The sequence below is a fragment of the Orcinus orca genome, chromosome 10 (genome assembly GCF_937001465.1).
Source record: "Orcinus orca chromosome 10, mOrcOrc1.1, whole genome shotgun sequence".
Lineage (NCBI taxonomy): Eukaryota > Metazoa > Chordata > Mammalia > Artiodactyla > Delphinidae > Orcinus > Orcinus orca.
In genome coordinates this window covers 69,200,858-69,345,036 of record NC_064568.1, presented here as the reverse complement: position 1 = coordinate 69,345,036, position 144,179 = coordinate 69,200,858, and the positions used below count along the sequence as shown (strand labels likewise).

General features: G+C 46.2%; 2 protein-coding genes across 7 annotated transcripts; one reads left to right on the top strand and one right to left on the bottom strand.

Annotated features, from left to right (window-relative positions):
* The first annotated feature begins 50,975 nt into the window (after positions 1–50,975).
* Positions 50,976–66,135, top strand: CCDC167 (coiled-coil domain containing 167). The gene is made up of 4 exons (XM_004267653.4): positions 50,976–51,073; positions 63,980–64,074; positions 64,274–64,326; positions 65,784–66,135. Exons 1-4 carry the CDS (start codon positions 51,032–51,034, stop codon positions 65,885–65,887), a joined length of 294 nt encoding a protein of 97 aa, XP_004267701.1. The 5' UTR covers positions 50,976–51,031; the 3' UTR covers positions 65,888–66,135.
* A 1,228-nt stretch (positions 66,136–67,363) lies between these two features.
* CMTR1 (cap methyltransferase 1) lies at positions 67,364–127,088 on the bottom strand. Of its 6 annotated transcripts, none has more exons than XM_033424097.2 (24): positions 126,921–127,084; positions 124,804–124,985; positions 115,534–115,685; positions 113,866–114,024; positions 108,907–108,999; positions 107,430–107,501; positions 106,197–106,291; positions 106,006–106,078; positions 100,788–100,986; positions 99,907–100,025; positions 97,783–97,879; positions 97,328–97,460; positions 96,464–96,643; positions 77,865–77,921; positions 77,043–77,100; positions 76,461–76,529; positions 75,344–75,475; positions 74,316–74,438; positions 73,545–73,636; positions 72,619–72,687; positions 71,194–71,241; positions 70,107–70,219; positions 69,381–69,489; positions 67,364–68,731 (listed from the first exon to the last, which is right to left on the bottom strand). In XM_033424097.2, the coding sequence occupies exons 2-24, from the start codon at positions 124,934–124,936 to the stop codon at positions 68,599–68,601; spliced, it is 2,508 nt and encodes an 835-aa protein (XP_033279988.1). In that variant the 5' UTR covers positions 124,937–124,985; positions 126,921–127,084; the 3' UTR covers positions 67,364–68,598. The 6 variants fall into 6 exon arrangements, 5 of the variants coding, with proteins under 5 accessions (XP_033279988.1, XP_004267702.1, XP_033279990.1 ...); XM_004267654.3 differs by having other exon boundaries at positions 124,804–124,941; XM_033424099.2 differs by lacking the exon at positions 74,316–74,438 and having other exon boundaries at positions 124,804–124,941.
* Positions 127,089–144,179: the final 17,091 nt, after the last annotated feature.

Below are 144,179 nucleotides of genomic sequence, written 5' to 3'. Positions count from 1 at the left end.
AATTACTTCTTGGAGGGGAACCCTGTTTGGCAGGTAGTGAAGGCAATGCTAATAATAGCACTTTGCACGGAGGGCCTCAAACACAGAGGAAGAGCCATGAAAGGGTCCCGTTTCTGTTCCAGACAACTTGAAAGCTCCACAAACACTCATGCCTCCTCAAGGGCAGAGGAATTGTGAAGAAAATGCTGTGGGTTTTTGCTTTTAACTCACTGTTTTTTTGATCCTTTCCAGCCATCAGAACATAGGAGCCCTGGAGAGACCGGGGTGGGGGTCGTCGTCTGGTGGAAAGAGAGTGTGGAGGTGGGAGCACACTCCCTCTTCTCCGTCCTTCCACCCCATCTCAAAGGGCAGGGCCAGAGGGAGCCCCCCAAGATCATGCTTACCCTGGCTGGGGCACAATTTTGTGCGAAGAGCATAGAATAGTGAATCAGGAGAATCTGTTTTGCCAGTTTGGGCAAATTGCGCTCCGTGTCCAGGCTTCGGTCCTGCTGTGGGGTGTTGGGCTTCATGTTCCTCACCTGTTAAATGGGGCCTTATGATGCCTACAGTACAGGGATGTTGTGAAGGTTGAGTCTAGGGTCCCATCTACCATTAAAAATCTCTGTGATTTAGGAGGCAGAATGCTCCCCTGAGCACCTGGGGCGCCACCACCCACAGACCATGGTCCTGGTGTGCCCAGCTTCTCAGCTGCTCAGGGCTATTCCCCGGGCAGGCTGCAGTCAGTCCCGGCCTGTCTGGGGGGTGCTGGGCCGCCATGCCTGCAGGCCTCACTGCAGCCAACAGGCCCAAGTGGGGTTCCCTCCCTCCCTGGCAAGGGGGTCAGCTGGAGCTTGAGGAGATGCTGGTCCCCAGGAGGATGTCCATCAGCATCCTGGAGGGCTGGCTGACGGCCCGCTACTTCCTGCCCAGACTGAATACTGGGGGCCCAGGGACTGTGTTTCCAGCCCAATTCTATGAGTATTTGCCTAGCCAGTGGGGGAAGGGGCCGAGCAGAGGGTCAAGGGCGTCCCAGATTCTGTGCAAAAACTTACTAAATATCCACTAGCAGAATAATCACACACACACACGCGCACACACACACACACACGCGCACACACACACACACGCGCACGCACACACACGCGCACGCACACACACGCGCACGCACACGCACACACACACACACGCACGCACACACACACGCACACGCACGCACACACACGCACACACACACAGACACGCACACACACGCACACACACAGACACACACACACGCACACACACACGCATACACACACACGCATACACACACGCACACACACACGCACGCGCACGCACACACACACACGCACGCACACGCACGCACACGCACACACGCACACGCGCACACACACACGCATACACACACGCACGCACGCACACACACACGCGCACACACGCACACACGCACGCACACACACACGCACACACGCACACGCACACACACGCACACACGCACACACGCACACACGCACACACACGCATACACACACGCGCGCACACGCACGCGCACACGCACGCGCACACACACGCACACACACACAGACACGCACACACACGCGCACACACGCACACAGACACACACACACGCACACACACGCGCATACACACACACGCATACACACGCACACACACACACACAGACACGCATACACACGCACACACACACACGCACAGACACACACAGACACGCATACACACACACACACGCGCGCGCGCGCACACACACACGCACAGACACACACACACAGACACGCATACACACACACACGCACACACACACACACACACACACACACACACACAAAATCTCTATGGTTTAGATCTAGCTTCTACCACTCAAACATAGAACTAGAAGTTGCCTTAGAGCCCATCAGGTTTGACTAACTCCCTAACCCATTTTACAGATGAGGAAACTGAGGCCCAGAGAAGGGGAGTGCCTTGTGAGTTGTATCAGTGCTGGGACCCAAACTGGGCTGTCTGTCACCCATGCAGGGCACTTTCTCACATGTCTCCTGGCTTGCTGCTGTGTGCTCTTGGGGAAGTCGCTACACCTCTCCAGGTTCCGTTTTTGCCTTCACTGTAGAATGAAGGCCTGGGATTAGATGCCAAAACACTGTAGGAGAATGAGCCAGAGAGGCCTGGACATAAATCCTGGCTGTGTGACCTGGGAGAGTAATGTCAGCCCCCGAACCTCAAACACTGTCACCCTCACTAGCACTGTCACCCCAGCTAGGCTTGCTCTGTGGAGACCCTATTTATTCTAAGTTGCTTTTCTTGGACAAACTCATTTATTTATTTCTGACAACAACCCAGGGAAGTGAGTCCTATTATTAACACCAATTTATAGATGAGGCAACCGAGGCCCACAGGGGTTAAGTAAGTTGCCCAAGGTCATGCATCTCTTAGGGGTGTCACTGGGAAGGATTTGATGTCCATTGTGTACACCAGTGGCTGGCACATAGTGGGCCAGGCACATGGTAAGCATCAGTGCTCCAACCCTACCTCCAATCTAGTCAGTACCTTCTAGGCGTCTGTCATTACAGCCAAGACTCACAAGTGTCAGGAGACCTTTTACACACCATATGGCTATAGAATTAATAAAGTGTTGTAACCATAGATTGGAAAAGAGATTAGGGTACTCAGCTCCTGGAGTGGAACTATTAAAAAAGAAAGAAGCCCCTCAGCTCCGCATTGGAAGAGTGGGAATGGGGCCCAGGCTTCCTCTTAGATGCTGGGCAAACACCAGGCAAGGGAGCATCCCTAACCAGCTCAGCGTGTCTGCTGTCGGCCATAAAGACGCAGATTATTGGCGCTGTGGTGACGGGAGAACCGAGGAGTAACAAAAGGACCTCTTTAGAGGGGGATAAGGAGGCAGGTTTATTACCCTCAGCAAAGAGGGATACTTGGAGCCGGAATACCCACCCTGATGACAGGTGACAGAGCCCACCTCACCAGGCCTCGGGGCTGCGACCCTCCACCAACCTTTGGTCACAGGTGGGGGGATGAATCAGACTCAGCAGGGCCTTTGTTCCTCATCCTTGTCCCCCTGGGGACACGTCTACCACCCCCATCACAACAGCAGAGGTCAGAATGGACTTCCTGACCTGCATCTTCACCTATCCAGGCAGAACTGTTCCCACCTTCCTCTGTCTTTCCTGATGCAAGAGTTGACTGCCTGGGTTCAAATCCCACTTCTGCCTCTTGCTGGCTGTGTGATCTTGGGCAAGTTACTTCACCTCTCTGTGCTTCAATGTCATCATCTGTGAAATGGGTATAATGACAGAAGCCACCTCATGGGATTGGTGTGGGGATTATATGAGGCTTGCAAAGTGCTTAGTCCAGTGTGTGACACTGATGTGTGACACTCAATAAATGTTGCTTTTTATTATTATTAAGACCAGTTTGGCTCTTACCATATTATAATTTGATCATGAGTCTGTCTCCCCAACTAGACCTTGGGCTCTGGACCTCTCATGTCCTCCTAACAACCTCATAACATCGTTATTATTGTCACCATTTCAAAGATGATGACACAAGCTCAGAGATATTAACCGATCACACAACTGGTACCAGCCAGCGGGCAGATCTCAAAGTGGACTTTATGGCCCTTACACTTTGCTCCCAGGGCCTCAGCCTGGTGGCCTCCAGGGGCTCCCATTTCTGCTGTCTTAGCCTGTGGCTTTGTGCTGGCCTGCTAGGCAATAAATAATTAAAGATGTCACCCCGGACTTTAGGCAGGAAATAGTTAAAGTAACCTCAGCTCCGGAGGGCACAGAGGCCAGAAGCTGGGTTTGCTGGGCTCTGGGATGTGGGGTGCCAGGAAGCTGAGATGATCCGAGTTGTGGAGGGCAGCTGCCGCCACTCAGACAGAGACACCAGCCCAAGGCCCTTCATCACCAGAAACATGCTGCTGCTGAGAGAGCTTGTGCACACACGGATCCAGAGACACACAGGCACACACACACAGACACATGGGCACACACACACACTCTCATACGTGCCCACTGACTCCCGTAAAGCTGTGTCAGAGGGAATCACTGTGTCTACTTTCTAAGGAGAGAGACTCAGTATTTAATGGAGCTGCCTGGGGGCTCCTTGTCATATAGGAGGGATTTAGGTGATCATGGAAAATACAACTCGAAGACTGGCACTACAGCGAGGGGAGGTGGGGTCCCTAGAGTTTTCCTCAGCAGGAGTACAATGTGCAAGGGTGAGGGGTCAGAGAATCTTAGGGTTAGCAGATCTGATCTCCCCTGACCAACGTCCATCCAAACAAGTCTATGTCCCCACACTTCCCCTCCACCTGCAGGGGCTTCAGGTTTTAGTGGACATCAGATCCACCTGGAGGATTAACTTAAAAATTCAGATTCCTGGGCCACCCCACCAGAGATTATCATCCCCACTTAGCAGGGGTGGCAACTGAGACCCAGAGAAGCTAGATAACTTGCCCAGGACCATGCAGCAGAGCCAGAACTGGTCCAGGAGCCAAGCTCTGAACCACCATGCTAGGCTCTGTCTCAGGTACCTGTAGACTCAGGTGTAGGCATCATATAATCTCTGCAATGAATCCCTTGGGGGAGCAAGATGGTGGAGCAAGGGGCCAAGCTGGGCAAAAAGGGTCAGGACCCCAGGCTCAGAGGCAGGAGTTCCAGGCAGGGCTCTGTTTCCACTGGGGGCTGCAGACTCAGAGAAGAAACTGAGGCGCAGGTGCAGCTGTGTGGGCTGACTCCACCAGGCTGCAAGACAAGTACCTGGTAGTCGAGGACACTGGCTCTGCACTTCGCAGGGACTGTGTGATATTGGGCAAGCGACTTGGCCTCTCTGCACCTATAGAAAAACTGGGATAACAACGATCCCCACTACACAGGGCTGATATGAGGATTAAGTGAGCTAATGCACATATCCTAGCACCAGGGAGGGCTTGTTTCAATGGCTGTTTAGCCTCCTACAGACTCAGCCATGGGTGACCCCTCTGGCAGGGGCTGGGCGCACAGCCTAGAAGCTGCCTCCTGGCCCACCCTGGGTCACCTTGAAGCCAGCGTGACTTACCTTCCTCTCCAGGAGGAGAGAAGAAAGGAGGCCAACGCTGGCTCCAGATGTAGCCAATCCAATAGAGCTTCTTGCCCCCGCCCTGGGCTGCCATCTGTGCAGGGCTGGATGCACCTGCCAGTCTCAGAGGGTGGTTAATTTATGACCCTCCCTGCTCCTCCTCTACACCAAGCCAGAGGGGCCTCAAGCCCCAGACCTCAGCCTCTCAACAGGAGAACCAGGGGAAACAGAATCTACACAAGTTCCAGCTTGAATTCCCTCCTTCCCAGGGACAGTTAGCCAAAGGGACACGGAGGTGAGGCCTGCTTCCTTTGACTCCATCTACCAAAGCCTTGGCCTCGCATCTACACCTCATCAATCCACACACTTTACCAGGAGACAGAAGGGCAAGCCAGCAAGGGCAGGGGCAGCCTGGGTCCAACCTCTGGTGCTTACAAGCTATGCAACCTTGCACAAATTGCTTACCCTCTCTGTGCCTCTGTTTCCTCACCTACAAACTGGAGATAATAATAGAAACCACCTCCCCATGCTGTTGTAAGCATTAAATAATAAAAGATTTCAAACAATCCCAGGCACATGGTAAATGTCAATTGTCATTATCAGCTGCTGGTCCTTCTGGTGTCCTTGTGGGCCCTGGAGGGTCTAGATATAAATAGTGAGGCAGAAGGACCACACAGTGGTGAAGGGGAGGAGCAGAGTGTGTCTGAAAGGAGCAGCGGCAGAAGTGGTGGGAGGTGGGGGGTCTTTCTAAGGGAGAGAAGTCTGGGCTGAGGTTGCCCAGCCTGGCTCCCTCTTCCCCTCCTTCATTCTGCACTTTGCACTCTGCTCCGCTCCTGAGGGAGAAACAGACACAGAGAACTCATCTGCTGTCAGGTGTCCCCCCCTCACAAGGCCGCCCTCAGGCTACCACCATTCCTTTAAGGTCTCTGCCTCAAGAATGGGTTGGCCTAGGACTTCATTGGGACGGGGTGGTCGCCGCTGTTGGGGAAGGTGGAGTGTGGAGTGGGAACCAGAAGGCTCTGTTGGCTTCAGGAGTAGCCGGCAGGAGCCCCGATCAGAAGGCGTCTCGTCCTAACTCTACATGGGAGTGAGGCTCCCTCACATGTGGTGTCTCCCCACTCAAACTTCCAGCTCTCTTCTCTCCTCTCATTCTGGGGCTCCCTGAGGCCGGGGCTGTGTCTCCCCTCAGTCTCCTTCCCGGGTGTCACCTCACTTATCTCCTAGAACAAGACTTTGGCCTCATGGCTGCTCTAGGGAGGGCATGATGGTGCTCCATTTACTCAAAAATTGCTTTCATCCTGTCTGGGTCGGTGGGAAGCAAGATAGAGAATTAAAGTCCTGGCAGGAAGTGGAGAGACCCAGTGAGAGCCACAGGGTCCATGTTTCCGTGGTGAGAGCTGATGGAGGTCGTGTCCAGGCCATACCCTCTTTTCTGGTCCTGCCCCAGGCTCAGCCAGCAGCTTTCACAGGCCTGTCCCTGGCTTCAGGAGCAGGGAGGAGTGTGGATGGCTCCCCTACGCCCAGCCCAATCCCAAGTCCCAGAGGGAAGCTCCTGTGCCCTGGGGGTCAGAAGGTCCACCTCTGCACATGAACTACACTGCTTGCTTGAGTTTGAGTTTCTGCCCAACTAGTGTTTGTTGAATGAATAATCGCAAACATGCCGGCCAGTTATTCCCCAGCCTAGATGGCTCACCTCTACTGGCCTCCATCTTTCCATATCCTCCAAAGTCAGCCCACATTCCCAACCTGCTCAGCCGCAAATTCTCTCTACCTTCTCTGACCCCCTGTGGCACACAGGCGTGGCCCTTGAGCCCAGTCCCCAACCTTGGCACTTATTAGACTCACTAGAGGAGTTTTCTAAAACACTAATGGCTGGGCTCCACCACCAGGGATTCTGATTTAGTTGGCTGGGGGTGGGGCGGCAGGACATTGATTCTGTTTAATTCCCCAGGTGGTTCTGACGTGCCACCGTTGTTGAGAACCAAAGGATCAGGCTGTGTTCGCCATGGGTGAGAACAAAGGGACCAGGCTGTGGTCTCCTCCATAGAAAGGAGGAGCTGATTTTAACACTAAATCTCAGTGCCTAGCACTGTGCCTGGCTCATAGTAGGTGCTCTATAAATGTTTGTTAATAAACGATTTCATGACAGATGAGCCAGTTCCCTTTCTGGAGGTGTCTGAAGGTAAACAGGACTGGAGTCGGTCTTCCTCTCCAGCAGGTGAGGCAGTGATTAAGAGTTTATCTCTGTTGATTGATAGACTGAAAATTCTATCAAGCAACACAGGTGGCCAAATTCTGCCACCTCTTTGGCCTTGGGCAAGTTGAACCTCAGTTTCCTCATCTGTAACTGGGGCTAATAACACCCTCTACCTCACAGAGATCTTTTGAGGAGGATGGAGAGCGTATCCGTAAAGGCTAAGCTCAGGCTGTTTGTGCTCATCTGGGTCCTGGCAGGAAACAGATGGTTTATTCAACCACTGAGGAGAGTTTACCAAAACAGGTGTTTGCAGAGATATGCACAGGGTTGAGGAAGGCAGCAGGGGGTGGTGCAGAACCCCAGGGCTGGCACCACTAGGGCACTGTTAGCACCCCTAGGCCTAGAGGGGTACAGAGAGGAAGCAGGAACCCAGAGACAGAGCTACACTAAAGGAGAGGGGCCAAGACAGGTGCCATGAGCACTGAAGGTGTGGCCCCTGCATCCTGAAATACCTACCTCAACCCCACTCTCTCCCCGCTTCATCTCCCAGTGGTGCCTCCTGCTGGGCAATGCCAACAAGAGGAGTTCACTTCACAGGAAGCCTGGGGGATGCAATCCACAGAGGTAGCCTCCCAGGGCACAGGGCAGGGTGGCAGAGGGCAGAGGGTGGATTTGGAGGAGCAGACAAGATATCCAGCACCCTGACATATGGTAAACGCTGATGAAATTTTATTACTAGTATTACTGTTCACGTGGCTCACGTGGACTATGGCGTCCAACCTTGCTATTTAACAGTATTGTAGGTACGCCTCGGGTTTCCTGAGCATAGCAGATGGTCCAGGGGCCGGGCCCAGCCCCATCTGCACACAGCAGGTGCCCTGTACACACCGAAGGAAGGAGTGACAGCACATCTCCATGTTCAGCCATGGGCTTCAGCTTGTTTGACAAGCCATAAAAATGGTTTTGCGATAGCAAGCTTCATTAAAATGGAAGCACGGCGCTCTAGTATGCAAATGGGGCCACTTTATTACTCTTTAATCTGTTTACAGAAAGCCCATATTTGGTGTACACCATTTTGTAAATAGTTACAAATGGGCATGTTTGCTGCCTCCAAAGCTGTGGAGTCCTTGGGTAAACAGGCTGAAACGGTGTCTGAACACCACACTTGGTTACTCTTAATAGAATCTGACATGCTCCTCAAAATGTGTGGGAGGCTTGGAGGGAGGACCCAAAGTGTGGTGTGTGTGTGTGTGTGTGTGTGTCTTAGGGTGACTCATACCCTCTCTGGACTCAGTTTCTTGATCTATACAATAAGTGACCTGGGCCGGATGGTCTCCACAGCATTGGCAGCTTTCCTATGCCACGACTTTGCGCTTTCTCTACCACCCTAGAAACTACAAACCTCTCTGAACCACCAGCTTTCCAATCAATTCCCAAGGGAAGCCCTCTTCACTAAATGAAATAAAACCTACAAATTACCAAATGCATTTTGAAAATGGGTCAAATCGAATGAAGAATACTTAATGGAGTGTAACTATTCCAGAGACAGTTCAAATAGCTACACTGTAGCCCCCCAAAGCAACAATATTCATAAATCCATCAGCACTCTCAAATCCCAGTTTCACTCGTTATTAGCTGTGAGATATCGGGAAAGTTACTTAACCTCTGTGCCTCAATGTCCTCATCTGTAAAGAGGGGATAACAATACCCTCCTCGTGGGGCTGTTGAAGGGATTAGATGAGTCTTGCAAACCATTCAGGACGGGATGTGGCACCAGCAACCAGGGAATTGAACCCAGCCCACAGCAGTGAAAGCACCAAGTCCTAACCATTAGGCCTCCAGGGAATTCCTGCCAGCTCACCCATTGTTAACTACTGTCATTCTTATTATGCACGGTAGTGTATTTCTATTAAAGAGAAAGAATTTAAGACAATCTCTGTTACAAAAAGCTGCCCATGCAGCAGAATCTGTCCTGTCCTGAGGAAGTGACCTAGGCCCCAAGTCACTCTCCGTCATGTCCACCTGGCTTACTTACCTCGCAGCACTCATCACAACCTAAACGTCCCTTCTCTCTCTTTTTTTTTTTTTGGCCACACCACGCGGCATGTGGGATCTTAGTTCCCCCACCAGGGATGGAACCTGTGCCCCCTCAGTGGAAGCACAGAGTCTTAACCACCAGATGGCTGGATGGCCAGGGAAGTCCCAAAACTGCCTTTCTTATTTATCTCTCTTTTTATTATCTATCTCTCCCCAACTAGGTGTGGGGTCCATGAGGGCACAGTCCTATTCATGGCTGTCTCTCCAGCGCCTAGAACAGCATCTGACTGATTCTCCACAAATTCTTCTTCAATGAATGAACAACTACATCGGCAAAGCATGTGGTGTTGGCCAGATGTGAGGGTGAACTCAGGAAACCTTGGTCAAGGTCGGGTCCTAAGGGAATGCCACATACATGCATCACATGTTTTAACACACATATCCAACCTCTAAAGTCTCAGTTCATGGAACTGTCCATTAACTGGATTTTTATTTTGACTTTAGGATAAAGCAAGATCAGAAAAGAACACAGAAAAGTAACAAAACAACATCCTGTTCCTTGGGGTAAAGTCCCAGGCCCAGCACCCTTTAGGCCATCTCCTGGGCCTCCCTGGGAAGGCCTGGGGAGGGGTGACTTCCTGCCTTGGAAATGGGCTCCCACGGAGCAGAATCTCTCTGGTGAAGATGAGGCACCCTTTTGGGGGCCCAGGGCTTTAGAGTTTACAAAGTTCTCTTGGAGCACTCATCCCACCTGATCTCTCCTTGTGCGAAGGGAAAGCCCCAGCTCCCGCCAGGTCTCCTCCTTCCCCCCGCCGCACCCCATTTTACAGATGCAGAAGCCAGGGGTAGAGGCAGGACAGACTTGTCAGCCTCCCCACAGCCTAGTCGGGGCTCTTTCCAATAATACCTCAAGGTCTCCACAGAAAGGAATATTAATCACCTTGCTGACTAAAGCAAGGAAACGGGTTTGTGCATTTCAAATAAATTTTCAACTACAAAGGGAATGAGACTAAAAGGAATGGGCTACTCTCTGTTAACCAGAATATTCTATTAACCAGGAACATACACCCCACCCCCAACACTCTAGCTGGAAGCATAGATGGATGACCTTAAAGATCATCCTGTTCAGGGCTTCTCAGGATTTTAGAAGTTATGTTTCTAACTGATCATCTAGCAAAGATTCAGGACCCAGCATGATAAAAACAAAGAGCCCACATTTCCTAAGAAGTGTTTAAAGGCATTCTGTTATTACATTAATAATACCCAACACCTATCAGGTATGCCTTTATTGTGCTCCAGACACTGTTCTAAGCCCTTCAGATCACAAACTTATGATATATCGTGTTCTCCACTTTATAGATGAGGAAACTGAGACACAGAGAGGTTAAGGAACACATTGAAGATCACACAGCTGCTGGGTTTCCCTGGTGGCGCAGTGGTTGAGAGTCCGCCTGCCGATGCAGGGGACACGGGTTCGTGCCCCGGTCCGGGAAGATCCCACATGCCGCGGAGCGGCTGGGCCCGTGAGCCATGGCCGCTGAGCCTGCGCGTCCGGAGCCTGTTGCTCCGCAACGGGAGAGGCCACAACAGTAAGAGGCCCGTGTACCGCAAAAAAAAAAAAAAAAATCACACAGCTGGTAAGTGGCAGAGCCAAGATTCACAGCCAAGTAGTCGGGCTCCTGAGCTCACACTCTTTACCATTACATTTTACTGTCTCTCCAAGGGGAAAAACATCTTAGTAAATGTTAAAGTAAAAAGATACAACGATATTGGTAGGAATCAAATTTATTGACAAAGTTTTGACAAAGGAATCAAATTTATTGACAAAGTTTTGACAAAGTTTTATTTCACAAAGATAATAGTTAGTAGTGGAAAATCATGATTATCCCATTGGGTGTAAAACTTTCCTTTTACGTGATCTGTGTGAGACTGCAGCAGACAGCATATCACTTTGGCTGGTGGACATGCCAGAAAGTGTGTTTGAGTCACATCTTGCCAATGTTTTCCTTTTATATATTAAAAAAAAAAAAAGAGAGAAGTCCAGAAAGGTTAGGTGACTTGCCAGAGGTCACACAGCAAACTAGCAGGAGAACCTAAACTATTCATTTCAATAAACATTTGTATAACATCTGCCACATGATTGAGTTACGATCTTTGCACCAGAAGCCAGAGAGGAAGCCAGAGGCCAGATCACGGTGGGCCAACTTGTTAGCCAGTCGAGGGCTAGAACCAGCTCCTTCCATCGCTCCAGCCACTGCCGGAGTCTATTTTCTGCCTAAGTGCAGCTGCCACTGTGGGGTAGTCCTTGGTTCCTTGCCACTGTGTTTTAGCCCTTGGTTCTCCTCAGGAGAGGAAAAAGGAAAGGGCAGATGCCTACTGATCCTTTTATTTGGGGGCCAATGAATCCCTTTCACTTCTCAGAAACTTCCAAATAGCCCTCTCCCTTCCAGTAGTTCCAGGAGAATGAAAATTGACTTCCACCTGCTTCTCCTACCACCATTCAAGCAAATCACTCAGGGAGAGGCCAGGGGTAGCTTCTTTGTGTGCCTGTGGCCTCCTCCTCCCCCGCCTCCTCCTCACAGGCCCCGGGGATTTTGATAATCCCCATCGGTGACTTCAATGTCCCAGGACTGGGTGGGGAGGAGGCCAACTGTCCTGCAGGGGATCTTGAAGACGAGGTCTCCAGGTAGGTGGCCAGGAAGTGAAGAGAACAGAGGAAGGGGGCCAGGAGCCCCTCTGAGGGTCTGTGGTGGAGTCTTTCGAGTGAGGCGGTAGCAGTTATTACAGCTAATTTCCTTCCCCTTGCTAGAACTGCAAATCCACAGGGTTTTCACAGCATATTTGTGTATCTGGAGCTCTCCGCTCGCCTCCCCTCGGGGACCGTAAGAGACGCCAAGGAAAGAAACAGCACGGTCCTCCATAATCTCAAAGCCAGTTCCAGAGTTAATAATAAATTAAGAGCTGCAGGCGGGTGGAGGAGGAGTCGATGGGGAGGACCCACTCAGCACTGGGGCAGATCGGCCCCTCCAGGAACATCTAGGAATCAAGAGAAATAATGGAACACTGGGGTCTCAGATGCGGAGGAGGCTTCTCCAAGGCCACAGGCCCACTGGCCCTAGATCTTTGTGGCACCAAAGCCAGTGGGTCCCCATCCCCCGACGATGGCTGTGTCGGGGAGGAGAGGATTGAAGAGCATTCTCTCCCACGGCTCCTTTCTCCCTCTCCGTGGAGGATGGGGGCACTGAAACAGACCCTCTTGGAGAAAGGCAGGCAGCTGTTTTATTTTTTTTTTTATTAATTAATTAATTTATTTTTGGCTGCATCGGGTTTTTGTCGCTGCACTCAGGCTTCTCATTGTGGTGGCCTCTCCCACCGCGGGGCACAGGCTCCAGGCACACGGGCCTCAGTAAGCCGCGGCATGTTGGCTCAGTAGTTGTGGCGCACGGGCTTAGCTGCTCCGCGGCATGTGGGATCCTCCCGGACCAGGGCTCGAACCCGTGTCCCCTGCATTGGCAGGTGGACTCTCAACCACTGCGCCACCAGGGAAGCCCCGAGGCAGCTGTTTTAGAATTGGAAAATTCCTCTCTCTGGCCGACTTGACATACGCACCTCTGAGAAATTTTCTAGAGCAGCAGCCATGCCAGTTGGAAATCCAACCATCCCAAATACCTGTGCCATTTTATTATTCATTGTTTTGGTCCTAGGAAGACTATCTCCCAGATTGGAAGCTCCCTGAAGACCAGGGGCTCTGCCATCAGACTGGAAGCGTAATCAATTCTTGTCAGAGCTAAGATCGTGAGGGGACTTGGAAGCAGCAGTGTGAAGAGGCCAGGAGGGTTTAGCCCCAAGAATATAGGGTGGGGTAAGGACAAGATGACTGCCCTGAAGTATCAGAAGGGCTGTCCTGTGAATCCTGTAGAATCCACTCCTTGTATGTGCTGTTCCCAAAAAGAAGAGCTAGAATTAAGGGGAGATGATTAGGGGACTGGACTTTGGTTCCAGAAGAGGACAAACTTTCTAAGAGAGTGGATCGGTGAGAGATAGTGAGCCTCCTACTATGAGAAGTGAAGCTTCTGAGGAGGGGCCCGGAGCACCAGGTGGCCGCTGGACCAGGCAGCCGTTAAGATCCTTTCCAAACCCAAGAGGCAGTCAGTGATGGTGGCTGTTTAGTCTCCCCGACCTCCACAGTAGGGCTGCTCCTCCTGGTGACCCCAGGGAAGGGCCAGAGGCAAATGAGCAGAGGACACAGGGACCCAGCTCCAGCCAGCGAGGCCACCAAATCAATCCGTCAGGCAAACAGCTGCAACAGAGAGGGGTGAGCCCCGATGCCTGCAGCTGAACAGACAAATAAGTAGAGAAGTAAGTCTTCCTTGCGGACCAGGGTAGTGTTCTGTCCTCACTGCAGCAGGGGCTCGAGGCCTCAGCTCATCCAGCGCACTGCAGGGGGCCCACCCACTCTTCACAAGGGACCCTGAGTCGGGGCAGGGAGTGTGACTCACTCACAGTCACACGGCTAGTGAGGGGCAGGGCCCAGCAAAGCCCTAGGGCTCCTCGCTCGCAAGCCAGCGCTCTTCCTCCCACCCCTGGCGGCCCTCACAGCACCATTTGCTCCTGCAGCAGCTAGGATTCCTTTTAAAAATATGTTCATCTGGGCTTCCCTGGTGGCGCAGCGGTTGAGAGTCCTCCTGTCGATGCAGGGGACACGGGTTCGTGCCCCGGTCCCGGAAGATCCCACATGTCGCGGACCGGCTAGGCCCATGAGCCATGGCCGCTGAGCCTGCGCGTCTGGAGCCTGTGCTCCGCAACGGGAGAGGCCACAACAGTGAGAGGCCCGCGTACCGCAAAAACAAACAAACAAAAAAATATGTTCGTCTTAAGCAGGTCCCAAAGTGGACAGAGGTGATATGTATGTTCTCTGCTGGCCCAGGAAGAGCAGGCAGAATGAGTGCCTGACATTTTTGGGATCTATCCCAGTCTTCATGTTTCCTCTCACAGCCACATCCTCTCCCAAGCAATTTGGGAAGTATGGGCATCTGTCATCCTTCTCCTCCCCGTGCCCCTGTGCTTCCTTCCAGGAGCCCCTCCACACCCAGTTCCTCTAGCTGCTCGCGAAGGACTGATAAGCTCCTCCGCTAGAAGACAGTGGGTATTCAAACTATTGCCCCTCCCAGGAGAATCTGCATTTCAAGTCAGGCTCTGCAAGAGTGGAGAGGTGGAGCTTAATCTGGAATCTAGACATGGACATTAAGGACTTTCAGGATGCTGGGGAGAGATGTGGGGCTTGGAGATGCCTTCCCAGGGCTCCTCAGCTACTCCTTGATGGGAAAGGAAGGTGGAAGTGGGGGGTTATGATCCAGGAGGGGAAGCAGATAACAAGGACCCTAGGCACACTTCACAGGGTTGGGGGCAGCCCCCTCCAACAGGTATGTCCTGAACCAGGCATGTCCTGCAGGGAACGATTACCTGTCCCTGTTTGTTAGTAAATCCTAGAGAACAGGAACTAGGATGTTGACACTGATCCACATCTGGACAGATCAACACCATGACCCACTGCAGACTATCCTCCACCCCACAAAACAGACACCCCCCAGCTCACCAGTTGTGGTCTCCTCCTCTGGCTCATTAACCACACACTGTCTGGATTCCAGAGACTGGATGCACTGACCTCTGGGGGTCCTTACAGAAGGTTTCTGGCTCCATCAATCCCAAAGGAGCTGGAAAGGCAGAGCAGATTCTCTGTAGGGGACTCCTACAGATACCAACAAACCGGAGCTCATTCACAGGCTCCTGAGCAGGACGGTGAGCGGGGCCCCCAGCTCCTGTCCCCTCCCCGCCAACACACACACACCCGGCCCAGGGCAATTTCCCCAGAAGTGCACTCACGCTGCGCCCTGCCAGCCTCGGCGCCAATTGACTGGATTTCAATCAGAAATCCATCTCCCTTAAGGACCGCTTTGGATAAAAGCAGAAGTAACCTGCAATCTAGATGCTGATGCCAAGCCATAACAGGGGAGCCGGAAGGAGGCCAGCTGCCCGAGCCCGCCCCCGGCCCCCAGCGAGGATGAAAGTGGGCCTCCGGCTGCAGCAGACTCCGTTTCCAGGGACCTAGGGAAGGGGCGTAACCTGATCTCCCTCCCTCCCCACCACTGGCCGAGGGTTAACGGACTGCTGCAGTTAGCCAGCCTCCGAGAGCCAGCTGTGCGCTCTGGACGCGCCCGCCGCGCGGTTCCCAGGACGCACCCGACAAGAGCTCCTAGGACGGCTAAGAGGGACCAGGGGTGTCCTTCGGAGCAGGAGGCGCCGCGGGCTCAGCACTTCTCCCCACCCACCCCCAACCTCACGCCAGCTGCCATTTCTGTCACTCGTGCCTCTCCCGGCCTATACTGCGGTCAGAAAATCGTCACTCGGAGAGAGGGTGGCTGCTCCATTCCTCTCCCCACCCAAGACCCTGCACCGTGCGAGCGGGGGCGGGGCTGCAGGGACAGGAAAGACCCCGTGGAGCGCTGGCGGCTCTGGTGCGCAGCGCTGGCAGCCTCCCTGGTAAATAATGCACGCCTCCCAGTGCCGGCTGCAGCAGGTAGTGTATCGAAGTAATATCGCGCCGCGAGTTGCAGTGTAATCGCCGTAATTTAGAGCCCCGTGGGTGAGCCCGTTTCGGAAAGGCTGCGCGCCCGGACGGGCAAGGTGACTGGAGCGTCTGCGCCGGCTTTGACCTCTGGATTTCCTCCAAGCTAAGTGAGGCCATAAAAAATTCAGAAGCCCAGGCTGTCTCCTAGCAAATGGGGTGCGGGCAGAGAGATTGTATTATCTATCTAGACCCAGCGAGATGGATGCACCAGCCGGGAATAAAGCGATGTCGCTGTTCGCGCCTAGGTAGGCTGGCTGGGTGTCCGCGCGCAGCGCCCATCCTCTCCCAGGTGGCCGAGCGAGGCCCGGGCAGTGTGTTGGGGGCGCCCGGCCCAGAGCGAGGAGACGTTTTCATTAGGACTTGGGCGGCCCCTGCCGCGAGCCCGTGCATCCGTCCCTGCCCTGGCTGCTCAGCAACCAGATCCTCCCAGGACCAGCTGAGCCGCCGTCGCTCCCCCCCGCTGCGCTAAGAAGTTGTTCGGGCATTAATATTCCTGCCCAGGTTCTGCTGAGGGGCCTGCTGCCTGCCTCCCCTCCCCCAGCCCCGCCAGGGAAAGTCGTTCTGGGGAGGAGAGATGATAACAGGAAATGCATTTGCAGGCTCCCTTCTAACTTCGTGGTTTTTTTTTTTTGTTTTTTTTTTTTTTTTTTTTTTTTTTTGCGGTACGCGGGCCTCTCACTGTTGTGGCCTCTCCCGTTGCGGAGCACAGGCTCCGGACGCGCAGGCCCAGCGGCCATGGCTCACGGGCCCAGCCGCTCCGCGGCATGTGGGATCTTCCGGGACCGGGGCACGAGCCCGTGTGCCCTGCATCGGCAGGCGGACTCTCAACCACTGCCCACCAGGGAAGCCCCTCCCTTCTAACTTCTTGATGGGAGCCAGCTGGAAGCGCGAGAGCTGTGCTGTCTCTCTGTGCTCCGCTCCTGGTGACCTGGAAGGTGATAATCATGAGCGTCTCTCAGGAAAGCCAAAGAAATGGAAAAACCTATCGGGTCCTGCAGCCCTGTCACATTGCATTAGCAGAGAGCCTTGTGTCTGTGGCCCCAACTCGGTGCCAGAGGGGCTGTTTTCTGTATCTTCAGAAGCTCTCCATCCCACGCCTTATTCTCGGGACCCAAGAATTCTGTTTCCTCCTCACCCTTCTCCAAATCATTTTCATCTCTTAGTGAAGAGATGTGACTCTTGCCGGGGCAGTGAACTTGGGAGCCAGTAGGGCCCTAGAGACCAGCAGTTCTGGTTAAACAAGCCATGGTGCATCCTGACAGCAGAACATTCTACAGCTGGCAAGAAGGAGATTTGTGTGTGTGGAGAGATGTCTAGGATATATTGTTAAACAGAAAAACCAAGTTGCAGAATAACATGTAGAGAAAGATCTCATTAGTGTTACATTTTAAATAAAGGCTATATATATTCACATGCTTGCATATGCAGAGAAAATGTCTGAGAAGATAAAAAAGAGACTGTTAATGGTTGTCCCACAGGATAAGGACGAGAAAGGGACTTTAACCTCTCACTCTTAAATTTTGTTCTGTTAAATTTTTTTTCAAAAACAATTGCATTGGGCTTCCCTGGTGGTGCAGTGGTTGAGAGTCCGCCTACAGATGCAGGGGACACGGGTTCGTGCCCCGGTCCGGGAGGATCCCACATGCCGCGGAGTGGCTAGGCCCGTGAGCCATGGCCGCTGAGCCTGCGCGTCAGGAGCCTGTGCTCCGCAACGGGAGAGGCCACAACAGCGAGAGGCCCTTGTACCGCAAAAAACAAACAAACAAAAATTGCATTACTTTCATAATTTCAACATAAATCTTTTCCCCAAAAAAAAGAAGAAAAGAGAGAAAAGAAAGAGACCTCCAGTCCAATCACTTCATTTGAAACAGGGCCCAGTGAGGGAAAGGGACTGTCCCAGGTTGCACTATGCTCACAGTCTGGCCTCAGGCCCTGTCCTACATGTTCCTATACCAGGGTCCTTCCCAGGCACACAGCCCTGCCAGCCAGGCTCAACAGGCCCACAAGGGAATCATGGACCCCCTTCTCAGAGCAAGAAGGACCTCTGACAGGAGTGTGACCCTATCTGAGGGAGCAGTCTTTGATTCCAAAGACAGGAGTTGGAGGCAGATTTGGACACCTGGCTGGGTAGCACTTGTCCATGACCCTGCCCTCCTCCATGCCCCACAGGCCCAGTCTTCTGACACAGGTAGCTTCTCTTGGTCAGGCCTTAGGAGGGGTGGGGATTGAAGGGCCGTGCCTGGGGGTGACCCACCATTGTGATTTGTCCAGAACTGAGAAGGGTTCCCAGGATATGGTACTTTCAGTGCTAAAATTAGGACAGCCCCAGGCGAACTGGGACACGGTCACCCTTGCTGGGCCAGCCACGTCTGCAGCAACCAACAGACAGTTTGGCAAGGACACTCCTTGGCAACTCAAGGGTGAAGATTCTAGAAGGTTGTCTCAGGCAAGGACAGCTAGTCCCTGCTCTGACTTCTCTGAAAAGTATGAAGCTGCAAGGGTTAATTTACATCTTGTCAGTTATGATTTCCCCTCAGTCCAAGCACGCACACATGCACACACACCACACACCTCCTTACCTCTCTTAGTCTGTCTAAAGGCACGTCAGCCAGGGCCCAGCAATACCCCACTGTGTCTCTTTGAGCAACATAATCTTCAAGAAATTCTAGAGCCTTTAATTACACACAGGGCTCATCGCAATTTCTCATCTCTCCCTCCCCACCTCAGGAGACAAAAAGGAAATTTCACACCCTAGTGAGCCCAGCTCGTCTTTTCTTCTTTGATGCCAGCCTGGGGTTAAAAGTCAGGGACAAGCGACACATGCCTCCTCTGAGTTCTGATTCCTTCGCTGATTTTGAGATTCCAAGCATGCATCTTAAAGATCTAATCTGATTCTGCCATGCCCGCCTTACCAGCCGATTAATGGCCCCGTGGCTTCCGCACTGCAGCACCCAGTATTCTGCAGAATGCCACCTTCCACACCCCTCCCACCTGCCTCTGCCCCCCCGCCACCCCGAGACTGGTAGCCCAGAGGAGAAAGGGCTATGGTTAAGAAGATGGGGGTTGGGGGGAGTGTCAGAGAAGGAACAAGAGATCCGAGTTCAAGTTTTTGTTCTGTCATTAGCTAGCACCTGAAGGTGCTGTGTGACTTTGGACAGATTGCTTCTCCTCTCTGGTTTCCTTATCCATAAAATGAAGGCATTGACCTAAGCAGTCTCTAAGGTCCCTTTAGACCTAATAAACCAGACTTCCTCAGCTTAAATCCTGGCCCCCCCTTCTAGCTGGGTGAACCTAGACAAGTTACTTAACGTTTCCATGCCCTGGTATCTTCACCTACCTCGTTGAGTTGTAGTAAAGGATTAAATGAGTTAATATTTGTAAAGTGCTTAAAACAGTGCCAAGCGTGTGCTAAACCACTTGTGACAGAGACATTGGTGCCCCTGCCACATGCCCTCAGCACTCACTAGTCCCATGCGAAGCACCTGGACTTGCTCCAGCTCCAAACACCGGTGTTTCTCTGCCTGACAGCTTTCTCCACCCACACACCCACTCCCAGCCTGCTTGCCCTGAGCTCCAGGCAGGCTGGAAGTGCAAATGGTTTAAGTGCCCAGAGCAGCCTTCAACCGGTGATGGTAGGGAGTTGGCATATAAATAATCCAGCAAGCTTGTCCCTGCTGGACCTCTGGGAGACTGCGTAGAATAACTGAGGCTTATTCTACACAGTCTCCCAGAGGTCCAGCAGGACTGGGCCTGGGACCCAGGGTGGTAACTGCTCTTCAACACACCCTTTATTGGATTTCCTCCTTCCCTGTCTCCCTTGCCCAGTGCTTTCCAAGATCACCCTCCAAATAAACTACTTGCACTCAAATCCTGGCCTTAGTTATGACTCTGTGCTAGTGCACCTCAAAGACATTACCTTCACTCCTAGCAGCAACCTTGTGGAGTGAGTGTGATCATTCCACGTCACAGATATGGAAACGGAGGCCAAGTGCCCTGCTCATGATCGCACAGTCGGTAAATGGCCCAGCTGGGATTTGAACCCAAGTGTTCAACTCAAGTTGACTCCATGGGCTCTAGATCTCCATCCGCCTCCCAGTTCTCCCTCTGAGAGGCTGAATCTTGCTTCAGGATGGACACCTCATTCCTTCAGAGCTACAGCTGTAACTCTTTTGCTGCAGGCAGGGAAAAGGGGTGCAGAACCAGGCCGTCTGTGAAATTGCCTCCCTGGCAGACCTGAGAGGTCACCCAAGGACTCCTCTTCCAATCACATGGGCGCCCACTGAGCCCTTGGGTGGCGTGGTCCTGGGCAGAGCAATCAGGCTCTTGGTACCACAGCCTCAGTTTAAGTGCAAACATATGGGGACCCTTGGGGGAAAGTGGTCTCCCCAAGGTGCTGGGGATGTACCCAGACGTTGCCTGCCCTGAGGGGGCATCATCCTTCTGGGCCCCCAGCTGAGGCCCACCTCTAGGCCTCCAGAAGTGTGTGGTACCAGCAACAGCAAGGGGCCATATGCCTGAGACAGGGGGAGCTAAGCCTCACAGTCACCCCCAGAGGAGGACCTCACTTCAGACTTGGGCTCATTACGGTTCCTGATGTTTTAAGTCAGGTTTTATACTTATCAATAGCTTTTATAGGCACATGGTTCCACATTCACAAAAGCCTTCCTCTCTTCTCTGCACCATTCATCCCCTCCCTGGAGAGAACAGCCACTGTCACTGTGGATCCTTCCAGAGATATTCTGCGGATAGACACGCACACAAATACAGCCATTACAGCACACTGTTCTTTTTTTTCTCCAGAGCAATGTATCTTGGAGATCCTTCTATAGGAGTATGTAAAAAACTTCCTCGTTCCTTTTTACAGCTGTCTCATATTCCAGTGCATTTATGTCCCATAATTGATTTAACCAATCCCCACTGGATGGCTATTTTGAGTTATCCACAATCTTTTGCTAATACGAACCTTGTACCTGTGTTATTTTGCACACTTGGAAGTATATCTATAGGAAAAAATAGCTAGATATGGAATTGCTGGGACAAGGCGTATGTGCACTTATAATTTTGAAAATGCTGCCCAACTGACCTCCAAAGATGGTGAATCACTTAAACTTCCACCAGCTGTGTGCCCTGCAGAGAGCTAACTGTGCCAGGCATGTACATGCATTGCTGACTTTGACCTCCTGACAGCCTGGGGAGAGTCTTGTTTGATGAGAAAATTGAGAGAGATTCAATTTTGCCCAAGATGACCCAATAGACCTTTTACTGAACGTTAATTACTTGCCAGGCTCTGTGCTAAGTGCTTTACATTTGTTATCTTATTTAACCCTCCCAATAACACTATGGGGTAGTTACTCTTACCACCATCATTCATTTTACAGATAAACCAAGTGTTGGGGCTCAGAGAGGCTGAGAGTCTTTCCCAGCATCACACAGCCGGTAAATGGCAGAGCCAGATTCGAAGTTTCTCAGTGTGGCTCCAGAGCCTGGGCTGTGGCTGCTCCCGGGAGGCTCTCACGGACTCCCTGTTTACTGCCTTATCATGTGCCCCCCAACTCCTCTAGGCACTGTGGGGACAGGGCACAAGCAGAGTCCCCTTGAGGCATTAGACCCATCCTTGAGGAGCCAGAGACTGACAGAAGGTCAGAGCTCGAAAGGACTACAAAAATGCTTTTCAAAAGGGGGCCTCTGCCCTGGGGCAGGAAGGGAGAGGTTGGAAATGTGAGGGGTGGTCTGGTGGCTTCGATGCCCGGGGGTGGGGGGGCACTACTGGGATGCTAAACTGTCCCTCCCGGCATGGGAGGGTCTCACAAAGAATAGACCCCCTGAAAATGCCTACAGCGCCCTCATTGAAAAACTCTGGGACCTTTCATTCTTCAGATGAGGAAATTAAGGGAAGATCCGCTTGGGGCAGAAAAAGGAGTAAGGCCAGTCTGCTGGGAGGCAAATTCAGGACTAGAAACTGCTCTGCTGACCCCCAGGCCAGGGCTCGGCAGTCTGAATGCTGCATGGCGCTGCCCCCTGCACACTCTTGAACAAAGAGAAGCTGACCAAGCAATTTAGTGTGGGGGTGGGAGGGAGGGGTGGCCTCATTTATTAAGCTCCTGCTGCATACACATAAACATTAAGTTCTATGATAACCCTGTCATCTTGCACTCCCCAGCTGAAGGGGAGTGCTGGGAATTGGAGAGCATGAGGGTAAGTGGAGGCAGATTTGGGAGAAGCATGGACCGCAGTGAGCTAACGGGGCTGACTATCGGTTTTGAACCAGGACATAACTTGACCAAATTTGTGTTTTAGGATACTAACTCTGGTGGCAGTGCTTTGCACATGCTGTTCCCCTTGCTGGAATGTCTTTCCCAGGCTTGCAAGCTCTCTGTGAAGCATTCCCTGACCCCTGGGAGTTTGACCAGGTGCATCCACACTCCTTTGTTGGATGGGAAATGCCCAAAGGCAGTGGCTGGATCTTTTTTTTTTTTAAATTAATTTACGTATTTATTTATTTTTGGCTGCGTTGGGTCTTCGTTGCTGTGCGTGGGCTTTTCTCTAGTTACGGTGCGCGAACTTCTCACTGAGGTGGCTTCTCTTGTTGTGGAGCACAGGCTCTAGGTGCACGGGCTTCAGTAGTTGTGGCACACAGGCTCAGTGGTTGTGGCTCGTGGGCTCTAGAGCGCAGGCTCACTAGTTGTGGCACACGGGCTTAGTTGCTCCGCGGCATGTGGGATCTTCCCGGACCAGGGATCAAACCCATGTCCCCTGAACTGGCAGGAAGATTCTTAACCACTGTGTCACCAAGGAAGTCCCCAGTGGCTGGGTCTTATCTTTGCATCCCCAGGCTCTGGTCCAGTGTCAGGTACATAGTGGGAGCTCCATAAATGCTTATGGAATGAATGAATGAATGAATGGAGTGATGAAGGCCTGACTGAGACAGTGACAGCAGGCAGAAAAAGGAAATATGAAGGCAAATTGAAGGAAGATGGACAGGGCCTCTTGACTGGTTAGATATCAAAACAGCTTACATTTATATAGCACTTACTGTACAATAGGCACCATAAGGGAGGCACTATCTTTTATCCCCATTTGACAGATGAGGAAACTAAGGCTCAGTGAGATTATGCAGCCAGTAAGTGCTTGAGGTCACAGCTAGTTAGTGGAAGAGCCAAGCTTTAAACTCAGACAGTCTGGCTGAGGGTGCATACTCTTAACTTCTCGTCTGTTGATATTTTATACGACTTACAAGGGCTGAAACAAGTGAGTAAAGTCGAAACCATCCTTCCTGGTAAACTAGGATAATGATGCTCAGAGACCCCAGGTCTTCTGAACTGTAATCAGTGGCATTATCCCCGCCTGTTCACCTCCCTCCCATGCATCACCTCAAACATTCCAACAGGACCCAAGCTTCAGTCCCTACAAAAGGTACAGCCTGCATGCACCTGAAACTATCACAACATTGTTAATTGGCTATACTCCAATATAAAATAAAAAGTTTTAAAAAAATGTCTGGACAAAAGGGACAGAGTCCTCACCTTTTCAAGACCCAGTTTGCAGAAATGGGGGCTGGGGAGCCTGCTGGAGTGCCAGCAGGAGTCAGAGTCCCCGACCCAGTGGCTTTTTGCTGCCCCAGCAGGCTCTGGGCGGACAGCCAGTCCAGCCCATGGTGCCATCTCTCTGCGACTCCTCCTTCTTCACCCAAGACACACTCCACACGCTCAGGTTCCTTTGTGATGGGGGTTTTGATTAATTTTATTCTAATTAATTCAGTAATCTCAAGCTGTTTGCGAAATCTGCACCGAGCGCTGCTCTGTGATGGATCTGCAGAAGGGGCTGCAGACAAACACATGATTCTTTGCTCCATTGGTGCTATATATATCTTGTGTCTGGGAGAGGGTGGGCTGGGGAAAGGAGCAGGAACGCTGCCTGCTTGCCGGCTCTCAATGTCACTTCCCAAATGCCCTCTCTTTCCCGGGCTGGGCTTGCTGACTATGGTCCCACTTCTGCCTCTTCTTTTTTTGTGGGGCCTCAGGTGGTTTGCTTAACCTCACCAACTTCACCTCAAAAATGGAGATGAAACGCCTGCCCTGACTACCTCATAGGTGCTCAGAACCAGCTAGAGTGTGGGGACAGGCTTGAGAAACTGTACAGAAAACTGAAGGACTGCTGACGTCATTACTGGAGAGGAGAGGGTGACGGTTAAGGCTCAAACTAGATTTCCTGCCTCGACCTCTTTCTAGCTGCATACCTTGGAGAGGTTACATCACCTCTCTGTACCTCAGTTTCCCAATCTGTAAAATGGGGGTGAAAATAGCACCCACCTCATAAGGTTCTTGTAAGGAGTAAATGAATATGGGTTTTTAGAACAGTGCTTGGCATGGAGTCAAGCACTAAACAGAATATTATTACGGTTATCTTTGTCATCTTCATCCCTTTAAAATCTCCCCCATGCAACACAAGTGCTCAGTTATGCAAGAAGTCTTTTCTGATTAACTTGTACCCCAGTCCCAAAGAATGCATCCTTCCGTCATTTCTCTGAATGTGTTGAAGTCTTCACCCATAATCTCTGTGTCTTCTTTAGGTGGCCCATTTTCCTTCTTGCTCAATGGAACGCCCCAGGTTACAGGGCCCATCTTACCCTAAGTCTATAGCTCTTACCATGGTGGGATTGAAGGGGCTTGGTCATTGGCTGTTTCAGAAGCCCCATCCAAAGGGACTTAGATGCAGCAAGAAGATTAGAAGGGAACTCACCCTAAAGCTGGGTTTGCTAAGTATACACAATGATTTTACTTTAAATCTAAATAAATACAGAAAGTTTTTTTAATTGAGGCAATGTCAATTTTCTATGTGAACGATGATTTTCTTTTATACAGAGGGACATATGGAAATGCTGGAGGAGGATCCCTCCCCACGCACCCTTGGAATCTGTACTAGTGCTGTGAAGAAGAAAACCAACCAACAAACCAACCAACCAACAAGGTGACGGAATGAGAAGGGAGGTGATGCTTTAGATGGGTGGTCAGAGAAGGCATCTCTGAGAGGGTGTCATCTGAGCCAAGCCCTGAGAAATGAGAGAAAGCCCATTGTGTGACCATCTGGGCAACCAGCACTCCAGATAGAGGGCACAGCTGTGTAAAGTCCTTGAGGCGGGAATGAGCTTGGGGTGTTTGGAAGAATGGGATAGTGGCTGAGGGAGACAGCAGGATAAATTAGAGAGGTGAGGCCACAGGTCCAGATCAAAAGGCCTCACAGGCCAGGGTAAGGAGCTAGATTTCATTCTAAATGCGTTGGCAGCCCCGGGAAGGTTTTAAGCAAGAAAGTGACACAACCGGATTTATATTTTTAAAGGTCACAAGAACTGCCTTTCTAGAATTCATCTATCCATCCTTCCATCCATTCATTAACAAGATTTACTGCACATCTACTGTGTGCCAGTCTGTGCCAGGCACTGGTGGCTCAGAGTTAAGCAGGACATTACCCTCCCCTCATGGAACTCAGCTGATGAGACATGTTTTAAAGGCAGGGTGGCAAGTGCCACGGTAGAGCTGTGTACAGGGCTTGTCCCTGGAGGAATGGACTGGGGGTCTGGGATTGGGAACGGAAAAAGCTATTGGTTAGAGAAGTAGTTCTCCAAGTTGAGGGGCATCCGAATCCCCTCCAGGACTTGTTGAAAACGGATTGCTACTGCAGGTACCCTCCCGCCACGGATTCTGATGCATTAAGTCTGGGGTTGAGCCTGGGAATGTGCATTGCTAGCTGGTTTCCAGGTGCTGCTGGTCCAGGGACTGCACTTTGAGAACCACTGGGTAGGAGCCTTTTAGCTCCTGTGACTAAAACACGCTATTTCCAGGAATCCGTTTCAGCACTTGGGACCTGGACAGCTCCCAGCATCTCCCTTCAATGTTCATCTTCCACTCATGCCTGAGACAGGGGAGCCCACTGAGAACAGCCATTTCCCCACCATCTCCCTCCACCCGCTGTCCCTAGGATTCCACTCTCAACCCCTCTTTTCCCCTCTACCTCGTTGGGAGGCACGTCTTCAAAGTTTGTCCTGAAACTGAAGGAGGAATTTCACTCTCAGCTGCCTTCATTGATTCCTTTCAGGATACAGAAGACCTGTTACCACTGAGCCCAGCTCCCAGCCAGCCAGCCAACAGCCCTCATCTCCCTCCTTCTCCCATCAGTGCCCTGGGCTGGGGAATTCCAAGTCCCCCAGCCTTCATCTGCTTGTCACAGTTATTTACCTCACACCCTGGTGGTCAGAGTCTCCCCACCCCCTTCCTCTCTTCCTGCCCCCTGCCTTTCTCTGTGCCCTGAATGTCCCCTTCTCTCCCTCACCAGCCTCCACCTGTCCTCACCCCTTCGCCCATTCCCTCTGTGCTAAATTTGGCAAGCTCTCCCATGAAAACCTGAATAACCAGATTCCTGTTAACCTTAGCCTTTAGTCAGTCAAATTGACAGGACTGAGGCTTCTAATATCAATCAGAGCCCCTAATTTCAAAATTTACAAAAATTCCCAAATTGGAGGTTTTCCCAACTATCCTTCAAGACCAGGATTCTCCTTGGATTTTCAGCAGTCAGCTGATCCCACTCCCTTCTCCTGCACCAGATTGTAAACTCCCCAAGAGTGAGGAGCTTGGCTTGGCTACTCAACTCTGAGATAATGTGCTCAGCACAGTGCCCAGCACCTACTAAAGCCTCAGTAAATGGCCCCGTTATTATTACTGTTATCATGATTGCATTGTTGTTGTTATTGTCACCTACTCTCCTTGTGCCTTATTCAATGCCTGGCACACAGGGTCTCAAAGTCTTCCAGGTAAACACATAACAGAATGCACAGTTGTCATTCTCACCTCGCCGGTCTCACCTCCTAGTGCCTCATTCGCCTGTAATAGCTCCTCCCTCATTTGCCTTTTTTTTTTTTTCTTACTACCTCTGTGTTCCGTGCCAGAATATTTGAATGATTTCTGTGCCATAACTCACCACCCCTAATGCCCAGATCTTGGAAGCCTGGGAGATTGGTGTCAGGACATTTGGTGGGTAATGGGTTCTGGGCAGTAGAAAATGGCCCCCTTTACAGAGATACAATTATACAGGTTACACTTCCTTGGCTTCAGACACAGCCACAGACCTCGGGAAACCTGGCAGCAGCACGGATGGTGCATAGGGCCACATTATATAGAATATTCTCCACTTTCTGTAAACAAGCTGTTGACAAATATATAAGAAACGAGATGGTTTTCTTTTCCTTCTTTTTTTTTTCCCACTCTAGCCAAACACTGCAGGCCCTCGTGAGTCACAAAAGTTTTGAGATATTACTCAAGAATGTAGGAGGAAAACTCCATATTTTCCCGTCAAAGGTTTGGTTTTCTTTTTTATTTACTAGCATGCCACTGGGTAAATTGAACCCTGAAAAACATTAAAAGGAAATAAACATATCTCTCAACTGCTCATGGACCTAGCGCTCTGCCAGGGAGCTGGGTTATCAACAGGCCTCCCCAGCCAAGGATAAACTTGTAGACTGGAGGTGGGGTGGGGTTCTGGGGGCCTGCAAAGCAGGGAACCTTCAGGCCCTCCCTCCAGGCATGTTGGAGCTCCCTTCCCATCCACCAGCCTGCAAGACCCATGAAAAACACCTGCATTCAGTGTCCACAGTAGCTCTGGGCAGACAGAATGATTCCCTTTTATCCCCACCTTTCTAGTCCCTGTGCTTCTCACCAACCCACTATACACACACACACACACACACACACACACACACACACACACACACATCCCAGCAATGACAAACAAACCAGAACCACAGGAGGAATGTCATCTCAGAGTCATATGTGTATGGTTGAAATCAGAGTGTGGGTTGCCTGAGAGCATTCTTATGGCCTGTTTACAGTCACTGAGAATCAATACTTACTTTGGGGAAAGAAAATATATATATATATATATATATATATATATATATATATATATATATATATATATATATATATATATATATATATATATACACATACACACATATATATCTGTGGTAGATGGACGGATCTCTCTCACTCTGAAAACCATGACAGATGAGTTTTGTTCGGCCCTTTATGCATTTTAAAGGTGCATTTAAACTCACTAAATTAGAATCTGGGTCAGTGGTGGCACCCATCCAGCCCTGGCCTGGACGCCTTTCTTTCTCACCAGGGGGGCAGCCAACCAGGGCCTTGTTCAGAATTCAATCTCTCCTGAGTGGTGTGACTGCTTCTTTCTCTCTCTGCTCAGTTTCCATGATGAGAAAAACTGGGTCCTCTCCCCAGGCGAGCAACCCCAGGCGAGGGGTGAAGGCAGAGGCTCCACTGCCCTGTGGTCTTCCGAGGCCACAGCCCTACCACAGTTGTGACTCAAGGCTGATTGGGATCATGGCAAGCAGCCCACGCAAGCTCCAGGAATACAAAATATATACTGACACTCATTCTCCGGCTCAAGAACATGCAGTGGCTCCCAGTTACCCACAACAACTAAGTAGGCAGGGACTGCCTGGAGTTTTGGGTTGAAAAGGACTCTAAGGCCCCTGTGTGGCTCAGCAGGGAGGGTGTAGTGATTGACTAGTGATGTCTGCCATGAATGAAGGAAGGAGGTAGCAGGCACCCATGCTGAAGAGCTATCTTCCCTGGCTTACAGAATTAAGTTCAAATACCTCTGCTGCTCTTCCAGACCTCTTCACTGTCAGGCTTCTCAGTTCCTCTGCGGGGTCATTGCCTACTCCTCTCCAACAAGGCCACTCTAGTCAAGCCAGGTCTCACATCGTACTTGGCATGTGCCACCTCCGTCCAGCTTCTGTGCCTCAAGCTGGTCCCCCTACCCTCCTGCCATCTCTCCATCCTTTGTGTATGAGTTTAATTCCTACCACTTCTTAAGGTCCAGCTCAAATCCTCTTCTCCCATTAAGCTTTCTTAACTGCTTTGGTCCATACTGGCTCTCAAGGGCATTACCGTATATTGAAATGTTTGAGTGTTAGATATGTTTCCTGTTTTCAAGAGCTCATCTCCCCAACCCGATTGGAACCACCCTTACCCCAACCACCATTGCCTCCAAAGAGGAATCACATCTTAATTTCTTTTGCATTCCTCACAGCACTTCATGCGATGCTTGCCAGGACTCAGCCTGGCCACAAGCACTTGCTGATTATGAGGACTTCCACAATTTTAACTAGGTGCTTTGAGATCTCTGGGGTCCTAGAAACCAAACCTATGGGGCCAATGATGGAGTCAAATGGGCCTGCCCTGGACCGGTTATCCCCAAGATCCAAGTTCCATCCCTGACTCACTGTGTAATCTTTGGCTTGGGCATAGTTTAACTAAATTTCTGGGCCTTGATGTGCCCATCTGCAAAATGGGCAGCCACTTTCTGCCCACCAGGCAAGGGGCAGAGTTTCACCCTCCATCCTGCCACCAACTAGCCGGTGACACAGGGTCAGGGACCAGGTCTCCTTGAGCCCCAGTGTCCTCCCCTGTAAAATAATATTCTCAATGGGGAATAGGTGTCCAGGAAGGGTTTGTTCCTTTCTATTTGGTCCCTGAAGCACAGTAGAAGAAAGAGGTGAAGAAGGGGGAGATGGGGGAGATGCAAGCCCCAGCATCTTATCTTTGGTACCACTCCCCTTCCTCCAGAGCTCTCTTACTTTCTCCCCTCTCTCCCCAGACTAGGAAAGGGTTTGGGAGACAGACATGCTTTACAGAGCCCACAGGATGGGGGTTAGGGGGACCCCTTAGGCCCCCACTGGCTGATGGGGGCAGATGACTCTGAGGCCTGAAAGTCAGTCATAGAACAAGCCAAGGGAGATGAGGGAAGGCTCAAGGCCCAGCAGACTCCCTGAGGAGTAGAAAGGGGCTGAGAAGACAGCCCCTGTCCGGACCATCAGAGAGGGATACAGAGTAAAGGTCACCCAAGCCAGCGGGGCCCTAGGCCTGTTAGTCACAGGCCCCTCCCAGTCAGATGCACACAGAGCCTCCTGACTCCTCCCAGGGACCACAACCCCCTTCCCTCCCTCCATGCACACACACCACAGCTGCTCTACCCCGTCCTCCCCCATGTGACCACCACAAATGGTGATTACAAAAATTATGGGAAGATATCTGTGGCACAACTCAGGGCAGAAAGCAGGACACAGCACAACATGTGCAGTAAGAGCACCATAGTGTAAGAAAAGTTGAGAGGCTATAGCCAGTAGAGGCTGAGGGGACAGGCTCTGAAGCCAGACCCCCTGGGTTTAAATCCCAGCTCTCTCTCTTCTAACCTGTATGACCTAGACAAGTCACTGTGACCTTTCCATGCCTCAGTTCCCTCGTCTATAAAATAGAGATGAGTAATATGGGTACCCCTTCGAGTGAGTTCATCTTCAGAAAGCATTTAGCACAGTGCTTCATATCACTACAGAAGGATGTAAGCTCAAAAGGGTGCGGACTTTTGCATCTTTTATTCACTGCTTTAGCCTGGCGCCTAGAATAACACCCAGCACATAGGAGGCATCAACAAACATGTGTGAATGAATGAATGGGGGTGGGGGAACAACACAGGTCAATCAGAGGCTGCCACGCACCCACTCTGCTGGGGGAGGCAAACACACACTGTGACCATCTACATGAGTCTGTCTTTCCATAAACACTGAGCGCTCGCGGAGCACACAGGGATGAAGGAGGCCCTATGACAGAGACTGCTAGTTATCTTCCTTCCGTTCTCCCCCTCCTTCCTAGTCCTGGAACTTTTGGCCGGTCACCCAGCCAAACAGAATAAAGGCTACATTTCCTAGCCTCTGTTGCAGCTAGACAGTCATGTGATTAAATTCTGACCAATAGTGTAAAGGGAGGTGTCAAATGATAGCTTCCTCCTTGAGAGCTGACACACACTCTTCCCCCAGTTGACTGGAAAGTGGACGTAATGGCTGGAATTGGAGCAGCCATGTTAGACTGCAAGGGGACCTTGGTCATGAAAGTCGCCCATCATAGAGCAACAAGATAGTAGAAGCCCGGGTCCCAGAGGACCACACGGAGCAGAGCCACCTTATCAGCCCTGGACTCCAGACTTTCAAGAGAGAAAGAAAGAAAACTTCTAAATTGCATAAACCAATATTTGGGGGTTTACTATCACCTGCAGACCATCTCAGTCCTAACTGTTACCGACCCCCTCCCTGGAAGCTCAGTCAGCTGGGGGAGGCACAGAAGGAAATAGACCAACTCTGCCGAGTGTGGCGGTAATGGATATGCACAGGGTACTGTAGGAAGAAGTTCAGAAGAGGGAGGACCAGGCCCCAACTGGGAGGGAGATGTGGGGATCCAAGAAGGCTTCCTGGAGGGAGTGACGCCTACATCGAGTTCCAAAGAATGAGTAGGGGGCTTCCCTGGTGGCGCAGTGGTTGAGAGTCCGCCTGCCGATGCAGGGGACGCGGGTTCGTGCCCCGGTCTGAGAAGATCCCACATGTCGCGGAGCGGCTGGGCCCATGAGCCATGGCCACTGAGCCTGCGCGTCCGGAGCCTGTGCTCTGCAATGGGAGAGACCACAACAATGAGAGGCCCGTGTACTGCAAAAAAAAAGAATAAAAAACAAAGAATGAGTAGGAATTTTCAAGATGGTGAGATGTAGGGGGAGAGGGGTGAATGTGCTATAACTGAGACATAGCACATTCTCAGCATATACGAGAGCTTGGGGAACTCTGGAGAGAGAGATAAATTTTGTCCTGAGAGACCAAGACAGGTTTTCCAGAGTGAGCGGAGCCAGACTCTGGTGAGAAGGACTTGGACAGGCCAAGGCTGGGAGGAAGGGCATTTCTGGCTGAGGGACAGGGCAAAGAGGCCATGACTGAAGGACAGGGATGGTCTGGTGTAGGTTGAGCACAGTGTGCACGGGAATGGGGTAGGAATAGTGGCAGATGAGTTGTGAGTGTTTTAAACCCTGTATGGGGTAAGACTTGGAAACTCTGTACAGATGCCTAGTGTGTAACATGTATAAACTTGCTTAACCTCACAACAGCCCTATGAGACAAATACTCTTATAATCTCCTTTTGCAAATGCAGAAACCAGGCAAAGGTAGATTAAACTTCTTGCTCCAGGCTCACAGCAGGGAATGGTGGGGCTGGGATTGGAGTCTGGGCAGTGCACTTCTCAGCCTGGTGCTCCCCTGAGACCCTATGCACTCTCACAGGGCCGTGGCTTCACAGAAGCTACTCTCAGCCCTTTCCCTCTACCCACCCTGACCCCCGCTTCCCTCCCCATCTGGTATCGCCTGCGGGCAATATTAGTGCCTGGCTGGCTTATAGCAGTACCAGGAGATTTTGATCTTGGTCCTGAGGGAAAGCGAAGAGAAGGGGCTCCAGGGAAGACCAGGTAAGTCCAGAGCAGCCAAAGAGAAAGGCACATCTGAAAGGCAGACCCCAGATTCGTTCAGACAGGGTCCTCCTTTCATCTTAGGGGTAAGATTTCCATCAGGAAACATCACGTGTCTAATCCTGTGTATATGATAGGAAGATAAAAACATCCATGTATTAGTGTGTTTCTTATGTTGTCTTATTTATACCTCCCATCAATTCCATGAGGTTGACACGCTCACCCTCATTTTACAGATGAGACAAAGCGCAGAGACGGTAAGTAACTTGCCTGGGTTTGCCCAGCTCATAAATGACAGAGCCGAGAATTGCGCCAGGTCTGTGTGACCCCCAAGCCCACACTCAGAGTCGCCTGGCTCTTACAAGTTCTCTGTCAGAGATCTTTATATCCATGACAGAATTCTGTTCAGACACTGCTGCCTCTTCCCTCACCACCCTCCCCTCCCCCTCCCATCCTGCTACCACAATCTGTAGTCAACATAGGTCTTGAAAAGGTGATAAAGCCACAGACCTCTTCAGAGTTTTTTTAAAATGTAGTATTATTATGCAAGAGCTGAAAGAATTGTTTCTAGAAACACCACTTGCTTTACTCAGTCCTGGCACGTTCAGAAAGCCCGTCCTAAGGCATGAATCTGAGTGACTTCGGGCACCAAAGACCTTGGACTGGTTCTCCTCCATCCCCTGCCTCTGGGAAGGACGCCTCTTAAATACTGCTGAGCAGGAGAAGGGCCACTCCCCGAGATGGAGATGTGTGCTTCCCTCCCTTTGGCCACGAGTCTATAATAACCTCTCCACAGGCAGAGGCCCAAAGCCGGAGTGCCATGCTGCACAACTCCAGGAGGCGCCATTCCCACAGAGTGCAGCGTGCCTTGGTCCCTGGGGCTGCTGCATCAGCCCACCTCCTCACGGACTGGCCTCGGCCTTCCAGTGCCCCACTGTCCATCCCCTCAATCCTTCCGGGACTTTGTGCTGGTCCGAGGCCCGCCCACTCCAAGCTGTGCAGCATCTTTTTTTTTCTTTTTAACACCTTTTTTGGCATATAATTGTTTTACAATGGTGTGTTAGTTTCTGCTTTATAACAAAGTGAATCATCTATACATATACATATATCCCCATATCTCCTCCCTCTTGCATCTCCCTCCCTCCCACCCTCCCTATCCCACCCCCGTGTGGCATCTTAAGCCCAAACTTGATTCTGACTGATGGCTGGATGCTGGGCAGCCCACATGTCTGGAGTTCTTCCCGGGAGAAGCCCCAAGTACAGCCCAGTAAATCAATAAACAAATTAATAAGCAAATACTGCTGTCTACAGAGCAGGACTGGGACTCCGGGCGAAAAGATTTCAAATCAACGACAGACGGCCACAGGGCATGCCGGGAACCAGGGCACCATTTTTCGGTGGAATTTTCAAAGCCCCCGTTGCTCCCAGGACTAGAAACAAGGTTGGGGGCAGAGGCCAACAGGGAGCAGCAGGGGGACAGAGCCTGTTGTCAACAAAAATGACTTTCCATCCTCAGCTTCATCTTTCATCCTCACTTGCTCCAGTTCACTGTTTCCTGCCGAGAGCAGGGCTCAGTGCACAGCTGGCAGGAGCTTTGATCTGGGTACCAGGAATGATGTTGTGGGTGAAAAAGGAGCCACGAATCACACGAAGCACCAATTAAGGGCGTTGGCCCTTTATCGCTGACTCGCAAGTACAGGGCAGCGGCGGCGCCAGCACAGCTGCTTCTGCTCTCTTCTCTGCTGGTCTGGCAAGTGGAGGGAGGCCAGGTGGATGCAGGTGCCTGTGGTAGGGAACTGACCCCTGTGGATGCCACCCCCATCACCCCATTCGTGAGAGAGTGGGCAAGTAGAGTGCCCAGGGCCTCAGATCGGGGCAGCCAGCACTGGGTTCTCTAGGCAGGGAGGTCCTAGAAGAAATCTCCATGCCAACCCCCACCCCCGGGTATGCAGAGGCCCAGGGGCCAGGGTCAGATGTGAACAGAAATGCCTGGACAGCTGAAAATAGACTCAACCGGACCCCAGGAGAACCTCCAGCCAGGAGGCCTGTGGCGCCCTTTTCTGAGAGTCTCCTGAATGACCTCGTCATCTCTTTTGTGCTCACAAATGCCACCCAATCGCAGACCGCTACAGCTGAATAATAAGGCAGAGAGAGTGTCTGCTTGGGGCCCTGGCCTCTGGGCTGCCTGCCAGGGCTGTCAGGCTGCCCAGACTTCAATACCAACAGAGTTAAGGGACAAGAAAACAGCTCCGGTAAAGACGTGGAAGCTGGGGAGGGAAGTGACCTGTCTTGTGAGGCGACAGAGTTCAGGTGCCCAGGGCTTTCTGACACGAGGCTGTCGTGAGGCCCATGCAGGCGGGCTCCCCCGCCGGCTGGGCACGAATGGCGCCTGTAGTCAGCAGAGCCAGCCTCGTGGCGCTGCCCTGTCTGGCTGCCCACGGCTCGTGCTGCTAAGGAGACTGGGCCCACCATTTCCTTTGCGGTCATCGGGGAGGGGTCTTCCCAAGCCGCCGCAGCTCTTGGCAAACACTCTCCAGAAAGGGGGGAAGATGCCCCCCTAAATGCTCCGGGACCCTTGGAGAATTCTGATCATGAAATGCACGTGCCGAAAACCCTCTGATGACCCATTGATGGCCCAAAACAACGTCAGCAGTCACGAACAGCCCTACGTTCCTTTGCTGATTCCAGCAATCCCTGGGTGCCTGCTCTGTCTGTCCCAAGCACCTTTGGGGAAGGTGTCCAGGTGGTGACAGTAAGCAAGACAGATGTGGTTCCTACCCTCTCTGAGCTGGCAGTGAGGAGGGGGGCCTGGCTCTGAGATTCAAAAAGTGGGTTAGGGTGTGGGGGAGGGGGAGATACTCCCTAGAGGGATGGTGGGACCTCAACTGAGCCTGGAAGGCCAGCTGGGCTGGGAGCAGGAGTGCATTGCAGAGAGTGGGGAGGGGGCTGGCTGAAGGCAGAGGTCAGGAGGAGCCAGTCAGCCAGGGAGGGAGAAAAGGAGGCCAGCCTGCTGGAGGGAGAGGGTGTAGGGCAGACATGCACCTCTCCCTCTTCCAGGTTGGGTGAAAGCATGGAGGCCCAGCCCCAGGCCCTGACCTGGCCACTTGCCCTCAGGTGCTGCTCGTTTGTCACCCCCTCCCTCCCATACCAATCACCACGTGAGAGGAAATTGGAGAAAGTGAGAGAGAAAAGGAGATCAGCTTTGATGGGACAGGCTGAGTCTGCTTGCTTCTTGGCCCCAGGGAAGCCAAGAGAAGCCACACAGCTTTGGGTCAGAGCACAGACCCTGGGGCCGAATCCTGGCTCTGCCCTTCACTAGCCGTGTGGCCTTGGGTGAGTCACTTCCCCTCTTTGTGCCTCTTGTATTTCTCCATTTGCAAAAAAGAGGTAAAAATAGTACCAGTGTTCAGAGGGTTGTTGTGGGGATTAAATGAGTTAGTGCATATTAAGTGCCTGGAGCAGCTCCCAGCTCCGGGCAAGAGCCCTGTAAGTGTGACTCACTTATTACCCTGAGAGAACAAGGTGTCAGCCTCCCCCAGAGGGAGGTGCCCTGGGCTGGGCCACTTCAGCTGGTGCAGGGACCGGGAGACACCAGTGAGAGGAGGAGAAAGGGAGAGAAGTAGCCCAGGAACAACAGGCCTGCTCCAACCTCCTGAGCGAACAATGGAGAAAAGTGGGAACCCACGGGGTGCAGACCTGCATGTGCATGTGTGTGTGTGTGAGAGAGACCTACACACAGGCAAATGCACTCATCTCAAGTGTCCAGCCTGATCGGTTTTTACACACTTCTATCACATCAGAATGTTCCTTCAGGGACATTGGTCCTCAACACAAGTGTTCGTCAAAGCAGGGAGCCCACACCTCCAAGGGGACAGGAAATAATCGATTGGGGCACAACTTCTATCTCTTCTATCTTGTCCTTTTCAATTTCCCTCCTTGTATGTACTTTATAATGTACATAATATATCAGCACAGTTGTGCATGTTTAGAATTTATTAATAGATAAACATACATTTGCGGGGGATATGAGCTTACTCTTTCCTGCTTGTCCCTTCAGCCCTCCTCAGCCCAGCCCTTAGGCTCCCTGCCCTGCGGAGTCAGGTGGGATTTGGGTAATGGGAGGGCTAATGGGAAGAGGAAAGTGCAGTTGGGGAATTTATTCCGATGGCTCCTTCCCTGCAGGGCCACTTCAGGTGGCTGTGTCCCTTATTGGGAAACTCCTCACAGGTTGGCTGTCTCCCTCCAAATCTGGGTGTACCACTCTCTCCCCTCCCCTATGGACCAAGGGGTGGTCACAGCTCTGCTTACGGCACTACCCCTTATGGTGCCTCTACACCCACACCTTTATAAAGAATCTTTTGTAAATAAACTTGCTTGAATTACCCTAACATAAACAGGACATCTGTTTCTTCTTCTTTTTTTTTTAATTTATTTATTTACTTTTGGCTGCATTGGGTCTTCATTGCTGCACGCGGGCTCTCTCTAGTTGCGGTGAGCGGAGGCTACTCTTCATTGCAGTGTGCGGGCTTCTCATTGCGGTGGCTTCTCTTGTTGAGGGGCGTGGGCTGTAGGCGTGTGGGCTTCAGTAGTTGTGGCGTGAGGGCCCAGTAGTTGTGTCTTGCGGGCTCTAGAGCGCAGGCTCAGTAGTTGTGGCGCACGGGCTTCATTGCTCCGCGGCATGTGGGATCCCCCTGGACCAGGGCTTGAACCCGTGTCCCCTGCATTGGCAGGCGGATTCTTAACCACTGCGCCACCAGGGAAGCCCAGGACATCTGTTTCTTGCTGAGACCCTGACTAATATACGGGCACATCTTCAAATATGTTTTACCCACAGGGATGTGTGATCAAAATATTTGGAGATTACCGTTTACTGCACAGTATGGTGCCCATTTGTGGATCAGGACCCATCAGGGCAGTCTTCCTCTTCCTGGGGGAGAAGCAAAGGCAGCAGTTTTCAGAGTTTGGAAGCAGCAGGCATTTAGATAGTCTGCTTTACAGGGTGGAGTTGACTGGACTCCCACTTGTGGCTTACCAGGGGTTCTTCCCTCTGGGAGACTGATGGCCAGGGGGGTGGTGACAGCGCCCTCCGGCTCAGTGAGGCTGTCTCTCTGGGTCCTGTTTCCTGTTGCGGATTCAGCTGACTCTCAACTGGCCGGTACTTGATTAGTTCGGGATCTTGGGGGCAATGAGATGACAGCCTCACCCTGGATGACATGAGGAGAGTTTAATAAAGAGCTTGTTTGCGAAGGTGCAGGCAGGGTTTAGGGAAACTGGCAAGGGTGCTGCAGCACCCAGGGCTGGCAAGAGTGGGGAGCCCCTGAGAGAGCAGCAGTGTGGGGAGGGCTGCCTGATGGTGGGTAATCACGGGTAGAGGGATGTGGCCAACCAGCGGTGACCTTGCAGGGAGGAAGCTGGGGTAATAAATTCCCTGTCCTCACTCCCCTCCCTTCCTTAAGCCCAACTGGAAGCCAGAGGGCAAGGGAGCCCTTGGATGCGTCCAGAGAGACAGTCGTCCAGGCCTGGGAGCAAGGCACTGAAAACTCACATCCCAGGGAGCACGAGGAATGTCAGAGGAAGACGTCTGCGCTTCTCCCCAGGCAGAGCAGGGTAGGCAGCTAAGCAGTGATCCGTGATCTAACTTCAGGCAGGAGCCACCAAAGGGAATCCAGGCAGGAGGCAGGAGGAGGGGTGCTCGCTCTCTCTGATTCCACACAACCTCAAAGAGAGGAGGCGAGGGAGACGGGAAGCCATGTATAAAAACACCGGTACCTCCAGCAAGCCGTTTAGGAAGAGCTCCAAGCCTTGTTCACTGCAAAACAACACCGATCAGGTTTTCGCTTCCTCCGGAGAAGGGGAGACCTGAATGAGAGGTGGAGCGAGGGGGGAAGGGGCGGGGGAAAGGGGGGGAAGGGGTTCTCTCTCCCTTCTCCCTGGGAAAACTCAGACCCGGCTCTGCATCTGTCTAACTGAGTAGCTCTGAGCAGGATCCTGCGTTTCTCTGGGCCGCAGTGTCCTCCTCTGGAAAGTGGCAATAATAACATCCACTTCCTGGGGTTCTTGGAGAAGTGAATGTGACACACGTGTGAAAGCACATGTTCCTCCCCAGAAGAAACGGAGGATGGTGGGCAAGGGCCATTTGATGGAATACCGAAAAGGAAGAACTCATCTCTAAATGTGTCTTGTTGAAATAACAGGACCTTTCCCTCGCCCCCTAAGGGTTTTCTGAATGTCTTCATGGGCACCCCGTCTTGTGGGCTCCTGGAGCACAGAGGGGGATGGAGGCTGGATGTTGGGTTGGAGATCAAACAAACATAGACATGAAACAACGTGAGAACACTGGGAGGGACAGGCAGGGTTTTGGGGTAGTATATGTATATAGGAATTCCAAGAAGGGGGAAATAGGGCCGGGGGAGCCAGCACGGAAAATGTCAGAATTCCAGGTGGGAGGAGTCACCAAGTAAAAGCAGGAGTCTGGAACAGGCAGGGCAGGGAACTCTCTGTGTGCTGGGCAAGCTGGTGGGAAGGGCCAGATACGGGTCCTGGAGTCCCTGCTCTCAAACACCATACCACGTGACTTGATAACCACAGATGTGGAGACCCTATCCCAGAGAATCCCCTCCAAACCTTTGCCCCTCCTGTTCCCTTTCTCTGCCCCCTCTGAGCAAAAACCTCATCCCTGAATCCATCTAGTCATCTGCTTTCACCCTCCAGGCTGCTGACGTCAGCAAGAGAAAATGATATCTTCTTGTCAGTCTTGGAGTCCCTACAAATAAATTTATTCATTCACTCATTCAACAAATATTTATTGGGCTTCCCTGGTGGCGCAGTGGTTAAGAATCTGCCTGCCAATGCAGGGGACACGGGTTCGAGCCCTGATCCGGGAAGATCCCACACGCCATAGAGCAACTAAGCCCGTGCGCCACAACTACTGAGCCTGCGCTCTAGAGCCTGCGAGCCACAACTACTGAGACCACGAGCCACAACTACTGAAGCCCACGTGCCTAGAGCCCGTGATCCGCAACAAGAGAGGCCACCGCAATGAGAAGCCCGCACACCGCAACGAAGAGTAGCCCCCGCTCGCCGCAACTAGAGAAAGCCCGCGCACAGCAACGAAGACCCAACACAGCCAAAAATAAATAAATTAACAAATTTATTTTAAATATATATATATTTATTGAACATCTCCTATTTATATCCACTATTCTAGGCCCTGGGGGATACATCAGTGAATTCTGACCTTTCCAGCACTGCCTCCCCCCACCTAATTTCCCAGTTTTACGTTCTAGTGTAGAGAGACAATAAACAAAACAAATAAGCAAAATACATAGTAAGTACTATGGAGGAAAAGGAAAGAGACTTGGGAGGGGGTTCAATTTAAAGAGAACAGCCAGAGATGATCTCACAGAGAAGGTGACTTCTGAGTAAAGACCTAGAGGAGGTGAGAGGGAGCCATGTAGTCACCTGGAGGGAGAGCATTCCAGGCAGTGGGAACAGCAGGTACAAAGACTGTGAGGTGGGAGCATGCCTGGCATGTTTGAGCAATAGCAAAAGGCCAGTGTGGCTGGGTCGATTGAGCAAGTGAGAGTAATAAGAGGTGGGGGGACCCAGTTGTGGAGGTCCTTGTAGGCTATCCTAAGATTCTCTTTCTCAGCTGAACCCTCAACACTTTATTTGGTTTCCCTCTTTCAAGCCACACTGCAATTATTTCAGAATTTCAAATCCCCTATACTGATTAGGGTGTAATTGGCCACAAGTAATAGAAAAACCAACTGGCAGTGGCTCAAAACATAAGGACATATATTATGTACTGGACAAGTATCTGAAGGTAGCAGGTCCCAAAACTAGTTTAGCAGTTCACAGATGTCATCAAGGACCCAGAGGCTCTTCCTATTTTTTCATTCTGCCATCCTCAATGTGTCTCCTCAATGTGACAAGATGGCTGCTGCAGTTCCAAGCCTCACACCCCTCCCCAACAGCTTCCCAAGTAGAAATGAAGGAGTCAGGGAGGGAAAAATGTATGTGTAGAATGAGAAGACAGGAAGACTTTCTTCACACATATGTCTCTTATCATGGAAGAAAACAATTTCCTAGAAGTCCCAGCATATTATTCCTTATGTCTCATTTTCAGAATGAGGTCACATGTCTATTCCTAAGCCAATTACTAGAAGAGAGAAATAGATGGTCATCATTGATTTGTACCAATCATGATTAATCTGGGGGCTGGACACATTGACTCCTGGAGAAAACTGGGCTCTCCTAGCAAAGGAGGAGGAATGCTGGGGGGTAGGTGATGGACAGTATCTGCCATGCCCATCCCAACTCCCACAGCTCCCCTCCTGGAGCACAAAGAAAACAAAGAACTTCAGGGTCCTTCAACCACTTGCCTGCCCTCCCACTCCATCTATCATCCCTCCAGCTACATCCTGGATCCCCACTCCATTGAACTCACCACTGTTCTCCCAAAATCTGCCACTCTGCCTGGATTTCCTGTCCCAGCAAATGGCAACACCATCCATTTGTCTGAGGCAGAAAGGGGGGTGGCTTCCTAGACTCTCTCCCTCACTTACTCTACACATTCCCTCTTTAATCACCTCCTTCATAGCTCTCCAAGCTCCTTCCCATCCCTACTGTGACTGCTCTGGCTCAGACCCTGGACCACTGCCACAGCCTCTTAACCTTGTCCCTGCCTCCAGTTTCACCCACTTCCAGACCAGGGCTGGGAGTAAACTGAGGCAAGCGAGACACCTGGGGGCAAGATGTGTGGCAGCCCAGCTCCCCACCATCCTCCACACTGCAACCAGCTGACACTTCTAAAACACGAATCTCATTACAATGCCACTGATGCTCAGAACTGCCCAGGAGCTCCTCTCTGCCTCAGTAAGGAATCAAACTCCTTAGAATGGTCCGAAGACCAGCCCCCCACCCCATCTTCCCAGCCTCCTCTCCCCATGCACTTCATGCTTCAGTCATTCTAGTCTTCCTCATGCCTCCATCACTGCATCCTGGGTCCTGGGCCTAGAACACCCTTCACCCATCTTCTGTGCTCCCCTAACTCTTTTTTTTTTCTTTTATGAAATATGCAAGACTTACATAAAAAGTATGAGTAATAATAAAATTATTACCCTTATATGACCAACATCACTCAGCTTAAGAGGTAAAACATTACCAAAACAGTAGAAATCCCCTGAGCACCTGTCCCCAGTCACATCCATCTCCCCAGTTACTGAGATAATCTCTAGCCTTCTAGCAGCATGAGGGATCTTAGTTTCCAGACCAGGGATCAAACCCTTGCCCACTGCAGTGGAAGCGCAGAGTCTTAACCACTGGACTGCCAGGGAAGTGCCTAGCCTGCTTTGGACATTTACTATTTATACAGCATATGTTTGAGTAGTTAAAGCAATATATAGTATTGTTTTGAATATTTTGCATGTTTTGAAACTTTAGGGAAATGGTATCATATGGTTTATGTTCCTCTGCAAATTGTTTTTTCAAACAGCACTATGTTTGTGAGATTCATCCGTGTTGATGTGCGTAACTCTAGATCAGAGGTCGGCAAACTTTTCTGGAAGAGACAGGTAATAAGTATTTTAAACTTTGCAGGCTCAACAATCTGTTGCAACTACTCAACTCTGCCACTATAATGTGAAAACAGCCATAGACAACATGTAAATGAGTGAGTGTGACTGTGTTCCAGTACAAGTGTAATTGCAAAAACTGTAATTACAAAAAAAAATCCAACAGCAAGCTGGATTGGGTGTAGTTTGCTTATCCCTGCTTTAGACCATCATTGCTGTATACTTTTTCATTGTATGTCTACACTACAATTTATTGGCCCATTTTTCTATTGATGGATATAGTTGATTGAATTATTGTTCCCAACTCTTTACTCCACGACTATATAGAACTATACATTTACATCCTTTGCCATGTAGAGTGGATGGAGAACATACCCCTGCTCCACTAACTTTGAGTTTGACCCAACGGAATTTAACCAACAGAATGCTAGAGAATGTGATGCATATAGAGGTTATAAATGGTTTAGTTTGGCCTCCTGCCATTTGCCATGAGAAGAGCATGGTCCCAGCAAACTGTTATCCCTTCAGCCTGGGTCTCCAAATGAGAGATACATGGAGCAGATGCAAACCTAAGCAGAATCACCCCAGCTGAAATCCTGTGAGCAAGAAGTAAATGTTCGTTGTTGTAAATCACTGAGATATTTTTAGGATTATTTGTTACACAGTATTATTGCAACAGTAGCTGACTAATATGATGGACATTTAAGTTGTTTCCAATTCTTTGCTATTGCAACAATGTACATGATTGTAGTATGTCAACTGGTGCACCAGTGCATCTTTAACTTTTCTAGTTAATGCTGATTTGTTTTCCAAAGTTTTGTACGAATTTACACTTCACCAGCAATGTATCAGAGTTTCCATGGCTCCACATCCTTGTCAACACTTGGTTTTGTCAGATGTCTGCAGACCTGATGGGTGTGAAATTGCATTGCCTAACTCTTAGTCATCTTTCCTTTTCTCTGAGCCTCCTTCCTTAACTCCCCAGTCTGAACTAGGCCCACATTCTCAACGCATTCATAGATCCTTATGCTTGCCTCTCTCACAGTGCTGGGAACATGGTATTGTATTTATCTTTTAGTCTGTCACCACATAGAGAGCCCCTGTCCCCCAGCCCCAGTATAGAGCTCAGAACATAGTAGGCACTTAATAAATAACTGTTGAATGAAGTTTGATGAGAAACTTTAATCAGGCTGGTCAGCTCTTGCCCTAGGGGAGTGTACTAGCTGAGACAACTACCTCATCACAGGTACAACACACACATCAATGTGTGTAAAAGGTCAGAGACTGATTGCTTTTCATGTGTGTATCTGACCTGGGCTTTGAATGCTACTTGTTTTTATGCTAAAAATGTGATCAGACCAAGGTGGATTTCAGGGGACTAGCAGTAGCTAGAGAAGTGAGTGAAAGCTAAACCCTAAGGGTCTGGGAATGTTTTGTAAGCAAATGCAATCTTAAAAAGCAGGCTGCTTGCATAGTAAATAGCTAGCATTTGTTGTACACTATTCTAAGCACTTCATACATATATGGAGCCTTACCACAACCCCATGGGGGTAAATATCAGAGGAGGAAACTGAGAAAATCGACTTGCCCAAGGTACACAGCTAATGAGTGGAGGACCTGGATTGATTTGAACTCAGGCAGTCTGGCTTCAAGGCCTGAACTTTTAATCACCATCCTCTCCTGCTGTTCTGGAAACCATCACACACACACCGAAAGGAATTGCTCTAGAGATCAAGGGACCTGGCCTCTCCCAGAGACCCCTTCTCTGAACGCTGAGAACCCCTTTGGATGGCATGGTTTTGTTTGGCAAATCCAAAGGCCAGAGTTCTGAGAGATCCTAGGGAAGGCATCTCTGCTGCCAGTTGGCGTGATGGAAAGAACACAGGTCTGGGAGCCAGGAGGCTTAGGTTTTAATCAAAGTTTGAACACAGTCTTAGTTTAGTTTATTTATTTTTTTGTTGCAAGAAGAAAAAAAAACATTCAAAACTCCAAAAATGAAGAGGAAAGATATAAGGGATGGGTGGTACTGGTAGAACACCCAAGGGGAGATAGATAGACTATTGATAGGACCATGGATTCATTCTGTTCCTTTCTCTCTGGGCTGAAATCAGCATCTCATACCAGGGTCAAATTCCTGGGAGATGAAATCTGGCTGGCTTAGCTTCAGTCAGGTGTCTTTTTTCCCCCTGGTCCAATCAGCTATGACAAGGAAGGCGAGATCACGTAAACCTCAGAAAAGGGGGTGCTGCTGTGAGCTAGGCAGATACATCTAGGTGTCTAACAAAGTTACTCACTGTAGACCTTAGGGAAACCATCTTCCTTCCTAGGACTTGGTCTTTCTCAGTTGTAAAATGAGAGATTTGATCTGTGTCTTGTTCACCATAACATCTACTATGCATGACACATAGTAGAAGCTTAACAAATGTTTGCTGAATGAATGGATGGACTCGAGCAATCTCTATATTACTTTCTGATTCTGGTAGTCTGTCTTCTAGAATTCTTATATGTGAGATGTGTGGGTGCTGGGAGCTGACAGGGAGGAAGAAGAGGAAGAGGAATATAGATAGACACTTGCTGGAGGTGACCAGGGAAGCCAACTTAAGCAGTCTTTTCTGTGGGCATCTTTCCAGTGCCAATCCTCTGTCCTCAGCAAGCAGCCTCCTGGACAGAATATGGCTTTGCTAATGGACTCTGTGCCTGGAGGGATAGTGCCCTTTATAAGCTGTTAAACTGGCTTCCTGACAATAGCCAGCACAGCGCCACTTGGTAACGTGGTCCAAAGGAGAGAACCCTGGATTTGACTCCAATATCAAGAATCCAGACTTTTCCACTTATTATGTGGCCTGCATGGGTCAGTTAACCCCTCTGAACATCAGAGTCTTCATCGGCCAAACGAATATGAGAATATTTGTTCTGCTTCATTCATAGAAGTTCTCAAGGGATAGTACGTGTAAAATTATCCAAAATACTTGAGTTACATTTATGGTGTGCTAATGAGGTATGAGGCACAGCATTATGTGCTGAAATGGATTATTTGAATATAATCTTCACAAGAATTTTATGAGGTGCCTACTATTTTATCCCCATTTTACAGATGAGGAATCTGAGACTCAGAGGTTAAGTAACTTGCCTAGGGTCACACGGTTGATGAGCAGCAGAGCCAGGTACCACATTCTGAACCACTAAGCTCTACTGCCTTTGTTTATGTTCCAGTGACAGATGCATGACAATGGGCTGGTAATTATTATTATTACTTCCCAGGGCCTAAGCTCCCCTGCATAAGCTAAACACTGAGATTTAAACATTGAGTGTCCAGTTGTGTGGACAAAGGAGACCAAAATTTGGATTCCAGAAAAGCAGAACTTCAGGGTTCCCTCAGACACAAAAACAAACTCAGTCTACAAACTATATGAATTCAGAAATCTCTAGGCTGTAAGTGAGAGAAACCCAGCTCAAACTAGCTTACTCAAAAAAGGGGATGTATTGGCCTCCATCCTGGGAGGGGCAAGGGTAAGGAGTCTGGAACCTCAGCTCCAAACATCCACAAGTCACTCTCTCCCACCACCTCTCACAGCTGCTGCTTTATTCATGCTGCCGGCCTCCCCTTATACCTCTCAGGAGCCTCTTTTCATGGAAGGGAGCACAGCCATCAGCAGTTCCAGGATCACATCTCAACAGCTCTGCAACCAGAGCTGAGATGAGGTTTCATTTCCGAGTTAGAGATTAAAAATCTCGGTGAAGAACTCCTATTGGCCCAGCTTGGGTCATGTGTTCCCCTGTCTGAACGAATCACTATGGCCAGGAGCATGTGGTTCTATGACTGGCTACCCTGCTTGAGTTATATGCCACCCATGTGACAGGTGGGAGTGGGTTTGTTATCAAAAGGCAGGAGGCGGTAGAAATGGCAACACAGATACGGACTCTGGAGGAATCTCTGAAGCCAATGGTCACCCCAGTTTGTGTCCTCTCCAGTGGTGACCTCCAACCTTTCCTCCTTCTCAATCCGCTTCTCTAGAAAAAGGGAAGTGGGCTGTTTCATATTCCTGTCTCCTTCTTCAGAGGGGTTCTGGTGATCTTGTATACAGGTGGAAGAGTGGGTTTGTCCTCTTCTGCAAACCATTTTATTCATGGATGTACCTCAGCTTCCTTGTCTGCAAAATGAGGGTGACTGAGCCTGCCTAACTTTCCTTACAGTGCTATGTGAGGACCCACAGAGCTAATGGATGTGAAAATTTGCCTTAGAAAGATCAAAGTGCCATATTTACAAACACAGGATGTATTTATTGATTTATTTATGCTCTTTTGTGTTCTAAAAAAGGATTTGAGGTAGTTTATCAAAATGCACACAATACAGTGGGTTAAAAATAGATAAAGTGATAGAGCAAAGTGAAAACAAGGGTAGAAAAAGAAAATAAAGCCAGGGAGAATGCTAGTACGTGGAAACCTCTGCTCAAAATCCTTGAACGGGTTCAGGTCTGAGGTTCATCATGAGCAAAAAAAGTGTGAAGCATGATCAGTTACAAAAGGTAGAGTAGCCATGAGGTAAAAACCTGTTAGCATGCCAGGAAGAGCCACATAGCTTTTCTTGGTGCTAATATCTGATAGAAATTTCTTCTGGGGCTTCCCTGGTGGCGCAGTGGTTGAGAGTCCGCCTGCCGATGCAGGGGACACGGGTTCGTGCCCCGGTCCGGGAGGATCCCACATGCCGCGGAGCGGCTGGGCCCGTGAGCCATGGCCGCTGAGCCTGCGCGTCCGGAGCCTGTGCTCTGCAACGGGAGAGGCCACAGCAGTGAGAGGCCCGCGTACCGCAAAAAAAAAAAAAAAAAAGAAAGAAATTTCTTCTTATCAAGAAAATATTATGGGATGGAGTGATCTACATATTCAACAATATTTAGATTTCTATCCTTTTATTTTCACGATGTTCCCTGACATCTACTTCAGGGTGTCATGTGGATTCATCATCTATTTATGATTTGATTTAATTTAGCTTAAATTACTGGATACCAACTAAGTAGGAAGCAAAAACATTATTTTCATCTATTTTGTTTTTTTTCTATTTATGGGAAAATGAGGTTGGGTGCAGGAGTGGTACATGAGTTCCCCAGTGAAGTATGAGACAAAAAGTTCGAGCATCTTGGCTTAGCTAAAATATATAAAAACCACTAAGACATAAAACTGATCCAAGCAGGCCATAAAGACATGGCTGCCTTTGCCTCAGAACCTGGGCTATAATCTGCTGTCCTGGAACAAAATTCAAACATAAATCAGCCTCCACTGTAATTTTAACCACCTACGAAATTCTTCATTTCCTGCCTGAAATGCTTCTGACAGTGAATGATTCCATTCTCCCCCACTCCCGCTCTGAGAAGGTGCCCTCGGGGCAGTGGTAGGAGTCCAGGTCTGGGACCCATGGGTCAGGCAAGCCCAAGATGGGACAAGGGATGGAAAAATTGACCTAAGTGTCTCCATGACAAATAAGCCAGGGCTGTGGCTAGCCTATACGGTGTTTTCGTGCAGAGTTGAAAAGGGCGCCTCCTGTAGGCACAAGAAGCCCTTGGGCTCCCCTCTGGAGTGTCCTCTCCCCATCTTCACCTGACCCAGTCTCGTCTATCCTCCAGGACTCATAGCCTCCAAAGCCACCCCCAATACTCACAGCATTCTTTTTTCCCCCTGAGCTCCTAATGCATCAACAGTAAGTACCAGACAGCTGGCTTTTAATTATATGTCGTCTGGCATTCACTATTTCATGTTGTCAGTCTGTCTCTCTAACTAGACTGAAGATATCTTGAGGGTAATGATTGGCTCTTATTTTATATGTCTACCTTACAGCCAGTGAGGGTGCCTTACATCTGGGCACTTTACAAATAACAAGGCCATTAAAAATAGAATCCTAGGGTATCTAAGCTGTCTAGTTTTTCCACTGTGCCTTTCACAGACAAGGAAATTGAGAGCCAAAGAGGAGGGTTGACCTGACCAAGGTCATGCAGTGAGAACCTGGCCTAGCCAGGAATTAACCCATTTCTCCTGTCTTCCAGTGCAGTGCTCGATTTTCCTTAAAAACCTAGCTCTAAAACTCCCAGACAGTTCAGGACCACAGCTCACTGGAACAAAGACAGACAGACAGACAGCTGGCTCACAGTAACCCATCTGCGCGTGGGCAGAATTTACAGCATGAAGCCAGGCTAAGCTGCGTTAGGCTCGGCAAACAGCCCCCATGGGAATCAAAGCTGGTCTTTTTTTTTTCGGTACGCGGGCCTCTCACTGTTGTGGCCTCTCCCGTTGCGGAGCACAGGTTCCGGACGCGCAGGCTCAGTGGCCATGGCTCACGGACCCAGCCACTCCGCAGCATGCGGGATCTTCCAGGACCGGGGCACGAACCCACGTCCCCTGCATCGGCAGACGGACTCTCAACCACTGCGCCACCAGGGAAGCCCCAAAGCTGGTCTTTCATGTATCCGGGGATGAAAGGAATGCGGTGGGTTACCTGGGGCTCTTTCAGCCTCCCCGACACCATGGGGATCACCACCATCTGCAGTGTCTGGGCACATGAAACCCAAAATCGATGGTCTCAGTAGGAAGGATGAGTAGAGAGGTGAAGAGGGCATCTCCTCTCTGTGGAGAGACACTTGTGTATGTTAGTGGCTGCCTTTTGCAGTAAACTATGCATCCTTGATAGCAGGAAACAACCCAAGTATTTGCCCCAAACTCCTAACGACAGATCATTTACAATAATGTCAAAGCTGATAAAAACTGATATCAAAACAATAACAAAATATATGAATGGCAACAACTGCTAAGCGAAACCCTGTAATGAAAAGCTGGCAGCAGGTGTACCAGTTCTGCTGAGTCTCTCCTGGTCACTCACAAGCCACAGTACCAACCACTTAGTAATTCTCACAATGACCCTATAAGTCTGACACAATGAGCTTGTTTTAGTCATGGAAACTAAGGCTCAGCAAGTTTAAGTATCTTGCCCCAAATCACACCACTGCTAAGTGGCAGAGCTGGGACTGTAATCCCAGTCGGCCTCACTCCAACCCACATAGGCTCTCATTCCAGACCCACTTCAAGTATTTTGTCCCATTAGCAGAACCGTGGGACAAGGTTTGGCTTGGAGAATCCAAGGCTCTTTGGGGAGAAGGATGACAGCTCACGCATCATTTCACAGGGAATGGGGAAGAGAGACAAGGAACTAACATGAGACGTACCCAGATCTACGTGGCTTTTTCTTGGTGCCAAACAAATGCAGAAGGAACCACTTTTAAAAGAACATAGTGTTTTTCCTCCTCCTCTCACCTTCCCTAGGCCTGTGCCTGTGACAGTTGGGAAGCACAGTCTCTGGTTTTTCTGGATCAGAATCAATGATATGAAGAGTGTTCTAACAATAAATGCTGTTGATTGACAGCTGATGGACAATGTTCTTGAGTAAGTTTTTTCTTGGGCTGGGTGTTAAGCTAAGAACTGCACTAAACAACTTCTGAGCAGCCTGCTTCCTGTTCAGACAGAATTTACTACTTTCCCTCTGTGGCCTCAGTCAGGCGGCCAGGCGAGATGGTATCTCAGGTCCCCTCCTGCTCCATCATTCAATGACTCTATCAAGAAGACAAAACAGATCTGAAAACATTTTTTTTTCACCCAAACACTGCATCAGGGTTATTATTCACACACAGAAACAGAGACTCCAACAGAGAGATAACTGGTCAGAAAATAAGGAGCTTCGATTCCCATCTCATAGTCTTTGACCCCATAATTCCACTTGTGCGAATTTATCTTAAAGAAATAATTCAGATGGTTATCTGGCTGAAATAGGGGTAGGGAGCTGATGTGTAGTATTGCGTGAATGCGTGAGGATGGAAGAATGTAAGGGGTTAACCAAAAGGTAAAAAATAAAGATAGAAACTACTGAAAAAAATCTCAAAATGAAGAATATATTATTTGTATGCTAATATTTATGTGTGTGATATATAATAGGCAAAGAGATTACATCTGTGGACTAACAGTGTATCCATAATAAATTACAGTATAAAAGGCAAAAAAAAATAATAGTTCAGAAGGACAGAGCTATGTACACAAAGATGTTTGCTTTAGTATTAGTATTATTTGGAGGTAACGTCCAATAAAATAATGTCCAATACAAGAATGGGATGTATTCACTTGGGGGCATATACGGCCTTCACAAATGATGATTTCAAAACATGGGGAAATGTTTATTCCAAATTGCAGTTCAATATCCATTAATGAGTCATGAAATAAAATTAATAGGTCTCCTGCCACCAAGTTTTTTTTTAATGAAATAGACTAGATTAGAAAATATTTGAGTGCATCAAAGGTGGTAAAGGTGTTTATCAGGAAAATTTGGTTTCAATTATATGGGTAACTGGGTCATGATACAAAATTGTAGTTTTTAATCATTGGATCACAGTCAAACCATTTCAAAGGACATAGGTCTACAGCATACTGTACAGTAGGATTACAACAGTATAAAATACAATGTCAGAATATACAGACATTGGGTCGGAATATACAGAAACAAATATAGGAACTCTATTAAGAACAGTAGGATAAAGGATGCTGCTTTTCACTTAAAAGTTTTCTGTGACGTTTGTAGTCTGTTTCTGTTACAATAAAACAAGAAAAATAAGTAAGAACAGACAAAAAGGAGGAATGACAACAGAAGGTCATGATCAGCTCCCAAAGGGCCAAGAGACTCAAGATGGGGCTTCATGGAGGATCAGTGCTTCAGGATGGGCCTTGAAGGTCAGAAAGAACTTGACAGAATTGAAGGGATGGGAGCTGGCCTCAAACTGGGCAGGGTGGTCACAAAAAGGAAGAAGGGTACAGAAGACGACGGGGTGAAGAAACAGCCTCTCTGGGCTGTAAAGTGCCTTTGATTCGTAAGGAAAGGGCCAGCTCCACCCCTGGGTGGGCCATCGTTCCTCCCGGGCCAATCTAGTTATCCTCTTCCCACCACCCGCTACGCTGAAGCCTCAGAGCGGTTGCCCCTCATAAACATGGCCGCGCCAAGCTGGCCACGCCCCCAATTAGATGGACACCGCCAGTAGTCCCACCTCCCGCCTTCTCGGCGGCCAATGAGGGAGAATCACAGGGGTTTGCGCATGCGTGGCGCCGCCGGTGGGCGAGTCCAATAACGACTCCGGGAACCCGGCAAGTAACATGACTAAAAAGAAGCGGGAGAATCTGGGCGTCGCGCAAGAGGTGAGGGGGAGAAATGGGGTTTGGGCCACGTCGTGAACTGCCTTCTCCCCGTGGCGGGGTAGTGGGTCGGCCCGGCTGCAGGTTGGAGGAGGGAGTGAGGGGAGGAAGTGAGGGCGACGTGGGTTTGGGACACGGCCCGCTGGGGGAACCGAAGGTTGGAGAGCCCGAGGGGCCACGAGAGCTGGGAACAGAAGGCCAGGGGACCTCCAGAGAGGAAGAGACAGGCAGGTAAGGGGAGCACCAAAGAGGGCGTGACACCGAAATCTTGAGGCCCTGAGGGGAGACGTTTAAGTGAAGGGGACCCAAAAGGGTTGGGTATTCGCAGGTGAGGGGATCCCAAAGGGTTAGAGACCTGTAGATGAGGGCACCCTCAGAAGTGAGGGACCCCCATACTGTTTAATGTATTACTGGTGGCTTAACTGTCCCTTGAGATGGGGAATTTTTCCTCCGGGGTACTAAAGCATGAAGCTTGAAAATTACTTTGGGAACCTGTGGGAATTTGTAGAGAATTCTGGAATGGTGATGTTCGCAAAGAGCTTACAAATAATTGACTGCATACGGACGGAAAGAAAATTGGTGCAGCTGCTATTTGTTACTTTATTTGCGCTCACTACAAGCCTGTGAGATTTTTACAGATGGGGAACCTGAGGTTTCAAGTAGAGCCCAACCGTTGAAACGGTTGAGGCACCGAGAATCAAGCACAGGTGATTTGCCTTCTGGTGCATCTTGTTTCTCCTGTGTTACTGTTCCCTTAGATCACCCTCCCTGGGGTTGCAAGAAAGATACTGGGTAATTGTCTTATTGAGCTTACTACCAGTTGAGTGGTTCTCAATCTTAAGAACGCATTAAGAATCATCTGTCTTAAAAATGGAGAGTTGAATCTCCCCCACCCCGAGTAATTCAGTAGGACTTGGTGTGTATTTTTAACAAAGAATCTGTATTTTTAACAAGCTACACCAGTGTTTATGCAGGAGGTTTTAGTACCACCCCTTGAGAAATATTGGCCAACTTGGTAGGGAAAAAAACGATGGAAATGTGAATCTCCTTGTAAGAGAGACTATAGATGCTAAAATGAGATGGCACTCTGACATGGGACTAGCCTAGACTTTATAGCCTGTATTAGAACATGATAAGCTGCTATAACAGAGAAACCCCCAAATTCAGTGGCTTCAAGAACAAGAAAGTTTTTTTTTTTCTGACAGGCTAGAGCAGGGATCGGCAGATGTTGTCTATAAAGGACCAGATAGTAAATATTTTAGGCTTTGTGGGCCACATGGTCTCTGTTGCAACTACAGTTGATCCGCATTGTTCACAGATTCCTTATTTGTGCATTTGTCTACTTGCTAAAATGTACTTGTAACCCCCAAATCAGTCCTTGAAATGCTTTTGTAGTAATTAACAGGCTGACTCAGGCTGACTCAAAGCATCAATATTTGATTCACCTGAGGCCCATGTGTCTCGTTAAGGTGGAACAAGGCAATGCTGTGTCTTATTTTTCAGCTCTTCTGTGTGCTGTAAACAAGTGTCCTTTTTCTGGTCTATTTACTGCCAAGTTTCTTGCATTTTTGTGCTTTTCTTGGTGATTTTGCTGTTTAAAATGGCCCTTGAGTGTAGTGCTGAAGTGCTTGTTTAGTCTTCCAAAGTGCAAGAAGGCTGTGACATGCCTTATGGAGAAAATATGTGTGTTAGATAAGCTTTCTCAGGCATGAGTTATAGTCCTGTGGGATGTGATTCAGTGTTAATTAATCAACAATATGTATTAAATAAGGTCTCTTTAAACAGAAACACACACAAAACAAGGTTTTGTATTGATCAGCTGATAAAAATGTGACCAGAGGCTCACCAGAACCTAACCTGGTTCAGTATTTGCTAATTCATTGTTGGCAACCTTATAGAACATAACTACCACAAATAATGAGAGTCAGCTGTACTCAGATAGGATGTCTTAGCACAAAAGCAGCCATAGGCAGTACATAAATTAATGAGAGTGTTCCAATAAAACTTTATTTACAAAAACAAGTCATGGAATGTATTTGGCCCCCAGACCATTGTTTGTCAACCCCTAGTCTAGAGTACCAGGACAGTGTTGGTTCTGCCATATTCCTTCCATCCTGTGGCTCTGCTGGGGGCCAGGGTCTGTTGTCACCTCATGAATGAAACTAGGTTGCACTCCATTGAGGTATCCACTGGTGGGAAAGAGAGAGTGGAGAAAGCACACCCACTGTCTTAAGAATTCTGGGCCCAGAATGCCCACTTTCCATTGGCAAAGATGCAGCTAAGATGCAAAACCTGCAAGGGGTAGCAGGGAAACGCATTCATCAGCTAGGAGGCCACGTGCCCAACTACAGCTCCATTGCTGTGGAAGAAGAGTGTATTTTAGTGGACAGCCCAATTCTCCTCAGCAGACTCCATCTTACCTCACAGTGTAGTTTTGAGGATTAAATAAGACAGTATTTGTAAAGTGCCTAGCATGTGCGGCACAGAGTGGATAATCAACAAACAGTGCTTTCTTATCAGTAGCCTTCGTAGTTCTTTCATGTCCTTCCATCATGGCTGTGTCAGCCCCCTTGTTTGGACTTTAGTTTCCTCATCTGTAACATGAAGGACTTGAATTTCACCAGGGGTTACAGACACAGACTCGCTGACTGTGGTCCACATATAGATCATAGATGATCATAGATGTCTTTTGTTTGGCTGACACGGGTTTTAAAAGTGTTTTGAATTTGGTGGGGTACATGCTCTCCTAGGGCCGTATACCAGTCACCTTCACCCCTTTATTTTTTTAACCTATCAATACCAATATAGATATTTACATTGGCCATCTTGATGTCTAGGTTACCTTTTGCTTGGATATTCTAAGATTTGAGCTCTGCCACTGTGCACCTGAGAAAAAACTTGGCATCTAGCCATCTCCTCACATTGTTCCTCCTTTGCCCCCTGCGGATCTGAGTACTGAATGTGTTCTGGTGCTCAGTAGCAGTAGATATTGTCCTGTTATTAAAAGTCGTGTGCTCAAAGCCAATGAAGTGGTGATTTAATCAAAAATGTTAATCTGACGAGTGCAGTAAAACTCCCACAAGTGAGTGATCTCAGCACCTGCAAACAGCCTCCACTTGTAATGAAGCAATTACAGAGCACTCCCCCTGAGGGTTGGCTGGGGCCAGCTGTACTGGGTAGTCACCTCCCAGGACACCAAGGCACCTCCCAGCCTTCCCAACTTGTGGCTCCTTTCAAGGCCTTTTTATCCAGCTCATTTGCCACCTTGTGAGATCTCAGATTTGGGAAAAACTGGCTATGAGTTTTATTCTGAATAACAAGAGAGAATTATAGCTCAGGTGAGAAATCACCAGCTCTGGTACTGATTTTCAAGTTGTGTGAGAGGAGGGAAAGGTTGTATTTCAGTCTAAACTGATAGGAGGATTCTGGCTGAGAGAAAGGATGCATTTCAGTCTAAACTGATAGGATTTTGGCTGATGTAAAACCTGTTTTTTAATTTCTGATAGTAATGAGCTGTTATTTGGTCATTGTACTTTTTTTCCTCCACAGCTGGACCATTCTTAGTGTCTTAAATGTTTCAACAGCCAGTTGGTCTTTAGTTAACAGATGTGCAGTGCCTTAGTTGACATCTTTAAGGGGATAACTTGGTTGGATCTGGTCCCTGGTACAAAAATCTGTCAGTTTGGAAAGGTTTTAGCTACAGGTTACAGAAAACTGACCTCAGTGACCTAATCAAACAAGAATATACTTTTTTTTCCATCACAAGAAATTTGGAGGGAGGTGGCTACTGGCATTGGTTCAAAGGTTCAGCTATGTCAGGGCTGGTGTTTCTGCATTCTCTCAGCTGTTTCCTCTTAGTCACAAGATAGCTGCCACAGCTCCAGTCATCATATTCAACTTTAAGTCAGGGAAAAAAGAAAAAGGAACTATAACAATCTTTGTCCCTTTTATCAGCAAAGCATAAGCTCTCTCAGTCGTCTCCCAGCCGACTTCTGGAACATCTCATTGGCCAGAACTGGTCATGACCACCTCTGGCTGCAGTGAGGCTGGGAAAGCATCTGTTGAGCTTTTCTTACTTCTATGGTGGAGGCAGGCAAAGGGGGAGGGGTAGGGAATCAATGTTGTGTTGGGCAACTAATAGTATCTGCTAGAGGGAATAAAAGTTAATGGGAGTCATTTTGTTGTTGTTGTTGTTGTTGTTGTTGTTGTTGTACGCGGGCCTCTCACTGCTGTGGCCTCTCCCGTTGCGGAGCACAGGCCCCGGACGCGCAGGCTCAGCGGCCATGGCTCACAGGCCCAGCCGCTCCGTGGCATGTGGGATCCTCCCGGACCGGGGCACAAACCCACATCCCCTGCATCGGCAGGCGGACCCTCAACCACTGCGGCACCAGGGAAGCCCTAATGGGAGTTACTTAAAATTCACTGGAATTCTTATCAGAAAAAGGGGCCAGGATCAGTGACGATGAAGGGTAGGTGGTAGGTTGAGTGGAGAAAATGGCCAAAGCAGGATGAGCACCAGGAAGAGAGGAGTGTGGACACTTGTGATTGTGTAATGTCAGCCACCACTGTGAGCTCCCTGGGGGCAGGGAGGAGCACTAAGTGGGGATGAAGACAGTCTCAGTCCTGGAACAGGCTGTTACAAGGCTGACAGGAACCTACTGATGTTCTGAGACAAGGGATAGAAGCAGCCTAGTGGACTCTCCATAAATATTTACTGAATTGGTTTTGAGAGGCTAGCAGAGGCACTTGAACCCTCACCCCTGACTTCTGGGCCCAGTTGAGTGGTTCATTGGTGAGAGATCAGGAGGCCACAGTGGAGCAGGCGGCTGGACACTGTCTTGCTGGCGGCTGCCCAGTCAGGGCTGGGAGAAAGGCTTGAGGCCTGCAGACACAGTTCAAGGGCGGCTGACCATTAAATGAGCCTCACCTGCTGCCAGGCACAAGCCACAGGTCGCCATTGGGCAGGTGATTTCTCTCAGCAGCCTGCGTCTGGCTCAACTCCATCTGATGGGGGTCAGGAGACTAAAACCTCATTACCTAACACGGCTGGATGTCAGCATGTGTGGAGTGGCTGTTTGCCAGCATCTTAATTAATGAATTCATAAGGCACGGGGTGGATGCCAATTCTTGAAAAGTGCTTTGAGCCTTTCAGCGATGAAGAAGCTTTTGCTACTTTATCAAAAAATATATATTGGGGGAAAGAAGAGAAAAGAAACCCCAGACAACGTTCTGGCCCAGGGACAGCTGAAGGCTTCAGGTGAGGACTGACGTGCCTCTGCTTGCAGAGCCTCTCAGAGACCAGAAGCCCTCGGAGCTTGCGCGGGCTTCAAGAGGACCTCCATGTTCCTGACCTGGGGCGGGAGGTGACTCTCCAGAGAAATGACAAGTCCCTTGGCTCTCTGCTTTTCCTGGAAGTTGTTCATTGATTAAAAACTGGGAAGGTTTATTGTCTTCATCTGCCCAGCCTGGGAGAGAAACTTCTGATGATTTGGGAGCCATGGCGGAGGTTTTTGTTTTCTGCCCTCACAGAGCCTCCTCCACAGAAGCACATCCCTTAAGCCGTATCAGGGTAATCGGTCCTTTGGGGTTTGAGGATAGTCACCTGGAAAATCAAGGCCCGTGACCCCCATGTCACTTGGCTGTGTGGCCTCAAGGCCCCAGATGGGAAGCTCCTGCTCTCCTGCCAGAGACCATCTGGGCAGGCGGTCCGGCTTCTCTACCCATTATAATAAACATTCTGGGGCTTCCCTGACATGTGAAAATGAGTGGATTTCCAGAAATCCGGTTCCCAGACTGCTGGGGCTGGAGCTGAAACAGCTGACACCACTCTCTGGGCTGTGAGTTATTAGCAAGTGAGAAGAAAGACTTTGGGGAAAGGAGGGTTTATCAGGCCCAACTAACCCACCTTTTTCCTTCTCAAACCTGGGTCTGTTTTGTGTGTGTTTTGGAGGGTGCTTTGGCAGCGTAGGCGGTTTGGGGGAGGGTGCCTGGGATGTCCGTGAAGCCCAGAGTTAGAGCGTAATTGCCTGCAATGTGAGGACAGACGCTGGGCTTGGAGACGCTCACTGTCTCCAAGCAAACAGATTTCAATCAGGTTCTCCCCTCACAGTGAGTATCTGTTATGTGGACAGAAAGCAAGCAAAGCCCTTATACAAGATTATTCAGAGTAGAGAATCTGTTAAAGCCAGATCAACAAGCTTAAATGGGTTTTGACTGGGATGTGGAATGATTTTGTTCCACAGAACCCTTCTTTGTCATGAATGTTTTCATGAGGGATTTTGGAGAAAGAGCTTGAAGAGGTGGAAGGAGCATAAGCTCTGAAGCAGAAAAACCCAGATTCAGACCCCAATTCTGCCACTTCCCAGTGACATGACTTAGGGCAGGTTGCTTAAATTCTCCATGTGCGAGTTTGCTCCTCTGTAAAAGGGAGACTGTAAAAAGTCCCTTCCTTGCAGAGTTGTTGCAGACATTGGGGAGCATATGGGAAGCTGCCCACAAACTGCATGGCCCAGGGTGTAAGGAGCGGAGTTTATGCCCAGGAGCTAAGAGTGGCTCTGGGCTGGTGCCTCTGAGCTTCCCCCATGTGTGCTGGTAGCTCACAGCACCGACTCCCACCGCCCGCTCCCCCGGGTACTGGCTGCGTGACCCTGGACGAGTTACTTCATCCCCGCAGCCCAAGTTTTATCCACAAGGTGTGGATACTGATGCTACTCCTCTCCCGCCAGGGTTATTGTGAGTGTCCTGTGAGGGAGTCATGTGAGGTGCTTAGAGCAGTGCCTGGCACATATGCCTGCTACCGTAGTGTTGGCTGCTACTGGTATTATTGTGGACTTTGGGCTTCCGGAGACTGTTCTGACTTGTGCTGTGCCATCCAGACATGTGAAAGTCCATGATTTGAGTTGGGCTCAGGTACCTTGACACCGTGCTCTTTATTAGGTCTTGGTGCCCAGCAAGGACCCGGCCAGGCAGGTGCAGGATATGCCCCATGACCGCTGCTTGACTCCTGAGGTTAACTCATTGCCAGCCCCTTTTTGTCACTCACAGCCCAAAATCTCCCAAGAGCCAGGCCAGCAAGACCGGAAACAACTTCCTAAACCAGAAAGCACAGTGGCTTGCCTGGCAGTGCCAAGCCCCAAGGGTGCCTCTGCCCTTTCCCAGAAGAAAGTTGGGCCCTAGACAGTGGCTCCTTAGGGAGTGGGCAGGGAGCCACCTCCCAGGCTGTCAAGATGCTTGTGGGAGCACCATTCAGCCACCTTCAATAGTGCTTGTTGGCAGAATAAAAGCTGCTTGGAGGCCCTGGCAGCAGCCAGACCTGGAGCTGGCCCCCCGCGGGCCTGGCCTGACCTGGGTACTGGGCACTTATCTGTGTGCGAGATGGCACTCGCCTTCCCTGCCCCCAGAGAGGCCTCATTTTGGGCTTCCGTACTGGGAGGCTCCACATTCCTGAAAAGACGCCACCCAGGGATTCCGGGAGAATTTTACAGTTTCTCTTAACACAGTGATTTTATGGCATATAGGACTCCAGGGAGACTTCCCTAAAGCTCTGAGAATAGGGTGTTGTTCCCCAAGTCAGGTAGCAGAGGTGATTTTGCTTAGCTGGCTCAGGGCTACTGAACTGCCAGCCGAGTGCTCAGAGCTGCTTCTGAGGGAGGGGTCCTGGAGGAAGGCTGCAGGAAGAGACCCTGGCAATGATGACTGCCAGCAGGAGCAGTGGCCCCACTTGGCTGGGGTTGGGGCCTCTGCTGACCTTGACTGTCAGTCTAACTTCAGAACTTCAAGTTCTTCTGCAGGAAACATCCCCACCTCTGTGGAGAATTCTTGGTCTTATACTTCTCACTGAGCCTGCTCCTTTGCCCACTCTTGAAGCCACCCACCAGGCTCCGATCCCCCAGTCCATGCCTGGTTAAGAAAGGCAGCGGTTCCCATCCTGACTGTGGAGGAATCCCTCGTGGGCCTTTCCTGTTAAAGTACAAACTTCTGGATCCTGTCTCCAGGGCCTCCCCTGGGGCCCTCAACTCCCTCCTACTTGAGGGTAGCTCCTTTCCACTCCCTGCCCCATATATCTTTTCTGCCTCCCTTTCTTCTCCTCCCTTCTTCCCTGCCGAGGCTCAGACCAGCAGTCTCCATGGGCAGGTTTTAGCTACTTCTGGTCTTGGGGTCAAGAGTAGACTTTCCCACCAGGACACCCTGCATATTCACCACCTATTTCCCAGTCCCCTGAACTGCTTGCACACAGGTTTACACAACACCTACCAGGTCCTCAGCTCTATGTGACATGCCAGAAGGCACAGCTGGCTAACTGGTATGGAGCTCACACCACTGCCTTGCTGATTCCTCGGGTCCCTTTGCAGCCGTTTCACCTACTGACTGTCATCTCAGTGACTTAGACACACTGTTCTTTTTTCCTGTATAAAAACGGACACTTGGTCTTCTGAGTATAAACGTAATGCATGGACACTCCTTGTGTCCATGTTATTGTACATCAAGGGCATCCACTCTCTGCCCCGACTCTGTGCCTGAATGGGTGCCAGTCTCAGTCCCTACCTTGGCTATTACTTTACCTGTGACAGTCACAGCCAGCAGTGCTGCTCCCTGCAGCTCCAGGGAAGTCCCAGAACTGAACCAGTTGGGTCAGCCGTGCCCTTCCTGCCAACTGACCCACTATCCAGCCTGTTGGGCAGGAGTCCTGGGGGCCTCCCTGGCCTCCAGAGTGTAACCTCCTCTTCCCATTGGAGTTGGTCGGATCTCTTTGATGGGGCCTCTTTCTGCTTTAGTCCTGGGGCTTTGCATTCCTGCTCCCAGCTTAGCTGGGCACCAGGCGCTGTAGAGCCATGGCGTCAGTGAACCTGCACTCCAGCTGCTAGGCTCCACCTGCTTTTCCGCGTCTCCTCAGATGCCCACCAGGGCCCAGACCACACCTGAGTCTGTTCTGCCCTTAGACACTGCCCTAGACCTCTCATCCTCAGCTTCCAGCAGGCCGAGCCTCTACAACTTGGCACCAGCTCCAGACACCACCCCAGCGCTTCAACCCCCGGCAGGATCATGAGGTTCCCAGCATGCTGTGTCCCGAGCCAGCTGGAGAGGCTGGCCTGTAGAGGCATTGCTATTGTGATGGTCTACCCTGCAGGCCCCACTCCTGCTGAACCCCTCCATAGAATCAGGATGGCCATATCTGAGCCAGAGGGGCTCCCCTCCCTGCTGCTGCCAGCCAGTGACCAATGGAGAGTACTCTCCATCACGCACCCCTGCTTCTATCTCCTCTTACTCTTGCCACATATTAACTCAATTTTCTTTTTATTCCCTACAGATCTAATGAAAACCATTCTCTGATAATAATGCTAGCAAACACTTGTTATACCATCACCGTGTGTTAGGTACTAAGTATCTTACACGTATTGCCTATCATCTTCACAATTCTTTGAAATAGGAAACATTATTATCTTTGTTTTACACATGAGTAAACTGAGGCACCGAATTAAGGAAGTCACCTAGACACACGGCAAGTGAACAGCCAGCTGAGGCATCTGATTACAGCCCACACTCCTTATTACCACACTTTTCAGGAACTACAATTTCAGGCTTCTGAGCACTTGGGCTCCCAACTGCTTGCCCAGTTCTGACCCTTATGCTTCCAGAATCTTCTTGACATTTGTCTCCTTATTCTGGTCCTAACCTGTGTTTCTCTCCTGGTCCTGGCTATCTTGTCCTCTGTTGCCTTCAGCCTGGTGGCAGAGAGGAAGCTAATCAAGGACTATAGATTTGTTTTGGGGAGTCTGTGAAGTGCATTATTTGTGTGCATGTCATTGAGAGTTGACTGAAAAGCCAACTAGGGGCTTCTTTTAAGGCCCACTTCCTAGGTCTTCTCCCCTATTTCTGGGTCCATCTTGCTGGGCTAGCTTTGCTCTGTAGCCACCACTCCCGACCCCAGCCACAACTAAAAGATGCATCCTGACCCTCCCTCCCTGCCTTATCTGCGGCCAGTAGGTCACTAGAATGTTGGCACCCGTTATTATAGCTGCTTGAGAACTGGCTTCTGCATCAACAAATGCTGCAGGGTGTTTAACTGTCAGTGGGGTCACCTTCTGAGGATGGGTCTGTGGCCTACTGAAGAGCCTCCTGACAGTCCCAGACTCCCCTCACTCAGCCCATATCAAGCAGCTGGGTTATAAAGGAGGAGAACTTGATATTTAGAAGGGAATCAGAGAGAGCTGCAGCAGGACATAAATATTCATAGAGGGAGGTTAGAACTTGAGTCCCTAAAACCTTGATTTGTGTTAGTCTGTTTAAGCTCATTAAAAAGTGGTAAGTGAAAGTGGGGGTATTCATGGAACTGCAGATAGATTGGGCTCGTTCAGATAAAGGCCTCTAGCTGCCAGCTCCACAGGCCCTGCCCAGAGCATGACAGCCGACCAGCTTGGCCACTTGTGGTTTGCCAACCTCAATTTAAAGGTTTTGCTGAGCATGAGTTCTTGGCCTCGCTCTGGCCCAGTTATCCCGTTTGGGCCCTTGGTAGCCTTGTAGAGGTGTTTAGGGATGGAAGTCCCCCAACTTCCTCCCCAGAATGACATGCAAACCAGGGGCTGGCCAAAGGTGGGGCAGGGAGAAATCTAACCTAGGACTAATACTTGCACTGGGTAATCCACAAAGTACATAATCTATGTGCACATACAGCTGCTTCTCCTAGCTTCTTCCAGCTTCTGTGGGCATGAGGGGAGGATTTTAGACTCCCGGTGCCACATGAAGCCCAGCCCCTGGGCCCCACCCACATCCAACCCTACTCATCCCTCCATGGCTACAAACACAAGGACTGCAGTGGGCCAGGCCTTCTAGGACAGGAGCTACAAAGTCAGGCATCCTTAGAGGCCAGGCAGTCACATACACAAGTGGCATGGGCCGATCTCGGCTAGACTTGACCACTGGGCTGCAGGTTTACATCATCTGCCCTAGCGGCTCCCAGAGTTTGGCAAGATGAGGTTTGGACACATGTAGCTGGATGACACAGTATGCGCTCAGCTTCATGAGAGAAGGCTTGGTTAATCAGCCAGGGGAAGGAGGCAGTACCTCTCCAGCCAAGGGCCATAGAGAAGGCTTCACGGAGGAGATAGAGCATCAAGAATCAAGCTTTGTGTGGGACCCAGCGTGGAATTTGGTGCTCTGTGGTTTCTACACCAGGAGGTAGAAACAGCAAGTCTTAGGGTACTGAGGGGCTGGCTGTGTGTGTTGGGGGTACTGCTATGAAGGGCAGGCTTCATGGTGGCCTGAAGCACCTGCTCCTCCCGGCTCCGTCTCCACTAACCTTCACATCAGGCTGTTGCTGTTCCCTGAGCCTGGCTTGCCAGTGCTCATTTCCCTACAGTGCAGGTTTCAGCATGGCGTTTGGCCTCCCAGGCACAGGCCCCATCTCCTGGCTGGGGCTGTTTCCCAGGACAGCCCTCCCTTTGGTGCCCGTTAGCAGAGAAGTGACACAGTTAACCAAGCAGTTAAACTCAAGGCTCTGCAGTTGCTCCCTCCCACCAGGCCCTAATTCCAGAGCTGGAGTTGGCAGCAGGCTGGGGCTGCAGGGAAGGGGGTAGATGGTGTGTCCTTTGGGCTGGGCGTTGGGATGAGGGAAAGTAGCTGACCCAGAATGGCTGGGATGGGTACTGGCCAGGGGGAGGGGCAGAAGGCCCAGAGTCTTCAAGTGCGACTCTGACACTGGCCAGGGATGGGATTCGTAGTTGCAGTCATTGATTACCGTCTGTCCAGGGGCCACTCCAGAAAGGATTGGAGCAGAGAACTGGCTGAGACCGATAAGGAAAGGAGTGTTCCACTCTGACTCCTCAGAAAAGTCATTCCATTTGGAGGACCCATTCTCCCATTTGTGAAATAGAGCTTGTATCAGTATTTGCTATCCCTCCCAGGGATGTGGTGAGAATGAGTGAAGTCATATGGAAAATCAAGCATTAGCTGGACCCAAAGCACTATTCATTCAGCTGCTATGAGGGACACAGGGCCCTCTGAACTCCCACCCACTGAAATCTAGGCTCCCACCAGCAGGGCAGAGGTTCAAGAAGAACAGGCCCAGGCCGAGAGAGGTGGCCGATTAGACAGACACCTGGAGACAGATGGACACAGATGAACTTTCAAAGCCAAATGCATGATACCAGGACCTTGGATGATCCAGTCCAGTATTTCATAAAACATTTCCCCATAACTCAAATTATTTCCCCAAGAACACATCTCTGAAACTATAATCAAAACAAATGGGAGAACTGGTACCTTTGGCACGCAGCCTTTCAGGAGCTTAGCTATTCTGCACCCCCCCCGCCCAAGTTACAGCTGTCTTGATGATGGTCAATGCTTTTGCGCAAGAACCGAGTCGGAAACTAACAAGTGTTTCTGAGCTGTACTGTCAGTAACTTTTATTGAATCTCATGGAAAAATGTATATTATTACAGCTTGGGTTACTTTAAGATGAAGTGTACCAACGAGAAAACATGCCTCTGCTTTTTGGCCCCTAGATGTCTAATCACACGTGGAATGCTTTGGAAAGGCAGAGGCTTCCTGCATCGTCTCGTTTCATTCTAGGAGCCGCCTGTGCCTGCCACATTCAGGGCTCTGGTTGCTCCTGCCGTGGGGCCCAGCTGGGGCCTGTGCTGAGGAGACAGCTGACTGGGGGTGCTGCTCCCATCTGCCCCAACCCATGCTTGGCCCAGTGGGTCAGGGCAGCTTGGAGACCCTGAGCAACACTCAAAGCTGTTTCTAGGCGGGCTCAGCCTGCACCACGTGGAGGTAGAGGACAGCAAAACATAGCTGCTAGTTCAAAGACGCCTAGAGGCTCCCTCCTCCTGCTCCCAGGATCCCAGCTGTCTTGAAAATTGAAAGGCTCTGCCACCCATCTCTACCTGCTGGGTGTGCTGTGTCTTTCAGATGGATGGGCTGGAGAAGAAGCTGTCACGATGCTGGAGAGACCTGGAGGCTGTGAACTCCAGGCTCTGTGGGGCAGAGCTGAGCTCAGAGGCCAGGTAATGCTCCTCCCGACATCCCCCAGTCCTTCCTATCTGTCCCGGGACCCCAGCCCTCAACTGCCACCCCTCCCATCCCCCTGCCACCAGAGACCTGAGCCCATGTTCCTCTTGTCTCCCTTGCTCTGGTGTGCCAGCTATCCCTCAGGTGGGAAAAAGAAAAAGGGCCTGAGCCATTTTGACCCCTTCCCCCTCACAGGAGTTCTCTGGAGAAGGAGAAAAGCAGCCTGATGAACAAAGCCTCCAACTATGGTAAGAAAGCTCCCTGCCATTACCAGCCCCACCCTCGCGTCCTAGGATCAGGAAGGGTCAGACAGCCCAGGGAGCCCACAAAGTGATGTGGGTCAAGGGCATTCTTTGGGAGAGAGCCAGCCCCCAGGGGGTTGCAGGCACCAACTGAAGGCCCAGCATCCTGGAAGAGCAAGTTTGTTCCTTTGTTCCCAGGGAGATGGAGAGTCCTGTGGGTCTGTTCTCCTGTGGGATGAAGGGGTATGGCTGTGGCCAGGTGAAGAGATCCTCACATCCACCCTGACTTGGGAGGTCTGTCCTCCCTGCCCCCTCCTCCCAGACCTCCACTCTCTCCCAGGAAAACCCTGCAATGGAGTGATGGGAATAGGGTCTTTGGGGTCCAGGGTGGAGGATGAACCTCCCACTTGGGTGCTGTGAAGGGCTACTGTGAGTGGAGCAATGCTGCCACCTTCTGGGTGCTGGGTGCAAAGCCAGGTAGAGCCCAGACAGGGCACGGAGCTAGAGCGTGGCTGCTGGGCGCTGCCCCCAGCAGCCCAGGAGGAAATGGGTCTGCAGAGGCTCCTCAGGCTTGTCTGTTCTATTCACCCTGAGGGGCCAGGCCTGGCCAAGAATCAGCCCTAGAATAGTCCATATGGCAGGGAGCCTCCTGTAGGAACCAGGCTGAATCAACACTGTTAGCACGGTGCCTGTCACACACCCCTACCCGGGTCCCGTCTGGCCTGCCCAGAGCTGGTTTGCAGGTATCTCCCTGCTTCCTCACACAGGGAGGGATGGGACATCAGTTCCCTCTCGAACCTAGCAATTTTCACACAAAATTGTAGCATTTAGCACTCACGTCAGCCCTCACAGAATACCTGTGTATCATATGAATGGATACAGCGTGGCTGTAGAATAGCAGGGCTGGCTTCCTCTAGAGGCGGCCTGCCTGCCTTGTGGGCACAAACTACCTCGTCTTAGCATACCTCGTTCCTGCTGAGCTGGGCATCCAGCAGGGAAGGACTAGGAGCACTGGTGGTGTGGGCCCACCCTGTCCCTACTCCAGTGTCAGGCCCAAGGAGGTCCCAGCTGCCCTCAGTCTCTGACCAGGTGAGACACCCTGGAAGGAGGAGCACCATGGGGGCACCCAGTGACGGGCCAGAGGGCTCACCTGGTGAGGCCATGCCACCACCTAGCTTGGCTTTTAGGTGTGGCCTTTTTGTGACTCCCTCACATAGTCCATCTTCAACTACATTTGCAAAGAAATGGTTGAGCAGCATTGGGGGTTGGGGCTTTTTTGGGCCAGGATCTGTAGCCAAATCTGGGCAGATCGAGGAGGACGGTCATTTTTATGGATAAGGAGGCAGCTGGGAGGGAACACCTCTGCACTCAGCAGTGTGTGTACCCATTGGTGGGATAGGCGGAGGCAGATGAGAGTGGCAGATGGGCCCAGACCACCTGTCCATCACCCTTTTTCCTCCCAGAGAAGGAACTGGAGTTGCTTCGGCAGGAAAACCGGAAGAACATGCTGCTGTCTGTGGCCATCTTCCTCCTTCTGACGCTTATCTACGCCTACTGGACCCTGTGAGCCTGAGATTTCTCCAGTCAGCACAGGCTTCCCCTCAGCTCCGTGGTCACGGCCAAGCAGGCCCTTCAAACCCCAAGAGGACCAAGGTACAAGGGCCAGTTCTCCCTGACCCAGACATCAGAGCAGGGCTTCCTGTTGGCCCAGCCCCTCTTGCCTCCCATTCCTGCTGTGGGGCTTGAGTCTCCAGAAGGACTTTATGTTGGCTTAGCCCAAGGGAAAGGCAATAAAAACCACCCTGGCTGCTTCTGTGTGCTGAGTAAATGTCATGATCTGGTGGCAGCTGGGGGCAGTGGGGTGGCATTCAGGATGCAAGGGAGGAGAGGGGCCTGAAGGTAAGCCCCCAGCTTAGGTGGGGAGTAAGGCGTTAGCAAAGTGCTTCCTAAGGCAAACCATGGTGGGCGCCATCTCGAGGACTTGGGCACTGCTGGGGCTGAGAGGCAGACCTTGCACCACTTGTCCGCCACCCCCCACCAAACCCTGTCTTGCCCTCCAGTCGATGCCACTGCCTGTGATTATGGCAGAAAACATGCAGCCTGTGCAGCAAAGGGCAACTTGGGGACTTGAGGTGGTCGTGTGGTGGTCCCACGGGAGTGCGGAGTTAATCCATCTTCAAGAGGCTGCAAGTCTGGCGAGGTGTGGCAGAGCCAGTGGGCAGCCGGAGCCACGGTAATGACCACACAGACTTAACGGTGAGTGGCCAGTAAATCAGGCGGCGTTTGCAGGAGCAGCAAACACAGACATTCCCCTCCCTCCACCGCCCCCGAGCACAGCCCTCTACTCCCAGCACAGGGGCCAGGAGGGCTGGGAGTGGGAGGCTGGAGTAAGGCAACCAAAAGGATGAAGGGGCTTGGGAGCCAAGATCACACCAAGTAAGTAAACGCAAGGAAAGGAGTTGCCCTGCGAGCTAAACTAAGGCTGTGAAACATTAAGGAAGGAATCTGGGGGCCCAGGTGAAGGAGCTAAGCAATGTGTAGGCAGCGGGCTCTAAGGGAGAACCTGCACCGGTGATGGGACTGGTGGAGAAACGCCAGCCTAGAGCAGAGAGGGAGAGGCGCCATCAGCACGCGCACGGCCTCCAGTGCAGACGCAGAGCAGGGGAGGTTGGCGGGGTCAGCGAAACCATCTCTCCCTTTCTCTCTTCCCCGTCTAGTGGCACTAATTGGTCTGACGCCTCTGTTATTTTAGTCACACACATTGATCCTGGATTGTCACATTGCCCTGCCGGGCTGTAGGTTCATTCATCCTCTAATCCCTGCTTCTCACAGGAGCCACATAATTTTGACTCTTCCTTGGGCCCCTCTTTGGCAGCAAACAGCAGCCCTGAGCTTGGACAAGGCTCTGATTAAACCCACCCTCTTTTCTCCCCTCTTGAGTACAGCTTCCTCCCCTTCACCTCCAGCCCAGGCTGTTTCATTCACTCAAGTCCCAGACCACAAAGCACCGAAGGACAAGCCCCAGCACAGAGCCACACAGGCATTAAAAATATGTTTATCTTTAATGATCCAAGATTCTGCAAGACACACTGATACCCAGAATTGGGTGGAAATACAGCATCTCAGCGGTGCTGCTGACAGCCTGGGGGATGCTGGCCTGAGACCCCTGAGGTGGAGTCAATTCCAACCTCATGGGGAGCCTCAGTGCCCTCTATCTCCATGGAAACCAGTCTAGCACTGGGATGAGACCCTAGGGAGCCCACAGGAGCATCTCTGAGAGGTATTTCCCATTAAAAACAACCACAGGTTCCCTCCCCCACCCAAAGCTACTGCCCAGCTTCCCCCTCCACCCCGCCAAGATAGAGGAAATGGAGTGACCACAAAAGGACAAACAAAAGCAACTGTGCCTCCTGCTGGGGATGAAAAAACGGAGGGGGGAGGGTGGCAAGGTGGCTGGGACAAACGGGAGTGCCATGATTGCCAGAGGACTGAGTGCAACCCAACCCAACAGGACCTCTGTTACAGTGGGGCCACTACTGTTTGGCGCATAGAAAATGGCAGGTCTTCAAGGCTGCTTCCTCCCCTTCTAGAGCTGCCCGAGGTTTGGATCAAAAGGGGTGAGGCCCAGGAAGGCTCTACAACCCCAGGAAGCAGTCGCACCTACCACCAGACAATGCTACCTGCATCCTGACATGGTGTCAGAGATGTGGGGTCCACATGCCTCCCTTCCCGGCCTGCGGGACGGTCAGAGGTTTGGGCTGGGAAGAACTCCAGGGAAGACCAGGAGAGGGTAGGGGGAGGAGACAAGAAAATCTCCAACTTGGCATCAAAACAGAGCAAGTTCAAAGAAACAAAACCTTGATTTATATAGCAGCTGCTCCTGGCCAGCTCACAACAGCAGGCCTCCTGCCTCTCAGGGTCGGCCCAATAAAAAGTTGGGCAAAGCAGGAGCATGGCCACCCCCTCAGGGCACTGTGTGGAACTCAGAAAAGTGAGTCTACAGGATACAGGAAGGAATGGCAGAGCCGAAGCCCTGCTGCCCTCTGACAGACACATCCTCCACTGGCCCCATGTGCCCTGGGCCCTGACCTCAAACGTGCTGTAGGAGCTGCATCCTTCAGGCTGAGTCCCAGCAGGGGAGACAGTTCCCAGGCAGGGCTCCGGGGAGGGAATTCCAAAAAGTGTCCCAGAAGGCCCCAACTGAGCTCTTCAGAGGAGGCCACCAACCTCACGGCCAGGCTCAGGGAACGACAGGGCATTCGGCAGGGGTGGGCATCCTCAGGCGCTGTGCGTCTGGATGAAGGAGAGGACGTCCTCCTTGGACAGCTTGTCTGGGTCCTGGGGCTTCTGGGAGTCATGCACACGGATGCCATCCCCCCACTCCCAGAAAAGCCGGCCGTAGTAGCAGATGCTGGGGAGGAGAAGGGAGGTCAGAGGGCTGTACCCACGTGGAGCAGGACCAAGAGCTCACCACCCATCCTGGCACCCGTGACTTCGGGGATGGGTGTTCTTAAGAGTGTGTGTGTGTGCACTGGGGGCAGGGGGGAGGGCAGGTCTCACTAATGACTCCAATTGAGCGTCTTCCCTCTGGCAGCGAAATGTACCTAGTAGGCCCTGCTCCCTGCCTTCCAGAACCAGCTTTTTTCAACACACAGCTGCTGCTGCTAATTGCATCCTACTGGATCCTTTAATTACTGATATTCCTGGTTTATCTGTCTCTGCTGCTCTAATAGAACAGTATTAGTGTGGTGACACACTGGTGTCAGTGGCTAATTACAGGCACATCAGGGCTACTGGCTGCTGTCGAAACCTATGACCAACAATCCGGCAACACACTGGGTCCAAAGGCAAGACTGTGGACCTCAGCATTAGCCCACACCCGGCCAGGGTCGGGCCCTTCACACCCAGGACCCCCAACCATCACAGCCATACCCTCGTGGGAAGCCCCTGCATGGGCAGCAGTCAGTCTCAGGACCCGGGTGTGCCCCGAGAGGTCAGGCTGGCATTCTAGCAGGAGTACCTGGGGCTGCAGGGGGCAGGCCTGGAAGAAGGCTACTTACTGAAATGGAGCAATGGCGTCTGAAGGGAGGTCAAAGGTAGAGTTCTTGGTTTTCTTGTTGTAGAAGAACTTCCTCTTGAAGCTTTTGCTGAATCCCATAGTCCATGGCTCTGACAGAAGGAAAGGGGGAAGAAGCCCAGAAAGGACACAAAATACCCATGGGGGACAGGTCAGGCCAATGAAGGGCATGCCTTCCTTCACGCCCGTTCCTCCACTCCCATCCCCGCCAAACAGCAGCGGAGAAGAGCCTGTGAGGACACAGCCTTCATCACCCGCCCAAAGGGGCTCCAGGAAGACAACTAAGATAATTCTCAACAACTCTCCCCAGTCCCGCCAACCTGCTACCAGGGCAACATCTCTCGGGCCCTGGCAGAGGGAGTAGGAGTCTGTTAGCCAGAGGGTACTAAGGAAAAAGGATTCTACAGGTGATACGAACGGCCAAGCTTGACTTTCTGGATCTGCTGTTGCCCACTGCGAAGGCCCTTCTCCTGCCATGAGGACACCACGTGTGCATATACAAGTTGGGCTCCCGTCTCTCCAGCCCCAGCACAACCCCCCCAGCATCCACCGAAGAACAGAAGAGGCTCAGGGAACACAGTCCCGCTCAACATACACCTCAAAGAAATGCCCACCTCAGTAGGGAGCCCTTAGCTCTGGCTCAAGTAGGGTCTGGGCCAGTTGCCCTGGCTGAGGGAGTGGGGTTAGGGAACAGTGGCTCATCACCCACCATTCACTGTCCTGACAATGTAGAGGCCAGTGGGCACAAAGTGCCGGTCGTCCCGCCCTGTATAGCTGAGCTTTGGCGTGCCACTGGAGCCCTTGATGATCTTCATTTCCAACCTTGATTTTCCAGAGTAGGCATGCAAACAGGAAGCGTGAGTGTGTGTGTGTGAGAGAGAGAGAGAGAGAGAGAGAGAGAGAGAGAGAGAGAGAGAGAGAGCCCTAACGTTAGTCTCTGGCTAATGTCAAAATCAGCCAACCAACCACAGTACTTTACCTCAGTTCAACATGAGAAACTGAGGCAGAGACTTGAGTTGCTCCAGGCCACACAGCAAGTGAGTTTGAGTGCGGTGCTGGGTTTAGAACTCAGGCTCTGAACTCCCAACTAAGCAATGTAGGCAGGGAAGTGACACATGCCCCTGCTATGTTGCTGCTGTTTGCGGGGTGTCAGGGTGACACCGGTAAGGGTAAGATCTGACTACGAGTGCCACTGGATCTTCAGTTCACCACCCATGGCATCAGTGTGGCTACTAAAGAGTTAATTCAGGAGCACTGAGACCCAGCCCAGCTCCAGTGGCCACAGGGGCACACCCAGGATGAGACCCTCAGATCTGAGCACCCTGCACACCGCTAAGATTATGAGGAAGCAGTTACACCCCCTCTACCCCTCCAGGCTCAATCTCTCTGTCAGCACCAGGAGCTGGGATTTATAGTGTTTCAAGCAGCTTGATGCTCTGCCCCTAGCAGGGACAATCGTAACTGTTACAGCATCAACAAGCCCGCTGGTATTTCTGCCTGACGCACACACCCCTCGTAACTGTTACAGCATCAGTGAGCCCGTATTTCTGCCTGACACACACCCGCCCGGCTCCCCTCCTGACAGTGCTGAATCAGCTCTTAGCTGGGGGGCCCTTGGCTGCAGCTGAGCCACGCAGGCAAAGGAGGTGGGGGGGGCGGTAGAGGCAGCCACCAGGGCAACTCACCACCACACCCCTAACCCACCGCTACAGAAAAAGAGAACGAATCCTGGACACTGCCATGCCCCCCACCCCAACTCCTCTCAAATCCTGAGCTACCCTGGCTGAGTCACTCACCTGACAAAAATCTTCTCCATCTCCTCCAGCCTGTATACCTCCTTCACCCTGTGGACAGACGGACAAAGAGCTGACAAAGGATTCTTGGTGGGACACTTGTCTGGGCAGCAGCTGGTAGGCAGGAGGCTGTGCCTATCCTCACCTTCTGCCTCAGGCCCTGCACCACCCAACCCACCAAGAATGAGGACCCCTAGCCTGTCACTGCCACCCTCAACAGACAAGCCCTAGGTTTCAGAGCTGCCAAGCACCCCCTGGAGCCTGCCCCAGGGCACCCGGGGAGCGCAGCTATGGTTCAGGAAGTCAGGTGGGGGAAAGAGGAAGGTCTGGCAGACCAAGATGTGCCTGTCAGCATTCCCACCCTGGGTCACCGTCACCATCTCTAGAGGCCAGAACACCAAGGGCCAGGCTCTTGCCCAGGTCTGTCTACATGGATTTTAGGCCTTCCTGTAACAGAGTTGCTTCCAAATCGTCCTAATAGGCCTATTACCATTAGGGGTGAGGAGACCCCCCTACCCAGGATGCAAGGCTCCTGTTTGATGCCCAGCCCTCCACCTCTGGGGGCCCCTGAACACGCCTTTGGAACTGCTACTGAGTAAGGTGCCCAGAAGCCAAGCAACCAGGCCGTCACAAGCAGCAGAGGCAGGACCCCTGGAAGCTGCTTCTCAGGAACCGGCAGACAGGACATTTTAAAGTGCAAGAAGAAATTACTTTTAGACTTTCAGAAGACTTCTAAAAGTGCATTCCCACTATTGGATTTAATCCTATGTAAATCTGTATTAAAAAGAATAATGAAAATTATTTTGATAAAATGTACCTCAGTCTCTAGTCACATGAAGCCCCAAAGATAATAACCTCAGACCTCAGCCCAGACTGGAAAAGTCTGTTCCATCTGTCTGCTCCCTCACTGTTACCCTCTAAAGGCCTAGAACTATTACATTACCTAACGTGGCAACAAACCATGGCCGCCTTTCCATGCACCAAGGATCCCATTACCTCAAACCAACCTTTTCTTTTTCATGTTCAAAAACTCCCATTCCCTCAGCACCCTTTTCTTACCTGAAAAAAATGAAAAGGCCAGGATTGATATGCTAATGATATTCAAGCATGAATGTGTGGCTCACAAGGTGTGTTAGTGCTCTCAGAGGCATGTGTGTCTTAAATGAGGATGCCTTAAACCTGAGGAACGAACCTCTCCTGTGGAGGTTGGCCCACTGTGACAGGCAGGAATGGGGGATACTCTGGGGCAAAGGAGTCACCTACCCAGCACCCCCAAGCAAATCACTCAATGGCAGTCTGATCTCTAATGCCAGCCTGGTCTGGTCTCCTCCACTGAGCCCTCCCAGCCCTCACAGGACAGGGAGGCAGGCACTGGCCAGAAAGAAGCAATGGGAGAGGAGGATTTGGGGGGAGAGATGATCTGCTCACCTGATGGGATTCATGTCAGGCCGACTGGGCTTGGAAACAGCTTTCACAAATTTCTCAGCAAGCTGAATTCTACAATCCAAACAGAGTCTCTCAGAGGCAAGTAAGGGTATCTTTACCAGCACCTGCAGCCCCAGGGCACTGTCATGGCACCAGTGGGAGTACACTCCTGAATCTGCAGCAAAACTGCTCCAAGAGGCAGCACTCATGTCTCCCAGGAAGCCCACCCTTGCCCTTCTCCAGTGATGTCGTCATGAACGCCCTCTCCCCGACTCTGGATTCTGACCTCTACTTTCAATACATCTTGGTTGGTTTCCCTGAAGTGTAACTTCGGCTGTGTTCAGTCACCTCCACCAGAACTTCAAGCATCATCTTTATTCTGTGCGTCGGCTCCTTCACCCCAAACCACAGATACCACAGTACACCCACTCAGATGAACCAACTTAGGAGTGACTTCAGCACCATAGCGGTGTAAGATGTCTCTCCTTTTTGTACCCCCCTTTTAAACGACTGATTAGGAATCTATCCACGAACAAAAGTACCTCTGTGGGAGTTGTGGGATCCATAAACTGACTTAAGTGGGACCACCAAGAACAGAACACATTCTTCAGAGGAGAAGACCCTCCCTCTTCCCCATAAGGTCACCCTCTTGCTCAACCTTAAAACAAACATCACCTCTGATCTGAACAGCTGAGGCAAAATAGTGTGCTAGTATGTATGAAATCAAGGCCCAAGTCCTGGTAACTGGAAGTGTCAACACCAATTTCTCACCCTGCTCTTGGAACCAGCTAGTGGGTAGAAGAGGGAAACTCTGAGGATGCTCTTAAGCAGAGAAAGCCTGGGAGAGGCCCAAGCCACAGAGGCTGCCGCCATAGAGCTGCCCTGGCCCACCCCGGCCCACCTTCCCTCCCCCAGGGCCCAGGTCAGACCGTTGGTTAAAGTGCTGCTCCCGCACGTCGCTGCCATTCAGCACAAGGACATCGAGGATGTGGATGGCACTAATCTTCCGCTGGGCCTTCCCCTAGAAGGACAAGTATGCTGCCCACCCTGCCAGGAATTGGCCTGGGGCTCACTCTGCCCACGGTGGCACGCTGGCCTCCATTCTACACATAGCCGGGGGAAGGGAAGGGCTCTAAACACAGGATATTTCTCTCACCTCCCTCCCAGTTGATTCTCAGCACCAGGCTGGCCCATGCTTCTGAGAAGACAGAGGCCTGAGGTGATGGGTGATGAGCCCCCTTGAATCTCAAACCCAGTGAGGCTGCCGCCATGGTGCTCCAGCAGGACCTGGCTTCCCACTCTGGCCAACTGTTCCCACTGACTGTTCTGAAAGTTATCTGTATGGCTGTAATACCCAAAGCTCATGGGAAATAACAAGTTGCTTCTTTCCCAAGGAATCCTTGGTCAATAACAATCAGCAGCTAAAAAATATGCAGCAGGTTCACCAGGGACTTTGCTACACAGAGATGATCAAGATCTCCTAAACATAAGGAGACTGTGGTCCTTCCTACCTGAATATGCCATGGCTTAGAGCAACTACTCGAGGAGGAGGAACAATTACAAAGCATTCGCCAGGCCTTGGGCCCTCTCAGCACCACATACACATAACCCAGTTAACTCAGGGGGCATGGGGGCGAAGGGACAGGCCCAGCTGTTCCCCAGATGGCAGAGCCATACACGTGAGCAGAACCACCTCTAACCTCCCCTTTCAGCTCATGGACAATCTCCACAGAGAGCAGAGTGTCCCGGGGTAGCTCTGTCTTCAGGTCCAGCTTGACCCAGCGGTCTGACTGGCGGCCATCCCATGTGTAGATCTGAGACTTCTATGGGCAGAGAGAAAGGGCCAGGTCAGGCAGACAAAGACATTGAGTGGTGAGAAGCTCAGCTCTCAAAAGGGCTTTTAGTTGGTGGCTACAAGCTGATGGGGCTGGGAAATGCCAGAAGAAAAGGTCTCAGAGAGATTAGTCAGTTATACTTCGTACACTATAATGACAGTGTTGTCCTCCACTGCCTCAGTGGAAGAGGAGAGCTCTGACTCTGTCCCACTGGGAGGGAACAGGCTCAGGGCACTATTCAAGAGGCCTGAGTTCATGATCAGAGGCCCTCAAGAAAGATCCAGCTTGGTGTATGTCTGAAGTGGGTTTGGTGAAGGGTCCGGAGAACAGAGCAGAGCAGAGAGAAAGTAAAAAAAGATAAAGTGTGAGAGGACACAGAGAAAGTAAGTGAGGAAGAAGAGATAAAACTATAAAGACAACTCAGAGTGAAAAGAAAGAGCAATGAGGACTTTACCCAATTAAGATATAGAACTGCCAAGGTTTTCCCTCACCTCATTTTAGACTCCAAAGACAGGGGATGACATGGGATGGTGGTGGTGTTGCAAAGAAATAGCTGCATGGGCTCAAGCCAGCTTAGCCTACTGACCATCCTGCTAGCCTAGGAAGCTCCACATCACAAGAAAGGAGGCAGTGTTCCCTTTAGCGATACATGGAGGTGAATAAGCAAATACATGGATAAATGAAAGATAGAAAGAATGAATGAATGATATTTGGCTAACTTAGAGGAAGAAAGGAAGTGAAGTTTCAAGAAATACCTTCCCTGCGGTCAAAGCTCCAGCTCCCTGGTGCCAAGAGAACGTGCACCAAGTGTGGCAGGCAGCTGTCCAGATTCCCACAGACAGACAGCAAGCTTCCACCACCCAAGCTGGGTAGGAAGCCAGCTGCAGACTTACCCCCAGGCCGATGAGGAACTTCTGCTCACTGCCAGACACCATGCAGCGGTAGTCGAGCACTGGGCGGATCTTCTCCAGGGTTTTGGAAGTAAGCAGCGTGGGCTTATAGCTGAAGATGTCGATCTCAGTGCCCTGCAGCCCCGGGTCAGAGAAAACACGGCTGGGTTGGGGGAAGGGACAGGCGCTCAGTACGGGTGCCTGGGGGGTGGGGGGTGGGGCAGGGAGTTAGGGCAGGCTGGGGGAGGGGAGGGACAGGAAGCACTTGCTGTCTGAAACATGCCCCCTGCTCTACCTACACATGCACTAACTGGGATCTAATTCTGTCTGCTTGGAGTGTTCCTTTAGGATCTATTAGGAGAGCCTGGGAAAGGAAAGAACACCGAGTCCCCAGAGTACAGATCGATTTACCAGAGCTATAAGGAAATGTCACCAGAATATAAAAGCCTCCCCTTCACTAAAACTGAAGGCAAAGACTTGCAAGCAGTTGGTTTGAAAGCAGCTAAGTAATCTCTCTACCCATTCAGAAAAATTTACACGCGCTATTTTTTTTTTTTGAGGCCATCTTGAACCTCATTCTCCAGTCCCTAACCAGCACAATGGCCCATGATCTGGGCCAGATTTAAATAAAGCCCAGGGAAAAGCTGGAAGTCAGGTGGTAGGAAAACATAGGGCAGAAGAATTCTGAGGACCACTCACCAGAAACAGAACAGAAAGTCTAAGTTTAGGCCAGCTCCACTGTGAGCTCTCCTGGCAGCCCCTCCTGGCCCTCTGACCAGCTCCCCAGCCTAAGATCATCCCATACTTCATGTCTCCCCTGCAGGCACACTCACAGGACCCTAAACTTGCCAGGGAGTGAGAGCCAGCACCACCCTTTGGGCAGCGGGAATGCTGAACAGAACACATCTCGGGCCAAGAATCTTCAGGCAGCCTGATGGGCTCCCAGGGAACTCAACACCCTACACCAAAAATTCCCATCTGTGGTGGCCTCAGCCCAGCCCCTGGGAACCCATGTGGTACCTGCACAAGCCCTCTGGAGGCCAGGCATCTGGGGGTCTCAGTGATACTACATCTAATTAGGCCTCTCTTACTTTTTATTTTCACCAGATACCAAGCTTACCTGGATTAGCTCGAAGAACTTAGATTTTGGGTCTGTGGAAGAAGGAGCAACTCTAGCCTGGTCTGGGATCTAAAACAAGACAGCAAAGAGCTTTGGTTTTCAAACGCATTTTTGACCAAGGCTGTGTGTGAGTTTACGCAGGCAAGGGCTTAGGCTCAGGCTGGGCAAGAGGAAATGGCACACAACAAAGGAAGCTGGGGTGGGGTGGGAGTGGAGTTGGCTAATTCAGTCACTGCTCCCTTTCAGGCCCTGTGGTAGCACACCCCAAAGGCCACTTACCTTTCTCTGGGGCTCTCTGTGGTCAGTGTTGCTACCCAGGGCCACCAGCAGGAAAATGAGGCCTGTTTACCCACCACCCTTGTCCTTGCTAACCAGCCTGCAGGGCTAAACGAGCAGTGAAAGGGCCAAGGAGGTTACTCCCAACAATGCTGAGACATCCAATTCTGGAGTGCTGTGAGGGTAGGCAGATCTCTTCATTGGGGCAGGGGCGGGGAACCCTAAGATGACCGGGTTGGGAGTCAGTCCCATTCTTCTTTAAAGTTTCCCTGCCCTGGAGCAAAAATGGGCTGGGGAGACACTCACCCCCCAAAGCCGGAGGCACTCTTTCCGGATCTCTGCCTGCCGAGGCTCACTCAGTGTCCTGGGAAAATGAAGCCAGTAAATGACTAAAACGTCAAAGGCATACAAGGAGCGTGCCTCCCATGCACCCATCAGAACCCCAGAGAGAGGACGTCAGTGTGTACATGCACATACGAGGCCAAGTTGCCATTACACAGGGTGCTTATAAGACTCCCATGCCTCTGCCTCTTGGAGACAGGAGCTCAGATATACACAAAATGAGATGGCCTCCTTGTCCCACCACAAAGGGAAGGAAGGAGACCACCCTCCTGACCACCCTGGATGTCAGGGTCCCCACACACCCTTCTTCCAATTACCCATCGGCACATGCTGGCTCCTCTGACAAAGGCCACATTGAGTCCATCCCAGTGGATGTCACCACGTCCCAGAAAGCTGAATTAACTTATGCTCACCCCCTACCAGAGGTTTTCCTTGACCAGTCCTACATCTCCTCTCTTGATCACTCTTTACTCTGTGTCCCCTGAACGTTAGATGTTCTACGCATGCTATGCCACTCTACATCCTCTGATGCACTGTTAACAACTTTCCTGTATCCTTTTCCTGGCTTACCCTTGTCTGTCCAAAGACAACATAATCTTTGAGGGCAAGGTTCATGCCATATGCTCCTCTGGCATCCTTCACAGACTACAGCAAAGTATGAGATTAAAAAAAGTAGGTATTTTTAAGTGTTTGTGTAAATGAAATAAACAAAGAGCTCAGGAGGAGGAACAAAACATAAAGATCTTCCCTTGAAATAGGTGAATTCTGGAAAGGGGCAACACTCACGTGTCTTGAACAAAGGCATGGATTTTGGCCAGAGCTTTGATCTGCAGACTACAATGGCTAGAAGAAAAAAAATGATTTTATCTCAGAAGGATTACCAAAAAAGACAGCCAACAGACATCAGGACAGAGAAGTTTAGCCAGAGCAGTGGCCATCTATGTTTGAGGGAGGGGCTAGAGAGTCAAAAGAGAAACCCCTCGACCATACCCTTAAGGTACCTGATAAAGGCTTAGGGTAAAGCAGAAGAACTGAGTCAAACCCTCCAGACACTCAGATCCCAAGTCCAGCTAAAAGGAAGGTTCTGATAGCATCCTTAAAAATTTGAAAGCAGTAGTGAATTGATTCTTTTTTTTTTTTTTAAAGAATCTTAGTTTTGCAGGATCTTAGTTCCCCAACCAGGGATCGAAACTGTGCCCCCTGCAGTGGAAGCGTGGAATCCTAACCACTGGACCACCAGGGAATTCTCTGAACTGATGCTAAATAAAGCAACAACAGAGCGCAGACCCAGTTCAACTACACACTAAACTGACTTACCTGCACCAACAGCTGCCCTTTCTACTTTAGGCTCCATGACTCTTTTAGACACAACGTCTGGCTTTTAATTTTAAAAGTGAGACGTGATAAAGCAAGATGTGACCCACTGACAAGATGGAAAACAGTCCAATAGAACAAGACCCAGAGGTGATCCAAATGTTGGAATTATCAGACAGGACCTTTAAAATAACTGTGAAAAACACGTTAAAGGATCTAGTGGAAAAGGTATAACGTGCATAAAAGATGGAGAATATTGGCAGAGATATAAAAACTGTATTTTGGGGACTTCCCTAATGGTGCAGTGGTTAAGACTCCATGCTCCCAATGCAGGGGGCTCAGGTCCGATCCCTAGCCAAGGAACTAGATCCCACATGCATGCGCAACTAAGAGTTTGCATGCCACAACTCAGGAGCCCGCATGCCGCAACTAAGGAGCCCACCTGCCACAACCAAAGGAGCCCACATGCCACAACTAAGGAGGCCATGAGCCGCAACTAAGACCCGGCACAACCAAATAAATTAATTAAAATAAATAATAAAAACTGTATTTTTAAAAAGCAAATAAAAACTTTAGAAATGAAAAGTATATTAGCAATAAATGTTTTTTTACTTATTTAATTTACTGACGTATAGTTGATTTACAATATTATGTTAGTTGCAGGTATACAACATAGTGATTCAAAATTTTAATATATTACACTCTATTTAAAGTTATAAAATATTGGCTATATATCCTTGTAGCTTACATATTGTACACATAGTAGTTTGTACCTGTTAATCCCCTACCCCTATCTTGCCCCTCCCCTCCTCCCTCTCCCCACTAGCAACCACTACTTTGTTCTCTAAATCTGTGAGTCTGTTTCTGTTTTATTATTCATTCATTTATTTTTTAGATTCCACATATAAGTGATAACATACAGTATTTGTCTTTCTCTGACTGATTTCACTAAGGTCCATCACTCTAGGTCCATCCATATTGTTGCAAATGGCAGAATTTCATTCTTTTTATGACTGAGTAACAAATATTCCATTGTGTGTGTATCTCTCTCTCTCTATATATATATATCTCACATCTTCTTTATCCATTCAGCTGTTGATGGACACTTAGGTTGCTTCCATATCTTGGCTGTTATAAATAATGCTGCTATGAACAGTGGGATGCAATCTTTTCAAATTAGTGTTTGTTTTCTCCGTATAAATACCCAGGAGTGGAATTGCTGGATCACATGCTGGATCAGTTTTTTGAGGAACCTCCACACTGTTTTCCACAGTAGCTGCACCAATTTACATTCTCGCCAACAGTGTAGTAGGGTTTCCTTTTCTCCGCATCCTCACCAACATTTGTTGTTTGATGATGGCCATTCTGACAAATGCAAGGTGATCTCATTTGATTTGCATTTCTCTGATTAGTGATACTGAGCACCTTTTCATATGCCTGTTGGCCATCTGTATGTCTTCCTTGGGAAAATGTCTATTCAGGTCGTCTGCCCATTTTTTTAATTGGATGGTTTGTTTTTATTGATATTTGAATTATATGAACTGTTTCCATATTTTGGATATTAACCTTTTATCAGTCACATCGTTTGCAAATATTTTCTCCCATTCGGTAGGTTGTCTTTTCATTTTGTTGGTTTCCTTTGCTGTGCAAAAGCTTTTAAGTTTAATTAGGTGGAATTTCTTTATTTTTGTTTCCTTTGCCTTAGGACCTGATCCTCCCCCAAATTTCTATACTTTATGTCAAAGAGTGTTCTGCCCTTGTTTTCTTCTAGTTTTATGGTTTCTGGTCTTACATGGGTCTTTCATCCATTTTGAGTTTAATTTTGTACATAGTGTGAGAAAATGTTCTAATTTCATTCTCTTACATGTAGCTGACCAGTTTCCCCAGCACCACTTATTGAAAAGACTGTCTTTTCTCCATTGTATATTCTTGTATATTCTTGCTTTGTCATAGATTAACTGACAAAATATAAAGGGAAAATCTAGAAAGCAGTCAGAGAAAAAAGGACACATGACATACAGAGAAACAATGATAAGAATAATGGCTGACTTCTCAAGAACAAGAAAGGCAGAGAATAGTGGAACAATATCTTTAAAGTGCTGAAAGAAAAATGCCTCAAATTCTAAATTCAATGAAAATATCCTTCGAAAGAGAAATAAATGTATTTTCAAAAGACAAAAGCTGAAGGAATTACTCTCCAACAGACTTGCACTAAAAAAGTAATTCTAAAAGAAACTCTTTAGGCTTAAGGGAAATATTCCATTTATGTATATACCACATTTTCTTTATCCATTCATCTGTCAATGGACATTTAGGTTGTTTCCAAATCTTGGTTATTGTGAGTAATGCTGCAGTGAACATTGGTTGGGGGGACGGGGGGGCTCATATCTTTTTGTGATCCTAATTTCAGTTCTTTTGGATAAATACTCAGAAGTAGAATTGCTGGATCATATGGTAGTTCTGTTTTTTTCTTTATTGCACTGACTAGTTCCTCCAGTATAATATTGAATTGAAGGGTGAAAACAGACATCTTTGCCTTATTCTTGATTTTAAGTATAAAGTATTTAACCATTAAGTATGATGTCAGCTGTAGGTAGGTTTTTTGTAGATGTCCTTTACCAGACTGACAAAGTTTTCTTTTATTCCTAGTTTCCTGAGAGTTTTTAATCATGAATGGATGTTTAATTTTGTCAAATAGTCTTTCTGTATCTATAAAAATTATTATATTATTTTTCTTCTTTATTCCTTTAATACAGTGAGGTACAATGAATGATTTTCAAAAGGTATACAGATCTTGCATTTTTAGATAAACTCCAGTTGGTCTCGAGTATCACATATATATTGCTAAATTTGATTTACTAACATTTTATTAAGGATTTTTATGTCTATGTTCATGAGGGGTGTTAATCTATAAATCTGTAATCTTTTGAAGTTTTTGTCTTGTTTAAATATCTATATATTTAAATGCTATAAATTTCCCTTTATTAATCCCTTTTTAATTCCTTTAAATATATATATATATAAAGGAATATATATATTTATCTAGTCATCTGTCAATGGACATTAAAAGGCATATAAATTGGAAAGGAAAGCATACAATTATTTATTTGCAGAAGACATGGTTATATATGTAAAAAATCTTAATGAATCTACCAAACTACTAGAACTAATAAGTAAATTAAGCATTCACACAAAATACGTAGTCAATATACAAAAATCAATTGTATTTCCATATACTAGCAATGAACAATTAGAAAAGGAAATTTTTAAAACACAATTTACAATAGCATCCAAACCCATAAAATTCTTAGAAATAAATTTAACAAAAGATGTATAACACCTCTATACTGAAAACTATAAAACTGCTGAGAAACATTAAAGAACCTAAATAAATGGTTATTTTTTGGTTCATTTATAGGGAGATTCAATATTGTTAAGATGTCAATTCTTCCCCAAATTGACTTATAAATTTAATGTAATCTCCATCAAAAATCCAGCAGGCCTACTGTAGAAATTGAAAAGCTGATCCTAAAATTTATATGGAAATGAAAAACAAAACAAAAAAAACACCTGGACTAGCTAATACAATCTTGAAAAAGAAGAACAAAGATTGAGAACATATACTATCTGATCTCAAGATGACTTTTTTCAAGGTATAGTCATCAAGAAAACATAACAAAGGACAGAAAAACAGATTAATGGAAACAAAACAGAGTGCCCTGGATAAAATCACACATATACAGTCAAATAATTTTCAACAAGGGTGCCAAAGCAATTAAATGGGAAAAGGAAAAGTATTTTCAACAAATGGTGCTAGAACTGGATATTTATAAGGAAAAAAAGAACTTTGACCACTACATCATACCATATACAAAGATTAATTTCAGATGGATTATGGACCTAAACATATAAGCTAAAACTATAAAATTTCTAGATGAAAGCTGGAGAATATTTTCATGTCTTTAGTATACATGAAAAATTTTTAGAGAAAACAAAAATCACCAACAAAAAGAAAAAACTGATAAACTGGATTTCAGCAGCAAAATTTAAAACTTCTAGGCAACTGAATTGAAAAGGAAGAAGTAAAATTATCTCAGTTCGCAGATGACAGACCTTTTATGCAAAAAACCCTGAAGGTTCCACAATAAACTGTTATAATAATCAAGTTTCAGCTAACTTGCAGGATACAAAATCAACAGACAAAAATCAGTCACATCTCTATACACTAACAATGAACAATCTGAAAATGAAATCATCAACTCTATCTACAATAGCATCAAAAACAATAAAATACTGAGGAATAAATTAAATCAAGGAAGTGAAAGACGTACACTGAAAGCTACATAACACTGCTGAACAAAATGAAAAGAGACATAAATAAATGGAAGGGCATGCTGTGTTCATGGATTGGAAGACTTAATATTGTTAACATGACAATACTACCTGAAGCAATCTACAGATTCAATACAATCCCTATCAAAATCCCAATGGCAGTTTCTGCAGAAATAGAAAAATCCATCCTAGAAATCATATGGAAACTCAGAGGACCCCAAATAGCCAAAACAATACTGCAAATGAAGAACAAAGCTGGGGACCTCATATACCCTGAATTCAAAAAAACTTACTACGACACTGCAGTAAAACAGTGTGGTACTGGTATCAAGACCAATGGAACAGAATAGAGAGCTCAGAAATAAACCCTCACATATATGATCAAATGATTTTCAACAAGAGTGCCAAGGCATTCCATGGGGAATGGATAGTCTTTTCAACAAATGGTGCTGGGAAAACTGGATATCCACATGCAAAAGAATAAAGTTAGACTCTCACTTTACACCATCTATAAAAATCAATTCAAAATGGATCAAAGACCTAAACATAAGAGCTAAAACTATGAAACTCTCAGAAGAAAACACAGGGAAAAGCTTCATGACACTGGATTTAGGAATGGACTTGAAGCATAGGCAATAAAAGAAAAAAACAGATAAAATGGGCTACATCAAAATTTAAAACTTCTGTGCATCAAAGGACACAATCAATATAATAAAAAACAACCCACAGAATGCGAAAAAATATTTTCAAATCATATATCTGATTAACAGATTAATACCCAGAATGTATAAAGAACTCCTATAACACAACAACAAAAATCAAACAAACCAATTTAAAAATGGGCAGGGCTTCCCTGGTGGCGCAATGGTTAAGAATCCGCCTGCCAATGCAGGGGACACGGGTTCGATCCCTGGCCTGTGAAGATCCCACATCCCGCAAAGCAACTAAGCCTGTGCACCACAACTACTGAGACCACATGCCTCAACTACTGAAGCCCGCACGCCTAGAGCCTGTGCTCTACAACAAGAGAAGCCACTACAATGAGAAGCCCATGCACCACAACGAAGAGTAGCCCCCGCTCACCGCAGCTAGAGAAAGCCCACACAGCAACGAAGACCCAACGCAGCCAAAAATAAATAAATACAATAAATTTATAAAAAAAGAAAAAAAAATGGGCAAAGGGAGGTGTGGCCACGATGGCAGAGTAGGAAGACCCTGAGCTCACCTCTTCACATGGGACACCAAAATTACAATTATTTAGAGAGCAACTGGCTATAAGAACAACCTGAAGACTACCAGAAGAGATTTTCTAGCTATAAAGAAGAAACCACAATGAGATGGGTAGGAGGGGTAGAGATGTGGTATAGTCAAGACCCACACCCCTGGGTAGGTAACTCACAAATGGAAGGATAATCACAACTGCCCAGGTTCTCCCCAAGGACTGAGGCATCTGAGCCCTGGATTGGATTCCCCAGCCCAGGGGCTTTGCACCAGGAAGATGAGCCCCATAATGTCTGGCTTTGAAGGCCAGCGGGGCTTACTTACAAGAGAGCTGGAGGGCTGTAGGAGACAGAGACTCCACTCTTAAAGGGCACATGAAAATTCTCACATACTCCCAAGTCCCAGCACTCAGGCAGTAATTGTAAAGGAGGCTGCGTGAGACCCACTTGGTGATCTTGGAGAGTCTCCCAGAGAGACAGGAGGCCACTGGGACTCCTCTTGGGGACACAGATGCTGGCAACAGCCATTTTGGGGGAGCTTATTCTACCATGAGGACAGTGGTGTGTGCAAGTGCCATTTTGGTGTCCTCCCTCTACCTATTAGTGCTGGGGGCTTGCCCACCCACCAATGGGCTAGCACCAGTCCTGAGACCCCCCCCAGCCCCTTCTGACAGCTGCCCTAGGACTCAGCCCCATCCACAAGCAGCCAGCACCAGCCCCTGGTCCCCCAGGGCCCCACAGCCACCACCCCAGGATCAGGCCCCACCCACCAGAGTGTGAGCACCAGCCCCAGGACCCTCCTGGGACAGGCAGTCAGCCACAATGGGACCCAGCCCCACCCACTAGCGAGCTGGTAACTACCACACAAGGTAGGGCCTGGCAGCCAACTGGGTCAGGGGCCAGCCCCACCTAACAGCACACCCACAATAATCAACCCTGCCACAACTGAAGGGCCCATGCAGCCCATAGCCCTAGAGCCCATACCTCTGGTAACCAGAGGGGAGTGTGTTGCTGGGCCCATACGACATCTCTTATATAAGTCCACTTCTCCAAGGTTGGGAAACGTAACCAACCTACCTAATACATAGAAATAAACAGAGAATCAGGCAAAGTGAGGAATATATCCCAAGTGAAGACATAAGACAAAACCCCAGAAGAATTAAGCGAGGTGGAGATAAGCAATCTACCCAATCAAGGGTTCAAGGTAATAATCATAAGGAAGCTTAATGAACTCGGTGAATGGATGAACACAGTAAGAAGTTTAACAAAGAGTTAAAAAATATAAAGAAGAATCAAACGGAGCTGAAGAATATAATAACGTAAATAAAAAACACACTAGAAGGAATCAGCAGTGTATTAGATGATACAGAGAAACAGATAAGTGAACTGGAAGACAGAATAGTATAAATCACCTAAGCTGAAAAAAGAATTTTAAAAAATGAGGACAGTTTAAGAGAACTCTGGGGCAACATCAATCATACTAACATTTGCATTATGGAGGTCCCAGAAGGAAAAAAGAGAGAAATGGGGGCAGAGAACTTATTTGAGGAGAAAATAGCTGAAAACTTCCCTAACCTAGGAAAGAAAACAGACATCCAGGAAACACAGAAGTCCAGGCAACACAGAGAGTCCCAAACAAGATGAATCCAAAGAGGTCAACACCAAGACACACTATAATTAAAATGGCAAAAATTAAAAGATAAAGACAGAATCTTAAAAGCTGCAAGAGAAGGACAACTAGTTACATACATGGGAACTCCCGTAAGACTGTCAGCTGACTTTTCAACAGAAAATTTGCAGACCAGAAGGGAGTGGCATAATATATTCAAAGTGATGAAAGGGGAAAAAAAATCTACAACCGAGAATACTCTACCTTCCAAGAACGTCATTCAGATTTGAAGGAGAGATAAAGATTTTTATAAACAAGCAAAAGCTGAGAGAGTTTAGCAACACTAAACCAGCTTTACAATAAATGTTTAAAGGGACTTCTCAAAGCAGAAAAGGCCACAACTATAAATACGAAAATTAAAAAGGAAAAATTCCATTGATAAAGGCAGATATACAGTAAAGTTAGCAAATCAGCCACTTATAAAGCTATTAGGAAGGGTTAAAGTCAAAAATAGTAAAATAATTTATATCCACAATAAGTAGTTAAGGGACACACAGACATAAGTACATAAAATATGATGTCAAAAATGTTAAACGTGGGAGGGGGAAGAGGGAAGTACAAATGCAAGGTTTTTAGAACGCATTCAAACGTAAGAGCTCGTCAACTTAATAATCACGTATATATATATAGATTGTTATGTATTAACTTCACAGTAACCACAAACCAAAACCTTTTATAAATACACACACAAATGAGAAAGGAATCCAAACATAACACTAAAGACAGTCATCAAATCACAAGGTAAGAGAGCAAAAGAAAAAGAAAGGAACCTTTCTTTTTCAAAAGGAAAAGAACTACAAAAACAACCAGAAAACAGTGAACAAAATGGCAATAAGTACATACCTATCAATAATTACTTTAAATGCAAATGAACTAAATGCTCCAATCAAAAGACATGCAGTGGCTGAATGGATAAAAAAACAAGACCCACATATATGCTTCCTGTAAGACTCACTTCAGATCTAAAGACACACAGAGACTGAACGTGAGGGGATGGAAAAGATACTCCATGCAAATGGAAACTAAAAGAAAGCTGGGGTAGCTATACCCATATCAGACAAAATAGACTCTAAAACAAAAACTGTAACAAGAGACAGAGAAGAACATTATACAGTGATAAAGGGATCAATCCAACAAGAAGATATAACAATTGTAAATATATATGCATACAACATAGGAGCACCTAAATACATACAGCAAATATTAACAAACATAAAGGGAGATATTGACAGTAACACAACAGCAGTAGGGGATTTTAGCACCCCACTTAACATCAATGGACAGATCATCCAGAAAGAAAATCAATAAGGAAACATTGGCCTTATATAACACATTAGACCAGATTGACTCAAGATATATACATAGAACATTCCATCCAAAAGCAGTAGAATACACATTATTTTCAAGTACACGTGAAACATTCTCAGGATGGATCACATGCTAGGCCACAAACCAAGTCTCAATAAATTTATAAAGACTGAAATCATACCAAGCATTGTTTCCAACCACAAGGTATGAAACTGGAAATCAACTACAAGAAAAAAACTGCAAAAAACAAACATGTGGAGGCTAAACAGTATGCTACTAAACAACTAATGGGTCACTGAAGAAATCAAAGAGGAAATAAAAAAGTACCTAAAGTCAAATGAAAATGGAAACACAATGATCCAAAAACCTATGGGACACAGCAAAAGCAGTTCTAAAGGGGAAATTTATAGCAATACGAGCCTACCTCAGGAAATAAGAAAAATATCAAACAATCTAACTGTACATGTCCTTTATGAACTAGAGGAAGAAGAAGAAACAAAACCCAAAGTTAGTAGAAGGAAAGAAAGATCAGAGCAGAAAGAAATGAAATAGAGGCGGAAGAAAACAACGGAAAAGATCAATGAAACTAAAAGCTGGTTCTTTGAAAAGATAAACAAAATTCATAAACTTTTAGCCAAATTCATCAAGAAAAAACGAGAGAGGGCCCAGATAAATAAAATCAGAATGAAAGAGAAGTCACAACCAACACCACAGAAATACAAAGGAAATTTAAAAATTACAATTATACTGACAACCTAGGAAAAATGGATAAATTCCTAGAAATATACAATCTCTTAAGACTGAATTAAGAAGAAATAGAATCCATTGAATGAATGGATAAAGAAAATGTGATGTGTGCGTGTGTGTGTGTATATATATATATATATATATATATATATATATATATATATAATGGAATATTACTCAGCCATTAAAAAGAATGAAATAATGCCATTTGCAGCAACACGGATGGACCTAGAGATTATCATACTAAGTGAAGTATGTCAGAAAGAGAAAGACAAATGCCATATGATATTACTTATATGTGGAATCTAAAATATGACACAAATGAACATATCTATGAAACAAAAACTGACTCACAGACATAGAGAACAGACTTGTGGTTGCCGGGGGTGGGGGGAGTGTGGAGGGAAGGAGAAGGATTGGAGTTTGCGATTAGCAGGTGCAAACTATTATATATAGGATGGATAAACAACAAGGTTCTACTGTATAGCAAAGGGAAATATATTCAATATCCTATGATAAACCATAGTGGAAAAGAATATGAAAAAGAATACATATATATGTGTAACTGAGTCACTTTACTGTAGAGCAGAAATTAAACACAACACTGTAAATCAACTATACTTCAATAAAATTTTTTAAAAGAGAAGAAATAGAAAATATGAACAGAGTGATTACCAATGATAAAACTGAATGAGTAAAAACAAACAAACAAAAAACCTCCCAACAAACAAAAGTCCAGGACCAGACAGCTTCACAGGTGAATTCTAACAAACATTTAAAGAAGAGTTAATACCTATCTTTCTCAAACTACTCTAAAAAATGGAAGAGAAAGGAACGCTTCTGAACTCATTCTACTAGGCCAGCATCACCCTGCTACCAAAACCAAAGACACCACAAAAAAAGAAAATTACAGGCTAAATATCACTTATAAACACAGATGTAAAAATCCTCAACAAAATATTAGCAAACTGAACTCAACAATACTTTAAAAAGATTAAGACCAGGGCTTCCCTGGTGGCGCAGTGGTTGAGAATCTGCCTGCTAATGCAGGGGACATGGGTTCGAGCCCTGGTCCGGGAGGATCCCACATGCCGTGGAGCAACTGGGCCCGTGAGCCACAACTACTGAGCCTGTGCATCTGGAGCCTGTGCTCCGCAACAAGAGAGGCCACGATAGTGACAGGCCCACGCACCGCGATGAAGAGTGGCCCCCGCTTGCCACAACTAGAGAAAGCCCTCGCACAGAAACAAAGACCCAACACAGCAAAAATAAATTAATTAATTAATAAACTCCTAGCCCCAACATCTTAAAAAAAAAAAAAGATTAAGACCATGATCAAATGGAATTTATCCCAGGGGTGCAAGGATGGTTCAATATCTGCAAATCAATCAACATAATACACCACATCAGCAAACTGAATAAAAATCGTATGATCATCTCCATAGATACAGAAAAAGTTTTTGACAAAACTCAACATCCATTTATGATGAAAAAAACTCTCAACAAAGTTGGTAGAGAGAACATATCTCAACATAATAAAGGCCATAGATGACAAACCTACAGCCGACATCATACCCAACAGTGAAAAGCCGTAAATCTTTCCTCTAAGATCAGGAACAAGACAAGAGTGCCCACTCTCGCCACTTTTATTCAACATCATCGTATTGGAAGTCCTAGCCACAGCAATCACACAAGAAAAAGAAATAAAAGTTATCCAAATTGGACAGGAAGAAGTAAAACTGTTACTGTTTGCAGATGACATATACATATACTATATACAGAAAATCCTACAGATGCCACCAAAATGTTATTAGAATAAATGAACTCAGTAAAGTTGTAGGATACAAAATTAATATACTGAAATCTGTTGCATTTCTATATACTAACAACAAACTATCAGAAAGAGAAATTAAGAAAACAATACCATTTACAACTGCATTGAAAAGATAAAATACCTACAAATAAATCTAACCAAGGAGGTAAAAAGATGTGTACTCAGAAAACTATAAGACATTGATTCATTCAAGAAACTGAAGATAACAAAACCAAATGAAAAGATATACTTTCCATTTGGCTGGAAGAATATTGGATTGGAAGAATGGATTCCAATGGGTTGGAAGAATATTGTTAAAATGACCATACTACCCAAGGCAATCTACAGAGTCAGTGCAATCCTTAACAAAATACCGATGGCATTTTTCACAGAACTAGAACAAATAATTCTAAAATTTGTGTGAAACCGTAAAAGACCACAAATATCCAAAACAACCTTCAGAAGAAGAACAAAGCTGGAGGTGTAACACTCCCTAATTTCAAACTAGGGAAATAGGGTCAATTAATCTATGACAATGGAGGCAAGAATATACAATGAGGAAAAAACAGCCTCTTCAATAAACAGTGTTGAGAAAACTGGATAGCTACATGCCAAAGAATCAAACTGGCCTACTTTCTCACTCCATACACAAAAATAAACTCAAAATAGATTAAAGACTTAAATATAAGTAAGACTTGAAACCATAAAACTTACAGAAGAAAACACAGGTAGTATGCTCTTTGACATCAGTCTTAGCAATTTTTTTTTGATATGTCTCCTTAGGCAAGGGAAATAAAAATAAACAAATGGCACTACATCAAAAGCTAAAAGGCTTTTGCACAGCAATGGGAGGGAGATATTTGCAAACAATATATCTGATAAGGGGTTATAATCCAAAATATACAAACAACTCATACAACTCAACATCAAAAAAAAAAAAAACACCTAGATGAATGGATAAAGAAGATGTGGTGCATATATATACATAATGGAATATACTCAACTATAAAAAAAGAACAATGCCATTTGCAGCAACATGGATGGACCCAGAGATTATCATACTAAGTAAGACAAAGACAAATATCATACTATATCACTTATATGTAGAATCTAAAAAAATTATGCATACGTACTTGTTTACAAAACAGACTAACAGAAACAGACTCACAGACACTGAAAACAAATTTATGGTTACCCAAGAGGGAAGAGATAAATTAGGAGTTTGGGATTATCAAATATAAACTATATAAAATAAATAAGCAACAAGGTCCTACTGTATAACACAGGGAACTATATTCAATATCTTATAATAAACTATAATGGAAAAGAATCTGAAAAATAATACACGTTTTATATATATATAAAACTGAATCACTTTGCTGTACACTAGAAACTAACACAACATTGTAAATCAACTATACTTCAATTTAAAAAAAAACACCTGATTAAAAAATGGGCAGAGGATCTGAATAGACATTTTTCTGTGGAAGACATACAGATGGACAAGAGACACATGAAAAGATCATCACTAATCATCAAGAAAATGCAAATCAAAACCACACTGAGATATCACCTCCCCGTCAGAATAGCTGTTATCAAAAAGACAACAAATAACAAATGTTGGTGAGGATATGGAGAAAAAGGAACATTCGTGCACTATTGGTAGGAATGTAAATTGGTACAGCCACTATGGAAAGCAGTATGGAGGCTCCTCAAAAAATTAAAGATAGAACTACCACATGATCTAGCAATTCCACTCTGGCTATTTTTCTGAAGAAAACATAAATGCTAATTCAAAAAGATATATGCACCCCTATGTTCACTGCAGCATTATTTACAATAGCCAATATACAGAAGCAACCTAAGTGTCCATCAACAGATGAATGAAGATGTGGTATATATACACAAAGGAATATTACGCAGCCATAAAAAAGAATGAAATCTTGCCATTTGCAACAACATGGATGGACCTAGAGGGTATTATGCTAAGTAAAATAAGTCAGAGAAAGATAAATACTGTATGACTTCACTTATGTGGAATTAAAAAAAAATGAACAAACAGAACAGAACAGAAATAGACTCACAGATACAGAGAACAAACTGGTGGTTGCCAGAAGGGAGGGGAGTGGGGGGGGGATGAGTGAAATCAGAGAGGGAGATTAAGAGGTACAAACTTCCAGTTATAAAATAAGTCACAAGATGCAATGTACAGCACAGAGAATATAGTAAATAATATAATAACTTTTTAAGGTGACAGATGGTAACTAGACTTCAGTGACCATTTTGTAATGTATAAAAATATCAAATAACTATGTTGTACACCTAAAACTAATATGATATCGTAAGTCAATTATACTTCAATAAAAAATAAAATTTTAAAAATAAAAATGGGCCAAGGACTTGAATAGACATTTCTCCAAAGAAGATATACAAACAGCCAATTTGCATATGAAAACATACTCAACATCATTACTCATTAGGGAAAGGCAAACCAAAACTACAATGACCAGTTCAGACCCATTAGGATGGCTGAAGTGTTGGAGAAGATATGAAGAAATTGGAACCCTGGTGCATTGCTGGTGAGAACGTAAAATGGTGCAGCAATCCCACTTCCAGAGGTATACCCAGACAAACTGAAAGCAGGGACACAAACAGTTACTTTGCACACCAATATTCATGGCAGTATTACTCTCAATAGCTAAAATGTGGGGAAAACCCAAATGTCCATCATCAGCTGAATGGATAAACAAAATGTGGTATGTACATATAATGAATTATTAATTAGCCTTTAAAAAGGAATGAAATCCTGACACGTTACAACATGATCAATCTTGCAAACATTATGCTAAGTGAAATAGCCAGACACAAAACGACAATTATTGTATGAATGCACTTATATGAGGTACCTGCAATAAGCAAATTCACAGAGATAGAAAGGGGAATGGGGGATAAGGGGAATGGGGGATAAGGGGAATGGGGGATAAGGGGAATGGGAGTCACTGTTTCACAGGTAGAGAGTTTCTGCTTTGGATGATTAAAAAGTTCTGGAAGGGCTTCCCTAGTGGCGCAGTGGTTGAGAGTCCGCCTGCCAATGCAGGGGACACGGGTTCGGGACACGGGTTCGTGCCCCGGTCCGGGAAGATCCCACATGCTGCGAAGTGGCTAGGCCCATAAGCCATGGCCACTGAGCCTGCGCGTCCGGAGCCTGTGCTCCACAGCGGGAGAGGCCACAACAGTGAGAGGCCCGCATACCGCAAAAAAAAAAAAAAAAAAAAAAAAAAAGTTCTGGAAATGCATCGTGGTGATGGTTGCACAACAATGTGAATATACTTAATGCCACTGAATTATACATTTTAATAAGGGTTAAAATGATAAATGTTATGTTATGTATATATTTATTTATTTATTTTTGGCTGTGTTGGGTCTTCATTGCTGTGCGCAGGCTTTCTCTAGTTGCGGTGAGCGGCGGCTACTCTTCATTGCGGTGTGTGGGCTTCTCATTGTTGTGGCTTCTCTTGTTGCAAAGCATGGGCTCTAGGCGCGCAGGTTTCAGTAGCTGTGGCATGTAGGCTCAGTAGTTGTGGCTTGCGGGCTCTAGAGCTCAGGCTCAGTAGTTGTGGTGCATGGGCTTAGTTGTTCCATGGCATGTGGGATCTTCCCAGGCCAGGGCTCGAACGTGTGTCCCCTGCATTGGCAGGCAGATTCTTAACCACTGTGACACCAGGGAAGCCACCTGTTATGTATATTTTACAATTAAAAAAAGGACTCAGGGCTTCCCTGGTGGCACAGTGGTTGAGAGTCCGCCTGCCGATGCAGGGGACACAGGTTCGTGCCCCAGTCTGGGAGGATCCCACATGCCGCAGAGTGGCTAGGCCCGTGAGCCATGGCCGCTAGGCCTGTGCATCCGGAGCCTGTGCTCCGCAATGGGAGATGCCACAACAGTGAGAGGCCCGTGGACTGCAAAAAAAAAAAAAAAAAAAAAAAGGACTCAAAATTTTTTTTAACTTCTGCTTACCAAAAGACACCATTAAGAAAATGAATAGGCAAACCACAGATTGGGGAAAGATATTCACAACACACCAGACTTGCATTCAGAATATATAAATAATTCCAACAACTTAATAAAAATGCAAATCAATTTACAGGTTGCTTAAACACTCTGTGCAGTTGGGAGCATTGAGAAGTCCAGTTTTGCCATGCATCCACACACACCCATATCAGATGCCAGCGTGGCTCAACAAAAAGAAGTCCAATTATTCAACATAGTTTTGGAAGATTTAGCCACAGCAATCAGAGAAGAAAAAGAAATAAAAGGAATCCAAATCGGAAAAGAAGAAGTAAAGCTGTCACTGTTTGCAGATGACATGATACTATACATAGAGAATCCTAAAGATGCTACCAGAAAGCTACTAGAGCTAATCAATGAATTTGGTAAAGTAGCAGGATACAAAATTAATGCACAGAAATCTCTTGTATTCCTATACATTAATGATGAAAAATCTGAACGAGAAATTAAGGAAACACTCCCATTTACCACTGCAACAAAAAGAATAAAATACCTAGGAATAAACCTACCTAAGGAGACAAAAGACCTGTATGCAGAAAACTATAAGACACTGATGAAAGAAATTAAAGATGATACCAACAGGTGGAGAGATATACCATGTTCTTGGATTGGAAGAATCAACATTGTGAAAATGACTCTACTACCCAAAGCAATCTACAGATTCAATGCAATCCCTATCAAACTACTAATGGCATTTTTCACAGAACTAGAACAAAAAATTTCACAATTTGTATGGAAACACAAAAGACCCCGAATAGCCAAAGCAATCTTGAGAAAGAAAAACAGAGCTGGAGGAATCAGGCTCCTGGACTTCAGATTGTACTACAAAGCTACAGTAATCAAGACAGTATGGGACTTCCCTCGTGGCACAGTGGTTAGGAATCCGCCTCCCAATGCAGGGGACACGGGTTTGAGCCCTGGTCCGGGAAGATCCCACATGCTGCGGAGCAACTAAGCCTGTGCGCCACAACTACTGAGCCTGTGCTCTAGAGGCCACAGCCACAACTACTGAGCCCACGTGCTGCAACTACTGAAGCCCGCGTGCCTAGAGCCCGTGCTCCACAACAAGAGAAGCCACCGCAATGAGAAGCCCGCGCACGGCAATGAAGAGTAGCTCCTGCTTGCTGAAACCAGAGAAAGCCTGTGCGTAGCAACGAAGACCCAACACAGCCAAAAACAAATTTAAAAAACAAACAAAAAAAGACAGTATGGTACTGGCACAAAAACAGAAATATAGATCAATGGAACAGGCTAGAAAGCCCAGAGATAAACCCACGCACATATGGTCACCTTATTTTTGTTAAGGGAGGCAAGAACATACAATGGACAAAAGACAGCCTCTTCAATAAGTGGTGCTGGGAAAACTGGACAGCTACGTGTAAAAGAATGAAATTAGAACACTCTCTAACACCATACACAAAAATAAACTCAAAATGGATTAAAGACCTAAATGTAAGGCCAGACACTATAAAACTCTTAGAGGAAAACATAGGCAGAACACTCTATGACATAAATCACAGCAAGGTCCTTTTTGACCCACCCCCTAGAGAAATGGAAATAAGAAAAAAAATAAACAAATGGGACCTAATGAAACTTAAAAGCTTCTGCACAGCAAAGGAAACCATAAACAAGATGAAAAGACAACCCTCAGAACAGGAGAAAATATTTGCAAATGAAGCAACTGACAAAGGATTAATCTCCAAAATTTACAAGCAGCTCATGCAGATCAATATCAAAAAAACAAACAACCCAATCCAAAAATGGGCAGAAGACCTAAATAGACGTTTCTCCAAAGAAGATATACAGATTGCCAACAAACACATGAAAGAATGCTCAACATCACTAATCATTAGAGAAATGCAAATCAAAACTACGATGAGGTATCACCTCACACCAGTCAGAATGTCCATAATCAAAAAATCTACAAACAATAAAAGCTGGAGAGGGTGTGGAGAAAAGGGAACCCTCTTGCACTGTTGGTGGGAATGTAAATTGATACAGCCACTATGGAGAACAGTATGGAGGTTCCTTTAAAAACTAAAAATAGAACTATCATATGACCCAGCAATCCCCCTACTGGGCATATACCCTGAGAAAACCATAATTCAAAAAGAATCATGTACCACAATGTTCACTGCAGCTCTATTTACAATAGCCAGGACATGGAAGGAACTTCTCTGGGAGACTTGGGATTGTACTCTTAGAAATGACCTTTACAACACCTGTTTGGCTCCCCTAAGAAAGCACTTCTATTGATTCATTGCCACTATACAACTCTCCAGCCTATCTAGAAAACTGTTCAATAAGGCTTGCCCACTTAGCAAACTGAGCCAACTGTCACAACTTTAAATTATCACCACTAACGGGGAAGGGGGAAAACAATTAATGAAGGTTAAAAAAAAAACAAAAACCAGCATTCACATGGCCTATTTGGGGAACTCATGGACTGGCAAAAGCTTTGGTAACAGAAATTTCCAAAGCATGTTATATACTTGCTTTCCAGCCGTCTCTTGCTTCCAACCAGGGGACTTCACAGGGCAACAAACTATGATGGCCTTTTACAAATGGAAGCAATTAAAGGGAAATTACTCCTTCCTCTGAGGACACAGAACAAGTCTGCTCTCCGTCAGCTTTCACTATCATACTCAGGCTCCCATGGGCAGGGGTATGCCAGCCAGGCTCCCACTGGCCACCCTTGTGGCAGGGCATGGGAGCAGGATGAAAGTCCTCAAGGTACCCAAAGTCCCAGGGAGCCCTGGAATAAGCAGACCAATCCCAGTTACCAATTTTTCAAAATTAACAAAGTGATACAAAGAGCTGGTCATTCAGTCCTTCATTCTCTGGTCTTTCTTGATAGCCCAGTGGTGCCAGCAAAAAAAAAAGAAACAAAGAAAAAAAACACATTGGTTTGCTTACCTTTCATTGGACCGTATCACGTAGTCAGTAAATTCATGGTCTCCCTTGATCACCTCCAAGGGGACCACAAGGTTGACGTCGGAATCGGTGTTCCGCAGCTGGTTGAGTTTAATATTGACTGAGAAGAGGTAATCCCGCACGTCATCGATGCCCACCTTCAGGCCCTTGCACACCACATACCTGGCAGGAGATACCCTGTCACTCCACTGAGCAAGGGCTTCCCTCACTTTTCCCTTCCCCAATCCCCTTGCTGAGTCATGAAGCTCTTGTCTATGCACAAAGAACAGCACAGTCTGTGTGTTGCAAAGTTCACCTCAAATCCTTTCTTTTTATGTTGGGCTGTATTTCTACTCTCTATGGCTGTGGTTCCCAACTGCCCTGTGCCAGGTTGGCTGCATCATCGTCACCTGGGAAGTCTGTTAAGTTAAAGACAATCAGACTCTCCAGGGACAGGGCCCAGAAATCTGTGTTTTTAACAAGCCACTTAGAAATTCGGATTGGCCACATCTTCTCTCACATCGTGTATGGACACTGTGTCCCACCTGGGACACCAACAGTGACTCTGGCTAGTGGCCCACTTAGTCCCTCCAGGTGACCGTTCTATTGGTCTCCTTCTCCCTCCCGGGCCAAGCCAAGGGTTGCCCACGTAAGTGTGGTGAATAAGGTTTGTGGAAAAGGAGGCAGAGGCTGACGGGTACATTGAAGAACCATTAAAATCCAAATCCTGACTCCTCTTGGCTCCAATCACTTTTTTTAAGTCAAGGTTTTTAATGTAGCTTGAGTGGTCATGCCAGAGATGCACCAGGATTTGCTGTTCTGACATTTAGCCAACTAGTCTGATTAAAATGGACAGGAAAGTCTCACCTCTCTGAGTTGGCAGGACGGCTGGTGATCGGCTTAAAGAGACATACTCGTTCAAAGCAGCAGTACAGCAGGTAGATGAGCCCCACACTGAAAGGTGTGAAGAGGTCAAAGGTTTTACAGATGAAGTGGCCTCCTAGATGAGAGAGAAAACACCAGTAGCAGTCAGCAGCTTCCATTCCACAAGGTGGGTAAGGCAGTCTCAGGGAGTATGACGAAGTCAGGGACCCAGCAGCTGGGTCCATTAAAGTCACAGGCAATATAAGGGAAAGACTCAGTTTTAGAGGGGACTTTGGGGATTCTATGGCACTTTTTCCCCTAAATTCCTCATTCAGCCACCTGTCACCTAATATAAGCAGATTGTTTTTTAACTTCCAAGCCAACCCCTATACATGCTCTTGTCCAACAGGGCCTCTAAGAGGTGGGTCCGGGTGGGGAGACAGCAGAGGCAGTGTCACCTGTCCGGACAACGGACAGCGCCATGAGGAACTGACAGAGCAGCAGCTGTTTGCTGAGGATCTCCTGCAGGTTCTCCTGTCCCTCCACTGAGAAACCCTGAAATGAGAGCACAAGGATCAGGGTAGAAAACAGAAGTGATGAGGACTGAAAAGAGTACCCCCTACCTCATCTTCTGTGAGATTTCTTGAAGTGTTTTCATTGATCTCCACCATCTGACCGATAAAGATACAGCTTGGTGTTTAGATTCTTCGGCGTGGTCACATGGCTCACTGTGGTGAAGACAGCACCTGGGACCCAGGCCTGACTACTGAGCCAGTGCTGTTTTCCTGCTCTATCACTCCCGGGGATGGAACCAAGTCTGCTCCTCCAAGGAGATGGTCCAGAAAATTTTAAAACTCACGTGGGAATCCAAGGGAAGAGTATGGCAGAACAGAGTCAAAATACGCTAGTCACAGGCCAACTACAAGATAGGAAACTAAATGCCCTGGTGAATCCAGTGAGATCCAGGGAGTACATGTGGCCTGAAACTCTGCAAATGGGTTTGCTCAGTTGTGGGCTGACCACCTAACAGGCCCCAATCTGGTGACAGGAGAAAAGTTAGCATAACTCTGACAGTCACAGTAATCTCTTTCTCTGCAGACCAAGGATTTATTCACAAAACCCCCTTTCCTGTCCCAAGACCATGAAGCCTCTCCCTCCAGCTGGCAGTGTCTCTGGCCAGGGTGTTTGTTCAAAGAATGTACACTGCTATTCTTGGAGTGGTCTCCCTCTCTGTGAGATCCCAGCAGGGAGCAGACAGCCATGCTCACACAGAAGTGAAGGAGGCCAGGGGCTGTGATAGGAAGAGAGGGGAGTTGTTGTTTAATGGGTACAGAGTTTCAATTTTGCAAAATGAAAAAGTTTTGGAGATCTGTCTCACAATAGTGTGAATATACTTAACACTACTGAACTGTAAACTTAAAAACGGTTGCAATGGTAAATTTTACATTATGTGTTTTTCATCACAATAATTAAGAAAAGTAAAGAGGCTGGCCTCCATTAAGCTGGGCCCAGCCTGGCCAGGTCTCCAGAATCAAAAATGTTTAGCAACGTCTTCCAGATTTACAGATGCTTCTTAAAATGCATGTCTGTTTATAGGGGAAACAGACAAACAAATAAATCAGCCACACAGGTCACCAGTCTAAGCTGCCTAAGCCAGAAGGACAATCCTTGAGTTTGCCACTCTGGCTGACAAACTGCAAGGCTGCCTGCCTCCCAAGCACTATCAGATCCCTCAAGCACAGGTGAAGCAGCCCCTCCCTCCCCTCCACCCAAGCCTGTCTATCTGTTGTCGCCTGCTGTGCACAAAGCTTTGGTGAGCGAGGTGCATGTTCAGATCCTGTGCTGATATCCTAAACATTTCTTCACCTCTCCACAGGGCTACTGCTTGAAAGGCTACCCAAGGGGCTCCAGAGGCTCTTCTCAACTCTGGCCATGTGACCCTGGTGCAACTGCGACTTCTCTGACCCTCCTCTACACTAATTTGTGGCTCATTCCAGAAAAGACTACCTGCAGCATCAGATTACTAGGTGAGAAAGCTGCAGGGGACTTGCCTCTATACATCAAATACCTGCCCAAGAAACAGGCGACGTGAATATTCACTGTAGCCCAGTGATTGACCGAGCCTCCTGTGGAGTCCCGGAGGACTCCTTTGAGCTGCTGCCTTCGGTTATACGGTCACCTATTAGCCCATCCAGAGGCTTAGGAGCGGCCATGTGTAGACAGCCTCTACCAGGAGCAGCACCCAGGTGACAAATGATGGGAATGTTCTTCCCGGTCAGCTCTGCCTAGCTCATCTTAGTCATGGCCCTCCTCTCACCATGTCTCATAGCCAGCCAAGGCCCTTTGAAGAAGTGAGCTGAGAAGGTCCACTTGCTCCAAGCAAAGATGCCCACAACATCACAGCCTTGACAAAGTTACCACTGAAAAGATGCACGAAAAGAATAAAAACATACATCACACATCCCTACTATCTGCCCCTCCAGGGCAGCTAAAGGACCAAACCAAAACAAACAAAACCAATTTTCAAGCCTCTAACATGATAAGTCCCTAAAGCATCACCCTATGAAGAGCAGGTCACCTACCCCATCAGCCATCAGAAAGTGGACACCCTTGCGATCTGTGTTATCCAGGACAAAATTCCGAAAAGCAGTGATGTTCTCCGGGCGGGTGATGTCTCCATCTCCATCGATCCCACCCTCACCTGACAAGACACAAGATTCACATTTAGCTCATATGCCCTGTGCATCCCTGGAGCTGGGACACAAGCTCTCTGGGGCTGTGAACACAGGTACCAGGTGTACCTCGAGGCCCAGGAGAAAAGCCCCTGTGAGGAGCAACTCACTGAAGGACCCATCATACAAGGCTGCCTTGCAGTGATGGACAGGAGGCAAAAACAGTGCCCTGCTATAATAAAGCAGAGTTCAGAAGGAGCTGACCAGCCAAGAGTCATCAACTGAAACAGAAGGTCTTCATACTCAAGATCAAAGTTGTGTTTAAAGCACCTACATTTAGGAACCAATATCAATTTCTTAATAAGAACTGTTAACAAAGGACTTAGGATTTGCTGCCAAATCACAAAAAGCGAGCCAGAGTGGAGGGAACTGCTGGAGGGCTGCTGAGCTGGCTGGAGATGGGTGTGGGTTTGTATGTGTTAATAACCCTGCCAGTTCTCAGCTGGAGATCAGGCAGTTTCATTATCTCCTGTCACCACAAGAGAAGAAAGGAGGAATTAATATGGCTCTGGTGAGAGTTTGTTTAGTGGAGTATTTAACCTGTACCCACAGGCCTGGGGTAAAAAGGGACAGTCTAGAGGGAACCGAGACCTTCATGACATTGGCTGGGAACCCCAGACTCAGAGACCTGGGAAAGAAAACATGGCAAGTGGATAATAACTACTTCTGACCTAAAGTCTCCAAAGAGAACTGCCTCTCATAGCCCCTGCTACCCTCCTCCACATCCCTACCGTAGTAGGGTTCGAAGAGCTCACTGGAGGCCGAGTAGAAGTCTTCCAGCTTAAAATCGTTAGGACCCTTCAGAGTCATTCCAAAGCCCTTTGCGTGCCACTTCTTCCTCCACAGCACATACTCCGAGAAGCCACCTGGGCCTGCACAGACGTCAGCAAAGTATAGAAGCTCAGCTTCCCGGTCCTTCACCAGTGGTTTCTGCAAAGGCAAGTGGAAGTCAGGGGAGGAAGGGAAAAAAGATGGCTAAATGGGGAGCAGGAAAGAGAAGGCAGGGGGAGTAAAATAAGCCTTTCAGCAAGCACAATGCAGAGTTCCTGTGGCCAGAGCCACAAGCGCCCGGAAATGTGTCCTCTGTGATCATTGCCCTCCAAAGTTTTTGCCCATCCCCACCTCAAACACCCCTGATGCCTTTCAACCCACCAGGCCTAGCTCAGACTCCTAATAAAAACATCTTAATGGGCATCTAAGTGTGCATTTTTTATTTCTTAGCATCTTTTCCTCAGCATTATTTCTCAGCATCATATCCTGCCTTACAAAAGTCCCACTGAGCAGAATATTCTAACCCCACATTACAGATAGGGAAAAAGAGACCCCAAGACACAAAGCGACTTGTTCACAGACAGGCCGCAGCAAAGCTAAATCAGAATCCCATCAGCCTGACCATTAGATGCAGGCCTTCCTGTCCAACCAAAGTCTGAGGGGCTCTCACATCACCCCCTCTCAGCCACAGGGCCTATCTTTCCAGATCATAGCCTCTGCTTCCCTTCTCCCCTACCTCTGAGGCTGTCCCTTTTTTTTCCAATTAACTTTTTATCATGGAATAATTTTAGATTTATAGATAAGGTGCAAGAATAAAGTTCGCATATACCCTTCACCCAGTTTTATTAACATCTTACATTGTCATTTGTCAAAATTAAGAAACTGACACAGGTACATTACTATTAACTAAAGTCCAGACTTGATTCTGATCTCACTAGAGCCCTTGTTCTGTTCCATGACCCCATCCAAGATACCACAGTGCATTGAGTCTCTTCCTTTTTAGCACCCCCTCCCTCTCCTGCCTTTGCTCCTCTGCTAGCCACGGCCTGGGTGGTGCATAGCTGGGAGCTGACAAGGTAGAGAGAACAGGAGACAATGGTGTGCAGCTTCCGGGCAGCCATCAGAGCACCCACCCACCTAAGGAATAACTAAATTACAATAATCATTTGTATTTTTATTGGATTATAGTTTTGGCCACTTGAGTGGCTTTAACTCTTAATCTAAAATGTTGGGAGTTCCCTGGTGGCCTAGTGGTTAGGATTCCCGGTTTTCACTGCTGTGGCCCAGGTTCGATCCCTGGTCGGGGAACTTAATCCCACAAGCCATGCAGCACGGCCAAATAAATAAACAAAATAAAATGTATGCTGCGTGCAGACCTAGACTGTGTGTTTACACTTCTCTTCTACACACCTGGGCCCTAGATGATGAATTCTACTTGTCCCAACCCTCCACAGCAGAGAGGATAAACCATCTGCACTGGTGACAAGAGGTTGAGTTCTAGAGGGGGTGACTGCAGGGGACCCTCATGAACATCCAGCAGAAAGGGGCTAAGGCAGCTCAGCCTTCTCTCTCTACAGGTTTGGCATGGCTGGGTGCTTGTCCAGAGCTCTGTTAACTGCTAGATAAAGATCAGAAAGCTTCAGGGGAAACAGTTATAAGAAAGAAATGGAAATACTGATGCTCACGATCCAGTCACTTTCTAGGTGACAAGGGCCTTGCCTCTGATGATGGTTATCTACCTTTATCAAAACGGTGGAAAAGTCTCAGGAGAAAGACTTTAGCTAAAAATAAACTTCATCATCCTGTGACAAGCCCATTCAGCATGCTGGGATATATCAGTTCTTTCTCCCCTACCCCTGCCACTCCACCCTAGCATACTTTTGTTCCTGAGCCATCAGTTTTCATATTTTTGGATTATATTCATTTGCACACACAAAGAAAGACCTAATGGCATTTGCCGAGAATATTACGCGGCACTTCCCAGGCTGCAACGTGGTAGTGAGGCAGGGGTCACAATTTTAAGGCTTGCACATGCTAGAAAGAGTGAAAACATTGTTCCTCACCACTGGCCATGTCCTAGCCCCAGGCTCCAGCCTCTCTGGGTAAGCAGATGGCCCAAAGGAAGACTGGGAGAAGGCAGGGGAATGAATCAATGAAAGCATCTCACCTTCAAGAAGAGGGCATAAATATGATCTGTTCTGTGATTTCAAGATGTGTCATACCCTCACAGGCCACAGCCAGAAGGTCCTTTCATAGAAAGGACATCTGGGATTCTCACCTCTGCCATTTACTGGCTGTGCAGTCAAAGGCAAGTCCGTAACTTATGTCTTTAAGCTCGAGCTTCCTCAACTGTAAACTGGGACCAATGCAGATTATTTTTTAAGGCTATTAGAGGATTAAATGAAGTACCATATGTCAAAGACCTTTAGAAACTGTACAATACTAAACAAATGTAAGATAACATTATATTCAACTAGATCAACCTCCTTAGAGTCAAAACTCTGGTCCCTTCCATCCTTCCGTCTTTGCAATGCCTAGCACTGTGCTCCACATGCAGTGGGCACTTTGTAAGTGCTGTCTAATTTCTTCTAAGACAGCACTGAAACTTAAAGATCTACATTCAGTTTTTGTCTCCTGTTACGCTTCACAGCCAATGTTTTCTTACCTCAACAATAACCCCAAGCACACAAGTCCCTCACATAACGTTTTGGTTTATAATATGCTTCCATATACCCAAACAATCTAAATTCCCTTCTTTCCCTTGTCCCTTCCAATTCTTGTTTATGATTTCTTTATTTCCCTACCCTAGCCTCTTTTCTCCTTTTTCCACAACCTGCAGAAGCAGAAACACACTGAAAAACCTCAGAGACCCTCCCTCTGGCTTCCCACCTCCAACCTCCTCACACTTTCCCAAGCTTCAAGTTCTCCACACTCTTATTCTGTAATTTGCCTGATGCAAGAGCCACTGAGACCCTAGCCAACCTGGGCATGTGCCTGGGGCTTCCATCACTCCCAACTCTGCTGGGACTGCTCTAGAGTGTCTCGCCTGAAAAACACACCAAGCCTGCCGGGCTTGGCTGTCACTCTGGTCCTTGGGGGAAAACAGAGGTGAAAAGAGAGAAGAAAAGACTAGGAGCTGAAGAGAAATCACTTTTTATAGTGTAGTGCAGAAGAACATCTCTGAAAGGGCAATTCTCCATGGCCACTATCAATCAATTCAAGTCAAGAAGCTGCCTGAAGCATCACAAACACGGCTGCCTTTTCCTATGTAACTAATATCTCCACCCTCGACCTCAATGGGACAACCCTGATGCCTACTTCATTTTCCTGACAGCGAAAGAAAATAACCAGATACCAGCTGCTGGAGGCGTTTAACATTCAAAAGCCCAAAGTGATGCTGTGACTTCCCAGCGGCTTGACAGAGTTCCTTTGCCAGGCAGGGGTTTAAAAGAAATCATTTGGAGCTCAAAAAATTAAATCAACATTATATCAACCGAATTTTCTCAAGATGCTAATTCCAAGAGCCCTTTTGTGCAGCTTGCTGGTACTGTAAAATGGGGAGGGAGACCCGGGAGAGAAAAATAACTAAAGACTAGAGGGGTCCACCTACCAGTTTCGCCAGCACTGAAGAAGTAGTCAGGGTGAAGCCGAAACATTAAAGAACTTGGAAAACAAGTTTCTTTAAGCAGTGGATAATCGGGGCCTAGTAGAAGGAGGGTGAGTGAAGCAGAAACAGGTTTGGGAACAGCTGGCTCCTGGCCCCTTCACTGTCAGAGAGAACTAACTTTCTAGGACTGGGTAAAAATGCTTTGAAACCCTGAAGGGAATGTTAGAATGAAATTTCCTTTTTTCTTTCTCTATCATTATGGAGGGTCTGTGTTCAGAAAAATGACATGTAGCAAAGTAGAAAATCATTTTGCTCTACCACTTCTTGAGAAGGGCCAAAGACTGGTAATTATGATCCCACATAAAGCTTGTTCAGAGAGGCAGAAAGGGAAAGGGGCCATGTTTGAAATCACAGATTTTAGAGCTGGAACAAATCTTAAGAGTCTTTTGGTCCTACCCCAGCCCTCTGGCAGGTTAGTAGGGCTAATTTCAGAGATGAGGCAGCTGAGACACAAAGAAGGTATGAACCTAAGTGACACCACCTGCGACTAAGTGCTGCACTCCATGCCCGCCCTCAACCCTCACTGAACACAGCCTAGGTCTTCAGACACAATATTGATTTTAAATAGACCAGTGAAAGAACCCAGATACCCACATTTCATTCAACACTCAAACGTTTCCCAGAGTACTGCCCTCTCATATCAGAAACAGCAACCAAATCAGATGATGTCACAAGTTTCAATTTGGAACACTCACTGTAAGGACTGTATACAGTCATCCCGCAGTGTCTGCAGGGGATTGGTTTCAGGACCCCTGCAGCCACCAAAATCTGCAGATGCTCAAGTCCTTTATATAAAATGGCAGTGTACAGTCGGCCCTCTGTATTGGTGGATGCAGAACCTACAGACACGGAGGGCTGACTGTACTCAGACTCTACCTCATCCATGGTAGGAAGAAAGCAGGGGAAGGCTCCTTGGTGGCAACTGGCCTCCACACATCGATGAGCACAGAAAGGCTTTACAAACCCCCAACGCTGTACCCTTATCAGCTCTCAAGTCCACCAGAATTTCCAGAACACAAGCACCACAGGGAAAGGGGTCACATCTATCTCCTTCAAAATTATATTCCTGGTACTGTGCCTGGCACAATGTAGGGGTTTTGATAAATACACGTTTAATGAATGCAGGAGGGAGGCCTGTGTTCTAGCTCATGGCCTCATCTCCCTGCTCCCTAGGCCTATAGATGCACAGCTGCTGATTTTGTCAGGAATGCCCCTTCTCCACCCCTGCAAGCCCTGCTGCCTCCACTCAGAGTGAGCAGCAGGGTCTGCAGAGTTGGGGGGTGGGACTCAGGGCCTGAAGCCCTAGAGACAACTGCTTACTGGGGCACTCCTGGGACCACAGGGAAGCACTGTGGAACCCTACCTGAAGAGCTCAAAGCAAAATATATCTCTTTCACAAAATACATCTCTATCACCTAGCAGGAATACTCTCCTAGCACTGCACAAATGGCAATTTCTGAAGCTCAAGCTCATTTGGCACTATGAATTCAGAAGCAAAATCTTGTTCTCACCCCATAAGAGTCCCTCGGATTTGTAAACATGCGATCAAACACAAAATCCATGTTAGCCATCTTCATTGCCGCCCTGCAACAAAGCAAGACAGAAAAGTGTGCCTCAGTACCAGACATATGGAGAGCTAAGGCTCAAATGAAAAGGTAGAGCAGTGTACATCGGGGTGGGGGGGAAGGAAATGTCAGCAAACCTGTTTAGGAAGAAGACTCCTCGGATCATCTCGTAGGGATTGGCCCGGGTCCGAGCTCGCCGCATCTCCTCCCCATCCAGGACATCAAACACATTCTGCCCAGAGAGAATCAGAACCTGAAGGTGAGCATCACCCTTTGGGATGAAACAGGTGTCTTAATGAGCTTGAGGGGTCTGATTCACAGCCCTCTGAAGAGCTAGGCTCCTGCCGTATCCCAGTTCTGAAATGACCAGATGTGTGACCCTAGACAAGTCACTCAATCACTGACCCTCAACTACCTCACCCGTAAAATGGTACAAAATAAAAGGGAAGTAAGCATGTGCCTGGCACATGGTTAAGTGGTTAATAAATGGCACGGAGTCACCTCCTGGCACTGGTAATCCTCATAACAAATCTGCTTCTCCACCCCAGCAGCAACTTCCCAAGGGACCAGAGTTCTGATATGAAGGGTACCCAGAGACAGGGTAGACAAACCAAGACCAGAGTTTTCTGAGTGCGCCTACCACACAGGAGGGAACCCTTCTCTGTTCTCTAATATTCTCTCTGAAAAAAGAAAGCCTCACCTTACCTGAGTTCCAGTCACCTTAAGGATATTCCCAACACTCTGCCTGCCAGAAAAATAAGCTCTGTGAAGCTAGTCTGAGGCCTTGCTTCTTCTCCAACCCATTTCTTCCTCAGAGTTTCCTTGGCCCATTCTGCCCCAGGCAATGCACTTCCTGACCCAAAGACAGGCCAAAAGACATCAAGGGGAGGGTAACACCAGCTACTTCTTTTAATTTTTACAAAAACACTGGGAAGTGAGTATTTTCTCCCCAATTTATAGGTGAGGAAACTCAAACTCAGAGAAGCTAAAGCAAGTGGCCCAAGGTCACACAGGAAAAAAAAAAAAAAGCTGCTAAACTAGGATTTGAATTCAGCTCTATCTGATGCTACACAATGATTCTGAACCTTTCACTATGTCAGGCCCCCTTCAGGATTACAATGAACCGACCCACTGAAATTAAGTGGTTCCTTTCCTGGCTACTGATCACAGGGATAGCACAACACTACAGGGCAGGAGAGCCACCAGGAAAAAGGACACCTCACAGAAATGTACCAAGCTACCTATCTGATCTCAAGGAAAAATCTTAGCTAAACTTCAGCCTCCCCACAACTGACTCAAAAGAACAAGAAAAGCCCAGCACAACCCCTCACACAAAATCTTCAACTCCAGCTCTAGCCACGAGTCCTTACCTTACATTGCAACACACTGTGAAGCAGCTCTTCCCCACAAAACTCCGTTTCATCTTCAATAATCATCTTTCTCTACAGGGAGAAGAAAACAATCAATAATGACCACAAGCAACTGTATTTGGGGGGATGGATGGAGAAACTAGGGTTCTGAGTGAGTAGAGCAAAAGGGGCCAAAGAACATCAATCCCTGAGGGGCGGGAAAAAGAAATCCTAAATCCCTCTGGCTCTAGTCCAGATGGCTGTGAGATGAAGCAGCCCCCTGGGTACTCTGACTAGAGCACCATATGCATACAAGACTCATGAATGCTGAGGCTGAGAAAAGCAAACAGGAAGGAGACATCCAAGCTGTCTGTCCCTAGAGTGTGGAGGCAGAAGGATGGGGAATGCCCCAAATGACAGAAGCCTTTCCCTCAACCAGGAAGCCTCCTGCTCTGTGATGAGTACGAAGGCAGGATACCAGGCACTGACCTGGTAGTGTCACAGAAAACAAGGGTGAGGGAGCCTCATGGGGATGTCAAGTCCAACTTCATGTCTGAGTGAGGCTACCTCTAAATCAGTGATGCTCAAACTTAGCGTTCTCAGGTTTACACTCTTCAAGATCACTGAGGACCCCCCAAAGAGCTTTTGTTTATATAAGAGATATGTGTATATATATTAGAAGTTAAAACTGAGAAAACATTTAAATATTTACTAATTTAGTTTAAAAGAAGATGGTATATTAACATAAATAACATTTTTATGAGAAAAAACTACATTTCCAAAAAAAAAATTTATTGAGAAGAGTGGCCCTGTTTTCCATTTTGCAAATCTCTCAATATCTGGCTTAATACACAACAGCTAGATTCTCCTGTCCACATTTGCATTCAATTGGTCGTGATATCACATGTCATGGTCACTGGAAAACTCCACTGGACACTTGTGAGAGAATGAGAATGAAAAAGGCAAATAACTTTTCAGTATCATTATTAAAATAACTTTGACCTGGTAGACCCCGTGAAAGGGTCAGGGAGATCCCTGGAGGTCCCTACACTTTGAGAACTGCTCTCCAGACCATGCTGACTTGGTATAGCTATCTACTTTATTCTTATAATTTTCCAGAAGGAAATTAAATTTCCTCCGTAACAACTCCCTCAATACTTTCTGAGGACAGGGATAGTGCCTTTTTATCTACCTAAAACAGTGCCCAGCAGTGACCAGAATATACAGATGTATAATAAGCTACTCTAAAAAGCAACCAAGAGGAAGACAGAAGTTATACATTTCGTGCTGCCTTGCAAGTTAAAGGAGGAAAAACCCCGTCTGCCTCATCTGACAGGGGCATATCCGTAAAGCCCCTGACACACCCTCTTGATGCAGAATGCTCAGATTCACATTTTTCTTAAACTGTGAGTACACAGATGTACACAACTGACTTGAGGAGGAGAAAAGTCAGGAGATAAGTGCCAAGAATTCAGGGTACATTTTCCTGAAATCCTACCTTTCCCACAACCATCCAATCGCTCATTTCCTGAGTGTCAGGAATTTCAGTGGTACATTCTGGGAACCATGACACCTGCTCACAGGCACTGGGCTACAAACAAAAGAGAGGGAAGTAAGTCAGGTAAGATAGACGCTCAGGGCTATGCCCCAACTCACCAGGGCTTCCCCAAAACAATCAAGAGGGACTCAGAGTGAAAAGGGTCCAGGAAGCTGAAGCCACTAGCAGTGTCAGACATTAGAACTAAGAGCCAGAATTCTAAAGTTTAACTTCTGAAGGCCAGGTCCAATTCTGGGTTGAATCCTAAGAAACTTCCCCAACTTACAAAGTTTCTTTCATTTGTTCCAATATTATTTGATGAATACCTACTGTGGGCTAAGAGCTCAGAATGCAGAGTTTAAAAGATATGGTCCTAAAAACAGAAATATAGATCAATGGAACAGGATAGAAAGCCCAGAGATAAACCCACACACATATGGTCACCTTATCTTTGATAAAGGAGGCAAGAATATACAGTGGAGAAAAGACAGCCTCTTCAATAAGTGGTGCTGGGAAAACTGGACAGCTACATGTAAAAGTATGAAATTAGAACACTCCCTAACACCACACACAAAAATAAACTCAAAATGGATTAAAGACCTAAATGTAAGGCCAGACACTATAAAACTCTTAGAGGAAAACATAGGCAGAACACTCTATGACATAAATCACAGCAAGATCCTTTTTGACCCACCTCCTAGAGAAATGGAAATAAAAACAAAAATAAACAAATGGGACCTAATGAAACTTAAAAGCTTTTGCACAGCGAAGGAAACCATAAACAAGACCAAAAGATAACCCTCAGAATGGGAGAAAATATCTGCACATGAAGCAACTGACAAAGGATTAATCTCCAAAATTTACAAGCAGCTCAATAACAAAAAAACAAAGAACCCAATCCAAAAATGGGCAGAAGACCTAAATAGACATTTCTCCAAAGAAGATATACAGATTGCCAACCAACACATGAAAGAATACTCAACATCATTAATCATTAGAGAAATGCAAATCAAAACTACAATGAGATATCATCTCATACCGGACAGAATGGCCATCATCAAAAAAATCTACAAACAATAAATGCTGGAGAGGGTGTGGAGAAAAGGGAACACTCTCGCACTGTTGGTGGGAATGCAAATTGATACAGCCACTATGGAGAACAGTATGGAGGTTTCTTAAAACACTACAAATAGGGCTTCCCTGGTGGCTCAGCGGTTGAGAATCTGCCTGCCAATGCAGGGGACATGGGCTCGAGCCCTGATCTGGGAAAATCCCACATGCCATGGAGCAACTGGGCCCGTGAGCCACAACTACTGAGCCTGCACATCTGGAGCCTGTGCTCCGCAAAAAGAGAGGCCGCGATAGTGAGAGGCCCGTGCACCACGATGAAGAGTGGCTCCCGCTTGCCGCAACTAGAGAAAGCCCTCGCACGGAAACGACGACCCAACACAGCCAAAAATAAATAAATTAATTAAAAAACAAAAAACACTACAAATAAAACTACCATACGACCCAGCAATCCCACTACTGGCATATACCCTGAGAAAACCATAATTCAAAAAGAGTCATGTACCAAAATGTTCATTGCAGCTCTATTTACAATAACCAGGACATGGAAGCAACCTAAGTGTCCATCAACAGATGAATGGATAAAGAAGATGTGGCACATATATACAATGGAATATTACTCAGCCATAAAAAGAAACGAAATTGAGTTATTTGGGGTGAGGTGGTTGGACCTAGAGTCTGTCATACAGAGCGAAGTAAGTCAGAAAGAGAAAAACAAATACCGTATGCTAACACATATATATGGAATCTAAGGGAAAAAAAAAAAGGTCATGAAGAACCTAGGGGTAAGATGGGAATAAAGACACAGACCTACTAGAGCATGGACTTGAGGATATGGGGAGGGGGAGGGGCAGGCTGTGACAAGGTGAGAGAGTGGCATGGACATATATACACTACCAAGTGTAAAGTGGATAGCTAGTGGGAAGCAGCCGCATAGCACAGGGAGATCAGCTAGGCGGTCTGTGACCACCTAGAGGGGTGGGATAGCGAGGGTGGGAGGGAGGGAGATGCAGGAGGGAAGAGATATGGGAACATGTGTATATGTATAACTGATTCACTTTGTTATAAAGCAGAAACTAACACACCATTGTAAAGCAATTATACTCCAATAAAGATGTTAAAAAAAAAAAAAGATATGGTCCTTGGGACTTCCCTGGCAGTCCAGTGGTTAGTATTGTGCGTTTCCACTGGAGGGGGTATACAGGTTTGATCCCTGGTTGGGAAACTAAGATCCCGCATGCCCTGCAACGTGGCCAAAAAAAAAAAAAAAAGACATGGTCCTTAACTCAAGAGGCCTATAATCAGAGCAGTGGGGACACAGAGAAGTAAACATAGGATTTAAGTCCATGATAAGGTAATTACATCAGGAAGACTCAGTGCAATGAGTCTCACCTCCTGATACCTTTCATTCCAAGACAGAGCAGAAACTGGCATCTCTAATGTTGCTTCCTCTTAATTTTTCAATTACTTTCCTTATCAAGCTAAAACAGTGGTTTTCATCCTGGCTATACATTAGGATCATCTGCAGACCTTTTAAAAAGTACTGATGCCTGGGCCTCACCCTCAGAGTATATGATTCTATTGGTCTGAGGTGGGGACTGGGTATAAGTATGTTTTTAGAAGTCTCCAGGTGATTCTAACATGCAGCCAGAACTAAGTTCACTGGGCTAGAAAGACATGGATTATAAAACCTAAACAGGTGGCTAACCTGCATTGGCAGCTCCACACGTTCCCTCCAAGCAAGTGTGGAGAAGAGATTCACCACTGTGAATTGAAGCGATGAGATTAAAGGCAATATTACATGCTCTGAAAGGCATAAAATGGTATCACAATGCAAGGTCTTGAGGGCAAGCCAACCACACTTAACAGAGAAAAAGTTTAAAAGAAAAATTACTGAAAATTTTGTCGATGAATCTAGCAGTGAATCATGGTTTCTCCCCCTGGTCAAATCCACCCCCGTTAAGCATAAATAGCTGTGAATTATAACCTCTAAAAAGAAGCTCATATACACTTTGGATGCCCCTTTGGAGAGGAAAAGCAGACTCAATCTCCCCATGGAAGTCTGAACATTAAGGCTACCCACAAAGTGGACTTTGAAGCTTCACACCTTGCACTCCATATTCCTGGGCTGCAGTGGCCACTGAGCACTCTCCGTGTGGTGACTCCAGGAACTGGACGTTCACCTCAGGCTGCCCAGACTCATCTACCTTAAAGAAGTGGCCACCAACTAACAGTTGAGCCAAATTCTTATCCAAAAGACAGGACATCTTTTTTAAGAGCAAAAGTAAATTATGGTAAATGATAATTAGGACAGCTTTGCCTCGAAGAAATTTTTCATGGAATTCCCTGGTGGTCCAGTGGTTAGTACTCAGTACTTTCACTGCCACGGCCCAGGTTCAATCTCTGGTCAGGGGAACTAAGATCCTGCAAGCCGTGCGACATGGCCATAAAAAAAAAAATTCTTTTTTCCCAATAGTCTGTCTACATTAAAAACAGATTTTATGAGCAAATTTCAGATTCTAAGTTTGCAAAGTTAGTTCTAATTCTGCCCCATTGAGAGGATAGGGACTCTTCACTTGTTTTCACACAAATGAGGACATGGAAAGCACCAAGTATGTCTGAAGTAAAAACCTACATCTAGCCCCAGTTACAAATATTTGCCCTATTCTGCCTGTCTCGTCTCCTCATAACTACAAGGCAGCACAGCAGGACCAGCCCCAGAACCCATTAGCTCCTGGCTTATCAGCATCTTACTCTGACACCTTATTAGGCTTTTATCATGCACAGGTTCACAGGACTTCTTTCCTGAACTGGAACATCAGTTCAGGAGACAAATAAAATATCAATTTTCCAGAGTTCAGACCCACATCTGAAGCTCAACTACAGCAACTATGTGGAAGGCTAGATATCTGTGCTCTATTTTCTCTAGTTTCAACTCTATAATGGTAATATTTTACCATTATTTTTAGGTGCTTTTATTATACCTACTTCAAATCCTCTGTGGAATAAGGTAGGGCATAAATAAATAAATAAAAATAAAATCTCAACATTACCTGTGTCATGAAAAGGGATAGAGCCTCCTTTGGTATTCAGCAAACTCGTGCCCAAGGAGATAAGCAGACTAAACCCACAACAGAAAAGCTATATGGCATAAACAAACACCTATTTAATACCGAGATGTCATAAACCTGTGGAGGTGCAAGGACCTTGGAGGGCACCTAATCCAGTCATTCACACAATGGGAGGGTAGGTCCTCATTTGGCCCCATTTGAATCCTTTCAGCAAAGGGAGCTCACTACCTCATTAGGCACCTCCGTCACTGGTGGAAAGCTGTATATATTTATTAAAGTTCTATGTGGAGACACACTCTGCCTTCTTGCATCTTTTTTTTTTTTTTTTGCGGTACGCAGGCCTCTCACTGTGTGGCCTCTCCCGCCGTGGAGCACAGGCTCCGGACGCGCGGGCTCAGCGGCCATGGCTCACGGGCCCAGCCGCTCCACGGCATGTGGGATCTTCCCAGACCAGGGCACGAACCCATGTCCCCTGCATCGGCAGGCGGACTCTCAACCACTGCGCCACCAGGGAAGCCCTGCCTTCTTGCATCTTATACCCACTGGTCTTAGACAGTCCTATATGAAGCAACAGGAAACAAATCCACATCCCACCATATCTCCCCCAGACTCCTGTTTTCCATTTTGGACACCCCCAGTATCTTCCACATAAGAAACTAGTTCCAATCTCCACTAACCACCCTGATCATACTGTATCTGGAGACTTCTAGTTTGTTAATGTTAATATGGCTTCATAGAGCCATAAATGGCTTTCCTGTCTCCTCCTCTCCATATCAGTTACCTCTGGCTCAGCTCGCCAGTCCACATTCAGCTCTTGGTCAAAGCCCTGCAGCGTCAGACCCAAGCCACGTCGACCTTTCTGATTAGAGGCCTCAACGATGTCTTTCCGACCCTGGCTGTATTTACCCAATCCTTCACCTTCCTTGAAGCCCATCTTGGCCTGAAAAAGAGAAGTAATGGTGCATTTATATAAATAAACAGACTTTTATTTAGCCCTTATCATGTGTCAGACGTGTTAAACCCTGAGAAATATAAACGAGTAAGGCCTAAGGTTTTCCTTCTAGCCTAATGAAAAGAAGCATAAATAAATAACTGCAGTTTAACTGTGGGCCCAGTGGCTGTCTATTCTGGAGGTGAAACTCTAGGGCAACTATACGTTGGATAAAAGAGAAGGGACCTCATAGCTGTAATTAAAGGCACCAAGAGTATATAATGAATCTCACTGGACATTTGCACAACTACCCTTCCAGCTAATTTGTCTGATTAAGTGAGAGGTAGATCCAGAGTAAAGTTGATAAAGGGAACATAATTTAAAATGGAACCGCTTCAAGCGGCAACTTCTAAACCTTACCCTTTAACCAGTCAAACGGCCTTACTAGGCAAGGACAATGAGGGCTTGTAGGAGCCCACTTAATCAAGAGATTAACTGAAAAATCACTTCATGTAAAACTGAGGTATGGGAGATACTATAAGACTCTGGACAGAAACATTTTTTTAAATGTCACAACTAACTAAAAAGCTTACATTAAACTCTAGAGTTACTGAGCCCAGTTACATACCCCCCAAATCAGAGACCCGAATCCCAAAACCCACACACCCTTGTCTAATAAAAGAACTCCAATCCTAAGAAGATCTGATTTACCCTAGAAGGTCTATATTCCATATGGAAGGGGCATTACCAGCTCAGGAGCTGGATGAAATTCCTACAGTAGCCACAAATCTTTCCCCAGGTCAAAGAGTCTGACTCAGTCACAAACTTCCCCATCTTCCACTTCCCCAAAGTTTTTGGCCCCAACCCAGAATCCTGACTATGACTTCAGAAGTGGCAGTTCTCATTCTTAAATGAATCCAACAGAAAATGGAGAGGTCAACTATAATATTCTTGAAGCTAGACAGAAGACAAACTTGGATTTCCCTAACCTTTGCACATACACTGAAGTCTCATAAGGAAAGTAGCAGATCTTCCTTTTCACCTTCCTTCTTGTGGTATACCAATGGGGGTGCTGAAGTTATTAAGGAAAACTAGGCCCTCTTTTGGAAGTAATACAGAAGACTACTACTCCCATTTATTTTAGGTACCTAGGAGTGAGCAGGATTTTAGTCATTTCTTTTGAGCTCACTCACTAGGGAAAAAAATCTCAGCATGAAGCCTCTTTATCCACAGACACACATTCATGTGTTCACATATGCTCACAAGAACTCAGCTCTGGACAGGACAGGAGAAGCAGGCGTCAGCAGCCACTTCACATGGATGATTCAAATGTGATACTTCTATCAAGAAGGGGTCACACTCTCTCTACTAAACTATAGCAGCTCTCTACTAAACTAAAGCAGAGGAAAAACTCATGCCCTCACTTTGCTTCTTCTCATACCAACACAATTTCCCTTCTCTCACTCTGCTAGTAGAGCTTCAGAAACCCAACACAACCCAACCCAACCCCTGACATACCATAAGCTTCTGGGACACGCTGTTATACATGGAATAGCGAGAAGAAGTTCCCTCCACAAGAGAGTCTGCTTTGAATGCATCATCAAAAGAGTCTGAGCTGCGTTGCTTCCCCTCAGTCTCACTGTCAGACCCACTTAGGCTTGTAGCAGATGCTGGAAAAGAAAAAAGGAAGATGTTTTGGTGCGTTTATGGCACAATATAGCCTCTAGAAGTCCAAGTTTCATTTATTCAACTAGTGTTCAGTATATGCACTGCACACATAAAGTTCATTAAATGACCCAGGTCAAATGTATTCTCTACCTCTTACAAACTGTGTCATCCTGGGCAAGTCACTGCAGTTCCTAATGGTACCTGACACACAAGAGTTCAAAATATCAGTTTTCCTTTCCCATCCCTTACAAAACTGGGATGGTAATACCTTCCTCATAGGGTTGTTTGAAGATTAAGTGAAAAAATGTATTTGAAAGTACACTGTCAGATATAACATGTATTTATTGAGGATATGATTGTTATTTCTGCTATTTATTATTTGAAAATCAATTTCCAAACACTGATACCTGGTTTCATTTTCAACAATTCTATCACAGGACTAACAGTTTCTGATTGTTTAACCTCCTAGTTTCCTGTTTTCATAGTCCTTCAAACTTGTAGGTGAGATGGTGGATCTACATACAGCACAGCCCCAGAGAAGAGCCGGCTCACAGGTGGAAAGTGGGAAAGAGAAAGGGAGAAGTGAAGGGGGAGGGGAAGACAGGAAAGGAAGGAAAAAAAGAAGAAAAAGAGAGGACAGTGAAGACTGGGTGCTCAGGCAGCAACACCAACAGAGGCAGAGAGTAGAGGAGCTGCACTTAAAGGCTCCAGGAGGGAGCTGCCGGCCTGAGTGAGCCAAGCCACTATCTTCATTGTCAGCAACCTTGTTGCCAAAGGATTCCAAATAAGACCCACCTTAGCAGCTGCTGGAAGTGGTGGGTTACCTGTCTCCTGGTCAAAAGTGGGATAATCCACAGTCTAGATAGTCACTGTAACTGGGTCTTTCCCCATCTTTTATAGATACGTGAATCTCTTAACTTAAAAGATATTTCAGGACTTGCCTGCTGGCGCAGTGGTTAAGAATCCGCCTGCCAATGCAGGGGACATGGGTTCTAGCCCTGGTCCAGGAAGATCCCACATGCCATGGAGCAACTAAGCCTGTGTGTCACAACTACTGAGCCTGTGCTCTAGAGCCCGCGAGCCACAACTACTGAGCCCACATGCCACAGCTACTGAAGCCCACACTCCTAGAGCCTGTGCTCCACAACAAGAGAAGCCACCGCAATGAGAAGCCCGCGCACTGCAACTAAGAGTAGCCCCTGCTCGCCACAACTAGAGAAAGCCCATGCACAGCAATGAAGACCCAATGCAGCCAAAAATTAATTAATTATTATTTTCTTTTTAAAGATATTTCAGGGAATTCTCTGGCAGCCCAGTGGTTAGGACTCGGTGCTTCCCAGGTTAGATCCCTGGTTGGGGAACTAAGATCCAGCAAGCCACACGGCGTGGCCAAAAAAAAAGGTATTTCAGGCTTCCCTGGTGGCGCAGTGGTTGAGAGTCCGCCTGCCGATGCAGGGGACACAGGTTCGTGCCCCGGTCCAGGAAGATCCCACATGCTGCGGAGCGGCTAGGCCTGTGAGCCATGGCTGCTGAGCCTGCGCGTCCGGAGCCTGTGCTCCGCAACAGGAGAGGCCACAACAGTGAGAGGCCCGCGTACCGCAAAAAAAAAAAAAAAAAGATATTTCAACCCAATATAATTTTATTCAGGTAGTTTCTTAAGGAAAACTCTCCCAAATTTGGAAATAGACTGTATCTCAAAAATCTGGTAAACAGTGGACTTCCCTGGCTGTTCAATGATTAAGATTCCACACTTCCACTTCAGGGGGCGAGGGTTCGATCCCTAGTCGGGGAACTAAGATCCTGCATGCCGCTCTGTGTGGCAAAAAAAAAATCTGGTAAACAATTTCTGCATATTCCCATTGAAAATGGTATTAAACTGCAAGCCAGGAGGAATGCGGAACAGGAAATAAGTGTGGTAGTATCCAATCTGATCCCAAGGTTTGAGAAGTTGTATAGTGCTCAACAGTATACAAATCTCATTAATAAGTAATTGTGCTTATTTAAGAATAAATTTTTTTAATTCTTCAATTTATGAATATTATTCTTACAAACATCTATCAGTTGTGAGGATATAAATGCTTGTTATTTAGACCTAAATACTTAATAAACTAAACTGTTAGGTATTTCTCTTGGTATTTTTAGGGCATGGTGAAAAAAGTTAAGGCAGCACTAAGAGTGCCAAAAACCAAGAAAACTTGGGAACCTCCCTCTGTATTGAAATGGTGAGATCACCGAGACACATTGTCAACTGAATAATAGAAGACCTAGACCATATTCATGAACATGGCATCCTAACTCTTGTGTACTAAAGAGGGACAATAAAAATATAAATTTTTATTTCTGGTAACTGCAAAAAGAGCTTTTGGAAGGAAAGATATACAAGACCAATAAAAGTGATTATCCACTCATGTGGGGTTGAGGCATGGAAAAAGAATACCAAAATGATTACCTGGAACGAGTGAAAGTGGAAGAAGTGAAACTTGATTTACATTTTTATATCACTAGAGTTTATATTGGCTATCATTTTATATTTTTGATTTATGAACCATGTGAATATATTATCTTAATTAAAAGGTATTAATTATCTTAATTAAAATTTTAAATAAATGTAAAAAAAAAAACTAACTTAGCAATGTAGCACAATTCCTTTAAGGAAGAAAGGAAGTCCCTGAGAAGAGATGGTGACTCAAAGTTTGGCTGCTTGTGGGAGGTATTTGTGGAAAGGCACAAAGGGCAGCCATGTAAAAAAATTATTTATATATACCCAAAATGGGCATTATACAGGTATTCATAACTTGAGGATTACATCCTAATTCTAAAGACTGTCTGCACTCATCCACCCATTTCCCAATGAGAACACAAACTAAGGGTTGACATTCAGAGAAGAGCGAAGTCTTCCCCAGCACCCCAGGCCTGACTCTCCCTTCCACGGTGCTCCAGTAGCACCAGTATTCATACCATCAGCACAGCACTCATCACACTTCCTGAGAGCTAGTTGTCACATGCCACCCCACTGGACAGGGTCACTCCTAGACAGCAAGGACTCTGCCACAACCAACATTCTATCTCCAACACTTGGACTAAGGCTTTGCGTTTAACAGAAATTAACTGCTCACTGTAGTGAATTTAAAGAACTGTCACCCAGTTGTCATCTTTGCTAAGCACCTACTAAGTGTACCTCAGGATATTTCCTCTTACAACACCTCATACATGCAGTGCAAGACGTTCAGCCCTCAAAAATATAAGGAAGGGGGGCTTCCCTGGTGGCGCAGTGGTTGAGAATCCGCCTGCCGATGCAGGGGACATGGGTTCGTGCCCCGGTCCAGAAGATCCCACATGCCGCGGAGCAGCCAGGCCCGTGAGCCATGGCCGCTGAGCCTGCGTGTCCAGAGCCTGTGCTCCGCAACGGGAGAGGCCACAACAGTGAGAGGCCCGCATACCGCAAAAAAATAAATAAATAAATAAGGAAGGGTACACGTCATTATATATTTGCCCAAACCCATGGAGTGTACAACATCAAGAGTGAACCATCATATAAACTATGAACTCTGGTTGATAATGTGTCAGCACAGGTTCATCAATGTAACAAATGTAGCACTCTGGTAAGAGATGGTGCTAATGGGAGAGGCTGTGCATATAAGGGCAGGGTGTGTAGGAGATATCTTTGTACTTTCAATTTTGCTGTGAACCTTAAAAACTGCTCTAAAAAAAAAAAGAAGTCTTCAAAAAAAAAGTTTTTTTAAAGGTTCAACAACAAAAAGTTTAAGCATGAGGATGGAATACCTATATCCTAGCAGAGAACTGAGTCCCCCTTGGACTATCACTTAGCACCCTGCACCCCAGTAGGCTGAAAAAGGACATCTGATATTGTTTAACAGATCAGACAACAACTTTGGTTCAGGACCTGTTTTATAAACGGTCCATGCTATATACAATGGAATACTATCCAAAAGTAACAATCTTACCCCCAAAGAGCTTAAAAACCCAATAGTTAAAATAAATACGCATTTTTAAGGGTATAACATTTTGCAAAAGAAAGGCAGGTGAACATGTGTGAAAAAATTAGAATAAACTTAAAACCAAAATTCTGGCTCCTAAGGAGGAATTCTGGTTGAGAATACCCCTGAATGAGAGGCACCAAATCTGCCTTCGTCCTCTTAAAAAGGTGGCTGTTCAATTCCCTCAATAAGGAGCTGACCTGCTTACATGGACCAATGCAGCACATGTCACAGTGCCAGAGAGTGCCACTCAGAAAGAAAGACCCAGAACATTAACAATGAGTAACCATGGAAACTGAGAAGTGAGGTGATATTTATTTTGTTTTGCCTTTTCTGCATTTTCTGTGTGATAAATAAGAATATATTAGTTTGAAAATTAGGGTTTAAAAAAAAGCTATAAAGAAATAAAGTATCATTCTAAGCCTTGTGCAGAATTTGGTTCCTTTCCAGAGAAATCTTCAGAGGACAGCAGATATGAGGGGAAAGACCTTCTGAGTAGCTTAAAACTAAGCCTGGGCCTCTCATCTCTCATTGCCCACGTGAAGGAGAAATGTGCTCTGCAACAGAGCTCCCATATGTTAAAGAACTGTGCTTCCAAAGGTGCAGAGTCTCTTCACTCAGTTGCTTCCATGCCTCCAACCTGTACCGATTAGTGCAGGAATGGGGGAAGCTCCCTGAGCACTGCCCTAAAGTTTCCCTGGGCAGCCCAGGAATCCAGAGACTAACCTAGAAGCTACAATGTTAAATCAGCTGTTATTTCTTTCACCAGCTATCTGTAGATTCACAGGTCTATCTATATAAAGGTCAGGAAAACCTGATGTCCTTCTCAAAGGAGAGTGTGCCCTTGGTCCAGATCTAGGGAGTTGCCAGGTTGTTAGGTTTGCTTAAGGATCCATCACTGGGCACCCATCAGTGGTATGAATATCATTCCTGGGCATAGAGGGTTCCTGCCACTCTCAGATCTCAGAGAGAGATCTTTTGTTTTCTTTGTCCTCATGCCATTTTTGGACCAAAATGACAGGAAGAACCAAATTTGGGTGCAAGGCTCATTGGGCAAATCCTTGGTGGCTCTGGTGCAATATTCCAGCACCAGACTCTGGCACAAAGATCTTTCCACTCCATTCCTCTTCCTTAGGTGTTACCTAATGTACAGATAGCTGTCCTCTCCAGGTTCTGAGAATGAGGTTGATAAGAGCTAAAATATCACCCTACTAGGCTTTTCTTTGTGAGACCAAAAAGTGTGCTGGATAAGCAGATAAGCCTTACTTCTCTCTTTTATTTCATGTGCTATTTAAAGCCAATTCTCAGCCTGACATGATTTAAGACAAAGTTCCCTAGATTAGTCCTGAGTCCACAGACTGCCACAGCCACTACTCATTTTCACCCCTGGGCCTTTGGGGCCACTCTTTTCAGATGAAAAGAAGACAACTGTCTTGGCTGCAGCAGGAACTAAAGAGGAAGTTCAGCCTCCCAAGACTGGTAAGAATTTAGCAAACATTGAGCAGACAATCTTGTGATGAGGATATAAATTAACAGGAGTAATAAGGTCAGTCTATTAAAATCATGAGTTTCATTAAGAACTTGCCAAAATTGGGTGGCATTCCCATTTACCTCCCCAGGAGCTCCCCTTCTAAAACCTACCAGAGAGCCCAAGACATTATTTAGAGCTTTCATTTAAGATTTCTCCTCTACCTGATAGAAATCATTACTCTTAAGTCAGTTTAAAGAAAACAGGTTCACTTCATAGAAGAATCAGAGATTTCCCAGCTACTGACAAAATTTTCCGTAACAGAACGGTAGGTCAAACATGCCAAGATTAAAAATGACAGTGACAACACACAAGGAGGGACAGCTCTAACCACTACTGGCCAAGGTGAGCAGCACACAGATGCACAAGAATAAATTATGGACTTTAATAAATACCACATCCTGCCTAACAACTGCTGTGGAATACACTCATTCCTGGTTAAAGACTCATTTCTCCTTCATGCCAGACAAATGGTAACTCGTTAAAGCAATTTAAACAGACACCAATAAAGGAAGTTTTTGATTAAGGTCATGAATCTGGGCTGACAGGAAAACCATGGTGTTTCAGGGAAAATGGCCTATTTAGCGAAGAATTAAACCTGACGGAGGGGAAGGCACTTTCAGTGTGGTGCCGGTGAAGGAGCCCAGCCACTTCCAAAGCAACATGCTGTGGGAGGGCCAGGAGCCCACATTAGATGCACAGCTGAAGAGAAAAGGAAATTGTCCTGGGGTCTAGACCACAGTTTCTCTGTGACAACCAACCAAAAAGAAAAAAATGACCTCCATCTGCCTCTCCTTGCTTCAAAATGTTATTTAATAGCAAATTTCCAAGAGTTTATTTAGGCTTGAAAATGCCTTCAAACTCCTCTTAAAATACTCTAAAGAGTATATGATGCCCCAGTGGCCATGACAACAACATCCCTTTTCTTCTTTAGTCTGGTCAGATGTTAGACTCTGACTGGCAATGCAGCTACCCTGTCAATAATGTAAAATAAAAACCGATTAAACTAAATAGATCTATTAATGAGTCATCACATTGATCTAGCAGAGAAAGTACAAACAAGGCCCAGACAGACAGAAATAGCAACTACTTTTTTTTTTTTTCTATTTGTACTCCCTAAAGAGCATTTTTCAATCATCTGTTCAACAGTATGTCCGGGTAGAAGGGGTTGGAGCAAAAGGAAACACACCTGCTTTAATACAATGACTTGAATAGGAAAGCTGCATATAGATCTCAGGGGATATGTAGTTTCTGGCGAGACAGTTAACTACCAGGGCACACTGTCCAGGGGATGCCTGAGAGAAGCCAACACAGAACAGAGATGATATAAATGCAAAGTACTTAATGAAATGATCCTCTGCAGACTGGAGGAGACATAGGCAAAATGAATGAGGCAAAGCATTTTAAGCTTCTTGGAAAAGATACTACTGCTGCCTTCCATTGGTTCTATTCAGTAAATATTTACTGAGCATTTATTCCACACCAGGCATGGGGTTGCAGGGGGAGGGGCAGTCTTGCTGATGAAGACACCAGACTCTAGCCCTCAGTTTTTTTGTCAATGTGGAGCTGCCCTTCCTAAAATTAGCTGATCCAGGGAAATCTAACAATGTTTGTTTGCCTCTGCCTCCTGCCTCATTTTTATGCAAATGAAAGGGACCAAATGGCCTATTGCCAGACACATACAAGGTACAGGCCACCTCTAGATTTCCATTCTGTACAAACAACAGCAACAGTCAATTCTGACTGAGTCATACGGCGCTACTTCTAGAAAAGGTTAAAGACATTTGGTACAATTAAAGTGAGTTCGTGGGAGGGTGGGAGGGAGGAGGATAATCTCAATTCACAGTCACATTTTTAAAAGCTTGAAATTTAAATTAGACTGGCTCCCTTGAAAGATCCTTAACTATACACCTTCCTCTACCTGGGAGCCATTCTCTTGAGAGCAGTTGTCCCCCAAGATCCGATTAGAACCAGATACCTCCACCACCTAAGTATCATTTATTCCCCCAGGCATGCTCTCCCTTTCTTGCAGGCCATTTCTCCCACTACCCCAGAGCCCTGCCCAAGGAGACTCTACCTTCATCAAGTTGCTCAAATCCCAGGTGATAGCAAAACTCCCTTTCCTCAACAGGCCCTAGAACCTATACGCCCAATATATTTTTGCCCTCCCACTTAGTAACCTCAGTTACATACAGCCTTTCTCACCTACCCTGGAATACACTGTGACAACTTTAAAGGCACACGTATCTCCACACACAAGGTTATAAGAGAGTCTCTTGATCCAGCCAGGATCACAGCCGCCCCAAAGGCTTCATTAGCTGTATGTAAGGCCTGTCAAGCTTCTCCTTTCTGGACCAGCTACTCAGTACAGCTGATGAGCAACCGCCCTTCAATTAGCCAACCAGTTGAGAATAAACTGTATTTTCTATCACCCTCAAAGGATTCTTCACACTCTTTCAGTCATCAATCTGTCACCATATTTCATTCCAATTTACCAGTGACCCAGCAGAGGATACAAAATGCAAGACTGCTGGTGTACTGGGTTAAATAGTGCCCAAAAGTTCATGTCCACCCAGCACCTGGGAACATGGCATTTGGAAATAGGGTCTTTGCAGATGTAATCAAATTAAGATGAAGTCATACTGGATTAGGGTGGGCCCTCATCCAATGACTGATATCCTCATAAGAAGAGGGAAATTTGAACACAGACACACACAGAGGCAGAGACTGGAATTATGCTGCTACAAGCCAAGGAACACCAAGGATCACCAGCAACCACCAGAAACTAGAAAAGGCAAGGAAGGATTCTTCCCTAGAGCCTTGGGAGGGAGCATGGCCCTGCTGGCACATTGATTTTAGACTTCTAGCCTCCAGAAGTGTGGAGAATAAATTTCTATTGTTTTAAGCTACCCAGTTTGTGGTACTTTGTTAGGAAATTAATACAGCTGGCAAGTAAAGATAAATGCAAATGGAACTACTTCTAATTGTTTGGTATTTCAGGCAAGCTCTGAGATGCTTCACAATTTCTCATAGAAAGCACCTGTGGAAACTGTGAACATCTGTAACCCTAAAAAGCAGGCAAAGCAAAATGCTAGTTTCAACCAGATCAGTGAAATCCTTAGAGCTTAAACAGCGAACACAGGGATGCTCCAATTCATTTGGGTGTTTCTGATCATAACTGCTGAGGGAATTGAGGAAACAGAATGCAAAAACCTGAGAGGAATTAGGCCAGATCACTGCAGCAAAGAGCCCAGCCCTGTGAAAGAGCCCCAAGATCATTAACAGCTGAAAGCACAGGGCACTCAATGCTCACCGCTACTTCCACCTGGTTTAAGGCAGCAAAAGAGTGCCACCTACTGAAGGACCACAACAGAACTAAGGCACACCTGTAAAAATTCCAATTTTTTAGTTAAAACAAGTTCCCAACTCCCAGGAGGAGAATGGTAAAAGAGAAGAGAGTCTACAACCAGCATCCCTCTGTAGAATTTGCCTAATCTTCCTCAAGAGGCACTGAACTGTATTCTGCCCAACTCAGGCATCAGCGATTCAAATAACCAGATGGTCAGTGGCCTCTGACCACATAGGTAAGCTTACCTTTTGCTGCATGATTGACAGAGGAGGGAGGTTCATCGTCAGATGTAGAGCTGAGGTTCAGGGCAAGCTCTGCAACTCTTTTCTTCTGTTTCTTGAGAGGGGCAGTGCATTCTGAATCATTTCTCCTCCTCATTGTTGCTGCAACCACAAATCCAGATAGTCAGCTGCCCTTGTCAGAGACACTAGGATCACAGCAGGAATTCCAAAGAATGGGAATGAACCATTAATGCATGAAAGTTGTCAACTCCAAACAGCTTCCATTGCCAGCACTTGAATAGCTTCTTCCTCAGAATGAGGTCCAAGAAGGATGCTAGCCAAGCTCTGGTTTTCAATAACAGCTGTTAGTTTTACTGCAAAATGTGCTCACAGACCCAGCGGCCTCTGGGCCATTGGTGTCAGATACCAAAAAGTCATGGATCAACTCCACGAGCCACAGGAGGAAAAACACCTTGCGTACTTGTTATTCTATATTTTTGATGCAACACTGGCTATGTGTGACAACAATGTACACTAGAAATTAATTATGAAACCTGATGAATATCAACAAATATTTCCAAGGTGAAAAAATCATCCCAGAATGACTGCTACATCACCATTATTATTTCACCAGGACAATTAAGAGATTATACAATATGATACAAATGCTGGGTTTTGGTTTACTTCAGGATGTTTGAAAACATGGGAGAATTGGGCAAGTTTTTAAACGGAGTAAGGAATGGACGCAGTGGTTGACTTAGGACTGAGAAAACAGAAGAGTGGGAAAGTTAGCAGGACCGGAGGTAGCCATATCATAGGACTCAGGTACAAAAACAAGTTTAAGAACAAGAACCCACCTCCACAAAAAAGAATGGAAACAGGCAAGGCACCATGTCACCATCATCCATGCCCATGGGTAAGCATGAGAGGCAAGCATGAGGGGAAAAAATGAGATGGAATGAAGTGGTTATGAGATTCCTGAAATCTTAAGGAATGATCAAATTAAAGAACAATTAAGAGTAGAAGTGAATACAGTGTGGTTTACACACAACCGTTGTTTATAAGAGGACTCAGAAAAGAGAAAGTACTCAAAAATAGGAGCAAACAGGTGGGTGCTCAGCTGGGCTGCAATTCCTTAGGAAAGGGGAGTTGCAGGTGCACAAGAACAGGCTTACAGTATGGGTCACAGCAGCAAGAGAGTGATGAAATCCAAAGATACCACTGATCCCCTCGTGATTTCAAACATGAATCACGTTTCACTTCTCTCCAGCTCAAGGATGAGGAAGCCTACCCAACACATAATCTCATCCTTCCTAAGGAGGCAGCCTCTTATAGGCACAGGCAGGGGCTATCCTGCGGAAGTAGGAAGAACAGGAGGCGTTGAACAAACAGAAAGCAACACCAGGCTGAGCCACATTTCACTTTAAACTACCGTGTTAAATATCCCCTCACCCCAAAGGCCCATAACGTAAGCAAAAAGGGCCCTCTGATTCCTAGCTACTCCGGGGGAGACTGGAAGCACAGGAAACTCAAGAACTGTGTTGAGGTAGGTGCCAACAAAGGAGAGGAAATAGCGTCCGAAAGGCAGGAGATACCGATGCTCCTCCCCAAACCACCTTAGATTTGGGCCTTCCAAATCACCTCATTCAACCCTCTCCTTTTCCACTAAAAGAAACTGAGGCCCGAGAGGGGAAGGCCGCACAGCTAACCAGTGCCCAGCTCAAGTGACCTACACATCCAAAAGAATGTGCCCTGGCAGAGGACTTCTAAGTGGAAGGCAGAAGGCCTGGTTCTACCTGCTGCTCCCCCAGGGAAGGGGTTCAAATCCCCTCTCCAGTCTTCTCTACCTGGGCCTCGGTTTCGCACTACCACCCCTATTCATAGAGGGAAGAGATGAGCTCACATCTCCCCGGGCCAGTCTTTTCATTTGTAGATAACGTGAGTGTGTGAATGTGTGCGCAGAAACGTTTGGCAGCGGCAGCTGATGGACTGGGGATGGGGCGCGGGGAAGAAGGGTGTAAAGGAGGAAGGGAGAGAGAAAGGGCGGTGAGGGTCACGACCGCCCGTGGGGGGCCGAGGGGAAGATACTGAGCCCGCGGGCCCGCCCGCTCGCTCCCCCCGGGCCGCGCGTCGGCACTCACGCTGAGGGAAGAGGGCGAGCTGCCAAGGAGCGGAGAGGGGGGGATCAGGCCGCCGATGCCGCCGCCACCAGGCCTGGCCCTGCCGCTGCCAGAGCCGCCTCCTCCTCCCCCAGTTTCGCTTCCCCACAAACCCGCCCCGGTCCGCTGGCCGCGTAGTCGCGCTCGGGTCCCGCCCTGCGGGACGCGCAGCTTGATGACGTCAGGGCATCCAGCTCCCTCCACCCTCCCGGGCCCTGGCCCCGGGGCAGACCGCTGTAGTTCTGGCCCGCCCCACCCCCTGCCCCTGAGCAGCCCAGAGCGCCTGCGCAGAAGACCCAACGGGGAAAGGATACAAAAGCAAAAGTAACCAGGTATCTTCCGGCTTTGGGTACGAGAAACAAATATCAAAAACAAAAAACGCCAGGTGCCATCACATCGACTCATCTCTCTTATTCTCATTATTATCTTAATTTTACAGATTAAGAACAAGTTTAGAGAGGGAATTCCCTGGCGGTCCAGTGGTTAGGACTCCACGCTTCCATTACTGGGACACGGGTTCTATCCCTGGTTAGGGAACTAAGATCCCACAAGGTACCCGGCGCGGCCAAAAAAAAAAAAAAAAAGTAACAAGTTTAGAGAGGTAAACGGAAAACTGGTTGAGGGCAGAAACCCAGTCTTCTTGTTCACTGCTGTATCCCCAACACGCAGCATACAGTACATTCTCTACAGATATTGAACAAAGGTCCAGAGGAAGAAGGCCGCCTGTGGCATTTTACCATATGGACACAGATGACTTCCTTTGCCAAACGCCTCTTCTGATCTTCAGACCAATATGGCCAAAATTCTGACGAACATCCTCAGTCACTTCACACCCATAGATTCAAGTCTGACCTTATATTCTCCCATAAGCCTGCTCTTTTTCCAGTGAATTACACCACCATTGGTCCAACCAGAAATCTTCTCTCATTCCCCAGAGCCTCCAGTATATACTTTATTGCATTTACCTACAAATTATCCCAAATCTATCCATTCTCCATCCACGTTGCCACTAACCATGCACTCACCTTCTCTCATCAGGATTTCTCCAGTAATCTCCAAATCATTGTCCCTCCAGTCGGGATCCCTCTAGTGCAGTCTCTGCAAATCAAAGTTATTTTAAAAAAACAAAAAACAAAACTAATTTGATCCTGTTACCTGTTTCACCCATCAATGATGAAAGCCCATCAATGGCTTCTCACTTCTCTTAGGATGAAGCCAATGTCCTTAGGATGGCATACAAGACCCTCCCATCTGACTCCTTCTGCAGTCATACTTTGAGCTACTGGTCCCTTAGTTCTCCCCATCGCGGTTTTCCCTTGGTTTCTCAACCATGCCATGCCTCTCGAAAGAGTTCATCCCCTTTCCTGGATTGCTCTTCTCCCTCTCTTTGCTTGACTAATGTCCACTTATCCTGAGGCCTGTTTAGTGTTCTTATCTCTGGTAATCTTTCCTGACCCCACAAGTCTGAGTGGGGAGTCCCCCTAAGCTTCCACAGCCTTCTGTCATTCACTATCAAAGCACTCACCAGTCTTGCATAATGACCCACTGACTCATCTGCCTCCCCACTCAGCTGTAAACTTTGTAAAGGAAAGGTTATGTCTGTCTGTATTAAATCCATAAGATTTAATATTGTGGCTGGTAGTAGGTATGCAATAGACATTTATTGAATATGTGGAAGTATGGAAAATGAATGAAGGTTAAGTGATGTGCCCCAGGTCACAGAGCTAGGAAGCAACAAATGAGCATTTAAACCCAGGTTTCTTTGGTTCTAAAGCTGTGTCTTTCCACCTCACCAGGGGTTCTTAACATGGGTTAAGACATTATTCTTAACATGTGTTGGATACCTTTGGTAATCTTGTAAAGCTTGTGAACCCATTCTCAAAATAATAATTTAAAGGGCATAATATACAATGTATAGGATTACAAAGGAAATCAATTATTTGAAATAGTTACTTTTTTTTTTTTTTTTTTTTTTTTTTTGCGGTACACGGGCCTCTCACTGTTGTGGCCTCTCCCGTTGCGGAGCACAGGCTCCGGACGCACAGGCTCAGCGGCCATGGCTCATGGGCCCAGCCACTCCGCGGCATGTGGGATCTTCCTGGACCGGGGCACGAACCCGCGTCCCCCGCATCGGCAGGCAGACTCTCAACCACTGTGCCACCAGGGAAGCCCCGAAATACAGTTACTTTTAAATTGTGATTTGTTTACTTTTAATGTAAAGCGTTAAATAATGAGAGAATGCATTTAAAACGTAGGAAAATTAATGATAAATTTACTTTTATATATATATATATATATATATATATATATATATATATATATATATATGTATGAGTAAATCCAGTGAATAATGCTGGAACAACCAGATAAATATATCAGGGAAAGATGACTCTTGATTCCTACCTTACACCATATGTAAAATTAAATCAAAATGGATCAGACCTAAACAAAGAGCAAAAACAGAAAAGAAAAAAAAAAGCTTATAAAAGAAAACATAGGTGACTATAGTTAGCAATAACATATTGTATATTTGAAAGTTATAACCATGTGAGGTGCTGGATATTAACTTACTGTGGTAATCATTTTCCAATATATACATATATCAAATTATTATGTTGTACACCTTGAACATACAATGTTATATCAATTATATCTCAATAAAACAGGGGAAAACAGAAGTTTAAAAAAAGAAAACATAGAAAAATATCTTTGCAGACTTGGAGTAGACAAAGATATTTTTTATAAAGGACCCAGAGAGCATTAATCAGAAGAAAAAAATTGAGAAAAATAGACTTCACAAAATAAAAAGGCTTCTGTTCATCAAAAGACACCGTTAAGAAATTGAATAGCAATCCACGGACTGAAAGAAAAACATTCACAGTACAAATATTTGACAAATGACTTATTTCCAAAAAAATATATAATACCCAACAACAAAAAGAGGAACAGAAGTTTCCAATTCCTGTCAAAATAGAGAAAACACATTCCATCCCATTTCTTCCACTGAATGCAATTTATAACCTAGGCAGAATGCATGCAACACCTATCTGAAGATTATGAAAAGTAAATGGTAGCAGAATTCTTTTTTTTAATAAATTTATTTATTTTATTTATTTATTCTTGGCTGCGTTGGGTCTTTGTTGCTGCGCACAGGCTTTCTCTAGTTGTGGTGAGTGGGGTCTACTCTTTGTTGCAGTGCACGGGCTTCTCATTGCGGTGGCTTCTCTTGTTGCTGAGCACGGGCTCTAGGCACGCAGGCTTCAGTAGCTGTGGCATGTGGGCTCAGTAGTTGTGGCTCTCGGGCTCTAGAGCGCAGGCACAGTAGTTGTGGCACAACAGGCCCAGCTGCTCCGTGGCATGTGGGATCTTCCCAGACCAGGGCTCGAACCCATGTCCCCTACATTGGCAGGTGGATCCTTAACCACTGTGCCACCAGGGAAGCCCAGCAGAATTCTTGAGGAAGGAAAAACAGAAGTCAAAGAACCACCAAGTCAGGGTGAGTTTCCCAGTTGTTCCCCCTCTGGTATCTCCTGGCCAAGACTGAAAGGCAGCCTGAAACCTGGAACGTGCAAGGGGTGCAGATGGAAAGGGCTCCAAGAAACCATCTATTTCTTATCCCAGAAGCAAGAAATAAGTCCCTATAGATCAGAGAAACTGGAGGAAATCGCATGGTTTTTGCTTTGTTTCTTTGATTCACTTAAGGTTCCTCCATGTCTTTTCATAGCTTGATAGCTTATTTATTTATTTTTGGCTGCGTTGGGTCTTTGCTGCACGTAGGCTTTCTCTAGTTGTGGCGAGCGGGGGGCTACTCTTCATTGTGGTGCATGGGCTTCTTATTGCAGTGGCTTCTCTTGTTGCGGAGCATGGGCTCTAGGCGCGCGGACTTCAGTAGTTGTGGCTCATGGGCTCTAGAATGCAGGCTCAGTAGTTGTGGCGCATGGGCTTAGTTGCTCCACAGCATGTGGGATCTTCCTGGACCAGGGATCAAACCTGTGTCCCCTGCATTGGCAGACAGATTCCTAACCACTGCGCCACCAGGGAAGTCCCAGCTTATTTCTTTTTAACACTGAATAATATTCCATTGTCTGGATGTATCCCAGTTTATTTATCCATTCACATACTGAAGGACATCTTGGTTACTTCCAAATTTTGGACATTACAAATAAAGTTTCTATAAACATTCATATGCAGGTTTTTCTGTGGACATAATTTTTCAATACATTTGGGTAAATACCAAGGGGCACAATTACTGGATCATATATTAAAAGTATGTTTAGTTTTATAAGAAACTGCCAAACTGTCTTCCAAAGTGGCTGTATCATTTTGCATTCCCACCAGCAATGTATGAGAGTTCCCACTTTTCCACATCCACATCAGCACTTAGGGTTGTCAATATTCCAAATTTTGGCCACTCTAGTATGCATGTAGTGGTATCTTGTTCTAATTTGTATTTCCCTGATGACCTATGATGTGGAACATCTTTTCATATACTTATTTATTATGTGTGTATCTTTGGTGAGGTTTGTTAAGGTCTTTGTCCCATTTTTTAATTAGGTTGTTTGTTATCTTATTATTTTTTTTTTTTTGGCTGCGTCGGGTCTTAGTTGTGGCACACGGGGACCTTCATTGTGGTGCGAGGGCTCCAGAGCGCATGGGCTCTGTAGTTGCGGCACTCGGGCTCTCTAGTTGTGGCACACTGGCTTAGTTGCCCCACAGCATGTGGGATCTTAGTTCCCTGACCAGGGATCGAACCGGCATCCCTTGCATTGCAAGATGGATTCTTAACCACTGGACCACCAGGGAAGTCCCTTGTTATCTTATTATTAAGTTCTAAGAGTTTTAAGAGTGAATGCCCAGTTGTTCTGGTATTATTTTTTTTTCTCTCTCTAGTACCATTTTTTAAAAGACTATCTTTGCTCCATTGTACTGCCATTTTTCCTTTGTCAAAGATCAGTTGGCTATATATATATGCAGATCTATTTCTGGGCTCTATATTTTCCCCATTAATCTATTTGTCTATTCTTTTGCTATATCTTGATCACTATGGCCTTATAGTAAGTCTTGAAGTTGAGTAATGTCAGTCCTCCAACTTTGTTCTTCTTCAGTAATGTGTTGGCTATTCTGGATCTTTTGCCTATCCACAGAGAATTTATTTTTTTTATATTATTGCAAATATATTTTTGTCTTTTTTATAGGGGTAAAATATACATAAAATTTTCCATTTTCATCATTTTAAGTATACAATTCAATGGTATTAAGTGCATTCACATTGTTGTGCATTCAACTACATTTTTTTCCCATATACATGTATCTATTCTTTTTCAAATTCTTTTCTCATTTATGTTTTTACAGAATATCAAGCAGAGTTCCTTGTGCTATACAGTAGGTCCTTGTTAGTTATTTTAAATACAGAAGTGTGTACATGCCAATCCCAAAATCCCACTCTATCGCTCCCCCCAACCCTTCCCCCCAGTAACCATACACTCATTCTCTAAGTCTGTGAGTTTGTTTTTCTGTTTTGTAAATAAGTTCATTTGTATCATTTTTTTTAGATTCCACATATAAGTGATATCATATTATATTTGTCTTTCTCTGTCTGACTTACTTCACTTAGTTTGATAATCTCCAGGCCCACCCATGTTGCTGCAAATAGCACTATTTCATTCTTTTTAATGGCTGAGTAAAATTCTATTATATATATGTACCACATCTTCTTTATCCATTCATCTGTCGATGGACATTTAGGATGTTTCCCTGTCTTGACTATTGTAAACAGCACTGCAATGAACACTGGGTTGGATGTATTTTTTTTTTTTTTTTTAGGCTCTATACGCGGAGGCTCAGCGGCCATGGCTCATGGGCCCAGCCGCTCCGCGACATGTGGGATCTTCGCGGACCGGGGCACGAACCCATGTCCCCTGCATCGGCAGGCGGACTCTCAACCACTGAGCCACCAGAGAAGCCCCGGATGTATCTTTTTGAACCATGTTTTTCTACAGATATACGCCCAGGAGTGGGATTGCTGGATCATATGGTAGCTCTATTTTTAGTTTTTTAAGGTACCTCCATACTGTTCTCCATAGTGGCTGTACCAATTTACATTCCCACCAACAGTGCAGGAGGGTTCCCCTTTCTCCACACCCTCTCCAGCATTTATTATTTGTAGATTTTTTTTCATGGCCATTCTGACTGGTGTGGGGTGATATCTCATTGTAGTTTTGATTTGCATTTCTCTAATAATTAGTGATGTTGAGCATCTTTCATGTGCTTCTTGGCCATCTGTATGTCTTCTTTGGAGAAATGTCTACGTAGGTGTTCTGCCCATTTTTTGATTGGGTTGTTTGGTTTTTTGATATTGAGCTGCATGAGCTGTTTGCAAATTTTGGAGACTAATCCCTTGTCAGTCGCATCATTTGCAAATATCTTCTCCCATTCTCTGGGTTGTTTTTTTGTTTTGTCAATGGTTTCCTTTGCTGTGCAAAAGCTTTTGCATTTACTTAGGTCCCATTTGTTTATTTTTGTTTTTATTTCCATTACTCTAGGAGACGGCTCAAAAAAGATATTTATGTCATATTTATGTCATTAAGATATTTATGTCATATTTATGTCATTATGGCACTTATGTTGCTATTTATGTCAAAGAGTGTTCTGCCTATGTTTTCCTCTAAGAGTTTTATAGTATCTGGTCTTACATTTAGGTCTTTAATCCATTTTGAGTTTATTTTTGTGTATGGTGTTAAAGAATGTTCTAATTTAACTTTTTTACATGTAGCTGACCAGTTTTCCCAGCACCATTTATTGAAGATACTGTCTTTCCTCCATTGTATAGTCTTGCCTCCTTTGTCGTACATTAATTAACCATAGGTGGGTGGGTTTATTTCTGGGCTTTCTATCCTGTTCCACTGATCTATATTTCTGTTTTTGTGCCAGTACCATACTGTTTTGATGACTGTAGCTTTGTAGTACAGTAAGTCCCCTACATATGAACGAGTTCTGTTCTGAGAGCATGTTCGTAAGTCCAGTTTGTTCTAAGTCCAACAAAGTTAGCCTAGGTACCCAACTAACACAATCAGCTATATACCACTGCTTTTACACTTGCTTCTGGACATCCTGGGCTTGAAATAAAGATACTGTACTACTGTACTCTACACAGTACTGTACAACCACTTGTAGAGGATGCACACGTGTGACAATGTATGCCAGACACATGAACTAACTTACGTGATTGGACATGCGAACACACGTTTATATCTTTGAAAGTTCACAACTTGAAGGTTCATGTGTAGCAGACTTACTGTACAGTCTGAAGTCAGGGAGCCTAATTCCTCCAGCTCCGTTTTTCTTTCTCAAGATTGCTTTGGCAAAAGACCCCGATTGCTTCGGGGTCTTTTGTGTCTCCAAACAAATTTTAAGATTTTTTGCTCTGGTTCTGTGAAAAATGCCATTGGTAATTTGATAGGGATTGCATTGAATCTGTAGATTGCCTGGGGTGGTAGAGTCATTTTGACAATATTGATTCTTTCATCCAAGAACATGGTATATTTTTCCATCTGTTTGTGTCATCTTTGATTTCTTTCATAAGCATCTTATAGTTTTCAGGGTACAGGTCTTTTGTCTCCCTAGGTAGGTTTATTCCTAGGTATTTTATTCTTTTTGATGCAGTGGTAAATGGGATTGTTTCTTTAATTTCTATTTCTTATCTTTCATTGTTAGTGTATAGAAGTGTAAGAGATTTCTGTGTATCAATTTTGTATCCTGCAACTTTACCGAGTTCATTGATGAGCTCTAGTAGTTTTCTGGTAGCATCTTTAGGATTTTTTATGTATAGTATCATGTCATCTGCAAACAGTGACAGTTTTACTTCTTCTTTCCCTATTTGGATCCCTTTTATTTCTTTTTCTTCTGATTGCCATGGCTAGGACTTGCAAAACTATGTTGAATAGAAGTGGCAAGAGTGGGCATCCTTGTCTTGTTCCTCATCTTTTAGGAAATGCTTTCAGCTTTTCACCATTGAGTATAATGTTAGCTGTAGGTTTGTCATATATGGCCTTTATTATGTTGAGGTACATTCCCTCTATTCCCGCTTTCCACATAAACTTTAGAATCAATTTGTCAATACCCACAAAATAACTTGCTGGATTTTGATTGGGATTGCACTGAATCTATAGATCAAGTTGGGAAGAACTGACATCTTGACAATACTGAGAATTCCCTATCCATGAACATGGAATATCTCTCCATTTTATTTCTTTGATTTAATTCACCAGAGTTTTACAGTTTTCCTCATATAGATCTTGTATATATATTTTTTTTGTTTAGGTTTTTTTGTTTTTTTTTTTTGGGGGGGGGCTGCACTGTGTGGCATGCAGGATCTTAGTTCCCCAACCAGGGATCAAACCCATGCCCCCTGCAATGGAAGCGCAGAGTCTTACCCACTGGACCACCAGGGAAGTCCCTTGTATGTATTTTGTTAGATTTATACCCAGGTGTTTCATTTTGGGGAATGCTAACATGAATAGTATTGCATTTTTTATTTCAAATTCCATTTGTTCATTTTTGGTATATACGAAAGTGATTGACTTTTGTATATTATCTTGTATCCTCCAAGACAAAGAGTTTTTTTTTAACAGATATTATACAATAACAACAATAAAAACAAATAGCCCAATTTAAAAATGGGCAAAAGAGTTGAATAGACATTTCTCCAAAGAAGTATAGAAATGGCCAACAACCATATGAAAATATGCTCAACATCACAAATCATTATAGAAATGCAAATCCAAAGTACAATGAGTTACCACCTCACACTCATTAGGATGACCACTATCAAAAAAACAAAAATAAAAAATAACAAGTGTTGAGAGGATATGGAGAAATTGGAATACTGGTGCACTGTTGGGGGGAATGTCAAACGGTGCGGCCACTATGGAAAACAGTACGGAGTTTCCTCAAAAAAATAAAAATAGAATTACCATATGATTCAGCAACTCTCCTTCTGAGTATATATCCAAAAGAACTGAAAGAAGGGTCTCAAAGGGCTATTTGCATACCCATGTTCCCTAAGCATTATTTACAACAGCTAAGAGGTAGAAGTAACCCAAGTGTCCATCGAAGGATAAGTGAATATACAAAATGTAGTATATGCATACAATAGAATATTATTCAACCTTTAAAAAGGAGGAACTTCTATCACATGCTATAACACAGATAAACTTTGAGGGCATTATGCTAAGTGAAATAAGCCAGTCACAAAAAGACAAATACTTATGATTCCACTTATGTGAGGTACCTAAAGTATCTAAAGTAGTCAAACACATAGAAACAGAAAGTAGAATTGCCAAGGACTGGTGAAAGGAAGAAATGGGAAGCTGTTGTTCAATGGGTAAAGAGTTTCAGTTTTGTAATATGAAAAACTTCTAAAGATCTGTTGCACAACAATATGACTATAATTAGAACTATCCACTTTAAATTTATTAAGATGGTGGACTTCCCTGGTGGTGCAGTGGTTAAGAATCTGCCTGCTAATGCGGGAGACACGAGTTTGATCCCTGGTCCAGGAAGATCCCACATGCTGTGGAGCAACTAAGCCCATGCACCACAACTACTGAGCCTGTGTTCTAGAGCCCGCAAGCCACAACTACCAAGCCCGCGCACAACTACTGAAGCCCGCGTGCCCTAGAGCCCAGGCAACGCAACTACTGAGCCTGCATGCTGCAACTACTGAAGCCCACGTGCCTAGAGCCCATGCTCCACAAGAGAAGCCACCACAATGAGAAGCCCACATACCGCAATGAAGAGTAGCCCCTGCTCACCACAACTAGAGAAAGCCCACGTGCAGTAACAAAGACCCAACGCAGCCTAAATTAATAAATAAAAATAAAATTATTAAGATGGTAAATTTTGTGTTATATGTTTTTTTACCACAATTGAAAAAAACAGCTATTATAATCACGATCTAATAGAAGGCCTGAAGACTCTTAACATGAATAGAAAGATAGTAAGTCTCACCAGAGAAAGAAAAGATTAAAAAATAACCAAATGGGAATTTTAGAATTGAAAAATATGGTAAGAAAAACAAAAATTTCACTAGATTGGATCAATAGCAGAATGGAGATGGCAGAGGGAGAATCACTGAAACTGAAGATAAATCAATGGAAACTCCAATCTGAACAACAAAGAGAAAAAATGAGGGAAAAAATTGAACAGAGCTTCAGTGGCCTGTGGAGAAATACCAAAATGTCTAACAATCGTGTCATCAGAGTCCCAGAATGAAAGAAGAAAGAAAAAATACTTGGTGCAGAAAAAATATTTTAAGAAATAATGACTGAAAACTTCCAAAAGATGGCAAAAGACATAAACTTACAGATTCCAGATGCCTAGAACTCTCTAAACAGGAAAGACTCAAAGAAATATATTCCCACACCTGTCATAATCACACTGCTGAAAACTAAAAGCAAAGACAATATCTTGAAAACAGAGAAAAACCATGTATCACATATAGGAGAACAACAATTAGAACAACTGTAGATTTCACATCAGAAATCTCAGGAATGAAGGAAGAACAATAAAAATGGAAAATATCTAGGTAAATATAATAGACTGTTTTTCTTCTTTTCAGTTCTTTAAATTAGTTTACACGAGAGTTGAAAGCAAAAAATATAACATTGTCTGATGGCGCTTTCAATGTATATAAACATACTATTTATGACAACTATAACATAAATGGGGGGGGCAAAAAGACCTATACAGTGATAAGGTTTCTATATTCCACGAAAATTGTAAAATATTGATTCTAAATAGACTGTGAAAAGTTAAGTATGTATATTATAATTCCTAGAACTTCTTAAAAAAAGATTCAGGAATTCCAACTTCTGAAGTGGCATAGTAAGGACCTCTGAAAATACAGTCCTTCATAAAAGCAATGAAAACACAGGCGAATTTGTCAAAATCAACTTTTTCAGAACTCTGGAAATTAACCAAAGACTTGCAAAAATCCAAGGAGTGTTTCTTCAATAAAAATTGTTTCAGGGCTTCCCTGGTGGTGCAGTGGTTGAGAGTCCGCCTGCCGATGCAGGGGACACGGGTTCGTTCCCCGGTCCGGGAAGATCCCACATGCCGCGGAGTGGCTAGGCCTGTGAGCCATGGCTGCTGAGCCTGCGCGTCCGGAGCCTGTGTGTCCGGAGCCTGTGCTCTGCAACGGGAGAGGCCACAACAGTGAGAGGCCCGCGTACTGCAAAAAAAAAAAAAAAAAAAAAAAATTGTTTCAGTAAGAACAATGCACTTTGTGGCATTTTAACTTGCCCCAATCCTATCTCCTTATTGCCAGCTCCATGGTAGACTTGAAAACCAGCCTTGTAACTATGGTGGCTGTGAAAACCAGCAACCTAGAAGCCACTGAAGAGAATAAAACAGGTTTGGAGCTCCCCAAAAGCCCTATCCCCAGAGAATTGTCACTATTTGACCTATCTGGCAGCTTGCTGAAAGTCTCCATTCTCATGGCTTGTCTTATTTTACCTGACTCAGAGGTCACTCTGTGCAAACAGTTCTATTTGCAAGGCATTATCAAAAATAATCAGTGGCAATTGTTTAACATAGCAGCTGCCTGAAGCATCATTACCAGATGGAGATAACAAAAACCTTAAAAGGAATATCTGGAAATGAGTTGCCCATAGAGATCTCTGAAAAGCCCCAGAATATTCCTGGGTATCTAGAAGGCCACATGAATGTGCAGGGCTGTGCAAATGCCCAGGAAAGACCTGAGAATGCCCTAATCTCTCACCTCTGACTGATGGTGAGGCTCTATACAAGCAGGGGGTGAAGGCTAAGGCAGATTTGTAAACTGCCTATTAGTTCATTGAAGCCACATCCCAACAAAGGCTAGGAGATTTATTGGCTTCAAGCATTTAAGGAAATCTGTCCAGTCATTAGCTGACCATTAAGCTAACCAAGCAGAGACTTCAGTGGCCATGCATGACAAAAAACACAGACTATATAGAATTAGTTCAGGAAAATCACTGAAAAACAGCAACAAAAACAAACTGGGGAAGGGGGTGGGTGTCTTATATCCAGAGTTGCCACATTATTTTAAATATTCAGTTTCAATACACAAGGAAATGGTAAAGTATGACCCAAACACAGCGGGGTGGGGGGAAGCAGTCAATAGAAACCATACCTGATAAAGCCCAGAAGTGGAACCTAGTAGACAATGACTTTAAATCAGCTATTATAATATGTTCAAAGAATCAAAGGAAACCATGTTTGAAGAATTAAAAGAAAGTATGAGGACAATGTCTCGCCAAATAGAAAACATCAATAAAGAAATTTTTTTTTTTAAGGGAACCAAATAGAAATTCTGGAGTTGAAAAATACAGTAACTGATATGAAAATTTCACTACTGAGGCTTGTAATGGGAAGAATTGTGTCCCCCACAAAATTCATATGTTGAAGTCCTAACTCTCAATGATACTTATTTGGAGATGGGGCTTTTAGGAGGTGATTAAGGTTAAATGGAGTAATAGGGGATCCTCAAGTTTAACACCTGACTTCTCATCAGAAGTCATGGAGGCCAGAAGGCACTAGAATGACATATTCAAATTGCTGAAAGACAAAGACCATCAACTAAGAATTCTATACCCAGCAAAACTATCCTGCAAAAAAAAAAAAAATCACTGTGTGGGGGTAGGAGGGTCATAAAGGAAAAATTAAGACATTCCCAGATAGGGACTTCCCAGGCAGTCCAGTGGCTAAGACTTCACCTTCCAATCCAGGGGGTGCGGGTTTGATCCCTGGCTGGGGAGCTAAGATCCCACATGCCTTGTGGCCAAAAAACCAAAAAAAAACATAAAACAGAAGAAATATTGTAACGAAGTCAATAAAGACTTTAAAAATGGTCCACATTCAAAAAAAAAGTCTAAAAAAAAGACATTCCCAGATAAACAAAATCAGATTATTTGTCATTATGAGAACTGCCTTACGGGCTACTGAAAGGAATCCTTCAAGCTGAAAGAAAGGACACCAGACAGTAAATTGAATCCACACAAAGAAATATATAACACCCAGTAAAGGCTGCTTCAAATTCATTTTGGGAGTAGGCAAATGAAAACAGTAAAGAAATTACATTCAGAATTCTCTGTCTTATATTCCCTGCCACACTCATCCCTGTCTCCTAATCAGAAAAACAAGTCAGAGGTAACTTAAGAAGATGTATTTTTATTTACTACTTTAAAAATTAATAATATGAATTTTAAAAATATACAAAGAGATATAGTAAAAAACTCACTATACCAATTAAAATGGAATATTTTAAAATTTCAAATAATCCAAAAGAAGGCAGGAAAGGAGAAACAGAAGTATGAAAAACAGAGAATAAACAAAATTAATAAAATGGCAGACCTAAATCCAAACACGTCAATAACTGTATTAAATGTCAATGGTCTAAGTAGACCAATTAAAAGAGACTGTCATAAAAGACTACAAAAATCAAGAACTAACTATATGCTGCCTATACAACTCCACTAAATACAAGGGTCAGTTAAAATTAAAAGGATTTTTTAAATTATATACCAAGAAACTGATCAAAAGAAAGCTTAAAAATCTACAGTATTATCAGTCAAAGTAGACTTCAGAGTAAGGAAAAACTATCAGGGAGAAAGAGGGACACAATAATGATAAAAGAGTAAACTCATCAAGAAAACATAACAACCTTAAATATGTATGTTAACAACAGAGCTTCGAAATAAAAGTGAAGACTGATAGAAATTAAAGGAAAAATGGACAACCCCAAAATTATGGTTTAAGAGTTCAACCCTCATCTCTCAGTAATCAATAGAACAGGAGACAGAAATCATCAAGGATATAGAAAAACAAACAACATCACTGGTCAACTGGATCTAATTGACACATACAGAACACTTCACCCAACAACAGCAGAATACACATTCAAGTACACATGTGTACCAAGATAGACTATATCCTGGATCATAAAACAACCTTAACAAATTTAAAATAATTGAAATCAAACAAAGTAAGTTCTCTGTATAGCATTAAAGTAGAAATCAGTAACAGAAAGATACCTAAAAAATCTCCAATATTTGGAAATTATTCTAAATAATCCATGGGTCAAAAAGAAATCTCAAAGGAAATTACAGAATATTTTTAAGAAAATGAAAATAAAAGTACAACATATCAAAAATTGCAGAATGCAGCTAAATCATGCTTAGAAGTAAATGTTATTGTATTAAATGATTCTATCAGAAAAGAAGAAAGGTCACAATTCAACAATCAAAGTTTCCACCTTAAGAAACTAGACAAGGAAGAGCAAATAAATTCAAAGTAAGCAGGTGAAGGAAGTAGTAAAAATGAAAGCAAAAACCAATGAAATTCAAAACAGAAAAATAAAGAAAACAAAAGCTGGTTCTTTGAAAAAGTAAGTAAAATTAATAAACTTCTTGCCATCCAGAGAAAAAAAAGGGGATACAAATGACCAATTTCAGGATGAAATGGGGAGTATCTTTATAGATGCTGCAAACATTAGAAAGATACAAGGAAATACTGAGAACATCTCTATACATATAAATGGACCAATTGATATGAACCAATTCCTTAAAAACTACAAAATACCAAAACTCACCCAGGAAGAAATAAATTACCTGAATAGTTCTATATCTGTTTTTTTAAATTGACTTCATAGTTTTAATTTTTTAAAAAAACTTCAAAAAAATTGAGGGTCAGATGGCTTCACTGTAGAATTCTACAAACATATAAAGAAGAAATTATACCAATTCTACACAATATCTTCCAGAAAATAAAAGAGAAAGGGACATTTTCCAAAGTGTTATATGAGGCCAGCATTATTCTGATACCAAAACCAGAAAAGGTCAATAGAAGAAAATTGGGGAGTTCTCTGGCAGTCCAGTGGTTAGGACTCCACCCTCTCACTGGCCAGGGTGCAGGTTTGATCCCTGGTTGGGGAACTAAGATCCCGCAAGCCACATGGCACGGGTGAAAGAAAGAAAAGAAAAGAAAGGAAAGGAAAAGAAAAGAAAATTGCAGTCCAACATCCCTCATGAACATTAGAAACAAAAGTCCTAGACAAAATACTAGTGAATCAAATCCAGCAATGTATGAAAAGAATTCTACACCTTGGACAAGTAGTGTTTATCCCAGGAATGCAAGACTGGTTAAATATTAAAATATCAATGTAATTCCTATTAACAGACATAAAAATCAAACTTCATAATCACATTAATTGAAGCAGAAAAAGCATTTCACTAACAGACATAAAAATCAAACTTCATAATCACATTAATTGAAGCAGAAAAAGCATTTCACAAAATTCAATGCCCATTTATGATTAAAAACTAGTGATAAAAGGGAAGGCTATATATACTCATGTATTAATTATTACAATTAGTATGTTTATATATACATACATACATGTATAAAATCCTACATAATGGTGAAAGTCTGAATGCTTTCCCACTGAGATTGCAACAAACCTGAAGAACAAACCTGCCTCTACATTGGATATATTCCTTTAGCTCTAACCTTTGTGCTCTGTTGCCTGCTCTGCACATGTGCAGAGGAATGCAGCCTATAGCCTGAAATATACATAATAGCCCTTTCTCAAGACTCTGCCTCCCAGGCTTGACCTTTAAAGGTATAACAATTTTCATTCACATATAAAAAGTTGCAGAATAGAGAATAACATTGTCTTGTTGGAGGTTTACAGGAACATCATTGACCAGACCCTACATGGATAACTACAAGAACAAAGGATTATCACATCCTCTCTGCGTCTGGCTGGCACCAAGAAGTTTGCAACAACCAGCCACACCCCCTCCTCTTTTCGTATAAAACAAGCCTGAATTCTAACTCAGGTTAGATGGTTCTTTGGAACACTAGTCCACCATCTTCTCGGTCTGCTGGCTTTCCAAATAAAGTTGCTATTCCTTGCCCCAACACCTCGTCTCTTGGTTTATTGGCCTGTCATGTGGTGACAGTGTGAGCTAGGAGTTGGTAACAAGATCAGGAGCAAAGCAAGGATAAACACTTTCACCGCTCAATCAAATCCTACTGGAAGTCCTAGCCAGTGCAATAAGGCAGGGGGATAAAAGACATATGATTGGAAAGGAAGAAAGAAGAGGATCTTATACACACGACATGAAGTCTACATAGAAAATCCCAAAGAATCTACACAAAAAGTTCCTAGAGTTAATAAGTGAGTTTTGAAAGTTTGCAGAATTCAAGGTCAACAGACAAAAGTGGATATTTCTATATATTAGCAATTAACAATTGGATATCAAATTTTTTAAAATACCATTTACAAAAGTGTCAAGAAAATGAAATGGTCTAAAAAACTTGTTCAGAATGTATCTGCTAAAAAATCCTACAAGATTATGATGAAATAAATCAAAGACCTATAGAGAGAGAAATACCACATTTATGGATTGGATGATTCAATATAGTTAAGATTTCAATTAGTCTTAAATGATCTATCAACTTTGTGCAATTCCAATAAAAATGCCAGAAGGAATTTTTGTAGATATAAACATACTGATTTTAAAATTTATGTGGAAAAGCAAAGGAACTTGGATACCAAAAACAATTTTGAAAAAGAAGAATAAATCTGGAGAGTCCATACTATCTGACGTTTAAGACTTACTACTAAAAGAAAAAGACTTACTATAAAGCTGCAGTGATCAAGGCATTGTAATAATGGCAAAGGAATAGACACATAATCAATGGAACAGAGTAGAGTTTAGAAACAGACTCATACAAATGTGGTCAATTGCTTTTTGACAAAAGTACAAAGACAATTCAGTGATGAAAGAATTGTCTTTTCAACATAAGGTGCTGGAACACCATTTCAACATCCATATGCAATTGTCATTATCACCATCATCTTCAACTAAACTGTACCTTGATACAAAAATTAAACCACAATGGATCATTGACCTAAACATAAACTCTAAAAGTATGAAACTTCTAGAAGAAAACATAGGAGAAAATTTTCATAACCTTGGGTTAGGCAAAGAGTTCATAAATGTGACACCAAATCATGATCTATATAAAAAAAATTGATAAATTGGACTGCATCAAAACTGAAAACTATTGCTCTGTAAAAGATACTATTAAAAAATGAAAAGAGAAGGTACAGATGAGAGAAAATATTTGCAAATCATATATCCCACTACATACTTGTATCCACAATATATAAAGAACTCTCAATATTCAACAGTA

Coding starts and splice junctions, on each gene's coding strand:
- CMTR1 (XM_033424097.2), bottom strand. CDS start 124,936: ATGAGGAGGAGAAATGATTCAGAATGCACTGCCCCTCTCAAGAAACAG. Junction 73,637..74,315: donor TCCATGAGCTGAAAGGGGAG/GTTAGAGGTGGT, acceptor TTGTCCTTCTAG/GGGAAGGCCCAGCGGAAGAT. Junction 68,732..69,380: donor GACGCCATTGCTCCATTTCA/GTAAGTAGCCTT, acceptor TCTCCTCCCCAG/CATCTGCTACTACGGCCGGC.
- CCDC167 (XM_004267653.4), top strand. CDS start 51,032: ATGACTAAAAAGAAGCGGGAGAATCTGGGCGTCGCGCAAGAG. Junction 51,074..63,979: donor ATCTGGGCGTCGCGCAAGAG/GTGAGGGGGAGA, acceptor TGTGTCTTTCAG/ATGGATGGGCTGGAGAAGAA. Junction 64,075..64,273: donor GAGCTGAGCTCAGAGGCCAG/GTAATGCTCCTC, acceptor TCCCCCTCACAG/GAGTTCTCTGGAGAAGGAGA.